We start from the raw sequence: 140,426 nt of genomic DNA on the forward strand, positions 1-140,426 counted from the left end.
AAACAAAACTAGCACAACAGAAAGGTCTATCGACTAATAAGAAAACAGATAATTAAGTTTTGATGCATACAATGGAGTATCAGGCATCTGTGAACAACATGTATAAGTTTGGGAAAAATACTGAATTGAAAAAGTCCCAGATTACATTATTATTATTATTTTTTTTTGAGTGCAAAAAAAGTATCAAAACTAAGGTACCTTAAGGATAAATACATGACAATTACTAAAAAATAAAATCCAGAAAATGATAACCATGAAATTCAGGAATATGATCACTCCTATGGGGCAGGCAAGGGATAGATGGGTAGGATGGGAAGGGGCATATAGGTAGATGCACTAGTACTGGGAATATTTGAGTTCTTAAATGGGATGATGAGTTCCTGGGTATTTCTTGTGTTTTATAACTTACGTGAGTGACATGTATTCTCTTGTATGAAGCACATACTACCTAATAATAAATTGTAACACATTCAGACAAATCAATGATTAATAGTCACCTATAATGAGTTACCATAAATGGCTAACACATTTTAATACTGATCCTTCCAATTTAATATTGATTGTTCCACAGATCCTTAGCTCTGTGCAGTGCCAGACACACAGTAGGTACTCAAATACTCCGAGTTAATTTTTTTTCTTTAGAATAAATTCCCAGATGGAACCGCTTAATATGTGTTTTCTATTTTTTTTTAAAGATTTTATTTTATTTTTTTAAAGATTTATTTTTTTAGAGAAAGAGTAGGGTGAGGGGCAGAGGGAGAGAGAGAATCCTGAAGCAGACTCCCCACTAAGCAGGGAGCCCCAAGTGGGGGCTCGATCCCAGGACCCTGAGATCATGACCTGAGCTGAAATCAAGAGCCGGTTGCTTAACGAACTGAACCACCCAGGTGCCCTTAAGTTTTTATTTTTAACTAATCTCTACACCCAGCAATGAGCTTGAACTCACAACCTCTAAATCAAGAGTCACATCTTCTACTGACTGAGCCAGTAAGGTGTGCCTTAAAGTATGTATTCTGAAGTGAAAGGTCTTGTCAAATTAGCCTCTTGACAGCTCATACTGACTACACTTTTATGAATCAGTCTGAGTAGTTTTCATTTTTCAGACTTCTGCAAATACTTGGGTATAAATCTTTTTAATCTTTGCCAGTTCTGTAGGCAATAAAGGCCTCCTTCAGTTAAGCATTTCTTTGATCAGTACTGGAGCAATCTTTTTTGCATTTACTGTGGCCATTTCTAATTCCTCCATGAGTTGATTAGTTCCCTTCTTTTGCCCATTTTTCTACTGGGATACTAATCTTTGCTTTCTAGGAACTCATCTATTTTGATCAAGAACTCATCTATTATGACCAAGAACCCTTTTTCATATATGTTGCAAATATTTTCCCAATTTGTCATCTGTCCTCACTTTGTTTATGATGGGCTTTTGGGAGGGGGAGAAGGGAAGAAGGGAGGATACAGATCTGTTTATAAGTGGTCCAATCAGTCTTTTAGAAGACTCCTTCCCACCACAGAGAAGAGAAAAATTCTATTCTCTGTTCCTCAAATTTCACAGTTTAAGATTTAAATTTTAATTCTAAATTTGTACAACCTGGAATTTATTTCAGAGTATTGGCTCAGGCCTGATTGAGGGCTTTATACTCACCAAAATGGGCAATAAAGACATCCCATCCATCTGTGTCTTATTTGGGTTATATCCAGCAATATCCAAAATAGTAGGACCCAAGTCAATGTTGGCAACGAGCATCTAGGAGAATGAGAAAAAAAAAACAAGCAATCTAGAACACAGCTGGTCTGGTTTTCCTTTTCTATCTATAATAAAACTCTTCCCCCACCCCACCCATGAGACAAACAGCATTTGTTGTTATTATCTTTTGTACAGCCCAGACTTACTGAGGTCTTACTGATTCATTGATTCATTTAACTACAATAATTCAAAAAACAAAACATAAAGGTTTATGAGATTTGTAATACATGCCCCTGGGAAGTTATGTATCTATTCAACCTATACTGTTATTGATCAAAAAACATTTTTCGAAACTTCTTTGGGACTGCCCCAAGTCTGAAGAATCATGAGAAACTGTTGGGCTAATTATTTTATACAAAGTGTTTACAACTTGTATTTCTACAGTTCACTACATTTCATTTCAAATGGACTCCTGACATGCTTCTTACCAAGGAAGATATTAGCCCTTTTTGTAGTTTCTCAAAGTGATAACGCTACTAAAAAATGTTTGCAATAGGGAGGTGAAGGAGGGGGATTAAAAAAAATTTGTTTGCAACAGGCTATGGAGACTGCAGAAAACTCATTCCAACAGTGCATCGATAAAAGTTTCCTTAAAGAGCACAAAACTAAGATGTGATAAATAAACACTCTAGGAATTAAGGTTACTGTCCTGCATTTATACCTTGCCTTATTTCTTTGGTTTATTAGACTATTTTCCTTCTGTATACAAATCCTCTAGGACCTAAACCAGCATAGTCCCATAGAAATATAATGGGACCACGTATGTAATTTAAGATTGTCTAGTGACCACATTAAAGTAAAAAGAAAAAGGGGAAGAAATTCATTGTATATATTTTATTTAACTTGATATATCAAAAATAGTACTATTTCAAATGTGCAATATAAAAAATTTAATGAGATTTTATCTTTTATTTTTGAACCGAGTCTGAAATCTGTAACACATCTCAGTTTGGACTACCCCATGTTTTGGCTCAACAGGCGCAGTGGCTGGTGGCCACTGTAGGCCTACATAGGGCCGAAGCATACACCTAAAGTCACTTAAATCACAGGCTAGGAAAAGCTTTCAGAGTGGTGAAGACAATCCACCAGGGAAACCAGGGGAACTAATGTTTACCGAGCACCTATTCTGTGCCAGTCCTTACAGTTTATCCTCCGTTAATCCTCACCACGACCCTAGGATGCAGTATTTCCCCTGTTTTACAGATGAGGAAGTGAAAGAGAAGTAATCGAAACAAAATCAACAGCTGGTAACTTGAAAAGCTACCATTTACTGAAAGGAAATAAAAGTCTTCAGGATTGTTGAGAAAACTGAGAGCAAAGGCCAAAGGGGGATGAAAAAAATAAAACCTAACACAGGAACTTGTCATTTAAAAACAAACCAAAAGTACAGACATAAAAGGCAAGAAAACATCTTCAGAGCATTGTTCCTCAGGGGCCAGGTTTCCTGGCAGCTATGATGGCTCTTGTAGGGCAGAGTGATATACTTATCTTGGCTCTGAATCAATTAGTTTAACGCTGAGCTGTCAGAAATTACCATTCAATGGTAAGCCACTCACGGGAAAGGGAATCCTTTCTTTACTTTTATACTTAAGTGATAAGAGTTAGAGAACTAGATTCTAATTCTATTTTTTTTTAAAGACTTATTTATTTATTTATTTGACAGAGAGAGAGACACACACACAGCAAGAGAGGGAACACAAGCAGGGGGAGTGGGAGAGGGAGAAGCAGGCTTCCCGATGAGCAGGGAGCCCGATGCGGGGCTCGCTCCCAGGACCCTGGGAACATGACCTGAGCCAAAGGCAGACGCTTAATGACTGAGCCACCCAGGCACCCCTAGATTCTAATTCTAGATTCAAGAATTAGAATGGATACTATGGGCCCATGATCATAATGACTTCTATAAACATTAACAATTCAAGTCCTAAAATGGTACTGCTTCTATCGTTAAGTATAAAAGTTACTGAGGAAAAACCCCACAAAAACAATGTCGGGGTGCCTCAGTTGTTAAGCGTCTCCCTTTAGCTTAGGTCATGATCCCAGGATCCTGGGATGGGGCCCCACATAGGGCTCCCTGCTCAGCAGGAAGCTTGCTTCTCCCTCTCCCACTCCCCCTGCTTGTGTTCCCTCTCTCTTTGTGTCTCTCTCTGTCAAATAAATAAATCTTAAAAAAAAAAAACCCAAAACCAAAAAACAATGTCTCTAGGGATTATGCAAGACCCAGTGTAAGAGATATCTTCCCTAATTCCAAGTCTCCCAGGCAGACTGAGCCACTCTGAATACAGTCAACAAGAGTGGGTATGAATATGGAAGAGATCATGGCAGGAAAAAAGAGACAAGCAGAAACATAACCTCCAGAATTGGATCAAGGCCAAAAGACCCTGACGTGTGACTGAAATATCTTCAGTCATGTCTAGAACATGAAGTAAAGCCAAATCCACAGATACTTGTCCAAAGCAGTTTTATAAGAAAAAAAAAGTAAACACCAAAATAATAAAACCCACAGAGATATAAAATGGACTGCCTGTTTCATCAGGAATTGCCTTAAGAGCCATCAGCTATATGATGGGAGGCTCTCTCAAATGGCAGTCTCCTCTATGGGGAGAAAGGTCTGTAAGTTTCAGTACAAATCAAAAGTCACTAAGATTTGTCCCAAGTATCACAGACATCATCTCAGGACTCTGTTCCCAGCTATCTACAATAATTACATTTTCCCTAAAAAATAATGGACAAATTCTCTTCCCTTCTAGGCTTTGGTTTGACTAAGAGATAAAGAATCTCAAAATCAGCATACTACGTCAGAAGATGGGAGACTTCTAGTGGATATGGGGTATGAGTGAAGAATCCAACAGAGAATTCTACCTGTCTCTGGTTTTTACAAACAAGAAATAGAATGGATACTCTAGGCCCGTGATCATAATGACTTCTAGAAACACTAGCAATTCAAGTTCCTAAAACGGTATTGCTTTTATCACTAAGTATAAACTTAAAGATTCACTTATGGATTGGAACTGAAAAGCACTGACAAGAACAGAAGTAAATTATTTCATAAATCACAGCCTCAGTTTGGGAATGTTCTTAGGATTTACGTATATAGATATTCTGATCAAATAAAAGCCCTTAGAAAATTCTGGGGCATGAATTCAAAGGATATCATGCCTTGGAGCTGCTTATTTTTTAGCTCTAGAAGAATGACAGAGCTACAGAATTACAGAGAAAAAATAAGACAGCTCTCTGGAGGATACATCGGGTTTCCAAATGGACATTTAAGCCCTGATATTACAGGATTCATGTAGGGTTATCAAAGGAAAGACCACAAGCACACCAGAGAGCACCCCAAATCCATGCAGTGAAAAGCAATGAACTATTGCATAAGAAAGCAGAGGACTCCCCACATCTTGGGCTACTTCATCTGGATTTACCCCTCAGCCCCATCTTCCCTATAAGGAAGAAGCCAGGGTGTCACTGAGTTACACTTGAGAATTTTCCACTTACCATTCTCCCAATTTCACACAGGGAAACAAGGCCTATTTGGCCAGTCTTAAAGCCAATATGTTGTCTTCTTGACCCCCCAGTTCAGTTCTATTTCTCCTGGATCATGCTGTGTCATTTTTTTCCTATTAACCTTTTCCTTTCTTAAAACCCTTTTGAAGAATTTCTACCACCAAATCTAAAGCTAGATTAACTTCCAGCCAGGAGAGAAAACCTCAATAAGCCAGTCTCTGGCATCCACACATATCACCTGCTTCTGCTCTCCAACAGCTACCACAAAGCTAAGCCCACTGGTCAAACGTGCCCTGTTTGGGCCATCAGCTTTTGACAGCTCAGCTTATTATGCCCAACTCATAACCCTGTGCCACTCACACAGGACAACTGGCACCAAGACAACTATGTTGCCAACACATGATGAATCGCCCACCATCTCTGACATTCTTTGTGCTAGGTGGAGGCTGAGCATTTCGTACTTCTCACACTGCATCTGTCAGCACAGCAGTGCAACACACACACACACACACACGATTTTAAGAACAGACAGTTAATTTTCAGTCCTGGTTCTGCCACTTACTGTGTGACCTTGATAATAACCATTCAAGCAACATGGATGTCCCCCAATGTGTGTTAAGGGCTGGGTATTCTAAGCTTAGACAGTGCCTTTCTTCTAGGAACTCCTCAAGGGAAAAAAAACCAGTAGGGTGTGATAAGTGTGAGGGCAGCTAGGCACATGGGAAGGGCACCTACCCCAAGTAGGGGCGGGGGTCTGTAGTGACTCTCCAGACAGAAGCCCCAAACCGAAGCTCTAAAGGACAATTAGTGAGGTGCAAGGGGCATAAGCGGGGCATTCCAAACAGAAGGAGCAATCAGCCATACAAACACAAGGCGGTGAGAGAGATGGTGCACTTAGAAGTGAAAGTAGTTCAGTACAGCTCCCATTCTGTCCCCTGAACAAGCCCAGCTCATTTTCAGATGTGTGCTTTCACATTTACTGTTCTGCTCAGAATGCCCTCCCACAGATCTCTGCAGGACTAAATCCTTTTCAACACCCAGGTCGCTGCTCAAATGCCTCAGAAGCTTTCACTGACACCTATAGCTGAAGGATCTGGCTCTCTGGACACTGCAAGTTAAGAACCAATCTTCCCTGACTGCTCAGTGCTGTGTATCCAAGCCTGCTAGCACAAGAAGATACTTAAATATTTTCTGAGCTATACGGTAATGGTTAAGTATAGACTCTGGAGCCAGACTCTGGTTTTTATAGCTACATTATCTTGGGCAAGCCATTTAACTTCTATACCTCAGTTCCCTCATCTGTGAAATGGGTATAACACTATCTATATCTCATAAGGCTGTGACAGTTAAATGAATTGATATAGCTAATACACTTAGAATAGCACCTGTCACACACTAAGCAGTCATTAAGCGATAGATATTATTGTTGAAATGGTTTCCTAGGAACCAGGTTTCATTTAGACTGCTCAGAGAAGGTGAACTTTTCTGATTTTAATATTTAGATGCCACTGTTAACTTGAAGATAAAAGGAACAGTTTGATGGGTAGCTGGCTGACACATTCCATTCTGTTCTCATTCAGCCTCCTTCCCCACACTGGTTAGAAGTGGCCCTAGTAGCCCTGCTCCTTGGAAATGCACACAGCTGCGAATCTGTTCTCCTGAGTCAACTCCCAACACCAAGATCAAGAAAACGCTTTTAAGACTAAGCGAAATAAGTCAATCAGAGAAAGACAATTATCATATGATCTCACTGATATGTGGAATTTAAGAAACAAGGCAGAGGATCATAGGGGAAGACAAAAAAATGAAACAGGACAAAACCAGAGAGGGAGACAAACCATAAGAGACTCTTAACCTCAGGAAACAAACTGAGGGTTGCTGGAGGGGAGGTGGGTGGGGGGATGGGGTGGCTGGGTGATGGACACTGGGGAGGGTATGTGTTGTAATGAGCACTAGGTATTAAATAAGACTGATGAATCACAGACCTGTACCCCTGAAACAAATAATACATTGTAAAAGTAAAAAATTCAAATAAATAAAGTTTTTAAAAAAAGACTTAATGGTCCTCCAAACTCACCTATCTCCTTTGAAAGGAGACCATTTACAGGGTATTGAATTTGTAGTGGGAAGTGAGTGGCTTTAGGAATGTAGGTGTTAAGAAAAAAAGAAAACTCAAAAGAAATTATGAAGGCCATTTTACCTTTCTGAAAGAATTTCAACATAATTCCATCATGAGCATTACAAAAAGAAGTGAATTACAGACACTTAAACATTAAACCCCAAATTAGACTAAAGTACCTAGTATACCCAGAAAGTCTGGCCCATTTTCCAATTTTAGCTTAAATGATGTATTTGCTCATTTTCTTTTGTCTCACAGAGCTGGGACTGAAACTGTGTTATTAGAGAAAAGAAGACATAACCAGTAGAGCTTATCAATTCTTATCTTCCAAGCATTAGACCAAAGTGTTTTGGATCAGAGTGCCCCCAATCTCCAGGAACAAAGTGCCTCAGTATTAGGTACCCAGTTTGAAAAAGATACTGAAACCAAATGGAAATGGCAACAAAAGAAAGTGGTACATTATGATAGTTCTAGGAGAGAGAATCAGTAAAACAAAAATGCTTTAGTGAGGAAGAGTCCCACAGAAAGAGGGACGAAATCCTCAGAAGACATGCTTTCTATAGCTTTATACTCAGAGAGGTCAGACCCGCAGCAGCTATCAGTTGGGAGGTCAGAAATGCAGAATCAGAATCTCTATCTGCATTTTAACAAGGTCCCCAGGGCGATCAGCCCGAGGAGTTCTGATCTACTGGATAGTGGGTCCCAAACTGGGCTGCCTCTCAGAATTATCTGTGAGCTGCAGAAAAAAAAGCAGAGGCTGGGTCTCTATTCTAGTCCAAGTGAGTCCATTAGAACCATTCTGGATGTTGAACCTTTCACAGTTTCAGAAGGTGATGCTGATGAGAACCCCGGTGGAAAGTCACTGCTCCAGGACAAAGTAAAGATTTACAGTCTTGAAGGACAAATAAAAGATACTCATACTGATAGGATATGTATATATCGGGGGGGGGGGAATACAGTTAATAGAAGGTGCCCAGGAGTTAAAAAAATAAAAGTAAAAAAGAGAATCACCATCTCCAAGGCTTATTAATACACTTAGAAGATCTTAAGCCGATCAGACTTCATCCTCGTAGGAAGAGAAATCTAATCAGCCTCCTCTTCAGAGAAGCAGCCTTCTTTCCTCAGGCAAGTGCTACCTGTAAACATCATCAGTTTCTCAGGCACCTACCTTGCTTGTCTGATTTGGTTTGATCCCAGGTCCTCGAACCAGGAGTGGAACTTTGATATCAAACTCATATAGCTGTCTTTTGTCTATTGGCAAAGAAAACTGTCCTGAAAACAAAATACAGAGGGTAAAGATGGAACCAGGAGCCAGGACAGAAGTGTCACTCACACATTCACTCAATCGACAGTAAGAATGAAAACAACTCTGTTCTACTGTTTATGGGGCTTTAATGGAAAGTTTACAATTGCTTGGGTCTCTTATTACTACAAGGCAGGAAATGAGTTAATCTTTCTTTTTCTATTTTTTTTAAAGATTTTATTCATTTATTTGAGAGAGAGAGAGCATGTGAGTGAGAGCACAAGCAGGGGGAGCTGCAGAGGGAGAGGGAGAAGCAGGCTCCCCACTGAGCAGGGAGCCCGATGTGGGGCTCGATCCCAGGACCCCGGGATCATGACCTGAGCCGAAGGCAGATGCTTAACCGACTGAGCCACCCAGGCGCCCCATGAGTTCATCTTTAAACAAAAGACTAGGGAGACTCCTTGGTCTAAGATAGGACAAATTCAGCAAAAACAGACTGGAAAGTACTGAAACACAAATACATCATTTATGTATGATACTCAACCTGACTACAATTGAATGAGGTTACTCTAAAAACTGTAAATAAAGGGACAAAAACATTTATCTGGCCTTTCCTGAATAAACTGCATTTCAAGATAACCAAACAGTTGAGTTCTTCTCTAAGGAATTCCAACTAATAAATGCAAAAGGAAGGACAGGGTTATGAAGTCATCATTTTGCCATTTTTGAGAGAATAGTGGATTAAAAAAGCAACAATCATCAATGGAAGCTTCGGCCACAAAAGGTTCATAGGACAGGCCCAGGCTGACACCCCATGAGCCATCGATTAATAGCAGCATCGATCAAGTGGGTCAACCAGACACCACCATGAAGCATGAAGTGATGTAACAGGAAGTACTATCATTATCACCAAGGAAGCATTTTCGTTGAAAATGTCCATTTCTATTAAGACTCTAGATCTAACTACCAATCTATAGAAAATGCTGACTACAGAAACACAAGTTAAAGCATCACAAGAATGCAATTAGCCAAACCCAGAATGTGAGATATTCTAAAGAACAACAACAAAAACTCTTCCCAATAAATCAGTGGCAATAACCAGCCTCAGGGCACATAATAAATACAGACAGCATGTGGACTTTGTCTAGGCCCTGATACATAATAAACTAGTCAGATGCACAATGTAGTGTTGATGTACAGGATCACAATGTCTGAAGTTTCTTCAAAACCCTCTAAGCTAAATAAAGACAAACATGGGGAAGGTAGGAAAAATTCGAAAGACTGGCCACATGTAGCTGAAAACTGAAGCTGGAAATGGAAGTCATTTTATTAGTCTCTACTTTGAGTGTTTAAAAATATTCACAACAAAACATTAAATGCCTCATCAATCTGCTCCTATGCAAGCAAGCCTCAGGTTAGTAGTTTTCAAGTTTATGAAATTGATAGCTGGGGAAAGAAGACATTCATTTTTAAGAAAATCCAAGTGGAAAAAAGGAAAGTCAAGGATATGGGGTTGACTCATACATAGTTTTGAAAAGACAAAACATAAAACCACAAATATCCACACACAAACACACACACAAAATCAATAAAACATCTCACAATTTCACAAGAAAGGGGTTTTCCCCCAAGACAACCTTCTCTTGGTCTTTCTGTATAAAATCTCTTACCCCTAGTCTCTAAGGTCTACTTGCCCTTTAAATCTAGTTCAGTTTTGGGGGGCCTGGGTGGCTCAGTTGGTTAAGCGCCTGCCTGCGGGGCTCAGGACATGATCTCAGGGTCTTGGGATGGAGCCCCGCATGGGGCTCCCTGCTCCCCAGGGAGTCTGCTTCTCCCTCTCCTTCTACCACTCTCCCTGCTTGTGCTCCCTCCTTCCCCCTCTCTAATAAATAAAATCTTTAAAAAAAATAAATCTAGTTCAGTTTCTTACCTTTTTCCTAAAGCCTGCCTCCAACCTAGCAAGCTCACTCTCTGCTCCCAACTCCTAGTACATCATGTAACTTGGCACATGAAATAACAAATAACGAAACCTGGTCTTTCCATGTGCGAATGAGTTGACCCTCCAACCAGAGGGGTCTTGAGGGCAGCACCCTCCCCCTCTGGCCTATCCATTGCTACAACAGGCCTAGAGCTCCCTGCTAGTGCTACTGACTGGGTGAAAAAGGAAAAGCACCTCATCAAGGCCACGGGAACACCCCAGTCTGCCCTTACCTGTGTGATAGCCATTGTCTGAAGTATAAAAGATGTACGTGTTGTTAAGTTCCCCATTGAACTCTAATCTCTTGACCAGTTTCTCCACAAGGTCATCAACTGACAGTAAAGTTTGCCACCTGGATGTACACAGAGGGTGACAACGGGATTTCAGAAACAATGGCTGAAGGAATGCTATCTTGCCAAAAAAGCAGAAGTCCAAAACAAAACCACCCAAAGCCCCCAAACCACGCTCCCCAAAAGCTCAAATCCCAAACTTCCTTTCCTCAGACCACTCACAAAAGAAAAAAAAAAAAAAAAAAGATTAGGAAATCCCAGAACACAATTAGTTCATTATAAATTTAACCGTTCCCAAAGAAATAAACGAGGCTTTTAATAACCAGTTAGTTTTATTAACACTGGTGATGAGAGCAGAAACAACTGGAAGGGAAAGCCGTCAATTCAGTACTGATGAGCACAGATTAATTCAGATAGACCCATGCCACAACAACGTTTAAGGGTCTAAACTAGGGGCTGGCAAGCTATAGCGATGGGCCAGTTTGCCCACTGTTTTTATTTTTAAATTGTGATAAAAAACACACAACATAAAATTTACCATCTTAACAAATTTTAAGGGTACAAGCAATAGCATTAAGTATATTCACATAGTGAAGCAGATCTCCAGAAGCTTTTCTTCTTGAAAATCTGAAACTCTGTACCCATTAAACAACTCACTATTTTTATATAAAGTTTTACGGGAACACAGTTGTGCTCATTCATTCACATATTGCCTAGTTTTACTCCAACAGCAAAGCTGGGCAACTGTGACAAAGACTGTCTGGCCTGATAGGCTATAATATTTACTCTCTGGCCCTTTAGAGAAAAAGTTTGCTAGCCCCTGGTATAATCTAAATACATCTTAAGAGACTGTAATGAATTTTTAAGAACTGACTTAAAGAAATTCCTTGAAATTTCAAATAGCAATGGCAAATATTCTGCTCTAGTCTAAACCCTTGGGTCTTATGCAAATATTGGGCCTGAGCTCTTACAAAGTGACCTTTTCTTCAGACATAGGGAAAAAAAAAATTTTTTTTTTTAACCAAATGGCTCCAGCTTGCAATTATGTTTTAAAAAGTCATAAAAATGAACTGTTTTATTAGTCCTGAGGTCCAAAGACCATCTCCTACACCTTCTGGGGCAGCAGACCCCCCAATCAAAGAGTCTCTCCCACCAACTCACTACCTTCTGATTTTGTCTCAAAGATAACCATATTGTGCAGCCCCCTGTTCACGGGCTGATTTGGAGGGTCCTCAAAGACAACCCCGATTGAGAAAGTAGCAGCTCTTACCTTTTCCGAAATGCATTATCTAAAAACTGTATTGAAGAATTAGTCATTGGGGTCTTGGCTTGCCTAATTAACCAGTGTTTATTCTAAAATTTAAAAGAAAAAAAAAATGTTAGCACCAAGTCACTACAATCAAATAAACTACTAGAGTACATAATGAAAAGGAGCATTTTATACTTCAGCAAAAAGGAACCTACTGGAGCATTTAAGGAACTTAAGATTTCCTCTCCCCTGCCCCATGTACTCCTAAAAACACTTTCTACAGATTATCACTCATTCTTTAGCTTCTTCCCAGTAGCTCCGAAGGCCTGGGCTCCTTGTTAGCAGCATTAATCAGCATTCCAAGAGATTTAGTGAAAGATATTGGGAAACTACTGGTTAAAAGGAGACAATCTATAACACCTAGTCTATGCTTTGGGTCTACTACCCAAGCTACAAAAGGGTAAATACTAACTTTACCTTCCAGTAAGTTTTGCCCTAATAAGCCATCATTCTATCACCCTCTATTTTCCTACCCAAGATAATGATTATCCTAGAACCTTGGGAAAAATCTCATCATAGCAATTTCCTAAAACCTCAAGCCCAAATCTAGAGGGTTCTTGTCATTTAAATAAAGCACTCACAGTTCTAAAAAACAAAAACTTCCCCGTACATCATTAATTCTCTCCTCTCTACTCATAAAGCCCTAAGTTACCATCTCCCAAACTATCAGCCTCCAAGGGTTCTTAGTTAATATGTTTGAGAAACGTTATACAGCATATCCTCTTGTTGGAAATCCATGTTGGAACAGGAATAACTCTCAGAAATTCTGTAATAGAGTGACTTAGTTAAAATTTCTAAACTTACTTGCTTAAGGGAACTTCTATTAACTTCTGTCGGAACACAGAGAATGGCCCTCTAGTTCAAAACTCAGTTCTCTCAGCTTTAAAAATCCTACTTAAACATGTGCCTACAATGTGCCATGCAACGTGCTGCATATTTCTATCTTCTTTAATCCATATTGCAGCTGCACGAGGAAAGAGGACCTCCCGCTTTATTTATTTCTCCCACTTTAGATAGAAAAGCAGAAGTTAAGCATCTCGCTCAGTCAGGTCACTTGGCTCGAAAGTGGTAGTGCTGAGTCTAATCCAAGACTCATTCTGCCTACCACACCTCACCAGTAATTAAGATTTCTGGGCAACAGGCACAAGGCAGTACAGAACTTCTGCCTTTGAACCAGTGAACAGCCTACCCTCTGTGCCAAGGAAAGCATAAGTAACTGGCATATTAGGCAAGTATTTAGGTTGTGGTCCTTAATTATATTCCCTGCTCTGGCTCATTTCTCCATTCAACTTCCTTTTCTAATCATATTGCACTATGTCACCCCTTCTTTCCTATGCCTCAGGCCCGGTGAGGGCCACCCACAGAAGGCTGCTGCAGGCCTAGCTCAGCCCCATGGGACATGTCTCAGTCACTGCCACATAGGAGGAGAGCCAGCACAGAGATTAGCAGGAGAGCCTGTAGTCAAGAAAGATAGCATTTCTTTAAATATTTCCTGTGGACTGTCCAGCTAACTGGATGTGTGGCAGGAAGCTTACCTGTCCTTCTGAAGCAAGTTTATGCTATTATACTCAAGATAGGTACAATTACCTTTAAAAGATCTGGAAGGAAAACCAACTACATGGCCCAAAGGCTCCCTAACAAGGTAATATACAGTTACTTATATCAAGTGTTTAATTCAAGGGTTAGGGGAAGCTACCGTTCCATGGATGTTGAAGTTCTTATTTCTTGGTGCAAAGACGTTCTGGAAGGTCTTCTGGTACTGAGGTGCAGCTGTCCAAGGAGAATGAGGTGCTGGTGTGGAGATCATCATGAAGAACGGCTCAGAGTTGGACTTGTAGTCCAGGAAGCCCAAAGAGATGTTAGCCTGAGATATACAAAGATCTGTCATCTTCTATCTTACCCAACAGTTCAGGACTTGAGAGATGCATGCTCTCAGGTATACAGGAGGTATAGGGTCATATTAGTTTTTAATCAGTCTTAAAAATTTTAACCAATTTTAACAATCTTAACATTAACATAATCTATGTCACAGTTATTTACAAGTGTGTTGTTGGAACAAATATTTGGGTTTTAGGCAATACTTATTTAAAAAAATGGAAAAGCATACCATCCTAAAAAGCAAGTAAGATCTTAGTGATTATACATGATCTAAAAATTGTTACGCCTCCCATAAGGAAAGAAATAGTAATTTGGCCTTTTAAGGATTAGCTGCATTAATACGGCTTAGAGTATGCCTCTGATGCCTTAAAGTATATAAAAAGAGAGTCAATCTAATTCACAGTGGGACAGGTGGATTAAGTTACCTTACTCTTAAAATATACAGAGCATAGATATCATAAGTTATGCCAGCTAAAGCAGTTAAGCTAAATGAATAACATTAAATCCAAATACCTCACACCAGGATTTTAATTTATATTGACTTACATTTTTCATTTGCTTATCTGGAGATACATTATGAAAATGAAAGCATCCCACATACATGCTATGCGCTTAATTGTTCTAGTTGATTTATAGCTTGTTTATTCCCACCACTAAACTCAAAGGATATTGACCATCCCACCCACCTGCTTACTCCAGCCCTGTCAGAGGCCTGTGGTCCCAACATGCAGAGCACACTTCTGCCTCAGTGCCCCCAGAGCCGTTGTTCCCTCTGTCTGTGCACCCTTTCCACTGATCTGCACAAGTCACTCTCACCTCTTTAGACGTTATCTAAGTAACCCCCATACCTTGCCTTATTTGTCTACCTGATCACCAAGAGGGCTTCTGCTCCATTTACTGAACACCTGCTATGCTGGGTGCTGAAATATTTGGTGAATAAATACTCTGTGGAGGGCTGTCATTAGAAACACCTCAGACAGGAAAGCAAAGTCCTAAATTCACCCAGTTTCAGTAATTTTTATATAGAAATCCACAAAGCCTTAAGAACTCCCAGTCCCTAGCTCCCCATCCTCATGGTGAAGCTGTCCTCTCATAGTCTGTGAGTGAATCTGGGGTCAAGAGTAAAAACCTCTAAAGTAAAACCTCTTCAAAGTAATCTCTACAGTCTTAGAGATTAGCCTTTGGAAAAGGATTTGTTGCTGGAATTTCAAGAACATTAACTCTGAGCCTGGCTTAGATACAAAGAAAAATGCCCTCAGGAGTCTTTAATCAGTTGGAAATATTTTTGGCAGGTAAATGAAGTTATTATTCACTTACATTACTCAACATGACCAAGTCCAAAGGTTTTCTAAGCAGAGGTTTCAATCAATTCTGAGCCAAACTTGCAAGGACAGAGCTTTGATAACTCACCAGAACATCTGTCAGGTAGTCCACACTGTAGTTCTCACCATGCTTCCGTGCCTTCCCATTGATAGAGAGGGTGTAATTATAGTATTTAGAATTCTTTTCCTATTAGACAGGAAAGTAAAATTTGTTAAGAGGTCAGCATACCAAATGAAAGTCAGAAATCAGGCAGGGCTAAACTATACTCTGTTCAAATCGTGGTAAGACATTTTGGGGCAACTGGGTGGCATGGTTGGTTAAGCGTCGGACTCTTGGTTTTGGCTTAGGTTGTGATCTCAGGGTTGTGAGATTCAGCCCTGCATCAGGTTCCACGCTCAGCGTGGAGTCTGCTTGAGACTCTCTCTCCTTCTGCCCCAACCCGCCCCCCCAGCCCCAGTCATATAATTTTTTTTTTTTTTAAAGATTTTATTTATTTATTTGACAGAGAGAGAGACAGCGAGAAAAGGAACACAAGCAGGGGGAGTGGGAGAGGGAGAAGCAGGCTTCCCGCCGAGCAGGGAGCCCGATGCGGGGCTCGATCCCAGGACCCTGGGATCATGACCTGGGCTGAAGGCAGATGCTTAACAACTGAGCCACCCAGGCGCCCCAGTCATATAAATCTTTAAAGAAAAAAAAGGCATTTAAAAAAAAAAAAAAGGTAATTACCCAAGTTATTACTGAACTGGATTTTTTGACTAGTTTTATTAACTATTAGCATAGTTTCAATAATCTGTCGTAGTTTAAAAAGCCACAAGTGGATCAGATAGAACAGACAAATATGTAACTAAACCTTGTGTGATGCGGGAAAAACATCCCCCAGAGGAGTGACTCCCAAATCAACAGACTTTCTTTTAAGAGGATAAAATAGCTAATCATAAATGCAAAGCAACTTATATCAAAATCAGAGCTAAATTACAGAGTAAATATATTTTACTGTAGGGCTGTGTATAATTGTCACAGACTTCAATAATCACTCACCAAGGCATACCAATAACTCCAGCCTAGAGGAACATGTTCTAGTCCACCGGCATCTGGGGCTCCATACTGAAAAGCAAGACAAGCAGGACATCAGAAATGCTTACACATGACCAGATCAGAAAGAAAGAGGAAACTTTTAGAATCCTTTTAGATCAGTGCCTGAAACCAGGTACTCAATTTCCCCAACACATAAATCCAGTCAAAAAGTAAAGAACACTATAATCCTAGGAACTTCTGAAGCAGGAGTTTGCAAACTATGGCCAGTAGGCCAAATCTAGCCTGCCGACTGTATGATCAGCAAGCTAAGAAATTTTTTCCAACCATTAAAAAATACAAACAGCAATCAATAGAGGAATATTTTGTGACATGTGACAGTTTTAGAAAATTGAAATTTCAGTGATGAAGATTTTTGGAACACAGATGCACTCATTTTGGTTTGTGTATGTCTATTGCTGCTTTCATGCTACAATGGTAGAGTCAAATAAAGGAATCCCCCTTATTTGCAGTTTCATTTCCCGTGGTTTGCAACCACGGGTGCAACTGTAGTCCAGAAGCAAATGATCCTCCTGTCAGAAGGTCCCGATGCCTGTCATTGCCCTCACGTGATCGCATCATGTAGGCACTGTACCATCTCACATCATCACAAGAAGGGGGAGTGCAGTGTAATAAGATATTTTGAGAGATACAACATTCACATAATTTTTATTGCATTATATGGTTGCAATTGTTCTATTTTGTTATTAGTTGTTAATCTCTTACTGTGCCTAACTTAGAAGTTAAACTTTATCACAGGTACATATACACAGATAAAAACAGTATACATAAAGTTTAGTACTATTGTGGTTTCAGGCATCTCCTGGGGGTCTGGGAAAGCATCCCCCGTGGATAAGGTGGTGGTGGGGAACTACTGTGATCACAAAAGAGACATATGGCCTGCAAAACCCAAAATATTTACTTCTGGCCCTTTCTAGAAAAAGTCCACATGGCTTAGGCTACAGAGTTCATTTCCTGAGGCAGAGAATGAATAACTCCAACTGACCTCGTGGCTAACAACAGCCGAAATAATCAGACTGTGAGCTCTCAGCCTATAACTTCACTTGTCCTGATGATGAAACCTACTTTTGGAGCTCAATTTATTTGGTGAGATGAATTAAGTAACCACAGAATCATCCCATTTTATCTCGACAAGGTTTAGTATTGCCCATTTAAGGAAGAATTTAATACATGAGAAATCTTTGTATTTTGAATTTCTCTGAATTTTGTATACAATTAAATGATCTTTGATATACAAAGTAGTGTAAATTCTCTTTATGACCCACAGCCTTATCTCAATAACTTAGTATCTGTACTTATTTCTCATGATTCTTTTCAAACTGACTTCTCTTCCTTCAAACTCACAAGCTTGCATATTCTCCCAATTATTGTGGGGAGAGAAAGAATGAACAGAAAATTCAGATCAAATATTAGTATCTCTAGCAACCATGGATAAAGTATGTAAGAAAATGTACATCTTTTCTTTGTCTTGCAGCCCCAGTTTTACTATAAGAGATAACCGAGATACTCTCAAATAAACTATTTCCTTTAAGTTTGAACTCTGACTAAAAAGCTAATGTGGTGGTGAACCCGGGGGCCATGAAATCTGGCCTTGGCAGGCTATAATGGGTATCCCTCCATCCAGGCGCACAAGAGGCCAGCACATCCACCACTAAGCCATATGCTTTAGTGGCCTGAATATCCCAGGCTCTGGGTGTCTTCCCTCAATCACTGATGGCTCCACATTTTGTTCCCATTTTTCCAAGTTAGAAAATGGGGTAAGTCTTAAGTTGTTATAACGCAGGAAAGGTGGTAGGAGGAAAAAATTCTTCATTCTCATCCTGATAAAGGGGAAATGGAGACAAAGATACCATGACAGCCACATGAGAAGCGAAATTCTTGAAGAAAAAGGGGAAGATGCATCAGACAGCAGCAGTCATAGGACAACTTTTAAATAAATGCCATAGGCTATTTAAAGGAAGAACTATAGTACTTAAATCATGTAAATATGCTCATGTAAGTAAATTCTTGTTTAATGAGCAGATTAGGAGAAAACAACATATACAAAAAAACATTTTAACATGACTCAAATGGATAACTAAAAGACAACATGAATTACATTAATTCACATTTATAAATCTTTTTTTTTTTAAAGGAATAATTAGATCATTCAACCTACCTCATTTAAGTATTTCCCTGCGAAAAAGGTCTGATAACCACACATCGATCTGAGAATTGCTGGGAAAGTATTTGGTTCTTGGATCTTCTGCCAAGACTTACTACTGCAGTTTCCCTCTAAAGTGTTGTTAACAACGTGATGATTATGTGGGTACTTCCCTGTCAAGATACTGGCTCTGCTCGGGCAGCAAAGAGCACTTGGCACATACTACAAAGGGAACAAGCAAAAAACCCAGTTACACAAGAAAGATGGATTTCTCATCATTTCTAAAGAGAGTAAAGAAAGCTACTTAATACTCTAACTTTGAATTTCAAGTTTCCCGTGGAATAGAGTTTTTTTTGGTAACACATGACACACTTCTGAGCTGTTTTAAGTCCCATAGTAGAGAAGTAAACCAGATAAAAGAAACCAAGAGAACAGATTTTTCAGTTGGTTTCTTTCTGCAGAATAAGTTATTCCAATCTCATCTGCCAAAGAAATATGTACAGGATAGGAGCTAGGTCTTTTTTTTCTTTTTTTTAAGTAGGCTCCATGCCCAGTGTGGAGCCCAAAATGGGGCTTGAACTCAAGACCCTGAGATCAAGACCTGAGCTGAGATCAAGAGTAGGACCCTTAACCGAATGAGCCACCCAGGTGCCCGCCCCTAGGAGCTAGGTCTTAACCAAAAATAAAGAATTAGTACTACTTGAATCTGATGTAGCTGAGAGGCACAGGTTCATTTTCAGGATAATCTGTAGCTTTATATATTTCCTGTATCACTTAATACACTGGACATAGATTATTTTTTCTACTCTACATTTCTGTTAGCTACTATCATCAATAAACTTTGCCCATTCTACCTAATATTTGTATACGTCTTAGTACACATCACCAAGCCACTTTACAGAGAATAATACTAGTTTATACTCGCACCAGCAGGGAAGGAATGCTCATTCAAGTACACCCTTTGCCACAATTACATATTACCCCTTTTAAATAATTGGCATTTCTTTGGCCTTTCAAATTGGATGTGGCATTTTTAAATACTGGTGAGGATTAACATTCTCCACATGCATAATGACCACCTGTGTTTACGTGAATGATTTGTTCATGTGCTTTGTACATTTTTTCCTCCTGGGGCATCAGCTTCTTGTTACATAAAATCTGAGTAAAGGGAGGACTCAGTCATGTTACAAATATTTGCCATTTTTTACTTCTGCTTTTTAAATTTTGTCAGATATTTGACTTCTGTAATTTTTACATTGGCAAGCCTTTTAATCCTTTTGCTTTTTTGTCTGCTGACCTATTTTTTGGTCAATCTCACACTGTTTACTGTAGCTTCATATTACATTTTATTATCTGGAAGGGCAATTTCCTCCTTTAAGAAATGACCTTGATTGTTCTAACCTACTTATAATTCCAGATAAATTTAGAATCACTTTATTCAGCCTAAAAAAAATCTTGCTGGGATTCTGATTAGGATAAACTAATCTTGGGTCTTCCCACAAAAATGATGGGTGTGTCTACATATTAAGTATTATTATTACATCATGCACAAAGTTCTGTAACCTTATTTATATAGGTCTTAACCATTACTGGCCACCACCAGCTATATCTAGAGTCTGCATTTTCCTGCTGTATGAATGGGCTCTATTCTCTCTCCTCCCCAGTACTTCTCTAACTGGTTATACAGGAGAAGATTATTTTTATTTTTCATTTCTACTTTACTAAACTCTATTAATTTAAAAAGTTTTCAAACAATTCTATGTTTTCTAGGTAGAAAATACAAAGAAGTGGAAATAATAATTGTGTCTTTTTCCAATACTCCAGTTAATTCCGCAGGACTTGTGCCAATGACTAGACAATCAGAACAGCATTAAGTGACAAATATTAGGCCCCTGTCTCATCTCTAACAGCAGTGGCCTGAATCTTTCACCTTAACTATAAGGTGTGCTATTTGTTTGAAATACTCATCTTAATAAGGATGCATTCTTCTAACAGTTTAATCCATTACCAGGAAAGGATGCTAAAATTTCAGAGGACTTTCAAGCGTCTATTAAGATTTTGTCTTTCAACTACTGATCTTGTTGGTGGACAATATAACAACTACCATTATGCAGTATGTACTATAAGTCAGGTGCTGATATGAGTGCTTGCCTTACACCTATCTACTCATTTAATATCACAGAATCCAGAGACAGCTTTTAGTACACCCAGTTACAAATGGGGAAACCAAGGGCCACAGAAAGGTTAATAACTTGCCCAACGTCACAGTTAGAAAAGAGGCAGAGAGAGCATTCAAAACTAGGTGATCCAGCTCTAGAATCTGTGCTCTTAAGCAAAACACTATGTTGCTGTTTAATGGATTTCCTGATAAGCTAGGCTACTACTTACTTGGTTATGTGCATGGTTCCTGAATTTGATTTATTAGTATTTTATTATGGATCTTTCCATCTCTTTGCATCTCCTTCCTTCCTTCCTTCCTTCCCTTCCTTCATCTGGGCTCCACACCAGGCCTGAACCCCCAACCCTGAGATCAAGACCTGAGCTGAGATCAACAGTCGGACGCCTAACTGACTGAGCCACCCAGGCGCCCCGCACCTACATTTATATATACATATATATATTTATATCTCATACACGCACATATATGTGTATATATACACACAGAGATGTTTGTTTTGTTTGGTTGCTATTACCTTTCTCAGGTTTGACTGTCAGGGTTAACTGGGCTTTGTAAAGTGGCCCGCAAGCGTTGACCACAAAGCAATTTACATAGCATGAATGTTAACTTGATTATTACAATCCATTTTCAAACCTCAAACAGTGAGGCTTTAAAAAAATTCTCTAGTTCTGAACTATAAATCAAACTGGCTTAGAAAATACCTACACTGGACATAGGTTCAATTCGTAAAAAGTAGTATTTCAATTAAAAGAATTTAAATCACATTAAATAAAGTCCTTCCTTTAGATCAGGCATTTAACTAGGGAAAAAACCACAAAGATTACATTAGACTCCCCAAAAGAGAGTGCTTCTTCTTAGAACATGAACAGAAAGTCTCACAAAATTAAGTTAGCTTCAAAACTTACAGCACTGGAGAAAGTCATCCCCATTTCTCCAATGAGAGCCTTGGTTTTCTTTAGTGGTGTCTGTGAAGTAAATAATCATCTGTTAAACCATTTCCTCCAATAAACAAAAACACACAGACCAAACCTCATGTTTTTTGCATCTCATTTGCAATGATCAGCTCCAATGGACACTAAAAAACCGCCAAAAAGAGTCCTGTGTGATTCTGGAGATGAACTTACAGTCAGTTATGTCCCATGCAAAAGATCAGAGGGGTCATAATGCCTGAAGGAAGGGAAAGTTCACAGCTCATTGCATTATTCTAGCAATACTGATTTCAATATAATGAAATTTTGGTGCTATCTTTCGTCACCAGCCCCCTCACAAGATAGATAAAGCAGATCTCCATTAATTCATCTTTAGGAGCAAGATGTGGGCTAAGAGATGAAAGGAGCCTTCCACTCTTTAAAACAGAAATAACACTTAGGTTTGAAAGCCAGATAAGGTCCTGAGGCCCAGAAAAGGACTCAAATATCACAAATCCAGTGATGGGAGTCCAAATGCACGCTTTTCAACTATAAGCTCAAAACCCCATGCACTAGACCAATTACCACCTCAGGTAAGGACCTGAACCAGGTGGCAAATAGTACAGACAACAATTAATCTCAAATCCTAGAGTGAGGATAGAAGTCTGAAGAAGGCCATTTAAATACAAATAAATACAAATAAAAGGAACACTAACAATCTTTATTCAGATTCCAGACAACAAAAAAGTACCACTGAAGAGACTCTAATTTTAGTTGTATTGTATGAATCAGTTCATGATGATTTTGAAGTACCTTTGAAATCTAAGACCATATTTAGTGCAGTTTTAAGTATACCTTATTGTGTAGTAATTCCTTAAAGATAATCTAAATATATAATTACGTTAACAAGGGTCTTGTTTATAATACTGTATAAATGACTCTCCCCCACAGTTTTATATAGATAGTAAAAAACCTAAAGAACTCATAAGCTCAAAAGGATGAAGATTCTAATTTATTTAAGAAGACCTTTCATAATTTCATGAGTAGATCTGTAATAGGTTCCCAGGAAATGCTACAGATGTATAAGGTCTTCGTTAACCTTCAGAAGCAATGTCACCAGCTATGATCTCCACAAAACATCACTGAGTGCTACCTTCAGGTAAAGAATATTGGGCTGAATGAAACACTGGTTTGACAAGAAATCTGAGTTATGATGACACAGGAAGGGGAAATGAGAATACAAAGTGTAAGTGGGGAAAAGGACTATGTGAGTTGATTATATGGGACTTAATCCTCAAACTGGTAAATATGCAAAACTACTGAAGAAATATCTGATTTACAGTAAGACTATACTGTGTGATTATAACCCATTTGTTAAACACTTAATGTGTGCCAGGCACTGATGGAGGCCAGGACGGACAAAAGACAGAAGGTCCTTAACCTCATGACTTTTGTACTCTTGGGGACTTAAACTGACAGGTAAACAATCATTTCAGGCAGTGAAAAGTGCTATGAACGGAATAAACCAGGATGACGTGCTTACACCTGGTGAGAGGAAAGGGGGAAACTACTTTAGAAGGGTGGTCAGGAGAGGCCTCTTTCAGGAGGTAACTTTGGTACTCAGAGTCACATTATGAGGAGGCCAGCCATGCAAAGATCCAGGAGAAGGTGCTTCCAGGCTGAGTGAATAGCAAGGACAAGGGCTGCCGGAGAAGAGGCACATGTGAGGAACAGAAAGGTGGCGAATGCGGTAGAAGCAGCACAGCAAGTAACGGAGACTATGGGGTAAGACAAGGTCAAAGCGTTAGGCAGGAGCCAGGAGATGATGCAGGGCTGCATAGGAACACAGATTTTAGTGTCAGTAAGAAATTTATATTAATGACCATAATTTTTATACTGCTAACACTAGTACAGTGATAACCATAATCTGTGCTAAACCAAACAAATCCTAAACAAGAACCACCCTGTACTGAAAATGTGCATGTCCATGCTAATCTGAATGCTAAAATGGACCCTTAAGATGTCAGCAAAGATAGCTGCAAGGCCGGTCAGGTCAAGGCTGTACAACATTGCTTAAGCAGTAGCCAATCTTATACCTGAATATGGGTAAATGTGTTACTTTACTCCTCCAAAGCAAATCCCTTCCATAAAAATCCTAAGGAGTCATTTACTTTTTTGGCTCCCGTGTACAGCTGCTCTGAAATAAAATTTTAACATTTCTAATAATCTATGGCTAATTTTTTTTTTTTTAACAACGAAAGACCACCTTGCTTTTAAGCAAAGACATGATGTAGTCTTCCCCTATATTTCATCACGGCTCCTTCCTTCACTTCCTTGAAGTTTTGACCAAATGTCACTTTTTCTAGAGTGAATGATTTTAAAAAGAGCAACCTTTGCTTCTGTGAAGAACAGTGTGTTCATCCCGCCATAATAACATTCAAGTAAAATAAAAAAATAGGAACTGTTCCCTAAGCAAACAAACCAAAGTCCCACAGATGATATTGCAAGAAATACAGTGAAATGTTAAAGATGATGCATAAAAGACAATTTCAAAGATGACTGAAATATTCTACGTGAAAAAACAATCACACAAGCACTATAATCCTTTGACCTGAGCTGGTCTGGTTGATTGGACTACTGTTTATTTTGCCAACGATGGCAGCAATTCATAATCTTTTTTGAGTCAGACCTCACTCTCTCCACAAAAATGAAGATATAATACAGAGTATTACATATAAATTAAGGACTTCCATGATCCCCCCCCCCCCCCACACACACAATGTCCCTGAGTATCATCTTAAGAATCTCTGGTCTGAGGTATAATAAGTGAGTAGCTGATGTGGGTATGTGGAATGACATCTGGTAAGTATTATCACAATATTCTAGAATATGAGGAAAAAGTGGAGCTTTAAGATCATAAGACACCAGGCTTTCCTACTTATTAGCTATACAAACTTTGGCCAAGTTACTTAACACCCTCTAAGTTATTAGTTTCCTCTTATTGAAGGGAAGGACAACACGTACAGCAGAGGACTCCTGTAATGACTGAAGCACAAGTATAAAATACTTCATACTCTAACAGCTCCAAGTAGGTTTTCAAATGCTGTTATTGTCTTAGTGCTTTCCCTTCAAGTCCTGTTTGACAACTAGTGGTAGAATACTCTGGAAAAGGCTACAAGAGAAGCCAGAATACCCCAGCGAGTTGGGAGCATTAAATTTGACTTGTTCCCTCCACTCAATTTTGGCTCTTCTCTTTAGTATAAACACCTATAAAAAAGAATCTGATACTAGTTTAAAGAAGCAAATACGACTAACATGCTAAGGAGAAGATACCTCAAATCTACACAAACCACATCTGTGGTAAGAATTAAGAAACTCAATTCTGAACACCTTATATTTCAGTGATAAATTTTTGTTTTCAACAGAGATGTAAAAGCTTGACCTTTTAATTGTTTTAGTCAGTAAGCTATTACTAATTTTTGATGGAGATGGCTTGCCTTTTCTAGACAAAACACTTTTCAAGGACACACACACACAAATTTTTTTAAAGGAATTTTGTGAGGAGGGTCAGTGTAGTGGTGGGAATGGGAAAAACAAAGTAAATTCCAAGAGAGCAATTAAGTCAAGACTCTTCAATGTCAATGTGGCAGAGCAGAAATAAAAGGCAATGAGGCATATGTGGCAGGAAGAAGTGTGGAGTCAAAATGCAAGCATCGGAAACATAAACTAGAAAAGTTTCTCATAGTCGTGAACACAGCCCTGAATAAGAAATACATTTTCATACATAACCCAGAAATATATATATGGATATGTGTACCTTTACCATATGTACCACATGTATCACACCAACATTTTCTATTCTACTTTATTCCACAGGAAAGTAAAAACCTGGTAGCTACTCACTAAACTAATTTCACAACTCACTTATGGGTTGAAATCGGCAGTTTGAAGGACACTGAGCTGAAAGCAAAAACAGAGCTGAAAGCAAAAACAGAACTGAAGTGAAAAAATAAAGGATATATATATATTTTCTTAAAGATAAAAGAAATGCCATACCCAAATCAGAGCACTCGTCAGCATTCTGACCTGTTTCAACTATTCAACCGCCTTGGGAAAGCCACTTTCTCGGGCCTCCATGAGTAGGGGGTTGGGTGAAAGCTCCTGAAGGTCATAAATTCCAGAACTCTAAGATACAGAAGCAAAATTCACTCTGGGAAAGAATGAGGTCTCATGACCAGGCACATTTAAAATGGAACGCGGACAAGAGTAGCGAATGCATCAGCCAGGTGTTCAATTAGGCTAATTGAATTTTCTTGATTCTTGTGAGGCAAAGCGCACCCTCGATAGTTCGACAACCTACCTACCAGATTAGTTCATTTCAGCACTTATTTTATAAATATCAGGCACAGACATTGTACACGGAGACAAATACAGAGGTGCCGCAGGTCCTTCAAAGAGAGGGCTGGACTTGTCCTCAGATCCTCTAATCCAAGAGAAAAACACAGCTTGCGTGCTCTTAGCTAGCACCTGCTCCTCCTTGGTTCAGCCCATCCCTAACTGGCGTCCACCTGTTTATTTTGAGCTATGAACGCGAACTCCGCAGCACTAAGGTCCAGCCTAGGAGCTCTGTGTGGTGCGTGCATGTGTGCCTACTCAGAAAAGACGCGGGAGAGGGACGCGGGAGAAAGAGGAAATAGAGTCCTGCGGCCTCTCAAACTTGCGTAAGGGGTCTGGCGTGACAAAAGCAAAACTATCCAGGGCCAAGGCAGCCAGCTGAGGGAATTGGGGTGGGGATGGGGAAAGCGGACAAGAAACCTGGGGGTCAGCCCGGGAGATGGAGGGGCGGGGCAGAAATAGAAGAGTTACCATGCCGCCGAGCACTTCATCCTGGTCGTCGGTGAGGAGCAGCACCACATTGGGCCTCCGAGAGCCCGCCGCCACCCCACAGACCCTCAGGCAGCTCCCCAGCAGCAGCAGCAGCGCCGGGCTGCAGGAAGGCAGGTGACAGGGGCTGTTCCGCCGGGGCCCACTTGGGGCCAGAGGCAGGAGCCACATGGCGGACAGGGCTCCGGGGGAGGGGCCCCGGGACCGAGTAGAGAGGGACGCGCAGGTGTCTGAAGGGCAAAAGGCGGATGAACCGCAGGAGGAAAAGGGTGGCCTGGATAAGGCCGGGGGCTGGGGTCAGGCGTTTTCTCCCCTAGCACGATCACGTGAACCGGGGACAGGGGGCGGAGCAGCCGTGCGGTCATGTGAGGACCGATGGGGCGGGCCTGCGGGCGGAAAGGGAGGGAGGACGGATCGGCGGGCCGGAAACCGGAAGTGGACGGAAGGGGGCGAAGAACGGGTCGGAGACGGGGATTTGCACTTTCTTTAGTCTGAGGCACGGGTTGGGTTCTCGGGTGATGTGAGTGTGAACGCTTGGTGCAAGGATTAGGATGGAGAGAAGATGGGGCGCCTGGGTGGCTCAGTCGGTTAGGCGGCTGCCTTCGGCTCAGGTCATGATCCGGGGTCCTGGGGTTGAGCCCCGCGTGGGGCTCCCTGCTCAGCGGGGAGTCTGCTTCTCTCTCCCTCTGCTGTTCCCCCTGCTTGTGCTCGCTCACTCTCTAAATAAATAGATAAATAAATACATACGTACATACTAAAATGGAAAGATAAGATGAAATGGAGGAGGGAATCAGCTCACAGTAAGCGATTCAGAGAAGGGAGGAATGTACCTACCAGGTCGTAAGATCAGCTGATAGGCAAAAGTCTGGTCTCTATCGTATTTTATCCTCGAGTCAACAGACGCTTATGAGGGCCCTTATATTTAATCATTTCTAATTTTCTCTACAACTCACCTGTTAACATTTGAAGCTGGATTCTGAGTCAGCTTTCTTAACTCCAAGCCTCAGCTGATAACGTGATTTCAAACAAGCAAACAACTTAGGGATATCCTGACACCCTAATATTACTTGGTGAATTTTTGAAAGCCCTCTTAGAAGATGTTGGAGGATATGCGCATTGAACAAAAACAAAACCCCTGAAACATGGTTACCCAACCACATTAAATAATCTTTAGGGGGAAAAATTCCATGAACTAAGGCTCCAAATATTTCTGTGGTAGCTCTAGTACAGCTCTACCTCAAGCCTCTGCTGAAGTCTGTGAAAACAGAATTATCCCTGGCAAGGTGAGGGGTCAAGCCTTATTCCCAGCTTAGAGCAACAACTGTGCCTCCTGGCTCCTAACAAAGTGTATTTTCTCTAAGCTAGACCATCCGGCATAAAAAGTGTTTTAAAACTCATGAAAGCACTATACTATTATGAGGTAAAAATAATTGTGGAAGTACTTTGAAATGTCATATATACAACTATAAGCCTTACACAAAAGGAAGTGTTACCTTTTTGAAAAAAAAAAAAAGGCTTACAGAAGGCAAGAGAATCTTTACAAAATGAAGTAAAGGTCCACTGCAAGAAAAATTATTTTGGGAATCTGGTCAGAGTAGTTCCCAGATGACCATGGTACTGGGTTACAACCTCAAACTAGGCTCATTTTGCAAGCTGGTGCAATAATCCCTAAGAAATCAAGACTTCCGTGAAGACTACTGGCACAAAAAAGAACCTGCATTGATGCCCCAAATTTTAAGATTATATCACTGTTTTTTTTTTTTTTTTAAAGATTTTACTTATTTATTTGAGAGAGAGAGAATGAGAGAGAGCATGAGAGGGAAGAGGGTCAGAGGGAGAAGCAGACTCCCTGCTGAGCAGGGAGCCTGATGTGGGACTCGATCCCGGGACTCCAGGATCATGACCCGAGCCGAAGGCAGTCGCTTAACCAACTGAGCCACCCAGGCACCCCTATATCACTGTTCTTAGTACAAGGCTAGATTATGAACTATTTGATGGCAGAGATTGTATAATTAAGGGCCAGCTTTATTCCAGATGCTAGACTAATGCTGAGGAGACACTCTTCCTTTTTCATGGAACTTGCAGTCTAGTTGCAGAAATATATACAATCTAATAATCACAGAGATGTATTATTACAAATAAGGAGACATGCTATGAAGGTAAAGTAAAGAGAGCAATGAACATTTAAGGAGGTGGGGGGCTGACCTAATTTAAGGATTCGCTGAGGAAGTAAACTTTCAGTGGCCATGGGGAGTTTAAATAGGAGGTAATTTGTTAATGGGACAGTGGGGTGGTAGAATGTCTCCTAGACACAGGGTACAGCATGTGCAAAGATCTTGAGGTAGTGTATTCAAAGAACTAAAAGATGCCAGTGTAGTTGGAGCAGAGGGAGAGAAGGAGGTGGAGAGGTAGACAGGGCCCAGATCCTATGTTAAGGATTTTGGTCTTCATCATAAGGCTAATGGGAAATCACTTGAAGAGTAGGGGAGAAATAAAATCATACATGAATTTGTATAGGGTCCTTTATGCTGTGGTGTGGTGTGCAGATTAGAAGACGACAAGAATGGATGATGATAAGAGAACAAATCCAGATTTTGTGGGGTGTGAAGCTTATATGTATATAATTTGGCAAGGGTGGCTCCTTAAGTAAAAGAATAACAATTATAAATACAAAATTAGGTACAAAGGTGAATATTTATTTGGACTAAGAAAAGAAATAACCATATTATAGATTTTTAAGAGTTGAAAAATATTACAAATTACAAATGCAAAATATTAAAATATAACATTTTTATTACTGAACTACCAGACACACCTCTCCATGCTTCCCCCCCCCAACATTTTATGGCTATGTACACGTCAATCATACCTTCATATGACAGTGGCTTTGTAATATATTCTATGGAGAGAATAGGAAGTGCTCGCTTCGGCAGCACATATACTAAAATTGGAGAGAATAGGAAGATAATTTAGTCTTTTCTCTAGCATAGTTGATCAGTATTCATTTTTTATTACTGATAGTTCAGAAATTTTTTTTCATCCTCAGTTCATTATTGGTTATACACACACACACATCCTTATTGTAATCATGTATTATGAGTTTATATCCTCTTCATGTCAATTTGAGGTCAAATCAAAAATAAATTTAATATTTTTAATGAGTTTATATGATTCACTTTTTACAAAGTGATTATCAAACTATTTATTACTTTCATTTGCAATTTATCTCTTCCACAATTACTGTTTTTGTTATGATCTGCAAAAAAATGATTACTATTTACTTTTCAATGTCAGGATAATTTCTTTTGATTTTCTCACTCATCTTTATCACTTTGATTTAATGTTCATGATTTTTTTTTTACCTCAGTTTTATCTCAGTGCTTTAATAAAATAAAGATGACATAAGAAGGCGCCTACTATATACATTCACGTCAGGAGTCTGAAATTTTTCAGTTGTTTAATTGAAATGTTCCAAAGTGACTTTCTTTTTTTTTTTTTTTAAAGATTTTTTATTTATTTATTTGACAGAGAAAGACACAGCGAGAGAGGGAACACAAACGGGGAGCGGGAGAGGGAGAAGCAGACTCCCTGCCGAGCAGGGAGCCCGACGCGGGACTCGATCCCGGGACTCCAGGATCATGACCTGAGCCGAAGGCAGTCGCTTAACCAACTGTGCCACCCAGGCGCCCCCAAAGTGACTTTCTAAATGACAGTTAAAATATTATGTTTGGGTTTTATCAACTGTTAGATAAGTTTGTATTTTTTAAAAAACATTTTATTTATTTATTCGAGAGAGTTAGGGGGGAAGGGGCAGAGGGAGAGAATCTTCAGGCGGACTCCCCACTGAGCATGGAGCCCAACACCAGCTTAATCTCAAGACCCTAAGATCATGACCTGAGCCACCCAGGTGCCCCTGCAAAGTTGTTTTTATTTTATTTTTTTTAAGATTTCATTTATTCATTTGAGACAGAGATACAGAGAGAGAGAGAGCATGAGCAGGGAGAGAGACAGAGGGAGAGGGAGAAGCAGGCTCCCCACTGAGCCAGGAGCCAGATGCAGGGCTCAATCCCAGGACCCTGGGATCAGGACCTGAGCAGAAGGCAGACACTTAACCATCTGAGCCACCCAGGCGCTCCTGCAAAGTTGTTTTTAAAGAGCATGTAGCCCTTTGTTCTAATCATCATAATAGTTGTGCTGACATATGACTGTAAATGTTGTTCAACCGCAGATTAAAATAGCTCAAATATTTTTTCACCTTGTTGAATAAAGTCTCATAAATGTTTCAGTTGGGTAAAAAAGTTAAAAATTGCTAATAGGGGTTCCTATTAGAGGAGTAGTGAACAATAATTGACAACTGATCAGTTTGTCACATCCAGAATAAAATATGTAATATTATTTGGTGTCTGGTTATGTATTTGATTTACCACTTTTGAAAACATTTTTCCATGAAGGGCACCTGGGTGGCTCAGTTGGTTAAGCATCAGACTTCAGCTCAGGTCATGATCTCAGGGTCCTAGGATGGAGCACTGAGTCGGCCTCTGCACTCATTGGGGAGTTTGCTTGTCCCTCTCCTTCTGCCCCTCCCCCCCATTCGTGCTTTTGCACCCTCTCTTTCTCAAATGAATACATAAAATCTTAAAAAAGAGTGTAAAAAATGTAGATTTAAAAAAAAAAAAAAACAAAAACAAAAAAACCCCAAAACATTTTCCCATCAGGCTGGTTGGCTTAGTTGCTAGAGCATGCATCTCTTGGTCTCAGGGTTGTGAGCTTGAGCCCCATATTGGGTGTGCAGATTACTTAAAAATAAGGTCTTTAAAAAAATTTTAAGAACATTTTTCCATTATTTAAATTAACTTTTCATAAATTGTGGTAAAGTAAGTCACTTTTAAATTTTTAAAATTTTTTTTCCTACACCTTAAGCAAAAATGGATTAAACCCAGCTATTAGTTGAAAAATTCCCATAAAATTTCCATTATGGGTACAACACTACTTTTTATTATGACCTTTGAAGTAAAAATATCTTTAACTTAAATATTTAATAACCTTAAGACCTCCATCTCTGACCATGATGGAATAATAGGGCACACTAACCTTTTTGCTACAGACAACCAGAAAACAGGACAAAATATGTTTCACACAATGGACAACAGTCAGTGCAGGACTATGATCCATGTGTAAAAAGGAAACAATTGTCCCCACTTTCAGTTTGTAGGCACATTCTGAACCAGGGAGCCAGAAAGAGGATCCTATGTAGAACAAAGATGAGTTGAGGGGAGAGAGATTAAGTTTGGGGGAGGCTGAGGTAGCTGGAAGTTGGGAGACAAAGTTCCAAAGAGGAGGAAAAGCTCCATAAATCTGCAAATATCTTTTTGAGATTTTGTTGAACACTAAGATATCCATGTGTAGGGTGAAGCCATCATACATAAGGTAAGGCAACGAATAAACAAGGAGATGTAAGAATTCTCAGAGGAGATATTTGAGATCCAACCAGCCAGGAGAGAGTCTTCTTTGGTCATCAGGGCTATTAATAGAGAACCCAAAAAGGTCATATCCTAGTAGTAGGGCTAAATTATCATGAGTGAAAAGTACTGTATACCTGCAATGATAAAGTTTATTTATTTTTTAAAGATTTATTTATTATTTTAGAGAGAGAGCAGGGTTGGGGGGGCAGAGGGGCAGAGGGAGAGAAAGAATCTCAAGCAGACCCTCCCCTCCCCCCCACTGAGCACAGAGCCTGGTGAGGGGCTTGATCTAATGACCCTGAGACCATGATCTGAGCTGAAATCAAGAGTCAGACACAACTGACTGAGCCACCCAGGTGCCCCTACAATGACAAAGTTTAAATACAAAAATATCAAGCTGATCTGCAAGAAATTTAACTTGCCTGTGAGAACAAGGATCCACACTCTTCAAATGAAAACTACAAAATCTAGATGCTCAACAATATGAAATTCCCAGGATTACACAGGATATCAAATAGGAAAATGAACCCATAACCAAGGAACAATCAGTCAATGGAAACATAATAAATGACACAGATGAAGGAATTAACAGGTTGGGGATTGTAAAACACTTCTTGTATAAGTATATGTCATAGTCTAAACAGATTTAGACTGTCTGGGCATCCTGTCGAATAGCATATCCATCCATTGCATTGATGACAGGCAGGATGAACAAGAGACAGCTAATATACTGCATTTTTAAAAAAAGATTTTATTTATTTATTTGACAGAGAGAGAGGGGTCACAAGCAGGGGAGCTGGAGAGGGAGAAGCAGGCTTCCCACCAAGCAGGGAGCCCGATGCGGGGCTTGATCCCAGGACCCTGGGATCATGACTTGAGCTGAAGGCAGACGTTTAACCGACTGAGCCACCCAGGCGCCCCAACATACTGCAATCTTTGATATGACATGTGCTCTGGAGAGTGGGAGATAGGCCCTAAGAAAATTCAGGGACTTGGCACTTCAGGAAAGGATGGTAGGTGTCCAGGGGTAAGCCACGTCATTGCCTTCGAGGTAAAAACAAATTGCAGCATCTTGCTTTTCTTATTACAAAGAAGGAAGCACAGTGCTTGTTTGACCTTTTTGTATTCTGTATGCAACTTATTCGACCTAGGAATACTGCCTCAGCCTGTATACTGAGTGACATGAAAGGCTGCCAGCTTTGAGTGGGGCCTGGAGCGGGAAAGCATGCTAGAGCAGACAGGGCCGGCTGCATCATCTGCGGGGCCTAGTGTGAAATAAAAATGCGGGGGGAAAGTGCCACTGAAGGTGTTAAAGTATAAATCCTTTTAAAAATATTGTATGACTAACAAAATGCAATGGGGATTATAGTGATACATGAGTAACACCATAATCTTACAAACTACAATTTACATTTTTGGTGTTATAATTTATATATTCAGTTAACATTGATACTTTATTAATGTGATATCTTGACTGTTAATATGTTTTTTCTGGCTTGCTTTCCTCCAAATTCATTTCTTAGGCCATCAAGATGTATACTTTTAGCAACTTCATTTGATATGATTAATAGTAATGATAATTTTATTTTTTTATGGTTTGTCCTCAGGTGTTTATTCGCAGGGTAAAGATGGAGAAGAGGAAGGTCTGAAATGGGCAGTTACACTCTCCCATCCTGAGTCCCGTAAGAGGAGGCAGGTGTCTGGACAGCTCAGGTACTCTGGGTTAGGGACCTTGGCCAGGGGCCCAGGGCCCGGGGCCTGGAGCCCTTCTGCAGGCCTATGGAGAGAGGCCAGACAGGCAGCCAGCAGCCCACCCTCCACTGAGTGCTGGCAAGCGGCTGGCTCTCTCTCCCCGAGGGCTAGGGCACTTTCCATCACAGTGTGATTGCCCAACCCTTGTATTCCATCCAGAATGGAATACCTGGTTTCTGATCTTGGTAATGACCACCAGCAACATTCACAGCATTTGAGGGGCCTGGGATTTAATCTGACTCGTGGGATGCACTAACGTTCAGAGGTCAGTGCTCCTCTTAGATACCATGGAAAACACAACCTACGCAAGAATGGTAATATGAGATGTCCCCAGGCTTCCAGCAGCCCCAACAGGATCCTATTCTTAAAGTCCCAATCACCCTTACCTCAAGCTTGTAAGAAGGTTGCTAACTTTTGAACTACTTTGGTCATTTAAAAAACAGCCTACACCCACATACTCTGTCCTTGAAGGGGAGATGGGGGCTCCAGGCCTTCAATGACACCTGACTCCCACAGCAGAGGATCCAAGTTTGTTAATAATTTTTAATTTTAAGGAGGATCTTTCTTCCGATGTAACTATTACTGGAGCTAGTAAGAGTATTTATAGGCTGTATAACAAAAGGAAAAATTTTGATAGATTATTTCCAAATAGAAATTTTAGAACATGTGGAACTGATGATTCTTGTGGAATAATTTTTCTAAAAACATGTAAATCTTGGGGTGCCTGGGTGGCTTTGGGCTCCACACTGGGTGTGGGACCTACTTAAAAATAAAATAAAATAGGGGCACCTGGATGGCTCAGTCAGTGGAGCGTCTGCCTTCAAATAGGAACCAAAGCCCTGCTTTGGGTTCCCTGCTCAGTGGTGAGTCTGCTTCTCCCTCTCCCTCTGCGATCTCTCTCACTCTCTCTCAAATAGTTAAATAAAATCTTTTTTAAAAAATACATGTAAATCTTCCTGCAGATCAGTTTTATTTAGATATGAATTTAATTTAAATTTTTTAAGATTTTATTTATTTATTTGATAGAGAGATAGAGCCAGAGAGCACAAGCAGAGGAAATGGCAGAGGGAGAGGGAGAAGCAGGCTGTGCACTGAGCAGGGAGCCCGATGAGGGACTTGATCCCAGGACCCTGGGATCATGACCTGAGCCAAAGGCAGACGCTTAACCATCTGAGCCACCCAGGCGCCCAAGATATGAATTTAATTTTAAATGTAAATCATAAGTTATTGTAATTTTGCAATTGTAAAATTGTCACTGGTATGATAGTTACATTGTGATGTTTCCTTTGACATTTCTTGTAACTTATGGAGGGTGCACAAGAAACCTCAAGTGACTTCAAACTTTAATATATAGTAATTGAAGGTGTCTGTCTATTCATTCTATCACTGCATCTTCAGTTACAAGGAAAAATTAATTTTAAATTGTTTTCATCATTAATAATTAGTTCGTCTGGAGTTTCACATGAAAATGGTGTTATTTTTTGTTTATAAGCTTGTGGATATTTGATTTGCCGTGTTGCAGAAGTTTTCTAAACTCTTTGGAGAATTCTAAACTCTAAATTCTAATAATTCAGATAATTCTCTGATTTGCTTTATTTCAGTGTTCACATGTGTGCTTTTATTTTGTAATAATTTACTGACAAAGTGTATTGCCTAAAAGCGAGCAGTTCCCATTGTAGCTCTCAAAGATTTGTGCAAAAATCACAAAGATGGGATTTGGGGACATATGTGTAGAGCCCCTTTCCTTTCCTATTGCTCTTGCCACCACTGCTGCTTCTCCAATGTTCTTTCTGCCGTTGCTGCCACTAGTCTGGGCTCTGGTCTTTTTCGGCCACCTTGGGGCCCTGAGACTCCCTGATTGCCCTGAAGTGTGAGCATGTGACAATTGCTTGGTGCATGACCCCTGCTTACTGTACTGCTTGTCCTAGTTTATTTCTTCTGCTCATGCACATGTCCCATTGGACTTTATTTTCAAAACACAAGTTCAAAGATAAAATTGTTAATAATTTTAAGTTGGTGGTCACAAAGCAAAAGCCAAGTGTGGGGACCTTCTGAGAGTGAGACTATGTGCAACTACAGGGTCCACATCTTGAAGTCCGTCCTCATGGCAGGTCCCACCTTTGACACAAGTAACCCTTTTCCTTGGGCCATACACTCGGGCAGACCCTATGATATTCCAGGTGTCACTGATGAGAAAAGATGCAACGTGGAACAAGCCTCAGTGAGAAAATTACAATGCAGACCCCTGGGGTTTGGGAGCAGGGTCATGTTATCTACAGCAGGAACTACACATCTTTTGAAAAACAGCTCCTGGTGTACTGAGCCCTGGTAGAGAGAAAACTCTTAGCAACGAGATACCAAATGACCATGCGTCCCATCATGAGTTGGGTCCTCTTAGACCTACCAAGTCAGAGCTGGTCAGGATCAGCAGTAATTTCACATGTGATGAACTGCTACATCTGGAACCAAGCACGAGCAAGATCAGAGGGCATAAACAAGTGCATGAAAAGGTAGCCCAGACTCCCATATCGCTTATCATGGTTACTGGAGTACCCAAAGGAGGAGGAGAAAGTCCAAGCTTGGTTTATGGCTAGAACAACTTGGTATATTGGTGCTGGGTGGAAATGGATGGTGGGTTGCATTACAGCCTCACTCAGGGCTGGCCTTGAATGACAGTGGTAACAGAAACCCATCCTAATGGGCAAGACTTTGATTGGTGCACCTGACCAAAAGGTAAGGGAGGTGGTCTGAGGTTAGCATATATATGCATTCAATGATAGTGGTGAATGGCCTTGGCTGGCCCCATCATGAGTATGGAAAGAAAATGACTGGAAGATTGGAAATAGGGAGGTCTGAGGTAGAGGCAAAAGAATGGATATGCAAGAATAGGCACAAAGTGTGAAGATCGTTGGTGACATATTTATGCTCACCAGAAAGTAATCACCATGGATGTGGCACTAAACAATAAATTAGACAAAATAGCTTGGTCATTTTAGGTTCGCTACCCTTTGTCAGTGGCTACCTAAATGCTGGCATGGCAGACACGTCACTCTCAAAGAATGTCACGTGAGTACAGGTGGGATATCAGAAGTTTGGATCCCAGCTGATATGCATTGAGCAATCACAATTTTTTACTATTATAAAGAAAAGGTTATATTCTGTCACTTTGAAATCTAGTGTAACAACAATTAACTAAGCAGTAGTCAGATCTCCAAAGTTCCTCTAAGCACTCAAATTTTATAACTTAAATGTCATTCACCGTTAATAGCCTTTGTTTATTGACTGTCTACTATGTATTACTGTGTATTTCCTAAGGTCTGTCTAAGGCTTGATTGTTTTTTGTTTGTTTGTTTTTTTAAAGATTTTTATTTATTTATTTAATAGAGAGAGAGAGTGAGAGAGAGAGACAGAGTGAGAGGGAACACAAGCAGGGGGAGTGGGAGAGGGAGAAGCAGGCTTCAGGCCGAGCAGGGAGCCCAATGCGGGGCTCGATCCTAGGACCCTGGGATCATGACCTGAGCCGAAGGCAGTCGCTTAACCAACTGAGCCAGCCAGGCGCCCCGGCTTGATTGTTTTTAAGAGTACTAAAATCCTCTGTTTACCTGGCATCCCAACTTTTTGGATTGAAAAATATGAGTCTTCTTCATGTATAGTTATTAAACTGAGAATAGAGATTGTATTGTAGTCCAAGCATATAAATAAGTTCTAATCAGCAAAAATAAAGAGCAAAAATGAGCTTCCATGAGCAGAAGCTGAAACCCAGCAATGACCTTTTGAATTTCTCTTATGCTTGGGAATGAGTAATCCCTGAAGGATTAGAGTGAAAGATTAAATGTTAGATTTTAGAAATCGGCCATTCCAAGCATAAACAAAGCTTTTGTCATAGTTGTTCAGTATTTATGTGTGTGTCTGAACATGCTGAAAAAAATTATCAAATTATCAAAAATGTTGAGAGTCTTGTTAAGGTAGTTTTTTTTTTTTCTTTAAAGATTTTATTTATCTGACAAAGAGAGACACACAGAGAGAGGGGAATACAAGCAGGGGAAGTGGGAGAGGGAGAAGCAGGCCCCCTGCGGAGCAGGGAGCATGATGCAGGGCTCAATCCCAGGACCCTGGGATCATGACCGGAGCGGAAGGCAGACACTTAACGACTGAGCCACCCAGGCGCCCAAGGTAGTTTTTTTTTTCCCCAAAGATTTTATTTGAGAGAGAGAGAGAGAGAGCACAAGAGGGGGCAGGGTCAGAGGGAGAAGCAGACTCCCCGCTGAGCAGGGAGCCCGATCTGGGACTCTATCCTGGGACTCTGGGATCATGACCTGAGCAGAAGGTAGACGCTTAACTGACTGAGCCACCCAGATGCCCAAGGTAGGTTTTTTTTTTTTTTTTAAACAAGCATTAATTCACTTTATTTTTTGTTAGGTAGTTTTTTTTTTTTTTTTAAAGATTTTATTTATTTATTTGACAGAGAGACACAGCGAGAGAGGGAACACAAGCAGGGGGAGTGGGAGAGGGAGAAGCAGGCTTCCCGCAGAGCAGGGAGCCCGATGTGGGACTCGATCCCAGGACCCTGGGATCATGACCTGAGCTGAAGGCAGTCGCTTAACCAGCTGAGCCACCCAGGTGCCCTTGTTAGGTAGTTTTAAATGATGGGTATCAGAAAGTTATTGACAAGACCCTGATACCTGTTTGGAAATAATTTACATGTTCACAGACTATAGCTTATGCACTAGATTCACATAAATTGCATTCTGTAGATTTTAGTAAATTGTACTCAACTTAGAGACAGATGCTTCTTAGCTCCTTGTAAATATAATGCAGCACTAGACCTTGTATTTGGTATAAAGTAATTAGTATAATTATTTAAATATTAAAACTAAGGTTCTAAAGTTGAAATACTGATTATTATCAGTAGCATAATTAACCATAGTAAATCTAATTTTAGCTATTACCTTTAGTCATGATCAGTTTGAAATCATATTCTTTGAGACCAGTAGTTCTCTCTTATAGCCAATTAATTGACTTCAGAGCTTCAGGGAACTCACCTGGGGCCTTCCAGTCACCAAGCAGCAATAATGTAAGGTCCAAAAATGGGCTGCTCTTTGCTAACAGCACTTCTAAGATTCTTTTTAATGAGAATCTCTTTTCATAGGAAAGCAGGTAGTTCGTTGGTCTTTTGTCTAGCTTGATGGGTGTACATCAGTGAACAAAATAGACAAAAATTCCTGCCTTACCGAGCTTACCTTTTACTGGCAGAAGGTAGACAATAAATCAGTAGATGATATAGTATATTGGAAGGTGGAGTATATTATGGAAAAAAGAGAACAAGGAGGGGTAATAAGGGAGGGTAGGGAGCCACAGTTTCAAATAGGGTGGTTAGACCCACTGAGAAGATGATAGAGCAGAGACTTGGCCCTGGTGAGGTAAGAGTCATGTGCATACCTAGGGGATGATCATTCCAACAAGTGCAAGGATCTTGAATCTGTTTTCCTTGTTATCTTTTATTTTGCCAATTTCCTCTCCTCGTGTGATTTGGTACTGATGGGAAATGAGAAATAATATTTGAAGTTCTGATTAATTTAGAAATGTTGACTGCCAATGACCTATTGTGTTTACTGGTCTCTTTCACCATCCTCTTCAGCTCACTTTGAATTTCTTCACCCATATGTCCTGGTAAAGATACCCAACATGAGGTGCTGAAGACTAGTAATCACATCTCTTACTGGATGGAGTTAGAGAAAGGGCTGGGAAGTCAAATAAGAAAAGAGATCCAGGGGCTCCTGGGTAGCTCAGTCGTTAAGTGTTTGCCTTCGGCTCAGGTCATGGTCCCAGGGTTCTGGGATTGAGCCCCGCATCGGGCTCCCTGCTGGGCGGGAAGCCTGCTTCTCCCTCTCCCACTCCCCCTGCTTGTGTTCCCTCTCTCGCTGTGTCTCTCTGTCAAATGAATAAATAAAATCTTTAAAAAAAAAGATCCAATTTCAGTGTTTCCCTTTATGAAAGTCCTGCTTGTTGCAAAGTTTGGCATATGAAAGAAGGCTCCCAGGACTCTCTTCAATGTTGGAAACAATAATTAAAAGGAAAAAAAAGCTCAAAAGACAAAACAAAATAATTTCATTTTTTTCTATTTCATACATTTTAAAATTAAATGGATGTAGTAGTAGTTAATATAGTTATAAAACCTAAAATAATAGTTCTAGAATAATTTCAAATTCTGGATACCTAAGGAAAAAAGTTATTAACATTTTGCTTTTCTTATATTAACTCCAATTTCAAAAAGGGTCCTATTGCTCTCACTCTTTTTACAAGTATTGTGGTGGTAGTGCCAAGAGACATCAGGTTTTTACCTGTAGGGTCAGGCTCTATTATGAAAGTGCCTTGAAAAGTAAAAAGTGTGCTAAACAAACATAGAGCACCACTGTTGTTCACTAGGGGCATTGTGGCTCCTTTTAGAAATACGGCAAATATTTGGGGCGCCTGGGTGGCTCAGTTGGTTAAAGCAACTGCCTTCGGCTCAGGTCATGATCCTGGAGACCCGGGATCGAGTCCTGCATTGGGCTCCCTGCTCAGCGAGGAGCCTGTTTCTCCCTCTGACCCTCCCCCCTCTCATGTACTCTCTCTCATTCTCGCTCTCTCAAATAAATAAATAAATCTTTAAAAAAAAAAGAAATATGGCAAATATTTAATAGTGGTAGGAGATAGACAAATATGTGTTCATCCATTATGGAATATGTATTTATCCATAATGAAAACCAGATACTTTAAGCTTTAAGAGAAGTTCACTTTATTTTTTGTGATGGGCAGTAATTCAGCCTCTCTGTGCCTGAGCTCCCTCATCCGAAAAGTGAGGATAAAATAGCACTTACCTTTGTAATTATGTATGGCGAGGGATGTTAACTAGACCTATCCTGGTGATCATTTGGAAATATACTCAAATATTGAAGTGTTATGTTGTACACCTGAAATTAAAAAAAAAAGATTTTTATTTGTCAGAGAGGGAGAGTGAGCACAAGCAGGGGGAGTGGCAGGCAGAGGGAGAAGCAGGCTCCCCACTGAGGAATGCGCCTGATACTGGACTCGATCCCAGGACCCTGGGATCATGTCCTGAGCCAAGGCAGACCCTTAACCGACTGAGCCACCTAGGCTCCCCTGAAACTCACTTAATGTTATGTCAATTATACCTCAATACAAAAAAAAAGTATTTTTTTTTACCTGCTTTATAGGGTTAAGAATTAAATAGGATTATTTGTGCAAAGAACGAAGAACAGTTTCTGGCACACAAGGGCTCAAAAACTGAAAATTGTTATTAAATTCACAAAAATACATACAGTGGAGGAGCATCTCAGAGTTCTTCCATTGAGATCTAATGTAAAGATACATCTCTCAGGATATCATGTAAACTTTTGATTTTACTGTCAGAATCAGCCATGTCAATTTATTGGGTTGGTCATCTCATGGACATTTATTAAAACCCTCATTCTCTGTTAGGTCTCATGCCTGGGAATTAGTTGATCTTAATCTAGCACTTTATTTTTCACTGAAGGATAAAACTTCACAGCGTTATTAAATCTCAAGTACATGCCAAGTCTTTGGAAAGGTTACTGTCAGAAACTAAGAGCGCCTTGAAAGGCGCCTAGATCAGGTAGGAAGGTGGGAAGGGCTGGGCACTGTGCCCGGACTATGAGAAGAAGGGAGCTCCTGGCCTCGGCCTATTGAGTGGCATTCAGAACTCTCCCCGGCATGATTTCTAGCTGGTGGCTGAATAGGATGCAGGAGTTTCTGCCCTCTTTTTGAGTTAAATCACGTGCTTAAAAGTGACGGTGGCAGCGGCCAGAGCGCCCTCCCCCCTCCGGCTGAAGGCTTCATCCTGATGTGTTCTGGCCACATCCTCCTCCTTGACGCGGATCAGATAGCGCTCCCAGGAGAAGAGGGGCCTCACCTGCTGCAGGTGTCCCAAGGTAGTCCGGAGGCGTGGCCGCACCCCCAGCCCGCCCCTCCGCTCCTCCCGGCCGGGAGCTGCGGGGCCGCGGTGCGGGTCCCGGCAGCCGGGAGGTCAGCGTCTCGGGGATCTGGGGCCGGCTGGCGAGGCGCCCGGCCAAGGGCACCCCCGGCGCCGATGAGGCCGCGCCTCCTCCCGGAACTGACCCGCGCGGCAGGGCGGGAGGAGCGGCAGGAGCGGGGCTATCGCCCGCCGCGGGCCATGGAGGGCCTTCTCGCAGGCGGGATGAGGCGCCCGGAGCCCGGGGCAGGGCCGGAGGATGCGGCGGAGGAAGCGGTTCCCGGAGTGCCCCGAGCCCCGTGCCTGCGAGGGGCGCCCCCGGCGGAGCGGCCTCGGGGCTCCCGGGACTCCTGGGAGGCGGAGGAGGACCCGGAGTCCGGCGAGCCGCGCGACGGCCGGACGAGCCGCACGGCGTCCCTGGTGAGCGGGCTGCTCACCGAGCTGTACAGCTGCGCGGAGGAGGAGGAGGCGGCGGGCGGGGGCCGCGGGCCCGGGGGTCGCCAACGGCGCCGCGACAGCTTCGACAGCTCCACGGAGGCTTCCGGCTCCGACGTGTTCCTGGGCGGCCGCGGCAGCGCCGGCGACTCGCGCGTGCTGCAGGAGCTGCAGGAGCGGCCGAGCCAGCGGCACCAGATGCAGTACCTGCGGCAGAAAGGTGAGCGCCGCGTTCGGGGGACTCGGGGGCTGCCGGGAACCCGACCCCGCCGCGTCCGCCCGCGCTCCAGCGCTCACCGGGGCGCCCCAGGCCGAGCCGCCGAGCGCTCAGATAGTACGTTTGGGGCGTCTCCTCTGACCCGCCGCTAGTGCCCACAGTGTCCCCAGTTCATGACTAAACTTAGTTCTTATTGCCCCCCACCCCGCCCCCATTCCCTCTCGAGTTGTCCGGTGGAACCTCAGTGGGTGGGGGTGGTAGCGGCGGGTCTCCACTCCTCACCCCGCCTTGTGTTTGCGGAGGCCCAAAGGGAGAGGCAGTCCACCTTCTGACTTCACCAAAACAGCTGTTAGGGCAGGTTTGGAGCTTCTGATACGTGTATAAGAAGTTACCTAGGGGGCGCCGGGAGAAGAGAGGCGACTCGTGCGGCGGCTGATTTTTTTTTTTTTTTTTCCTTCCCCTAATCCGCCCTTCCCTGGCTACAGTACTAGGATAGTGTTTCACTAGTGAGGCAGAATAATCCGATAATGCAGTTTCTAAGCAGAGCGGATGAATTCCATTTCTGCCGGCCTGTCTGGTTTCGGGAAGCTCACTAGGTGGACTTTCCCCCCGTCGGTGGAGGATTAGTGGAGGGCCCTACTGTGTTGGCACTGTCACAGGGTTTGACTGCTGGTACCTTCAGTTGGAAAGGTCGATCTGAAAATGGCCTTGCTTTTGGTGGGCAGAGGCTAATTTGGTATTTCTTTTGTTATCAGACTCTGATGCTCACGTCCTAATTGAGATTTCCACCCCGCCCAACTGTTCCTAATAGTTTGCCTTTCAGGCACTAACACAGTTCTTACAGTTGCCCTTTTTTTTTTTTTTAAAGATTTTATTTTTATTTATTTGAGAGAGAGAGAATGAGAGACAGAGAGCATGAGAGGGAGGAGGGTCAGAGGGAGAAGCAGACTCCCTGCTGAGCAGGGAGCCCGATGCGGGACCCGATCCCGGGACTCCAGGATCATGACCCGAGCCGAAGGCAGTCGCTTAACCAACTGAGCCACCCAGGCGCCCACAGTTGCCCTTTTTATAGGTATATCAAGACTTCAGTTTACAAAATGAAGTGGGATGTGGAAAACAGATGCTAGGTTCTTGAATTAATGTCCTTGTGCTAAATTACCAGGAGAGGGAGGAAGGAGAGGATACTATAGAATGGTCTCCCGACTCCTAATTGTAATCAGTCTAGCTGGTGTCAGCGAGGGGGAAAAACACACACACCAGAGAAGGAATAAATCTGTTTGCTTTCTCAAATCTATGTAAACAGCTTTCAACTTCCTATTTTGGCTTCCTAGCAAAGGTTTTTTTTTTTTTTTTTTCCTCCCAGCTGATTGTTACAAATGGCTTCCACCTTCCTCCCCCTGCCTGGGACTTTGCCTGGAATAGTGCCATTTCATTTTATACAGTTATTTGGCTGTTCTCAGAGTGTCTGTTTATGCCAAGAGTTCCGTAGGGCAATAGTTCTTTCAGAATCCAACAAAGTCAATTTTGAGGAATTATGATTTGGCTTTCTGTTTTTACAAGGCTGTTCACTTTTCATTCCTGAGCAAATTCTGGGGATTGGTAATTTCCTTTTGGAAGAGGAAATTTGGCAAGCTAAATTGTAAGGAAGAGGTAACAGTACAGCTTTGCACGTGGATTTCAAACCAGTGACCACTCTGTTAATTCATAAGACCTCTAAGAGTCTGTTTTTCCCAAGTCTCAGTCTTCTTGTATGGTTAGTTGCCTGCTAACCTTTTCTTTCCTTCAAATGAACCCTATTAGAATGAACAAAAGTGCCATATTCTAATAGTCTTACAGACACCCCTTTATTGATGAAGATCATTAGAATACTAAGAATAAAGAAACAGGTTGGAAGCACCTGAAAACAGCTGCCTGCATAAATAATTTTATAGTTTATTAGATTACTTGATTTTTTTTCAGAGTCAAAAAATGTCCCTGCTAACATAATGCTTAGTAAGAATTTCATATAATGCAGATAACTGGTGTGTTAATTCACTCTTCCCTCTATTAGGAATTTTGCTGTAGCACCTATTTAAAGATATTTAGCATGTGTAGGTCCTTCATTTACGTGCGGTGTGAAAATGATTTCTCAGAAAATCTTGGCTCTCTTCTCAGCATTTTCATAAAGGAGGTGGACTTTGAGGCCAGAATGCTGGAGCTGAGAGCCTGCCACTCTTCATTCCTAGTTGTGTGACCTTGGAACGAGCTTTTTAACCTTTCTGTGTCTCATTTTCCTCACTTACAGATGGGGATAATAATAACATCTAACCTGAGAGAGGGCTGTGGTGATAATTATATAAGTTAATGTCTGTAAAATGCTCAACAAATGTTAGATAGTATTTTTATTATTATCGTATACACCAGAATGCCTTAGAGAGGAGGTTGTCCACTCATTGTCAGTTGATGGTCTCACTTTTGCTCATTTATTTAACACTCATTTAACAGCAAAAGTGGCTGATGTGGTGGGGCATACAAAGATAAAGGAGACCTTATTTCTGTCTTCAGGACAGAAATACATCAGCAGATATTGCTGTAGAAGACATTTTTAAACTCACCTCTGAAGATTTTTCCCATATTGCACAATACATATAATTCAGAGAATCACAGAGCTGTAGGTACCTTAACAGTCACTAAAAATGACTCTTTGTTGGAAGAAATCTATAATGTAAATGCAAGATGATGATATTCCTACCCTTTTTCTTTCTGGAAGGAAAGATTTTAAACATTCAAAGAAAGGCTCTTTGCTCTATGGAAGGAATCTAGGAACGAAGAGCCCTCTGATCTCCTCTTGTAACTTGTTTCCATATGTAATTGTCCTTAAAGCACAAATATTATCATTTAATGTAAATGTGCTCTTACTTCCCACTATATACCACCATGTTTAAACTCAAGGTAAGAGAAATAACTGGCCTTTGTTCTCTTCCTCATAATAATCCCTTATTCTTATTTTAGTGTTCTTTATATTGATGTTTATAAAGACTATTCACATTTGTTTCTCAGAATAATCTTGTATGCTAAGCAGAATTTGAGACTCAGTACTACCTTGCCTAAAATCACAAAGATAGTTGCTTGATCCAAAAGGAGTTCTTTTTAAGGTCAAATGCATTTTCCATGATGTGGTCAAATACTACTGCTGTTAAAGGACCCCCCTTGCACTTCTGTTATACAAACCCCTGAAGTTCATTTTCTTTGATCTCTGGAAATTTTTTTTTTTTTTTTACTTTTGAACACTTCGTTTGTTCTCTTCTGGTCCCCGCTAGTTTCTCCAAATCCCCTTAAAAATGAATGGATCCAGAGGCTCCTGGGTGGCTCAGTCGTTAAGCGTCTGCCTTTGGCTCAGGTCGTGATCCCAGGGTCCTGGGATCGGGCTCCATGTCGGGCTCCATGTCCGGCTCCTTGCTCAGCAGGAAGCCTGCTTCTCCCTCTCCCACTCCCCCTTGCTTGTGTTCCCTCTCTCGCTGTGTCTCTCTCTGTCAAATAAGTAAATAAAAAAATCTTCAAAAAAAAAAAAATGAATGGATCCAAATCCTACATAGGACATTTAATGAGGGCCTAGCCAATGCCAGGTTGAGTGGAAGCTTCTTGCCTGACTGGCAGGTCACACTGTAGTGACTAGTGATAATATCAAGTGACAAACAGGGGTGCCTGGATTGCTCAGTTGGTTAAGTGTCTGCCTTTGGCTCAGGTCATGATCCCAGGGTCCTGGGATGGAGCTCCGTGTTGAGCTCCCTGCTGAACAGGGAGCCTGCTTCTCCCTCCCCCTCTGCCCCTACCCCTACTTGTGCTCTGTCTCTCTCTCTATCAAATAAATAATAAGTTCTTTAAAAAAAAAGTGTGACAAACAGAACTCCCAAATTGTAATGATTATTCATATAAAGACTGTCGATAGTTTTGATTCCCAAATCTTTTTTCACTTGTGGAAAAACAGCTGTTGGGAATATTAATTTTATGAATGTAGAATTATCCTTAATTTATCCGTTTAAAGGAAATGTATTTTCTATCATATTTGAAAAATTGCTGAGTTTCTAAAATGAAATATTGTACCTAATAGTCAAGCTATTGGAAGACTGTATATTTAAAACAAAACCAATATTGCTATATTCATCTACATTAGAAAATGTGGTTCTATTATTTACTTTGATCATGTACAAACATGTGAGTGCTTTTAAAAACATTTGTTATCAGCTATTAGGTTTATCATTGATGTGACAGACTCAAAAGGATTCTTTTCTTATAAGCTTACCATCTGAGCACTTTAATGATACAAAATATACATGCCAATTTTCAGCAATGGAAGGTAAATTTGTAACCAGAGCTAAATATGACAAGAGTCTTTGCTTACATGTTGCAAATAGCTTCAGGGATGAAATTTATCTTACAGTATTTGTTTCAGTGACAGGGCAGGAAATGGGTGAGTGACTTATTTGATCAGAATATCTCAGCTGGGTGCGCCTGTGTGGCTGAGTGGGTTAAGTGTCTGCTTTTGGCTCAGGTCATGATCTTGGGGGTCATGGGATCGAGACTCCCTCCTAGGGGAGTGGGGGGAGTTTGCTTCTTCCTCTCCTTCTGCCCCTCCCCCCCCGCCCCTGCTCCTGCTTTCTCTCTCTCTCAAATAAATAAATAAAATCTTAAAAAAAATAAAAAGAATATCTCAGCTGAATACATACACGTAATCCTGGGTGAGAACCCAGAATTACCTGGTTTAAATGGATGTTCAGATGTTTATCCTATGATTAGTATTACATTGGAATTTGTATTCCTCTCTGGGTATTTATTTTAATTTTTCTTTACTGATAGACACGAATGAACTGAAGACAATCCTTCGAGAGCTGAAGTACAGAATTGGCATTCAGTCGGCAAAGTTACTTCGGCAGCTGAAGCAAAAAGACAGGCTTCTGCACAAAGTACAGAGAAACTGCGATATTGTGACTGCATGCTTGCAGGCTGTGTCCCAGAAGAGAAGTAAGTGCGGGAGTGCGGCTTAGCCCCTTTGCCGCATGCGTCTGGAATGTTAGTGGATCTGAGCCAGTAGTCATGTTTTTGACTATATTGCATAGTTTTAAATGGAAGCTTATAGGATTGGAACTAAGAACTATGAACAACTCAGTTTCATAGTTATTCGGTTGCAATGTATAGTACAAGTCTGATGTTACAAACTTAGTTTTATTATTCTGGATTTGAAGTAGCACTTCATTTTGACAGTGGTTATTTTTACCTGATGCTAAATAATGACTAAAATCCTTATTTTTATAATTACATCAAAGAGACACAACCTAAAAGACATATCTTTGTTCTCTTATGCTGTGTCACTCTAATAAGCGCATTAAAAATTGACTTAAAAGGACACTTTTGTAACAGGATCTTACAACTTGCTTTGAAATCTAAAAAGGACAAAATATTTTAACAAATTAAATCTGTCTCATGGGTCATCCATTCATAGCTAAGAGCTGCGTGGTTTGTTAATTGAGTTAAAAATGTTAAATCCCTGACCCATGTTAAATTGTAGATACAAAACTTGTGAATTAATTTTTAAATTCTCCATGCAGTAGTTTTATGTTTTATTCTGCTAACATGTCCTTATTTTTGTTTTGTATTCTTTATTAACATGCAGCACGGCAGAACAGTATGTTCAGGTATGGCAAATAGAGGCACCAAGGATGTTTTGATAAAATGCCTGTGACAGCTTTTTAGGTGCATGTGAAAGTTAGTTGCCTTACTTTGTTTCTTTACCCTGTCACATTTTATATATAAAGTGATACCTTTTACAGTTTTTTTTTTTAATTCCAAGTTAAGATGTGTTTGCTTTCATAAAGCAATTTTCAGGGCTTCATTAGTTTCAGATAATAAAAGGAATGGCTTAAATTCCATTCTTCTGTTTATTATTAAAAGTAAATACCATGTTTTCTTCCTCCTGTTTTATTATACCACTTTTTGTTATCCCCAAATTATTATTCTTGCTGTTTACTAAAGAAGGTTTCAAACTAATGTATATTAAACAGAATGTTGCTTAATTATCGTAATGATATAATGGTCCATACAGAAAGCAGGGGTGTCATTGAATAGACTGGTTTTGAATAGGGTTTTCTCTCGAGCCAGGTACTTGTCTGAAATAGCTAGAGAAGGAGGATACAAATGTAGATATACGTACACATCTACGTATATTTATATATGTCTATCTACAAAAAGTTAGCATGTGTTGTAGGTATTTGATATTTTTCCATAGATTCTGATGGATTCCCAAGTGTCTAGTAAAAATGCTGTTATTTTCCCCTTTTATTTTGAAATAACTTGATTTTTCTTTTTTTCAACTGTATTTTCATCTATCCATTATTATCGTTTGTACTAGAAGCACAGAGTGTACCAAAAGCAGGAAGTGGTAAATGCATGGAGTTTGGATGTGTGGGGAAGTCTAAGGGGGGATAGAACTAGTGTAAGGGGACAGAGAGGGACGTCTGACTGGCACAGGATCAGGGGTTGATAATTACCAGGGACTCTGATAATCGTTTAGAGTTTGAATTTACTTGACTGATAAAAGGATTGGCATTTGTGTCTTTTTAGAAAAATGTGTTCACAAGCACCTAACTCAATTTGTGAATTTGTGAATGCAGTCTTCCTGTATATTTTAGAGCTTGTCTCTTTAATTCTAGCCACAATTTTGTATTTCAGAGAGTATGGGCTTAATGCCTCTTAACCTCGGGAGTTCGATTATCACCTTGGTAATAAGGCTTAACTAAATGGAACAGAATGTTTTTTGTTGAATTAAGAAAGGACAGTGGATCAGATTTATCATTCTCATCATATGATATTATATTATGATGGAGACATTGTTCAAAATTTGACTGAATAGTTATTTCTCCAGAGTTTAGATGTTTTGTGACTAAATGTCTGATTCCTGTAGTTGCACATTTTGCCTCTTTCCTCAAAGTCAACTAACAGATACATTGGATTAGAATTCTAAAGAATTTAGATTTCACTATTTTATACTGAATAACTGAGCTTTCATTTTAGTAGTGATTGGCAGTGATGCATTTAAGAACAACATGCGTGTGGATTTGTTTTTAATACGCAAAAGTCCAGATAACCCCCATTACCCCCTCTATATATGGATCCAGTGCTTATAATTCTTTCCATAAGTGATGTTCCCCCTTCCATTACATGTTATAATATAAAACTGTTTTAATCTTTAATTAAAATGGGTCATTTCTTGTTGATACACCAAAGGGGATATAGTGATTTCATAAGTAAGTGTGGATTATGAACCAAAATGACTAGATTGTTTTTATTTTGAACACGTATGATGTAACTGCCTGGATTTTATAGTTTCCTATACCAAGCCTTATGGTAGAATCCCTTTATTTTAAAACAAGGATGGGGTTAAGAAGAGCAGGATCACTATTTGCCTTCTAGAAATGCAGATTTTCTCCCTATATTTAACTGTCTAAGGATAACCATGGTATAACCAAGTTAATATTAATAAAATTAATGATAAGAATGGTAGCAGTGGTCACTGTTTGTTAGGTACATGGAGTTGTGCAGGAAAATTCCACCTTCCGACTTCAAGACAATGAGAAGAATAAGATGAATATTTGGCCAGGAGTTTGATTCTGATGTTAAGATTTCTAAGTGATTTGCTTATCTTATGATTTAACTATTTTTTCCTGAAGACAGAAGGGAGGCCCTTTTAATTATCAGCATTTCCTAATTTTACAATTTTCTGCATTGGTGTAGTAAGTACTTAAGTTATTTATGCTGGTTGAGTTTGTGAAATGGTAGTATAAGTCAAGTGATAAAATTTAGCTGTCAATGGAAAACTGTGGTAAGAGAAAAGGATGGAAAAAATGTGAACATTCATGGAAGTATTGTCTTTATTTTAGCCTTGCCAATAAGTACAGGAATTTTAAACAGCTTACAGCCTCATTTGATTAATGTGTCTACTCTGGCATCTTGAAAATAATGTAATTAAATCTTGCTATCTATCATAAATGCCTGGCAGACACTGACACTTGTCAAAGAGTCAATGGTCCTTGTTCTTCTTTTCCTATGGTTGTCTTCTCTAAAACAGTACCTTGTTCTCTGCTGCAAGAGAAGGAATTTGTGTGGCTCTGAGTTTGGTGGCATTGACATTCAACATTTTCTGCTAAGAAACAATTCTCTGTGTTTTTAAAACAAATTATAAAAGTAAATGCATTAAAAAAAAAAAAGTAAATGCACTCAACCAGCCATTCCACTCCTAGAGAATTGAACGTACGAATGTTCATAGCAGCATTATTCGTAATAGCCCCAAAGTGAAAACAACTCACATGTCTATCAATGGATGAATGGATAAACAAAGGTGGTATATCCATATAATGGAATAGTATTCAGTCATAAACAGGAATGAAGTACTGATTCATGTTACAACATGGATGACCCTTGAGCACATTATACTAAGTGAAAGAAGCAAGACACAAAAGTCCATGTATTGTATGCTTCTATTTGGAATGTCCAGAAGAGGTAAATCCATGGAAATAGAAAGTCGATTAGTGGTTGTCAGGGGCTGGGGTAAGGAGAATGAGGACTGATTGCTAATGCTCTGGGTTTTTTACTGGGGTGATGAAAATGTTCTGTAATTAGGTAGTAGTGAAGGTTATACAATTTTGTGAATATACTAGAAATTGCTACATTATACAGTTTAAAAGGGTGAATTTTATGGTGTGTGAATTATATCTCAATAAAAAGTGTTAAAAAAATAATATACTCCTTATGGGAACTTTGGAAAATACAAAATTATAAAAAGAAGAGGAAAAATCATTTTCTAAAGACAATCTTTTTATAGTTCTAAATATTTATTCAAGTGTTTTTTTTTAAAGATTTATTTATTTTATTTTGAGAGAGAAAGAGAGGGAGCATGAGCAGGGGGAAGGGTAGAGGGAGAGGGAGACAAGCAGACTTCCCGCTGAGCAGGGAGCCCAATGCCGGGCTTGATTCCAGGACCCTGAGATCATGACCTGAGCCAAAATCAAGAGTTGGGCGCTTTAACCAACTGAGCCACCCAGGTGCCCCTCAAGTCGTTTTTTATACAAAGTTTTTCCAAAGTCAATGTACTAAATAACATTTATGTATCCTGCCCTTTTCATGTAATATCACAAGCTAGTGCCATTGACATAAATTATCCATAAATATAATTTTGAATGATTAATGCACTGCTTTTCAGTCTGTCATTTTGTTTTGTTATGACAATGTAATAGTGAAAAATCTTCTTTCAGTCATGAGTACAGAAACACAACTTAAACTGATTTAAGTGAATAAGGAAATTGATTGGCTTATGTAATTAAAACTCCAGGGATGTGGCTTCCGGTGTAACTAAATCAGATACAGCTGCTCAAATAGTATCTTTAAGACTGATTTCATCTCTTAGCTGTGCTTTCCTCTGCACTGAATAACACCAAAATGGCCAATATAGCAGCTCCAATTAAGCGACCTTACCTGAAAGAATGGACCTCTTTTTCCATAGTTCCAGAAAGTTCCATAATTCACTTTCCTTAACCTAGCTGGGTCACCTGCTCACTAAAAATCAATAAATATTTATGTAAGAAGGTGGTAAAGTGATACTACTATAGGAAATTAAAAAAAAAAACAGGTAAAGGCAGATTTGGTAGCCAACAATTGGTACTAATGTTGCCAGTCTTTTAAATTTTAACTATTCTAATGAGTGTTTGTTTAGTAACTGTGTGATTTTTATTTTCATTTTGCTGAATACTCATGTAGTTCAGTACCTCTTCATATGTTTATTGGCTGTTTGTCTCTTAAGAAAAGGATTGCCTACTTTTTCTTATAGATCTGCAGGAGTTTTAAAGTGTTCTACATATGAAGTTATTTATTTTAGATAGAGAGGAAGTGCAAGCTGGGGGAGGGGTAGGGGGAGAGGGAGAAAATCTCAAGCAGGCTCCCCGCTGAGTGTGGAGCCCAACACCGGGCTCCACAAGGGGCTCAATCCCATGACCCAGGAGATCATGACCTGAGCCAAGAGTCGGATGCTCAACCGACTGAGCCACCCAGGTGCCCCAAGATCTTTTACCTCTTTGCTTAGGGTTTATTCCTAGGTATCTTATGGTTTTTGGAATATTTACAGTTTTCTATGTAGAGGTCTCACATATCTTTTACTAGATTTATTCTTAGATAGTTGAGGTTTCTTGATGCTATTTTAAATTGGTATGTTTTAAAAAATTCATTTTCTATTTGTTCCTAATACATAGAAATATGGTTGTTCTCTGCATATTGACCTTATATCCAACACTCTTACTTTTTTGTTGTTGATTCTAATTATCTATAAATTCTTTTGTATTTTATATTTTTTGAATTTTTATTTTTTAAAATATTTTATTTATTTATTTGAGAGAGAGAGAGAGAGAGAGCACAAGCTGGGGGAGGGGCAGAGGGCGAAGGAGAAGCAGACTTCCCGCTGAGCAGGGAGCCCAATGCGGGGCTCGATCCCAGGACCCTGGGATCAAGATGAGCTGAAGGCAGACGTTTAACCTACTGAGCCACCCAGGCGTCCCTATTTTATTATTTTTAAAAGATTTTTTTAAGAGAGGGGAGGGGCAGAGGGAGAGAGAGAGACAAAATCTTAAGCAGCCTCCATGCCCAGCACAGAGTCTGATGTGGGGCTCGAACCTGAGCCAAAATCAAGAGTCAGGTGCTTAACTGACTGAGCCACCCAGGGGCCCCAAAGATTTTATTTTCTTTTAAGTAATCTCTACACCCAATGTGGGGCTCAAACTTACATCCCTGAGACCAAGAGTCACATGCTCCATTGACTGAGCCAGCCAGGTGCCCCAGTAAATTCTTTTGTATTTTTTAAAGAAGATAACCTTTATCATCTGTGAATACTGTTAGTTTTATGTCAGTTTTCATTACCATTCTTTCATTTCTTGTTCTTGCCTAGTTAGGACAAGGTTAACCTCAAACTGGTTAGGACCTTCAGGATAATGTTGAATAGAAGTAGTGATAATGGGGTGAAATTTTTATCTCAGGTACAATCTCAGAGGGAAAGTTTTTTTTGCCCTGTCATTTCCCCATTAAGTACAATGCTTACTGAAAGTTTTATGTAGAAATCCTTTATCAAATTAAGGAAATTCTCTTGTTCAATTTGCTAAGACGTTGAACTTTATCGTATATTTTATTGCTGTATTGAGATAATATGTTGACTTTTAAACAACTTTGCATTCTTGCAAATATCCTGACAGTCATGAGATACATGTACATATATATATATACACATACATATGTATATATGTGTGTATGTATATATTGCTGGATTTGATTTGTTAATATTTTGTTGATGATGATTATGGCTATGTTCATGAGTGACAAGCCTATAATTTTACTTTCTTATATTGCTCTTGTCAGGTTTTTGGAGCCTCATAAAAGAAGTTTCAGAATGTGCTCACTTTTTCCATTCTTTGGAAGAGACTGTTTAAGACTGGAATTATTTCTTTCATGTTTGATAGAATTTGCTGGTAAGGAGTGCCTGGGTGGCTCAGTTGGTTGAGTGTCTGCCTTTGACTCAGCTCATGATCTCCGGGTTCTGGGCTTGAGCCCCGTGTTGGGCTCCCTGCTCAGCAGGGAGCCTGCTTCTCTCTCTCCCTCTGCCCCTCCTCCTGCTCTCTCTCAAATAAATAAATAAAATCTTAAAAAAAAAAAAAAGAATTTGCTCGTAAAATATTTGGGCCTGAAGCTTTGTAGGAAGGTTTTAAATTATGGATTCAATCTAAAAAAATAATTATAGGCTTATTTATATTTTCTATTTCTTCTTGTATCAGCTTTGGTACATTATATAGAATTTGCCCATTTCACATAACTTTTCACATTTATAGGCAGAAAATTTTAATGACTATTTTTGGGGTTTCTTTGGTGTTTCAAGATATTAAAACAATTTCACTGATTTAAACAGGAATTCGATTACTACTTAAATTATCTTTTATTATAGAATGTATCATCATAAGAAGAGCATTCTAACACATATATGTGTTAGAAATAAATTAAAAAAAATAAAGTCCTATGTAAGTGGATATCTACCTACCAAGATTGAGTAATAATTACTAGCACATTAGAAGCTCCTGAGTGCTCCTCCCTGGTTGAAATTTCCTCTCTTCCTCACATCTGTGTTAATCATTCCCTTACTTTTCTTTATAGCTTTTCTAACTCTTGTATACATTCCTAAACAATGTATAGTTTTGGGAAACTGAGTAGGAAGCCCAAGTCTGGTTGTACAGGGAAAGGGTAATTAATGTTGCCTCTGTTAGATAAAGGCTACCAAAGATAAACCAGTCTCTGGGTCACAGCCTGGTGTTGGGTTCCTCTGAGAATGCACAGGACCCCCTTCTGGGGGAGCCAGGGAGCAAGGTTATAAACGAGTCCTGTGGCATCTTTTGCTGAGTGATCAGCTAAGTTGGGGGAGTGGCCTGCTTTTTATTTTTGATTCAAAGCTGACCGTGGCCTTGCTCTTGCTTGTATAAGTAGGTCAAAGCAGAACACTTTTGTGGGCATGGAGGGGAGGAGAGAGTGAGTGCTTCGTCAGCACATTGTGAGATAAACAAGTACAGATGAGAATGTGGACCTACTCTCCTAGCATTCTGTCCTCGAGTTAGAAAGATGGTCCAGTAGAAGGAAGGATCTTGTGTTGACTGCCATCAACACAACCATCACTTGCTAAACTCTGGACTGGTTGTGCTCAGTCTGGTGCACAGCTCTTACCTTGGGATTTCCCTTCCCTCTCTTTGCCTCTCTCCTGTGTTGGATCTTTTGTTCCCTATGTCCTATGTTTTCTTCTTTCCTGATTATTCTTTTTATATCAGTGCCCATATCCCCTTGAGCAAGAGTGCCTGTGAAGTAGAATTTTGGAAATTGTGCAGGAATGAAAATGTCTTTATTAGATCCTCACTTTGACAACTCTGTACTTGCTCTGTTGACTTCTTGCTTCCATTCTTGCTCTGGAGAAGTCTGAAGCCTTTCTGATTCCTCAGAAAGGAAAATCCTTTGGGCGCCTGGGTGGCTCAGTTGGTTAAGCGACTGCCTTCGGCTCAGGTCATGATCCTGGAGTCCTGGGATCGAGTCCCGCATCGGGCTCCCGGCTCGGCGGGGAGCCTGCTTCTCCCTCTGACCCTATCCCCTCTCATGCTGTTTCTCTCTCTCTCTCTCAAATAAATAAATAAATAAAATCTTAAAAAAAAAAAAAAGAAAGAAAGGAAAATCCTTTGTCCTGGATTGTTTTGTTTTGTTCTTCTTCTTTGAAAGCTTGTGGAATCTTCACTTTCTCCTTGGTGTCCTGAAATCATCATGTTCATGATTATGTTGCTTGGTGTGGATCTGTTTTCACCCATTGTGCTGGGCGTAGATAGACTCTTTCAGTCGGGCAACTTACATCCTTCAATTCTGGAAAATTTATGTGAATTATTTCTTTGATGCTTTTCCTCCCTCCTTTTCTTTTTCCTCTTTCTGGAATTCTATTTTTTGGCTGTTGGAACTTCTGGACTAGTTCTGTAATATTCTTTATTTTCTTCTTTTCCATCTCTATGTTTTTGGTGTTTTTTTGTTTGTTTTTTTGAAAGATTTACTTATTTATTTTTATAGAGCGAGCATGAGTGTGCATGAGCAGGAGGAGTAGGAGAGGGAGAGAAAACCTCAAGCAGACTCTGTGCTGAGTGTGGAGCCTGACATGGGGCTCGATCTCACCACCATGAGATCGTGACCTGAGCAGAAACCAAGAGTCTGACACTTAACTAACTGTGCCACCCAGGTGCCCTTTTGTTTTTGTTTTTTGGTTTTTGCTTTACTTTCTTGGAGACTGTCTCAACTTTATTTTCCAATCCTGTTATTGAGACCTCTTTTTTTTTGTGGTTCTTATTTGAATGTTTGTTTTATATATATATAGTATCCTATATGTATAGAATTCACAGATTCATATATTTTCTTATTGCCTTAAAGATATTAATGATAGAGACTAAAACAGACAAACAGAAAACAACAATTTGGAGGAAAGAGGTTATATAGGAAGGAAAGAAACTTTCAAAACTGTTATTATATTTAGAGTCTTTTCTCAGATACCTAGTAGTCCTTGGCTGTCTGCTTATAATTAAGTGTCAGAGTCTAAAGTAATGACTTGGGCTCTGAGCTGTCCAGTAAGGCATATTGATTTTGAGCTTCACTGAAGGGTCACCTGGATGGGCCCCCAGGTAAGTATCTTCAGGTCTTTCTTTTGGGACTGCTCAGATTCCTCAGGGAAGAGTGCTGACCTCCTGCTTGGATGGTGAAGGTCTGTGTGGATAAGAGTTTGGGTCTCTGCATTCAGCAGTCAGCATGCAGGTGGTCGCTGAATCCCTTTGTTTTAGGTAAGGTACTCACACTCAGTTGACGCTCCAGCAACTCCCTACTTTAACCCTCTTTAGAAATGAAACCTTCCAACTCTTGTAGGGATGGGAGAAGAGTAATTGCCCAGCCTCACAAAGTAGAGGAGAGGACCTAGGGAAGCAATTGTTTCTCGACGGCTTTCTCCACGTCTCCTTATTAAGCCTCCTCAAGAGCTGGCTGCCTATCTCTGAGTGTTTTGTGGAATATGTGGTGTATAAAGCTTTGCCCTGTCAATTTGGGATTTTGCTTTGTAGGATCTGCTAAGTCAATTTCTGCCTGTCCATGTGCTTTTTCAGCTTCAAAATTCTGGTGTTGTCTGTTTCTTTTTTCCCTGGTCCTTGTAGGTTACGATAAAAATCCCCGTACTGTGTTTTTAGTGGGGACCAAAATTACATGCAGTTTTTTTTCAGTCTTTCTTCTTAACCCAGATGTGCACATTCCTTTTTTATGAGCTCATTTGTTTTGATAGGTGAAAAGAAATCAGCATTTTTTCCCAGTTTTACTGAGATATATTTGACATATAAGGAAGTTAGCATTTAAATTAAGATAGATTTGCCTTACTTATATTTGGAACTTTGTGGCATAATTGTGAATGTTGGCACAATTTTGTTAATACTGATAACAGGTTTAGGTATGTTTTAATATATAATTTGCAGCTTGGTCTGCCCTGAAGTAACCTAGTAAGGATTTGACTAGATGAAAGAAACGGGATTGTAATTGCTTACAATATTTTTAGCCACAGTTTCCTCTCATTTTCTTTAAACTCTTTAGTGTCTTGCAGCTAAGGATTATTTTTTTCTGTTTTGTCCTAATTTGCTTGTTCTTATGCATACTGCAAGTTTGTATAATATTTGAAACAGTAATAGCTTTTGAACCTCCAACTTCTGAGAGATTCTTGTGGCTTTGAAAAAAAAAAGCAGTAGATGTTTCTTGTGAGCCTTTACAAAGGGAACTGGCTTTTATAAAAAAAGTCTGAATCTCAAAGTTGTAATCATTTAGAGCCAGAAGAGAACTTAAACCTGATTTCTACTTACTTTCAACCTTATGGTTGAGCAAGGTGAGGTGTGGGGGAGTTGAGAGCTTTGCTAAAATTCACTCAGCTGGTTGGTGACTCGGGAGTTCCCTGGTTGGTATCCTTGCTGTCAATTATGACAAAAGAAAAATATGTATACAGCCAGCAGGGGGAGTTCTCATTCTCTTTTAAGCTTTCTTAAGAGCAGTATTAAATTTATGTTCTCTGTACAGTAGACCTCTCTTATCCATGAGCAGTAGGTTCCAAGACCCCCAGTAGGTGCCTGAAACAGCAGATAGTACTGAACCCTCTATGTACTATATTTTTTACTATACAAACATACCTATGATAAAATTTAATTTATAAATTAGGCACAGTAAGAGATTAACAACAACAATAATAAAACAGAACAATTGTAACAATATACTATAATAAAGGTTATGTGAATATGGTCTCTATCTCTCCCTAAAAATATCTGATTGTGCTGTACACACTCTTCCTGTGATGATATGAAATAATACAAAACCTGTATGATGAGATGAAGTCAGGATATGATACATCAGGAGCATTATTTGCTTCTGGACCATGGTTGACTGTGGGTGATGGAAAGCGAAACCACAGATAAGGGGGAACTTCTGTGTGGTCTGGGCTTGAATCCCACTTCTGCCACTTACTAGATGTGCAATCTCATGCAAGTTTCTTAACACCCCTGTGCTTCAGTTTTCTCATCAATGAACAGGAGATGATGATGATACCTACTTCAGAGGGTTATTATGAGAATTAAGTGAGTTAAAGTATGTAAAATGGTTAGAATAGTGTTGGCTATATTATTTACTATTATGCCCATTATTGTGGGAAGGTTTAGAGACTGCCTTTTCCATCAGCATTTGGATACTCACCTTTTTAAGGCAACTGAAGGTTGCTAAAGCTCCTCATATTTAAAAAAACCAATGTGGGAAGGGGGGTGCCTGGGTGGCTCAGTTGGTGATCCTGGAGTCCCAGGACCGAGGCCTCACATTGGCCTCCCTGCTTCTCCCTCTGCCCCTTCCCCCACTTGTGCACATGCGCTCTCTCTTTCTCTCAAATAAATAAAAAATCTTAAAAAAGACCCCAGTGGGATGGGGTTATTGGAGGAGGAGACAGCAAACAGTCATCATTAAGTTTTTTACATTTTTTAGCTTTTTGGGAAAGGAGAGCTTACTCTTCTCCAATAACATGCAAGGGGAGTGTTCCTCTTTTATGTGTTTCGGTTGGTAAGAGGATATGTAAACATGTTTTGGGGACACACATTATATCTGAAAGTAGGCAACTGCCTGTCTGCAATAGGAGCAAAGATGAAAATCACCAAAATCCTCCTTGAAACATCTCAAAGAACTAGGATCAGAAGCATGATAGACATGTGCCATGAGGATGAGCATAGGAGGGGTGGGGAGACATTTCAGGCAGAGATAATGGTGCAGAGACTGTGAGAGCATCAGGTATTTGGGAGACATTTGGTCCTCTAGTGTTACTGGATATAAAATTTGAGGCTGGAGGCCAGTGGCAGAGCTTGAGGCTGGAGTTTACATGGTGTCCTATAGCACCACTGCTGAGCACAAGAGTGATGTGGTTGGATTTTTATTTCAAGGGTCACTTGGGCATGAGTGAGGAGCCCAGGCCGGAGAGGGTGAGTGGACACGAGGAGTCTCGGGAGGAGGCTGATGCAGTAGAGCAGTAGAATTGGACCCTGAGAGAAGGAGCCCTGGGAATGGAGAAAAGGCAGTGAGATATTTAGGACCGGGAGGGTGGTATGAGAGGAGGAGGAACCGGTAAGGCGTGGGGGGGGGATCGGTAAGTGCTGAGACCCCCGAGGGGCACCACGTGGGGGCTGCTAGGGAGGAGTGTGGAATGGCCAAAGCACAGAAGAGCCCACAGAGGAGAGCCGTGGGGGAGAAGCTGGTGGAGGACAGAGACAGTTTCACGGAGATGCAGTTTTAGCTTCTAGAGAACAGTTCTCAAGAACTACAGTAAAGCTCCTGTGGTGGTACATATAATTACTATGGAGAAGTCAAATAGGAAAATGATTGAAAAGGGCATTGGATTTTGCCTTTTTAAAATGATGGAGAGGAGTGTCTGTTTCAGTCGAGTGGTGGAGACAGAAGACACATGACACTTGGTTTATACAGCAAGGGTGTTATATTCTTTCCAAAGGTTTTTGGTGATGTGATGAGATGGGTTGAGAACTAGGCTTGTCCTGACTTCCTTGTATGGAGCCTTTTCTGTATGGTCTTTTGTTATTATTGATTAACCTTTTCCTCCTCTTAACCCCACTATTCCCTATCCTTAGTTCTATCAAAGCACCAATAATATATATATATATATAAAATATATGTATATATATATAATATTTATGGTGGTAATTTGTTTCTTTATACATCTGTTTATTTCCTTCTCCCCACCATTAGACATAGATTCCCTGAGGGAGAGGCCGTATCATTCACCTTTTTATCCTCAGCATCTGTTACAGTGTTTGGCATTACAGCGGAGCTCATTGAAGCTCTTTTGGATGGATGGATAGCTGGGTGGGGGGTTGGATAAATTAAGAGGCTGGATCAGAGTTACTGTGCACGTGTGAGGCAGGCGACTCAGTGATGGAGAGAAACAGGCAGAGTAGGCTCAGAGCTTGTGAACAACAGTGCATATTTGGAATCATCACTTTGATAGATGGGAAGGGAACTGATTAGGAAGGAGCAGTATCAGGATTGCTGAGATTGGAACTTTTTAGTTAGTAAATGTGCAGAAATTTTGTGAAATTATAACATCTTAGAATTTTGGAGCTAGAGGGTTCCTCAGAATTAATCAGTGTCACTGTTGTTGAACACAGGACGCTAGTGAATGTGAACTGCCTTCCTAGCTAGATTGAAAGGTATTTGAGAGTTTGGCTATTTGGCAAGTACGTATTTATTAATTGATAATGTTAATGCAGTCTTAGCCCTATGAGTAGAGAAAAATTAGGTTATATCATACTAGTTAGAAAGAAGGTCTGAAAAAATGTTTGAAAATTTATGTATCAGGCAGCAAGACAATAGCAAATACAGATAATTCAGCTGTATTGTCTTTATCTCCTTAACAGCATTGTGAGAGTTTACTTACCCGATTCTAAATACGACTCTAAATAGGTCAGCATCTGACTCTATCTCCCTCCTCAGAATGTCAGAAATTTTTTCCTACCTGCTTCTTGGTGTTTTTGTCATGATTTTTACTTTCGATGGGTTATATATCATTGAACAATAATATAACATCATTTTTTTCCCTGGTAATTGCATGAACAGGTAGGTGTTAGCAATGGACTCTATAGAAATATATATATGTATATATGTCTTAAATATTTTATTTATTTGAGAGAAAGAACATGAGAGAGCACATGAGCAGGGGGAGGGGCAGAGGGAGAAGGAGAAGCAGACTCCCAGGGGAGCAGAGAGCCCCATGCAGGGCTCGATCCTAGGACCCTGGCATCATGACCTGAGCTGAAGGCAGCCGCTTAACCAACTAAACCACCCCGGCACCCCAGAAATATATTTTGATATCCTGTGTTGGGAAAGAATAGCTTATAATGAATGCATATCATAACGCATGCCTAGCCTTTTAGACGGAGCTTTTTTTTTTTGAAAAGATTTTGGTTATTTATCTTATTTGAGAGAGAGAGAGAGAGCGAGAGAGCAGGGGAGGGGCAGAGGGAGAGGGAGATCTCAAGAAGACCCGGGCCTGATGCCACCACCCTGAGATCATGACCTGAGCGGAAACCAAGTGTCCGCTGCTCAACCGACTGAGCCACCCAGGCACCCTAGACAGAGCTCTTTTTTTGGTCTCATTCAGCATTGCCTCTCAACACCATTTACAAAAAGGCGTTCCACTAGGGCAACATCAGAGTTTGCCATTTGCCCTGTGATCCCTCCCATAAGGTTTCTGATACGTATGAAACTTGTAGATGGGCGCTTTGGTTTTTTGCCTGTCTGGATCCTTTAGCTGAAAGGGTCTCATTCTCAGATCTTGCTGCCACTATGCAGGCTGGCCAGTAGAGGGCAGGCTTGCTCCTTTCCCTGATCAGGGGCTTGGACCCACCTTCCCGCCCCTCTCCTTCCTGTCTCCGTCTTTCTCATATCCAGAAGTTTTCTGATTTGTCAGATCACACAGTTTCCAGAATCAGTATGTAATATAATTAAAGATGAATGGAAAAAAGGCACAAAAGTCATTTCTTTGTTTTCTCCACACAGCGTGACTCTTGGGGCAGATCTCTTTCAGCCCATGTTGGTGGCCTTCTCTGAGTTTTTTTTTTGCCCTAATTCTCCCAAGATCAGCCACAGAAAGTATAAGGCACTCAATCTTTGACCCTTATGGTTTTCAGGTGTTAGATGATGACTCTTAATAGAACATTAAAGGGGAGCCTGGGTGGCTCAGTTGGTTAAGCGTCTGCCTTCGACTCAGGTCATGATTCCCAGGACCCTGGGATCGAGCCCCACAGTCGGCTCCCTGCCCAGTGGGGAGTCTGCTTCTCCCTCTCCCTCGGCCTCTCCTCCTTGCTCTTGCTCTCTCTCTCAAATAAATTCATAAAATTAAGAAGGCTTCTCATGTTTCATTCCCACACCAAGGTCCTCAATGCTTCAGCACTCCAACAAAAAAATTTTATGGAGCCAGTCTGTACACACCCAAATTAATAGGTTTTGTTGCTGTTGTTCTTGGAAAGATGTGATAATAATAATCCTCCCTTTTAGAGGAGGAGCTAAATTTGTGAACCTTATTGGACTGTGAATTCAGGAGTCCTGGATTCTGTTTTTGATATTACTGTTTTTTTCTGCAGGTCATCCTGCTTGCCTGTTTGTAAGCACAGTGTTCTTCCCAGGGACTTACTGGTGACTCTTCTCCAAGGTGTCTCATTGAGAAAATATGTTTCCTCTTTCGAAGTTTTACTTGGTGTATCTGGGAGTGGGAGGATTCACCCCATACCAGAAAACATAACAGATTTCTTGGGGGGTAGTGACCTCTTCTCTCTGCCATCCCAGCCTGGCCACTTTTTAATTTAGTTGCAATTCTATCTCTAAGTTCTTTTGTTTTTTTAAAATATTTTATTTATTTATTTGAGAGAGATAGAGAGAGAGAGCACAAGCAGGGGTAGGGGCAGAGGGAGAAGCAGAGTCCCAGCTGAGCAGGGAGCCCGATGCGGGGCTCGATCCCAGGACCCTGAGATCATGACCTGAGCTGAAGGCAGATGCTTAACCGACTGAGCCACCCAGGTCCCCCTAAGTTCTATCTATAAGTGAATGTTGAACAATGAGTAGAAGGCATCTCTATTATAGTCACTGCTAACAGTCAGTCCCACCGGTGTGTGTAGGTGAACTGTAGAGTTTGCTCCAGCTGTGTGGACCCATCAACTTCAGTATCCAGTGGTATCTATGCCCTCTCTGTCGATGGCTGGGACCCGGCTCTCTTAAACTTTCCCTGCACTTGGATTTTAGTCTGTGTTTTACATGAAACCACATCCACAGTGTGTGTCACTGCTGTGAGTATAGTTAGGGAATGTGAGTTTCAGAGTGATTAAATGACCTGAGTTTTCCCAGGAAATCAACCTAATTCACCCCTCAATTCATAGATTGATGAAATATGAGATCCTTGGGGATCATTTAATGCAATGTACTCATTCTACAGATGATGAAATTGAAGGCTCAGAGGAGCTAAACAAGATGTTTACAACCACCTTAACACCTATTAGGAAGGCGCCTATAAAAACAACAACAACAGAAAATAACAAGTGTTGGCAAGAATGTGGAAAAAATGGAAACCCTTTGTACATTGTTCGTGGGAAAGTAAAATGGTGTTGCTGATATGGAAAACAGTATGACAGTTCCTTAAAAAATTAAAAATGGAATTATCATATGATCCAGCAATTTTACTTCTGGGTATATACCCACAAGAATTGGAAGCAGGGTCATTTGTATACCCATGTTCATTGCAACATTATTCATCATAGCCAAAAGGTGGAAGCAACTCGAGTGTCCATCAGTGGCAGAACAGATAAACAGAATGTGCTATATACATAAAATGAAACATAATCCAGCCTTTCTGACACAGGCCACAACATGGACAAACCTTGAGGACGTTAGGCAAAACGAAATAATACAATCACACAAAGGCAAATCCTCTATGATTCCATGTACACGAGGTACCTAGAATAGTCAGATTTATAGAGACATAGAGTGGAATGGTGGTTGCCAGGGACTGGGAAGAGGGAGGAAGAGGGAGTTATTGTTTAGTGGGTACAGAGTTTTAGTTTGGGAAGATAAAAAGAGTTCTGGAGACAGTTGTACAACAGTGTGAATGTACTTAACACTACAGAATCGTAGACTTAAAATGGTTAATATGGTAAATTTATGTTCTGTGTGTTTTAATGCACACACACACATACACACACACACAGATGCTTGTGGCCACGTGGGTAGTTGGTTGCTGTATTTCTTCTCACCTTCTGTTCTGTGCTTGTACTAATATGCCGTTCATGGCATTCCCCTCCCCCCCCCACAAAATTACTCATGGATCAGAAGCTAAAGCATACTTCCTTCAATTGGTTTATCACTCTCCAGAAAAATAACTTTTGTTGTTGATGTGTGGATGCTCTTTGACTCTCTACCTTCCCTTCCTTCACATCACTTCCCACTCTGTGCTCCAGGCAGGATGAGTTACAATGCAGCGCTTAAAACTCACCATATGCTATCCAGCCACAATGACTTCCCCTGCCTGCTACTCTTTTCTCCACCACCTCTGTACGGTAATTTCTTTCCTTCCTTCCTTCTTTCTTTCCTTCTTTCCTTCCTTCCTTCTTTCTTTCTTTCCCTCTTTCTTTCTGTCTCTCTTTTCTTTCTCTCTCTTTTTCTTTCCTTTCTTTCTTTTCTTTTCTTTTCTTTCTTCTGTTCACTTGACAGAGGGAACACAAGAAGGAGGAGCAGCAGGCAGAGGGAGAAGGAGAAACAGGCTTCCCGCCAAGCAGGGAGCCCGATGCGGGACTCGATCCCAGCACCCTGGGATCATGACCTGAGCTGAAGGCAGACGCTTAATGACTGAGCCACCCAGGCGCCCCTATATGGTAATTTCTGTTTTTAGAGTCCAGCTGAGCCATCAGCAATCCTGCAAAGTACTTTTGACCACAGAGTCTGAATTAGATGTTCACTCATTTCAGAGTCATCCTCTCCGCATGGAATTGCCATACTTTGTTTCCTGGTCTGTATCACACTGGACTTGATGTTTCCAGTGTCTAGCACACTGTTGTATAAGGTAGATGCTGGAAAATGTTTGCCAAAGATGCATCGTACCTTGGAATACCTTGCTATAAGGGACACATATTCAAAATTGCCTGACACCAAGTGCCAATCTGCAACTCTCTGGCTTTTTTCTTTTAAGGACATCTCTCATTTTTTTTTTAAAGATTTTATTTATTTATTTGACAGAGAGAGACAGAGAGGGAACACAAGCAGGGGAGTGGCAGGCAGAGGGAGAAGCAGGCTTCCCGCTGAGCAGGGAGCCCGATGTGGGGCTTGATCCCAGGACCCTGAGATCATGACCTGAGCTGAAGGCAGATGCTTAACTGACTGAGCCACCCAGGTGTCCTCTCATTTTTTTTTTTTATTGTGGTAAAATACACGTAACGTAAGCTTTACCATCTTAATCACTTTTAAGGGTATAGTTCAGTGGTATTAAGTACCTTTATATTGTTGTACAACCATCACCACCATCTGTCTCCAGATCTCTTGTCACTCTGCAAAACCACACCCACTAAACAAGAACTTCCCATTTGTCCCTCTCCTCAGCCCCTGTCAACCAGCATTCAGTATTTGTCTTTTTGTGAGCCAGCTTATTTCACTTAACATCATCAAGGTTCATCCATGCAGTAGCATACGTCAGAATTTCCTCCCTTTTAAAGGCTGAATAATGTTCCACCGTATGCATATGCCACATTTTGTGTACTCATTCATCTGGTAATGGACACTTGGGTTGCTCTCACCCCTTAGCTATTGGGAATAATGCTGCTACAGATTTGCTCTGACTTTATAAACACAGCAAAAGCCTGTCCTTGTGCCATTCATACAGCACTACATCAGAAACACACTTTTCATACCCTGAATTATTTTTTAATCTTTTAAAAAAAGATTTTATTTATTTATTTGAGAGAGAGAGAGAGAGCACAGGGGGAGAGGGAGAGGGGATCCCAAGCAGACTCTACGCTGAGCGTGGAGCCCAAGTGGGCTCTATCTCTTGGCCCCAAGACCATGACCAGAGCTGAATTAGAGAGTCTGACACTTAACCGACTGAGCCACCCAGGCGCCCCTACCCTGAATTCTTTATAGTCTCATCCCGAACCATTTTTCTCCATCCATCTGCTTTCTGTCCTGTTCCAGTCTCCCCAGCTTTGATCTTGTGACTTGTTTTTCCTCACTTAAAATTGCTTCTATGGCTTCCCTCTGCCTCTGTGATTCGTACCCATTGACTTGTTTGAGGTTTCAGGTCAGTCATGCTACAGGTCCAGTCTGAAGACTTGCTACTATGCCTCATGGACTATGGGATCTCTTGATAGAATGTCTTCCCCTCCCTCTTCTCCTGTACTTTCTCCTTCCCTCCACGTCTTTACCTTCTGCTTTTCCCAGCTATTCTCAACAGAGAAAGGAGGATTCTCTGCAGTAGCTCTCCCATGAAGCCCCCCTTCCTTACCCTTTATTCCTGCTGCTCTCCTGCCCCACACCTCCCACGATCTCAAAGCCTTTGAGAAATGAAAAGTGACCTCCTGTACTAAAGACAACTGATAGCAAAATACAGCCCCTGCTCCCAGCAGCCCTTGTTGGTGGATCTGGGCGGGGGCAGCAGTGTGTTTCCCATCCATTCTAATTCAGCCATCTGACTTCTCCATTTCTATGTGCTCTCTGCCCCCACAGTGCATCTTCCCTCCTCATTCCTTCGCTTCACTCTCAACCTGCTTCTCCTTTGTCATCCCCCAATGTACCACTGGCATAAGGCTGGTTGTGAGTTACCTGAAGGTTCCAGGGTAACATGGAAGAAAGCTACAACATGCATGGAAGGACACAAGAAATGGCTGGCTATTGACTTAAGTCTGAGATAATATTGTTCTTAAGTATTCTTTGGACTTCTTCCCCTGAAAACTTTTTGACAGTCATTTCTGCTAGGCCCTAGTAATCTGTTTTATTTTATTTTAAAGATTTTATTTATTTATTCGAGAAAGAGCAAGAGACAGAGCCCAAGTGGAGGGAGAGGGGCAGAGGAAGAGGAAGAAGCAGACTCCCCGCTGAGCAGGGGATGCAAGCGGGGCTCCATCCCAGGAACACAAGATCAGAGATCTCAACCTGAGCCGAAGGCAGATGCTTAATTGACTGAGCCACCCTGCCGGCGCCCCCACTCCATAATCTATTTTAGAGCTCAATTGTCCTTACTGTTAGGAAGCCAGAAGACTTAGGAGGTAGAGAGTGAACTCACATCACTGGCCTAATCTGATTTTTCCCTCCCAGAAGAGTCAGTCATAGAGGAATTTCCTGCCTATAGCATCCCTTTATGTGGTTCCATCTCACCTGGATGAGGTCAGGTGGGATGGTGGAAGCATCCTAAACATTTCTTTTTGACTAAAGTTCATTTTGAATCAAATTGTACATCAAATTTTGTAATGCAAGTGTTGGACATACCACAAGGGAGCATCTGAAGTGTTGACTCACTGCATCAAATCTTCAGCATCAGTAAGTAGTTAATGAGATTTTGCTACCGTGTGTGATATTGTGCAAGAGTTTTCAAACACTTTTTTTTTAAAAAAGATTTTATTTATTTGACAGAGAGAGACACAGCGAGAGAGGGAACACAAGCAGGGGGAGCGGGAGAGGGAGAAGTGGGAGAGAGAGAAGAAGGCTCCCCGCGGAGCAGGGAGCCCGATGCGGGGCTCCATCCCAGGACCCTGGGATCATGACCTGAGCCGAAGGCAGACGCTTAACGACTGAGCCACCCAGGCGCCCCTCAAACACATTTTTAAAAGATGGGCAATTTCTTTTGAATCATCTCAAATGTTATCCTAACACCGAGATGTAGTAATTGCAACAGCTGCTCCTTGCACATGAGGGAACGCAACAATGGCATGAGCGTCATTCAAGACTGATTATACCCTGACTCGGCATCATTTACCATTTGCTCTCTATGGAGAGGATCTTTCGTTTGTTGCTTTCTCAGCTAATTAAACCAGATTCCTGTTTCCTGTTTCACATTTGGCAAATTATTTTTAGAGATAATTCATATCTGCAGTTTTTTGGGGGAACTTCAAGGTGGCCAGATTTTCCTTGGCTGAATTGTGGGGTGAGTTGATGCAGAAAGACATGCCCCAGGGGATCTCCACCAAGCCTACCTCTCTGAGGGCACTAATTATTAACTCCTGCATGCCCCACCACGTTGTCATAAAAGATACAGCTGGTTTTCTGTAATCCTAGCCAAAGAACTTCCCTCGTTTGCTCTGGCATCATGGATTTTTTTTTTTTTTGGTTCACTGCTAAGCTAAACTGACCTTATTGAAGCAGCTCCTTTGTTACCTCTACCCATATTTTGTTTTAGTAGGTTAATAGAATAGGGGGAGTTTGAGGAAATGATGGGTATTTTATTCACTTTTTGGTAACATAAATGGGGCTGTGGACAAGTCTTTCAGAACTTCTAAAATGTTTTTGATCCTGCTCAGATAAAAAATATCTGGTTATATTTTACTGGCTTAGCGGATAGAATGTGGCTTTAGAGTGAGACAGACCTGTGTTTAAATCCCAGCCTCACCCCTTATTATTTGTATGACCTCTGGAAAGTTATTTTATCTCTTGATTTGTTTGTTTGTTTATTCCTTCTTTCCTTCCTTCCTTGGTTCCTTCTTAGGGAATTAAAAAAAGTCAGAAAAGTACAAGGAAAAATACAGGAAGCTCCCATATTCCCACCACCCAGAATTAATAGTATTGGATTGTATTTTTCTTTCAGTCATTTGTTTCCATGCTTAGCAAAAAATTATCCTGATAATGTATGCATACACTTCCTTTTCCTCCCCATATCTTGGAAGATAATATCTACCTTTTTGGGTTAAAATGAGACCATTAAAGCACCTAGCTTAGTGCTGATTCAGAGTAGACAATTGGTACGAGGGGTTGTTGTTATTAGTTGTTCTTCTCCTTTTATCCTTGCTTCTTTCTTTGTGCATCTCCCTTAGAAAATATAGTCCTGGGAAGTTGACAGACTTATAAAAATGATTTTTTGGGGGGCAAGCTATTTCTCCTTCTAGGATGTCTTTGCTACCCTCAACTTGAGGAATTAGTGTTAATACATGTAAGAATGTGGAATACACCGTAAAACTTATTTATATTGCAAATCAGAATTTATTGAAAGACCAGAACTTTCTAATAAATGATGCCCTACATTTGGGAAACCCTTTAAAATAAAATTATTGAGCCAAATTTCAGAAACTTGGCATGTATTATTTAAAAAGTTATAATATTGGTGGAATGGAAAGATTGAGAAGAAAATTGCTTACTTAAACTGTGCTGGGAGAGATTGATTTCCTGCTTGTAGTGATCTCACAGAGCAAGTGGCTGTGGGTAATTAATCCTGGGGCTTTATTAATTTATGAAGAGCAGGGAAGGATTAGCTTGTCTGCATTGAAGTGAATTCTCTTCAACATGTTAAAAAAATCAGGATGATGAAAAATGTGAGCAATTTGTCAATTTAAATGAATGTTCTTTTTTATGGGCTTTCTAGACTAGTTTTGCACTAAAATCTGTATTCCAAAATGGGTAGTGACATAATAAAGAACAAAGAAGCTAGAGTGAGCTGGTGGCATTGTTTGTAATCTATAGCAATATTGATGTATTACTTTAAAATGTCTTTCCTTTAAAAGATAGTCTTGGGGTGCCTGGGTGGCTCAGTTGGTTGAGCGACTAACTCTTGATTTTGGCTCAGGTTGTGGTTTCAGGGTTGTAGGATCGAGCCCTGCCTTGGGCTCCAGGCTCAACGCAGAGTCTGCTTGTCCCACTCCCTCTGTTCCTCCCCCTACTCTGTGTCTCTCAAATAAATAAATAAATAAATAAATAAATAAGTAAGTAAGTAAGTAAGTAAGTAAAATCTTTAAAAAAAAAAAGACAGTCAAAGTACCTTTTGTACTATATATATTTAAAGATTTATTTATTTATTTATTTTGGAGAGAGCATCCACCCTTGAACAGGGGGAGGGGCAGAGAGAGAGGTAGAAGGAGAGAACCAGATTCCCCTCTGAGTGGGGAGCACAATGTGGAGCTCAATCTTGCCACCCTGAGATCATGACCTGAACCAAAATCAAGAGTCTGAGGCTCAACGACTGAGCCACCCAAGTGCCCCCATTGTACTATATATTAATGATATAATAGGTCATATTTATATAGAGCTTACTGTGGGCCATACAATGTAGCAGGTGCTTTACCTGTTTCATTGGATCGTTAGAATAACTCCTATGAAGTAGGTACTTTAATTGTCCCATTTTGTGGTTGGGGAAACTGAGACGATGAATTTACCCCAGTTACATAGCTACTGAGTGGTAGAGCCAGTTTTCAAATCCAGGCAGCTGGTTCTAGAGTCTGTGCTTTTTAGCTACTATATTTATGCTGACTTCCATTATATATAACATTTCAAGAGCATCTTTCACCTGATAAGTAGAGCAAATATGTGACATTTGAGCATCACATATTTTGGAAACTTGTCAGGGAGACTAAGAATAGTGTTTGTGGATTTTTTGGTACATTGTACAAATGTCAGTCAAAATAACTGTTTATAAACACATCTGCTTATTTCTCTTGTAGTTGAATAAAAAGCTCTTTTTCAATGAGTGGGAAGGTATGGCTCTCTTCTTGGCATGATGAATTTATGATGTTATTTGTTTTTAACATTCATGTACTGAGTACCAAATATGTACAGAGTTCCAGGCTTGCTGCAGGCAGGGGAGGGGAAAGATACAACAATGAATAAGACTTTGTCCCTACGCTCAAAGGAGTTTATGATCTATTGAGAGGAAAAGATCAACCTATAAATAATTCAAAGACATACATGAATCAGCTGTGGGGTTGGGAGAAGTGTGTCATATGGAATATACGTGTTAAGCCAGGTACTGTTTGTAAAAAATTATTTATTTTTATTGAGAAATAATTGACATATAATATTGTATTAGTTTTAGGTATACAACACAATGATTTGATATATGTATATATTGTGAAGTGATTACCACAATATGCAGGTGCCATTTTTATTTTTTTATTTCATCATTTAAAATTTTTATTTGAGTATAGTTGGCTCACAATATTACATCAGTTCCATGTGTACAACATAGTGATTCAGCTTCTTGTACATTATGCTATGCTCATCACAAATATAGCCACCATCTGTCACCTCACAACGCTATTACAGTATCATTGACTATATGCCCTATGCTGAACCTTTTATTCCCATGCCTTATTCATTCTGTAACTGGAAACCTGTATCTTTCACTCTCCTTCATCCATTTTTCCCCTTCTTTCTGGTAACCATCAGTTTTCTATTGTTCTGATTTTGCTTTTTGTTAGTTTATTCATGTATTTTGTTTTTTAGATTCTACAAATGAGTAAAATCATATGGTATTTGTCTTTCTCTGCCTGACTTATTTCATTTAGCATAATATCCTCTAGTTCATCCATGTTGTCGCAAATGGCAAGATCGCCATGGCTGTGTAATAGACCAGTGTATATTTATACCACATCTTCCTTATTCATTTGTCTATCAGTGGGCCCTCAGATTGCTTCCATATCTTGGCTATCGTAAATAATGGTGCAGTAAACATAGAGATGCCTGTATCTTTTTGAATTAGTGTTTTTGTTCTCTTTGGGTAAATACCCAGTAGTGGAATTATTGGATTGTATGGTATTTCTATTTTTGATTTTTAAAGGAACCTCCATAGTGTTTTCCACAGTGGTAGTACCAATTTACATTCCTACCAACAGTGCATGAGGGTTCCTTTTTCTCCACATCTCCACCAACACTTGTTATTTCTTGTTGTCTTGATTTTAGCCATTCTGCCAGGTGAAAGGTGATTTGCATTTCCCCGATGATGAGTGATATTGAGCATCTTTTCATGTGTCCATTGGCCATCTGTATGTCTTCTTTGGAAAAATGTCCATTCAGGTGCTCATGCAGGTACCATTTTTAAATGTTTAATCCAGGATCACGATCTGATATTCTTCGTGTGTCATAGGGGCAATTAAAAAAAAAAACAACACAGCATTTACTGAGTGCCTATGGTGTATCAAGCCCTGTGCTAGAAAACTATTTAGAATTTTTCTAAAATACATCATGGTACTTTTCCAAGGATCAGGAAGGTTTAAAATTTAGAGAAACCAGAAGTAACTTTCCTTTTTTCTAGACATTATCTATTCCCTCCCTAGGAGCTGGCATATCTGGTTGATTCTGGCATTAGGCCAGTCTGACATCCTGCCAAGTGACACTCTGTGGTAAGCTGGGACTAAAGACAATGGTAATTAAAGGCATCGGCACTGCCCTATCAAGTACATGAGTATAATAGGCTACATTTGTATTGCTTCTAAAGGAGAAGGAGCACATAGAAAGTGTATTTATTAAGAGCTGTCTGCTTCTTTAAGAATTTGTCTCTATTACCAAAACTTTAGGTTAACTTTCGAAAGCTAGAACACATATATGACCATTTCCAAGGATACACTGGTGGATTCCTAAATCTTTATGAAGGTAGAGGTAAAAGTGAATGTAAATCACCAGATAGGCTATACTGAGGACTGTGTTGATTGATATACCATAAAATTCCTCTTACCCCCAAGTATCTGTCACCCATGTAATTCAGGGGATATGCAATTTCCTTTTAATGTAGTTCCTAACATGATTTGGAATTCCTTTCTAATTCCTGTCTTGGACTCATATAAAAAAATAATGATCTAAAGTTAATGTAAGATTCTTAATAAATACAGAAAAATTCAGTTTGTTCTGAATATTCTTTTTAAATGAAGAAAGTATAATATTACATTTTAAAAGTATCCTTAATGAGGACTAAAGCCAAAGGATCTTTTTTTGCTTAAATTTCAGTTTACCTGAAAATATAACACCCCAGACTGTATTCTCTATGCATCACAGTTGGTAAACATATTGGATCGAGGACTTCTTACAGAGTAATCGAATCTGAATATCAGTTAAATTGAAACTATTTCACTGGTATTGATTGTTGAACCATACCTCATTTTACATGTCCTTCCAGGGCACTCCTGACCGCTGGGCGTGCAGCCTGGGAGCTGCAAAGGACAGGGCATTTAAGACCTCCTGAGGCTCTATGTTTTATTACGGTTAGAGTGTTCTTTAATTTTGCTGATATCTGCCTCCCTGTAGCTCCCATGTAGCAGTTCTGATACAGTCCTTCGGAGTACACATGAATCTAATCACAATATTCCTATCAAGTGAGTGAGGGCAGTAGGATAAGAAGGCAAAAGAGGAACATCTGGTGAGGACCTCAGTGAGGTGTTCTGGCCACTTAGACTCTCTTGTGGACCCGGTCCTGGGTCCTCTGCAGTCTAGGTGGACTGCACACCAGGCCGTTTTAACATTTATCCTGTAACAACAGTAACAGCAAGTACTAAGAAAAAAAGGACACCAAATGTAAATGTATCGAGTGCCTGCTTTGCACCACTATGTGCTAGACTCTTGACTTGTTACGCCGTTGCATTTTCACAAGAACGCAAATCGGTATCATTGATTCTAAAGGTGAGGAAACTGAAACCCAGGAATTAATTAACTTGCTCATGGACATTGAGCTAGTGAGTGTGGGCGTTAGAATTCTAACCTTGTCCCCCTGTCTTCAGGGGCAGCGCTTCTGTGACACACCACACTGCCTCCTGGAGGGCCGCACGAGGTGCAGAGACTGCTTTCCCACACTCCCTCATTCGTCTGCACATTCTGCATCTTCTCTCTGATTGATCTGAGCCTCCCAGGCCAGCCAAGCCAACATTAATGTCCATTCTAATCTCTCCTTCCCATACTTCTCTGTTCTCACCACCAAAATTCAGTATGTTCTTTTCCAAGGCATGACCCTTCTCTTCTCTATGAACATATATTTCTAAGCCACACTAATTGGCATCAATAGGCATCAGAAACTCTCCCCTTTCGTATCCCTTGACTGGGTCAAAGGAATCTTAGAATGGTTTGGCGCAAAAGGTTGGGAAGGGTAAGCTAAGTAGTTAATCATGATGGGGTTGAACAATGATTTCATCTTCTAAAGTAATGGTGTAAATCTTCAGTTCCACTCTTGATATGGAAGCAAAGAGCCAAATACCATAATTATAAGAGCAGAGATGAGCTTTGTCCTTGGCTTGTTTTGAGTTAAAATATAATAGCTCAATGAAATAAAGCCCTGGGAAAAAATTGGAATATGCAGTCCTTAGGAGGAGGTAAAGATAATGCTATCCCTTTAAGGACTCACATAGTATTTTATTTTATTTTTTATTTTTTGAGAGAGAGAAAGGGAGAGAGAGGGAGAGAGCAAGCGAGTGTAGGGGAGGGGCAGAGGGAGAGGGAGAGAGAGAATCCCAAGCAGACTCCATGCCTAGTGTGGAGCCCAACCTGGGCTTGATCTCAAGACCCTGAGATCATGACCTGAGCTGAAATCAAGAGTCGGAGGCTTAACTGACTGAGCCCCCCAGGTGCCCCTCACATAGTAGTATTTTAAACCTTTCACACTGTCTTATCACTACCCACTTTGTCTCTCCTTCAGTAAACTGTAAGTTCCTTGAGGGTAGAGAATGTACTAAATTCATACTTTTATTTATCACAGACCATAGCATAATGCCTTTCCAACAGCAATTGACAAATAAACGTTTATTCCATGAATGAATAAGTAAACAAAAGAAATAGAAAGATGTCTTTATATGGTCAACATAAACCTACCTTAAGTAGTATTAAATCAGCTTCAGTTGTTTTGAGGCAAGAAAATACCTCACGGAAAATAACCGGCCTAGAGGAATAATATGATGGTTTCTAAAATTTTGGGTTAGCTGTGTATCTGAGGTTATGTGGACCTACCTTGCTGCAGGATTTTAAATACCTTTCTAGTAGGGTACTCTGAAATGGAACTTCCACTCCCCTTGTGAATTAAATTATTATATCTGTTTTTAATTTAAAAATTTCTGGTCTGTAGATAAAACTGATTATTCTTAAAATACTTCATCCAAAATATTTTGGTGTGTTTGGGGGGAATGTGAGGAGTGGTTTTGTTCTTGAAAATATCTGATTAAAGGGAATGGTCCTGGGAAAGCATTAGCAGGGACTCTCAGGAGGCAGAAGGCGGTGCTGAGTTGATTTGGTATTGGAATTTAAAAGCTTCTCTGTTTCATGCTTGATAGAATCCTTTCTCTGAAGTAAACCAAATACAAAAGCCACACCTGATGCTCTTCAAGGATGCATGTATTTACATAGAGAAATCGGTTTTTATGACCGAGGGGAGAAAATCGTACAAAAAGAAAAGAAAATGTTCCCATGTATGTAAAAAGGTGATGTGTCAGATAATTGTAAGGTTTTTCTTCCCCCGCCCAGTTTCTTCCTGCTTCTTCCTCTGTGCCTCTTTCTTGAGGGGAAAATGGTTACTGAGCTCGTCTCCATGAGCTCATAGTGTGTGGGCTTCGTCCTGAATAATGGGTTGAGGGAGATACTTATTTCGGCCTTCCTTTTAGGTAGCCCTGAGGAGAGGGCCAACTTCCTACAGTTCTGGCCACAGTTACCATCCCTTTAGGGGAGATGATATTTTTGCTATTCAGGAGTTGCTCACAAACCTTCAAAAGTTGTGGGGAGAGCAGAGAGGAGCCTAGTGGCTTTGTGCCACCAGACCCCCGCCATTTTTATTAGCAGGAGTGCAAAGACGTGGCAGCCACTGTCCGCCCAGTGGGAGACACCCTAGAGCTGCCCTCTGCCGAGACCTCTTCTGACCCTCAGAGGCTCACGCAGTCCTGAACACCTGCCAGGGGCCTCTGCTGCTGGAAGGAGGAGCTCCAGGCCCATTTCCCCAGAGCAAGCCAGCTCCCCGCGGGTTTTCTCTCTCCTCAAAGCAGGCTTCCTGGGCTTTTTCTCTTGGCAGTTGTCACCACTTGTTCTGTGCAGTCCCTGAAGATAAGCACGTAGGCCCTTTTTATTTTAAGATTTTACTGTGAAACAGCATTAGGAAATCACAAGAGTCCAAGACCTGATTTCCATTTGGAAGCCCCTTGGGACAGAGCTTTTATTCCTTAAGTTGGGCTCTCTGTTCCTTCTGGCTTCTTCCCCCTTCTCCCACTGAAGGGAGAGTTTGCTCTCAAGGAAGCTTCACTCCCAGCTCATGGGCCTGAAGGGGCAGGGGTAGCCCAGCGGTCCCTACTTCTTGGGTCAGCCTGGCAACTTCCCTCTCTGGGGATGTCCCACGGGGCCTGAGACATGCAGGATGTTCCCTCAGCAATCCAAGGAAGAGCCTCAGCCAGTGTGAAGTGTTCACCAAGCCTGCCTTTCCCCAAATTCAGTTTCAATTGTAAGTGCCCTGGACTGGGCCAAGGTATGATCTGCCCAACTGTGAATTCACTAATGTTATTTGATTAGCAAAGATCACCTGATTAGTAAAGAGGGAGGTGAAGTTGGCCTTGGCTGGAAATCTCACCACCCGAGAGCTTCAAGCAAAGTTCGTGCTGGCATTGTTTCTGCTGCAAGTTGACTTCAGGTGACATCTTTTGCTTCTAGAAAACAATATTCCAGACATGAATAAGAAACTCTGAGTCATACAACAAGTATAATACTAGACTTGTGCCATGACTGCTTTCAGACCATTGTATTTTAGTGCTTGTTTAATTATCTGTTTGCTATAAAAGTTGGCAATCTTGGCTTTCCTCTCCAATGTAAACAAAATAATATTACTTAATTCCCTCACTGCTTATTGGTATAATAGTAGAAACTTTTAATTTTTTTTTTTTTTGCTGTTTTCCATTTCTATGTAGTTTAGAATGGGAATGGGAAGTTTTCAAGGAAACTTTTTTTTTAAGTCGGCTCCACACCCAGCATGGAGCCCAGTGCAGGGCTTTAACTCACAACCCTGAGATCAAGATCTAAGCTGAGATCAAGAGTCATAACTGACTGAGCCACCCAGACTTTTTTTTTTTTTGAAGAGTCAGTTTTTCCTTGTGATAAATCTGAGGTTTTTATCAACAAGCCTCTGTTACTAATGGCAAAAAAAGTACCTGAAGAAGAGTTTCAAGGAGAGGGCTTTTTGTCAGCCATGACACATCTAGGTGGCTTGGCAATCTAGGGTCTAGATTCTGCTTTGGTGGTCCAGAAATTCGATTTTCTCAGCTCCCTGAGAGTTGAGTGAATTCAGGGGTATTGACTGTGCTGTTAACCGGTCTGTACATTCTCTCCTTTGCAGCAAAATCTATGGGAAGTCAGATGATGTTCAATGTTTGCTTGGTGAGCATGGAGTCAGAGCCGGGGGGAGGGGGGGGGACGGTTCTGAGTGGCATATGTCAGCCAGCTGTGGGAGCTGGATGTCCTTTCCCCTTCAGAGGCACTATTGTAGAGCACTGCTCCTCCTCTTGGCTGCTGAGGCTGTCTTTCCTGCTGGCCCAGTGCTGGAAACGGAGTGTGAATAGCTTCTCTTGTTAAAAGAGAACACAAAACCCTCTAAGGTTTGAGTAGACGAGAGCTCTGGAAGACGAGACTGTGCATGCAGACACCAGCTTGTTTTCTTGGATTTTCCCTCTCTTTGCAGTTCTCTTCCTTTGATTCTGGCCGTTAATCACCATCTTCACCCCCAGGGGCCTCTAGTGCCCTCTAAAAAATTGGCCAAAGCCAAACATCAGTTCTCTTTCTGTTATTGTTCTCAGCACAGCTGAGATAAGCTGGAATAGTCAATGGACATCTTATTAAAATTAAGAGAAAGCTAAAGAAATGAACATGTACTGAAACTATGAAATCATCAGGCTGATGAAGGATAGATTTTTGTACCTGAGCTTGGTGTAAAATGTTGGGAAATCTAAGCCAAGCAGTAAATCATGACCAGGTTAAACAATGAGTTCATCTTCTCAAGTGACGAGGCAGAGTATAGCCTTTTCAAAGCACTTTTCCTCTGGTGGGGCAGGCGTGACTGAGTAGCTTATATATCCTGTCTGAGCCAGGTTTACTTTTGCAGATTAATAATCTCATTGTAACAGATTCTTATATATGAAATGTATATTTCATGCTTAGAGTTGTGTCAATTCTGACATTGTCCTCAAATTCTGGGCTACTTCACAAAGCCCAGAAGTTACTGATTACCAAATAAGTATGCCAGAGTCATAGGAATGATTTCTTTTCTAGCTCTTTCAGAGTCTCATTAGGAATGCAATTAAAAAATATTCAATACTTTTCAATCAATAGCACCCATTGTTTTTGATGCTCAAAATTTTCCATCTTTTGCCAATAGTAGCCTATTCATGCGGCTCTTATGTCCTTTTGACATGACCCCATTAGTCTTGGAGCACTTCCTTACTTCCTTAGCTCATCAAAATGGTTCAGGCTCATCTTACACTTTTTTCTGGCTCAGACCTAGAATCAGTCACACTTCGAAGGAGCCCTGGTTCTTTTTAGCAGGGAATGGTTTTTGGAGACCACAACCTGGGTGCTGCAGGTATTCATTGCTGTTGGGTTATCCTTAGTTCTAAACCTACTTAGTGGGTATACAGTTGACCCTTGAACAACATGGGTTTGAACTGCATGGGTCCATTTATAAGTGGATTTTTTTTTTGAGAAGTACTGTAAATACATTTTCTCTTCTGTATGATTAAGATTTTTTTCTCTAGCTTTATTGTAAGAATACATATATAATACATATAACATACCAAAGTGTTTTTTTATTTTTTTAAATTTTATTTATTTATTTATTTTTTAAAGATTTTTTATTTATGTATTTGAGAGAGAGAGAATTAGAGAGAGAGCACATGAGAGGGGGGAGGGTCAGAGGGAGAAGCAGACTCCCTGCTGAGCAGGGAGCCCGATGCGGGACTCGATCCAGGGACTCTGGGATCATGACCTGAGCCGAAGGCAGTCGCTTAACCAACTGAGCCTCCCAGGCGCCCTATTTTTTTTAATTTTTAAGTACTATCTACACCCAATGTGGGGCTCAAACTCACTACACTGAGATCAAGAGTCATATGGTCTACCAACTGAGCCAGCCAGGTGCCCCAAAAGTTTGCATAGCAATTAATTTTTAAAAAGATTTTATTTATTTATTTATTTTAGAGAGCATATGGGCTGGGGGAGGAGCAGAGGGGGAGAAGGAGAGAGAATCTGAAGCAGACTCTGGGCTGAGCATGGACTCCAACACTGCCTAGCAGATCCCAAGACCTCAAGATCATACCTGAGCCAAAACCAAGAGTCCCCGCTCAACCGACTGAGCCACCCAAGCACTTCAGGAATTAATTTTTTTTTAAAGTAAGCTCTATACTCAACATGGAACTCAGGACCAAGAGTCGCATACTCTACGAACTGAGCCAGCCAGGCGCCCCATCCAAATATGAGTTAATTGACTATGTTACTGGTAAGGGTTCTGGTGAATAGTAGGCTATTAGTAAGGTTTTTGGAAGGTCAAAATTTATTTGCAAATTTTCCACTGTGTAGGGGGGAAGGTTTACACCCCTAACTCCCCTTTGTTCCTTGTTCAAGGATCAACTGTGTATGTATTTTTGAAAAAAAAAAAAAAAAAAAAAGAGGGCACCTGGGTGGCTCAGTCCGTTAAGCGGCTACATTTGGCTCAGGTCATGATCTCAGGGTCCTGGGATCAAGCCTCTCCACTCCCCCTTCACCCAGGGCTCCCTGCTCAGCAGGGAGTCTTCTCCCTCTCCTCCGCCCTCTCCTAGATAGTGCCCCTATCCCCACTTGTGCTCTCTTTCTCTCAAATAAATAAATAAAATCTTAAAAAAAAAGAAAATTAAAGACATTTGACAATGTCTGGAGACATTTAAAAAAAAAAGAAAAAAGATGAGTTCATACTAGTATTTCCAATTTAAATATAATATTGCAGGATTTAAAAAACCTTAACTTATTTGTACACTTGTATTTTCTGTCACTGAAAAGATCTTGGTTCCTTTTGACATTAACATAATTATTTGCTTCATCCTGTAGTGTACGTAAGAATTAAAAAAATCAGTATCATAACAATAATGCTACTTATTGACATTTAAGATTTCTTTGCAGCTCTATTTGCCCTTAGAATATAATCACCATTGATGTACAGTCATAATACTGTAATTTAAAGCAACTTCTTAATTTTTTTCTGTATTTTTGTGTTATCAACAAGATATTCAGTTAGGTTCATTTGTTTTTCATTTTTCTTTTTATTAATATGTTATTCCAGAGTCAAAACTATATAAGGCACATCCAGAAGACTTCTCAGTTTTCCATTCCTCTTTCTTCCACTGTTCCCTCCCATATATTTTTTAGTTTTGATTTATCCATGTAGTGTTCCTTTTCTAAATATTAGCAAATACAAATGTCTGTTTCCTTCCACATCCTTTCCTTCCTTATTCCTCATTCATTTTTATGATTAATATTCGATTGGAATGTCCATCGAAAGAATGACTTTTTTTTTTTTTTAAACAGTAATGATAGTTAATGGTTCTAAACTACTTAAGTCTCCGGCTGGAGAGATGAGGAAGCACTTTAAAAAAACACTGCTTTTAAATGTGAACACTTTTTTTCTTGAAGTCTTATTCTTCCAAGAGAAACAACCAGTATTATTATTTTTTACGTGTTTTCCATGCCTCTCTGAGCTGCTAGGAAAGAGTTTAACTCAATTTGGGATGAAGCTTGTGCTTCACCATCTGCCAGCTTCTCTGCCACGCTTCAGATTCGTCCTTCGGTCTGCTAACTGTCCCTTCTGACGCTGTTTGGTTAGGTGGGCACTTGCATCTCTCTGATGTTCTGCACGTGAGACTACCCCCCCCCCCCCGCCTCCTCAGCCCCTCCCAGATCTTGGGAAAAGCACAGAAATCTCCCGCTGCTTCTGGTCCCCGGGCGCAGTTGTTCACCCGGCCGCTCTCCAGTTCCCAGGCTCCGGGGGTTCCAGGCTCCGCCGCTCTGCCACTCCGGGGCGCAGGCGGCAGGAGCCCGCCGGGCGCTGGGGAGCTAGGGCCGCCCCGCCTGCGCACAGTGATGCCGAGATCGGGGGCGGGAGTACCGCCTTCGTCTCCCGCGCGCTCGCTCGCTCCCGCCCTCTTCCCCGCCCCAAGCCCTCTCCTGCCTCAGCCGTGTAGGCTCCGCAGTGCAGATGCCTGCCGACCGCCCCGCGCTCGGCGGCTCCAGCGGTACCCCCGACCGCCGGCCGCACATTCGCTGCTCCGGAGGGGCCCTCGACTAAGCTGACTCGCCAAGTCCGGCACGAGAAGCGGCTACGCCGGCGGGGCTGCGGGGACCCAGGCGGACGGTGGCCGCGCCGGAGCCCGGGGCGCTCTCGAATGCGGCAGGACAAGCTGACCGGCTCCCTGAGGCGCGGAGGGAGATGCCTGAAGCGGCAGGGTGGCGGCGGCGGCGGAGGCGTGGGCACCATCCTGAGCAATGTGCTCAAAAAGCGCAGCTGCATTTCTCGGACCGCGCCCCGGCTGCTCTGCACCCTGGAGCCGGGTGAGGACCGGGGGCTGCAGACGGGGCACTGGAAAGTAGCGTGGCGCCCGGAGCTGGTGTCTCTGCCTCAGTTGCACTCCGCCTAGGCCGGGGAGCGCTCGCGGGCCGCTCGGTGCGGGGTACCGCGGCTCCGCGCAGGCGGGGCTGAGTCGGTCTGGGAGGGAAGAGAGCGGACGAAGGCCTGGGCGCGGGCAGCGGCCTCCCAAGGCTGGGAGGACCCGCTGCCGCCGGCTCCTGCCGGAGGGTCCCGACCCCGCGGCCTGTGCGCGGTCTAGCCCTGTTTGTGCCGGGAGCCGCTGACGAGCGGTGCGCTCGGCCTTGTGCGCGTGCTGTGGCAGTGCGGGCGGCTACCCAGGCTACCAGAGGCCGCGCAGCCAATTGTGCTGCGGGCTCACAGGAAGCCAGGTCTTGAAAGAGGTGTGTGAGGTGGAGAAAGGCACAGGTTTGATACTTGGGGACGTAGGGGAAGGCAGCGGCTGCGAAGGAAAAATCGGGTGCATTTTCCTGATGGTCTGTGCGGCGTGCCAGGGTCAGCTCGCCTGGAGCCTCTTAATTTGTGTGTCCGTGTGGGGAGCGGGTAGGAAACACTCTTGCAAGTAGAGGTTCTTTCTTAGAGCCAAAGTCCTTGCGTGCTAGGCTAGGCCCTTTATGCCGCTAGCTTGTGTTTACACATCCCTTCTTCTCTAGGCTGCATAACTCCGCGTCTGCTCCACCACCCAGCATCCATCCCTGGGGTTTTATGGGCCCGGCTCTGGCGCGGGCGCCTGGGCAGAGAGCTTTCTGGCAAGGGGTGGCCGCAGAGGGAGCCGGCTGCACTCTCATCGGTGCTTAGCGCCGCTCGCTTGTCCCCAGCGTGGCACCAGCGGGGTTCCAGGCGAGTTTGTCCTTCTCCAGCCCCTACCTCCCAGCGCCATCGGGGACCTGCTATCCTGAGGCTGCTGGAGAGAATCTGACAAGGCGCGGAACCGTAAAGGGTGGAACGCGTGACTGCCTTTACGAACCTTGTGGTTTCTTTGTTTTTCTCCCCAAGGAAGTGTCTAATTGCAGAGACTGTAGTATTTATTCACCATCTTCCTTTATCCTTAAAAAAATCTCCTTTCCACGTTAAAAGTGTTTTGTATTTCTGAATCTGGAACAGCTGTGACTAGCAGATGAAACATAAACCTTCTCCCCTCTCTTAGTTAGAAGAAAAGAGGAGAAAATGACCTGATTTCAGCAATCGCATGCAGGTGGTGAATGATCAATTCCAGTTAAATCCTGTGACTCATTTTAGATCATGAGAAAATAGTTTAGACTAACCCCAGCCGGTTTTCAGCACCGGATGCCCAGCAGGTGTTCTGAAAAAGCCAAGGGAGCATATTCGGTCATACAGACAGGGAATCCAGAGCTTTTAGGTCAGTTGAAATAAGTCAGCGCGGGACCGAATTTCTTGCCTTTGTTACAATAAAGCAAAAGTCATGACGATATGCTCCTCCGTTCAGCACCCCGCATCTGGACAGCAGCCTTACAACAAAGTGTTTCTCATAGTGCCTTAAATCATTCGCTCCAGCTGGAGGCAATCATGTGGCCATTGTGTCATTGCTCTGCACTGAGGCAGGACTTCATTTAAACCATCTCAGATGAGAATTTGCAGGGGTGCTTGATATACCCTTGGGGAAGGAAATCTAATCTATTTAGGCAGAATATGCTTGTGGCCCTGAAGCCTTGAAAGACATATCAGGGCATTGATTGGATGCCTGGGATTCTGTACCACAGCTTGACTTTAGAAATCTAGGACCCAACTCTTGTATTCATAGTACTCTTCCAGGACTCCCAAGAAGGGCATCTGCATACTGTCATGGGCTTGGGCAAATCATACACATCTCTTTCCAGCTTCTTGACTCCATATATATATGTTTTTAAAAAGGACAACTCTACTTTATTATTGTAATTTTAAATTCTGAAGATCGTTTCTATCTACATACCAACTCCCAAGCAGTGGAAGTTGTGGGGAGGGTTTCAGTATGCCTACTCTGCAATCAACATCTTAGAAGCAAACATATTGTCATAATTAACAATCATAAATTGTAAAACTGAAATGCTATTAATAATGTTTGGTATATCTTGATCCTTGAACTTTTAAGCAATAAGTCTTTAAAAAAGTGACCTGAAATATGATTTAATTGATTTTGAGATTATAGAAAAAGAACATATAATATTTTCAGATTTGATTATATTATTTTAATAAAATTTACATGGGAATAAAAATTGTCATGTAATTTCACTTCAGGAACAACAGCACATACTTCTAACATGGGATTCTGAATAAAGGCCCAATATGAATATAGCATATAGTTTTTATATTATAAACACATTGTCTTGATATATTCTCCTATTTCTTTTCTTTCTTTTTTTTTTTAAGATTTTATTTATTTGACAAAGAAAGAGACAGCCAGAGAGGGAACACAAGCAGGGCGGAGCAGGAGAGGGAGAAGCAGGCTTCCCGCTGAGCAGGGAGCCCGATGCGGGGCTCGATGCGGGGCTCGATCCCAGGACCCTGGGATCATGACCTGAGCTGAAGGCAGATGCTTAACGACTGAGCCACCCAGGCGCCCCTCTCCTATTTATTTTCTTCTCTTCCTTAGATTTGGGATTGGAATCAAAGAAGTTTATTTAAAGTTGTAGACAACTTGGAATTAGAGCTCAGTTATATTTTTAGCTTGTAGTCTATGATTAAACACACCAACTGTTTTATCTTCAGTGAGCAAGTGTATCATGACAGAATTTTAAGATAACATGAAAATCTCCAAATAAGATTGTTAACGTGGATTATTCCACAAGTGAGAAGACAGTGATATTTTTTTTTCCTTTTTTTCTTCATTTTTTTATTATGTTAATCACATACATCATTAGTTTTTGATGTAGTGTGACAGTGATATTATTTTTATAACTTTTAATATTTCACTGAAGTTTCCTTCATAGACTTAGTCCATGCAAATGTCTTAGAAAACAAATTCTGTAAGTAGAGAATTCTCTTCCTAAGTTGCATAAATATTAGTTATACTCTGCTGGGTCATTAATAGTTAAACATCACAACAATCTACTGAGATAGATATTATCTTCATTTTAAAGATAAAGAATTGAGGGGCACCTGGGTGGCTCAGTCGGTTAAGCCACCGACTCTTGGTTTCGGCTCAGGTCATGATCTCATGGTCCTGAGATCCAGACCCGCCTGGGCTCTGCTCTGGGCATGGAGCCTATGTAAGAGTCTCTCCCTCTGCCCCTTGCCCCCCCATGTCCTCTCTCTCAAAAAAGAAAAAAAAGAATTGAGACTGAGACAAGTTAAATAATTTGTTTGACACTAGGAACCAAAGTTGAGTGGGGGATCTGAGTGACTCCAAGTCTGTGGTGTCATGTTTTTGGTTTTTTTACACTACTCCAGACCACTGTGGAAGCCACCATTCTATGTGATAAGCTCTATTCTAGTGGCTCCGGGATATTTTTCTATTTTAGAAATCAGTAGTATTACCTTTTATTTTAGCAAACTTGACTAAAATTTAGTAAAAATATGTTTTAAAATTTTATGATGATTCAGTAGAATCACGTTAATTTTTACTTTTATTTTTGATCTAACTTGTTATTTTCTTCCAAAATAACAGTTATATATTTTTCTTTTAGGAGTTGACACAAAGTTGAAGTTCACTCTTGAGCCATCTTTAGGTCAAAATGGTTTTCAGCAGGTAACTATTTTTGGTTTTTGAAAATACTCTTATTTGGGGGTATCTACAAGGTACACTAAGATATATTCTCAAAGTAGGACAATTAGTGTATACTTTGACACATAAGGTGAGTCCATTTTAAAAATTATAGATAAATTAACTTACGAGCCTACAAGTGGCCTGGGTTTATACCTGCAACAAAAAATTTTGTACTTGCTATTAATGGTGCAAGTGTGAAAAAAATTTAAAAAACCGAATATCTATTATTTTGAATCTGTAATACATGTTTTTGTTTCTGAACTAGAGCTTCCCAACCATTGTGTGTGCACATGGGTCCCAGGTGTATTGAGTGCCTAAGATTGGAGTTGGGCAGCCCTTGGAGCCTGGCTGAAAGAAGCTCTGTTTACCTCAGTGTGCTGTACAAATTTTATTATACTCTCTGGATGTCAAAATAGGAAAAAGGTTGAAAAGTTCTTATCCAGGTCAATATTATCACTTTGCCACTGTTTCTTCTGTGTTCCTAGTGGTATGATGCTCTCAAGGCAGTTGCCAGACTATCAACAGGAATACCAAAGGAGTGGAGGAGAAAGGTAAGGAGGATTCAGAGGGCTAAAATACAAAAGGATCAGCACTCTGTTCCTCTTTAAAATGTCTGAAATGTCCAAAAGAATATTCTAGATTTAGTAATTTGGAAGCTGTCTCTCTTCATTATTAATTCATTTAATAAGCATTTACTGATTATCGATTCTGTGCCAGGTACTGTTCCAGGTACTGAGGATACAGGAGTGGGAGGATAGAAAAACAGACCAAGGTTTTTGTCCTCATGGAGTTTACAATGAGTACAGTATAAAGTATGTCAGATGGTGATAAGTGCCATGCATAAAAATAAAGCAGAGAAAGAAATGAGGAGAGCCGGGTGGGGGTGGGGGAATGGAGGTAAGGAGGTGGAATTTTAAATAGCAAGGTGACATTTGAATGGGGCCCTGATGAAGGTGAGCAGCTGGAGAGGCAGCTACCTGGGGGAAGAGCACTCCAAACAGAGGAACCACCCTCTAGTGAGAGCATCTCAGGAGTGTGCAAGCAAAAGCAAGAGGCCGGGGTGACTGAAGCACAGTGAACAAAAGGGAAAGCAATTGGAGAGAGGGTCATAGAGGTAAAGGTGATGGGAGTAAGGGGATGGCAGATCATGTAGACCTTATAGGCCATAGTAGGACCTTTGCCCAGTCTGAGATGGGAAGCATTGGGATGTTTTGAGCTGGGGAGTAACATGATAAAACTTATGTTTTAAATGGGCCTCTCTGGCTTGATAATATGATGGACAAGGGCAGAAGCAGGAAGATCAATGGAAGACTTGGGATAATTCAGGTAAGAGGTGGATCAGGGTTGCAGTAGTGGAGATGGAGAAAAGGGGTCACAGTCTAGATATATTTTGAAGGCTGAGTTGACATGGATTCCTGTTAGATTGAATATAAGGTATGCGATTCTGATCCTTGGGGGAAAAATCTGGCTGGGGACATTGATCAGTGTTATTCCTGCTAAAGTATGTTCAAATACTAAATCTCGAAATGCTTTCTTAGTATATTAATTTATAAACCTAGTCTTAATACCCCTAGAATTTGAACATTGGGCATTCCTAAAAATATACATTAAAAATCTTATAGAAACAGCTTTTCAGGATAAAGTAATCAAAGGAATAAAAATATCCAGTGACTTTTCTAAAAAAGTTATTCATTATGGGACCCCATCTGTCAGTTTTGTGTGTGTGATAGAGATTGAAGGATGATTTAAAGGCAGAGTCTGCTTCATGGTGAAAAAAGACCCATTCTCCATGAATTTCCAAGTACAGAGAGCAAATCTGAGCCAAATATAACAAGCTCAGAAGATAATATAGCTAGTCCAGTGAACTGAAATGAGAGTTGAAGATTTTTTTTTTCTTAACAATATCCCTAATGGCTGAATCATTGCTTGGTGCATAGTAGGAACTCAACAAATATTAATGGAAAGAATAAATGAAAGACCCTAATTGGTGCAATTCAGTATAGCAGACATTTCAATGAAAAGTTGATTTCTACTTGTGGACTCTATTTGGTCTAGGATCAGTTCCCATTTTCTTGTTAGATGCAATAACTATTTTTTAACAAAGAAAGGTGAAATTATATATTTTACGTTAGCATTCTTCTTTATCTCTTAATATTTTAGGTTTGGTTGACCTTGGCAGATCATTATTTGCACAGTATAGCTATTGATTGGGACAAAACCATGCGCTTCACTTTCAATGAAAGGAGTAATCCTGATGATGACTCGATGGGAATTCAGATAGTCAAGGTAAGGCCCCTGAGTTTGGCCTGTTGTCCTGACTTAAAAGGAGGTTTCTAGGAGCCAGATGTTCCCTGGACAGAGGATCAAACCTTATGGTCTGAATGTCCGTATATTTTCTACTTTCTTATTCCATTAGTTAACAGCCTTTTAATGGGAACTTTGACTGTCTTGTTTTCATAAATTTGCATGTTGGCAGTAAGAAGAAAATGTTCCTATTCATATTCTATTTATTTATCTTGCTCACTTGATAGGAGATTGATTCTTTAGCATGGGTCAGTGCTGTTAGCTGGATTTTTACATAAAAGTTACAGGTTGGGAAATTTAAAGTTAAGTATATTTCATATTAGAATAATTGGGTTCTTATTAGGGTCTTTGATAATTTCTTAACTGCCAATTTATGAAGATAGATTGATGGGTCTACTTAAAACCAGATGGTCAAGGGTTCAAGCCAGCTGTGGCGGCAGCTGTGATTTGCCTACTGGGATTATTACAATTGATTAGGGCCTGTTGCCAAAAGCCAAGGTTGCTGATTCAATTTGATCCCACTCTTGTTCTCTTACATAAGCCTCTAGCACATGGCTTTTGATTTTATATGAGTTCATTACACTGTAAGGCTAGGCTGGGGTTTTAAAACGGAAGTTGTCTCTCATAAATTTTGGCCACCAAAATTTGGTTAAGGTTTTGACAGATTTGAAGATACTTTTTCCATGAAGAAGTACTAACTGAAAGGAGATACTTTGTGACCTAACTTGGTCCGTTTCAGACAAATATTAAAAACAATGATGAAATTCTATTTTGTATGTTTTAAAAGCCTGGGCACTGTCCATATTTCAGCTGTTTATTTGGGATTTCAGAATATTTCTCAGAGGTGAAGTATTCCATATTTGAAATATTTTCTCTTTGTTTAAGTTGTGAGTTAAAGCGGCATACATTTTATAACAATCATGTTAAGAGGGTCTTTCATTTTTCTCATTGAAGTGAATGCTGTGTCAGTAAAATGACATTAGCTCCTGAAAATCAGTCTCTGCTTAGTTATTAAATTATATATATTGCCCTCATTAAATATTAAAGCACAAGAGATGTTTCTGTATTTTTTATACAAATTTATAAAACAATTTGGATAGATTTTTCTGTCTTGGACAGAATGATTTTCCTGTCTCTCTACAGTACAGATTGCATTTTTGCCTTTTTTTTTTTTTTTTTTTTTTACATGTTGCCAGTTTATTTCTTTGATCCAGTTTGACACCATCAGCATTAACTGATTCCTGAACTGATATGATATGTACTCAATGGCAATTTTTCTTTCAATTCTTCTGGTCCGCACAGAGGAGGTTCTTTGTAGGTGCCTTCCTAACAACAGCTCATAGCTGGAATTTACATTTTTACCATACCATTTAGATGCAGTGCTAAGGATTTAAAATAAATGCTGGCAACTGGAGACCTTTTTTTCCCCTTCCCTTCTGTCATTCACCTGCATGTACCTCGGGATACCTAACTGATCCAGGGTGAGTGTTGCTAGTAAGGTAACACAGCACAAAGAAGCCTGTCGTTCTTTCCAAGATGATGAAAGTATTTAGGGAGATTTCCAGTTAATAACCTCTCGTTTGAAAGATAATTAGTGCTGTCTCTTTAAAAATGTCTTTTCAGTAGCTCACTGGAAATGATGGGTTCTTATTGTCACTGTTTGCCTTAACATCACATCACCTTCAGACCCGTGATATGAATTCCAGGCCCAGACTGGCTGGAATCTGGATGGTTTCTCCTTGATATTATTTAGAGTTTTGATAGCTGGGTATTACATCGTGTTTCAGAGAAAGGAATAATGTTAGTATCTCCCCTACATGTGTTGAAATGACTCTTGTTTTATCTGAGACATAGTATTAAACTGTCAATTTATATAGAACTATAATGTAATTTTTGTTAATTCTGAGTCATTTTTGTATTAATTCTGGAAACACTTTAAATTTTAACAGAAAATTATAAAGAAGTTTAGAAAATTTGCCTGACTGAAATTCCCCTTGACAATGTTCAAGTCCACTAATCTCAATAAAACTGGAAAAAAAAATGTATCTTAGCAAATTAGAAAACATTAGGAAAAAGAAAATTCAAAAAATTGTTTTCGCCCATGTGTATATAGTACATAAACATTTTTATTTTATTTTATTTTATTTTTTTTAATTTTTTTTAAGATTTTATTTATTTATTTGAGAGAGAGAATGAGAGAGAGCAAGCACATGAGAGGGGGGAGGGTCAGAGGGAGAAGCAGACTCCCTGCCGAGCAGGGAGCCCGATGCGGGACTCGATCCTGGGACTCCAGGATCATGACCTGAGCCGAAGGCAGTCGCTTAACCGACTGAGCCACCCAGGCGCCCCAGTACATAAACATTTTTAAAAACTAAAATCCATGCTGATAATCTGATTCTGTTTAATGCTGAGGCAGAGTATAATTAAAGTCATTTTTTGGAGAGAATATAAGGAGCCATTTAAAAAAAAATATTGTTTGCCTTCTTCAGGACCTTCACCGCACAGGCTGCAGTTCTTACTGTGGCCAGGAGGCTGAGCAGGACAGGGTTGTGTTAAAACGGGTCCTGTTGGCCTATGCCCGATGGAACAAGAATGTTGGGTACTGCCAAGGCTTTAACATCCTGGCCGCTCTAATTCTGGAAGTAGTGGAAGGCAATGAAGGGGATGCACTGAAAGTGAGTATGAGGCTCTGAAGAGAGCAGTTGAAATTCTTCTGAGAGTGAAATACCTGAACTGTAATTCCTCTTTCTTGATGTCCCACCCCCTTCCAAGGTGTTTGCTGCACCTTTGTAATGACCCAGAATCAGCATTTCCCCCACGTTAAAGCCAGGTCAAGTGACGGACTCATGTAGCTGCCAGATGTGAGGAGAATGATTATGTTTTTGGCCCCATTTATAAAGCATCACATTTTTAAAGCAAGTTGAATACTAATTGTGTTAATTATGCATGGCTTGTAACGAATTAGCTACTTAAAATAGCAAACATGGTTTACCTCACAGTTTCTTTGAGTCAGGAATCTGGGTGCACTTTAGCTGGCTCAAAGTCCTATCGTTGTGGCACCCAAACTGTTGGCTGGGTCTGCAGCCTCATCTGAAGGCTCAGTTGGGGACAGCATTCACTTCCAAGTTCATGTGGTTGTTGGCAAGACTTAATTCCTCACACGTGGCCGGACCAAGGACCTAAGTTTCTGGCTGGCTGTTGGCTGGAGACCTTTTTTAGTTCTTTGCCATGTCTCCATCTTACAACAAGGTGGCTGGCATCCCTCAGAGTGAGTAAGAGAGTAAAAGAGAGTGAGCAAGGTAGGAGAGATTAAGTTGCAGATTTGTGACCTAATCAGAAGTTACATTCCATCACTTTTGCCATATTCTGTTCATTAGAAGCCAGTCACTAGGTCCAGCTCTTACTCAAGGGGAAGGGCTTGTATAAGGATATGACTACCAAGAGGCGGAAGTCACAGGGTGTCCTGTTAGAAGCTGCCTACTCCACAAATTATGTTTAATTCTGGTTGGATCTTCTTACTGGGTTGCTTTACTATTTCATAGACGGGGGGAGGTATGGAGGAGGTAAGCTGAGAGTGCATGTATATGATGGAAGGTATTTGCATGGAGAAAGGTTATGGAAGTGAATTATATTTTATTATCTTTTAATCTTCGATGCCTAGAAGCTTTATTAGTAAAAACATTCTGGAAACACTTTGAGATGGGTTACAAGCAATTTAAGCTTATAAATTGGAATGTGAGTCCGTGAGTCACCAGAAATAATCTTTATGAGAAATGAAGCATTTCACATGCACAGGATGGCTACTTCCTTATGAGTTTGGGGCAATATGGGGTTGCTAATTCATATTTGAACCCTCAAACTGCTGTTGGTTGCAATGCTTTGTGATGGGTGGGATGGTATTGATTGGTATTCAAGAGCCTCCCCCAACCCCAGCCTTATGTTTGATTGTGGTAAATACCTTAGTGATAGTCCCAGTCACTGACTAATGTCATACGGGAAAACAAATGTTCCTCCTGGTTTCATGTGCATCATGGTGGAATTAATTATAAACCCAGCCTGACCTAGTCTAAATCTGTATTCACCCTTTCCTTTCTTCCATTCCTGTACTTAAGGAAAACAGCTCTGAAACTACTTGTTCATCAAATAAAGTGGGGGAGGGGGAGCCAGTGACAAATCAAATACATGAGTTTAAAACATTTTTTATTAAGCCTTTTTTTTACTCAGTCTATCAGCTTTAGTCGATCTTTTCTTTTCAGATGTAATTTCTGTGACTATAAAATGAGAACTGTTGAGAAGTTGGAATAAGCAATTCGGGTTAGGAGTGAGGTGGAGAGATCTGGGGGAGGGGACATACATGCCAATCAAATCATGAAAGAAACCCCTGAGAAACTAAAAATTCACATAAAAAAGATAGATGAGATAAAGCTGAGGAACTGAATATTTATATTCTGCTTCTAAGAAAATGAACTCTGTGACATGAAATGACATCATCGTCATTTTGGAGTCTTGTGGTTAGACATTGAATATGCAGAGGAAGATTGGATTCATGAAGAATCACTTCAGATGCAAAGGAAAATATCGGGGGTCAATGTTTTTCAGCAGCTGTTTTTCCTCCTGCAAGTTTTAAATATTAGGCAAATATATAATTTATTTGAGAAGTAGGTAAACCATTTTGTGTGCTTTTCAGCACTTATTGTTTTTTTCTTAGTAACTGTTTTTAACTATTTGTTAAAACATTGAGGCTCCGTTATTTACTTTTAAAAAAAATACATAATTTTTTTTTAGAGCAGTTTCAGGTTCACAGCAAAATTGAGAGGAGGAAGGTACAGAGATTTTCCATATGCCTCCTGCCCCCACACATGTACAGCTTCCCCCACTATCAACATCCCCCACTAAAGGTACATTTGTTACATTCCATGAACCTATATCAACATGTCGTAATCACCTTAAGTGCATAGTTTACATTAGGATTCACCCTTGGTGTTGTACATTCTGTGGGTTAGACAAATGTTTAGTGACATGTCTTTATCGTTATAATATTCATACAGAGTGTGTTTACTACCCTAACAATCCTCTGTGCTCTGCCTGGTCATCCCCCCTGCCCTTCCACCCTGGCAAACACTGATCTTTTTGCCATCTCTACAGTCTTGCCCTATCCAGAATGTCACATAATGGTTGGAATCATACAGTATGTAGCCTTTTCAGATTGGCTTCTTTCACTTTGTAGTATGCATTTAAGGTTCCTTCCTGTCTTTTCATGGCTTGGTGGCTCATTTATTTTTAGTGCTGAATAATACTCCATTGTCTGGATGTGCATAGTTTGTTTATCCATTCACCTACCGAGGGACATCTCTGTTGCTTCCAAGTTTTGGCAAATATGAATAAAGCTGCTATGAACATCTGTGTACAGGTTTTTGTGTGGACGTGAGTTTTCAGCTTCTTTGGGTAAATACCAATGAGTGTGATCGCTGGTTGATATGGTAAGAGTATATTTAGTTTTGTAAGAAACCACCAAACTGTCTTCCATAGTGGCTGTACAGTTTTGCATTCCCCCCAACAATGTGTAAGAGTTCCTGTTGCTCCACATCCTTGTCAGCTTTTGGGGTTGTGAACATTCCAGATTTTGGCCATTCTAATAGTTGTGTGCTGTGGTATCTCATTTTAATTTGAATTTCCCTGATGACATATGATGTGAAGGATCTTTTCATATACTTATATCCCATCTGAATACATCTTTGGCCAAGTACCTGTTAAAGTGTTTGGCCCATTTTTAGTCACATTATTTTACCTTGAGTTTTAAGAATTCTTTGTGTATTTTGGATAACAGTCTTTTATCAGCTATGTCTTTCACAAATATTTTCTCCCAGTCTGTGGCTTGCCCTCTCATTCCCTTAACATTGTCTTTCACAAAACCGAAGTTTTTAATTTTGAAGTCTAGCTTACCAGTGATTTCTTTCATGGATTGTATCCTTGCTGTTGCATCTAAGAAGTCATCACCATTCCCAGGGTCATCTAGGCTTTGTTACCTTCTGAGAGATTTACAGTTTTGCACTTTACATTTAGGTCTGCGATCTCTTTTGAGTGAATTTTTTTGTGTGTGTGTGAAAGGTGTAAGGTTTGTGTCTAGATTTATTTTTGGCATGTGGATGTCCAATTGTTCCAGCACCATTTGTTGAAGAGACTATTTTTGCTCTATTGCCATTATTTATCCTAACTTTTTTTTTTTTTTTAAGATCTAATGTGTGGTCTTCAAAATATATTAGTGGGTGGAGTGACATACCTAACATTACACTCAGGACCTCCTTTCTCCACACAGATGGAATATACTGTACTCCTTTTATTGCTAAGCTCCACCTGCCAAGTCTTGTAATAAAGGTCTCAGAGGGACCCTCTCAAGAGTACAGCCCAGCCCTTATTGACTTAGTCAAAACAATGGCCCTAAAAAGTAGAAATTACAAGCCAGAGATGAGGGAAAGATGGGCCCTTGTCAGGTCTGGGAGATAATTTTCTTGGAAAATAGAGTTTTGTGTTAGACTGAAAATTAAAATGTGAGACCATCATATAGGGCCAGCTATGATTTTATTCTTAATTTTGTTTTTCCTGTGCTCTGGGGAGGGAGTGGTCTTCTAGGGAGGGAGGAACACAGCAGAGGATATGAGCTGACAGGGGAAGGACCAGAGATTGACATATAGAACTCTTGTGTTTTGCTGGGTCATTCTTGTGGTTCTTGACCTCTTAGCAAAGGTAACACAAATTTAAAAAGTAAGAATGAAAGTAGTAATTTGAAGAACTTGTGAGACAATCTTACGAAAGAAAGCCAGATTTTGAAAGTACCATGTGTTCAAACAAAACCCTTGTTGCATTCACCTGGGAGAGGAAAGTGGATCAAAAGCCGCTCCCAGTTCTATTAACTGGGTTATTCTAAGTGCATCTCGAGACTTGCTTTCGTTGGGGGGGTTTATGATGGTTCAGCTCTTGGTTTTCATAAGAAGGTTGTGAAACTGCTGACGTCAGGGAGCCAGTGTTGGGATTCCCGCTGGCTGCTGATGGGGCATGTGCTTCATCACTTCTGAGTGAGGCTGAGGGTTTTCCAGCACAGCTCCTTAGGGGCTGAACTCAGATCTAGTGGCCCATCTAGAAACTTTAGACAGCAGTGGACTATGGGTCTGGGTTACTTTAATAATTATGCCACTCACTCCTTACCTGGCATGGAGATGAGCCTTGAAAGTGCAGAACATTCGGTACTGACACATTGGAAGGATGGTGTGCTTTGGCTAACTGCATTTTTGAATATGTTCCTTCTATTTAGGACATGTGGGGATCCCAGTTTTTAGGAAGCAATCTTACTCTTTATCTTTTTCTTCAGATTATGATTTACCTTATTGATAAGGTACTCCCTGAAAGCTATTTTGTCAATAATCTCCGGGCTTTGTCTGTGGATATGGCTGTCTTCAGAGATCTCTTGAGACTGAAGCTCCCCGAATTATCTCAGCACCTGGATACTCTTCAGAGAACTGCAAACAAGGAAAGTGGAGGTAGTGATGACTCAGTGCTGTTACACCTTTGAAAATATTTTACTTCCCTGATTCCACAGTACACCTGAGGCCTAAACCTTGAGCGGAAATACTTGTTTTCAGGTATTTCTGTTAATGAGCATTTGGTGCAATGAAATAGGTGGTTAGAGAACAAAAACACAACTGAAAAACATCATAGGGCCACATTTTGAACCTCCGAGTGGTCCTGGTTGGGAAGTCCATCAAGAACCGAATACTTTACCAGTCCCGGATTGACACCTAAAATGATATAGTGCACTCTGGATGAAGAGTGGAATCCATGTCTTACCATCTAATTAAACTGCTCTCAGCTGGTACCAACCCACAGGAGTTCTTTAAAGCTGAGCAACAGTACAATTTGCACAGACTGTGGTTTTCCCTGAACCATGGAGCCTGTGGAGAGAGGAATACACATCTTCCTTAAGTTCTAGGAGATAAACCAACAGTCTTTCGGATTAAAATGTTCAGTGCTCCTTTTATCTATCCATGGTAAGGGTATTTAGATTTACTGGAGATGGATGGCTCAGCTCTTTCTGGAGAAGGGCTCCCCAGGACCTCCAGGTAGCTTCGGAGCCCTGGGTTGAGGCAGGGATGGAGACTCTGCTCTGCAGGCGGCCCCAAGTCGCTGCTTTCTGGTGGGCATCGCCCAGCCTGCTGAAGCACCCGAGCTCACGGCTGTGGTTGTACCCACTGCCTGCACTTGCCTGGCTAGGTGCAGGGTACCAGGAAGAATAATGAAGTCTGTTGTGTTTCCTGTAAATGGTTGCCAGTTCCCCACCCGTGCATTTAAATCTGGAAAAATATGAAAGGATGTGAGGACCTAATCGGTAATTATAGGACCCTGGAAATTTTAGTGACGCCTGGGTGTCTGTCAGCATTTCCTTCTCAGCCATTTGAATCTCCTTTACTTTGGTTGCGCAGTGTCATTGTGCACCTGTGGGGATTTCATAATGCGTCCAGATACACTGCCTGTCCCATGTCAGACATGCTTTCCCGGGCTCCACTGTTTCCTCCAAATGTCCTGCACTTGCCCATAAGCACTGCCCTCAGATTCTAAGTCTCTGAACAACGATGCTCCTTTGTTCTTGAGGAAGAAGAGAGAAAATGAGTGCAGGAGAATAGAACCCTTTTGGCTTATCCTTGGGTAAATGCGTAGTCTAATTCAGAGGGAGGATCAGTTTAAATATCTACATTTTTATGTTTCATAAAATACATAGCTAATGCCATCAGGGGAAGTAGGAGGGAGCTCTGTGTTTTTGGAGAACTCAAACTTCAGTGTGAGCTGTGTGTGTAGTTTAGTTCACAATATTTTAAAATTTCATGTTGTTTAATCTCCAAATACTTTAGGCTTTTCCAGCTCTCTTTCTGTTATGATTTCTAGTTTAATTCCACTGTGGTCTGAGAGCTGGGCATAATTTAAGAAGTAGACAAGTAATGAGCAATGTTTTATCATCAGCATTTGAATAGAAGTGGACTTTAGGAGGTTTTGAAAATTGGATTCTGCTTTTAAGAGGCTAAAATCCTTTCTTTTTATCTTGTTTTTGGTGAGGAGAACATTCTCCTTAGTTTTCAGCACCCCACAATAGGTAGAGACAAATTAAGTTTTAGGTTAAGATATCTGCAATATCAGGGCACCTGGGTGGCTCAGTGAGTTAAACATCTGCCTTTGGCTCAGGTCATGATCTCAGGGTCCTGGGATCGAGCCCCAGGCTGGGCTCCCTGCTTCTCCCTCTCCCTCTGCCTGCTGCTCCCCTTGGTTGTGCGTGCGCGCTCTCTCTCTCTCTGTCAAATAAGATCTTAAAAAAAAAGATTTCTGAACTATCATAAAGAATTTGTGAAAATCCCTTATTGAGATTTTCTTTAATCAAACACACCTATGTTCTTCCAAAAAGAGGAAAGAGAAAAAGGAGGAAAGAACCAGAATTTAGAGATCTAAAGAAATCAGCCAGGAAATGTAACATATTTGGTGGACATGGATGATTGAACAAAGCTATTTTATATCTTGCAAAGCATCTATTCTGAAGAAACACAGAGTGTTTGTTTTATTTCAGGTGGATACGAGCCCCCACTTACGAATGTCTTCACGATGCAGTGGTTTCTGACTCTCTTTGCTACATGCCTCCCTAACCATACAGTCTTAAAGATCTGGGATTCAGTCTTCTTTGAAGGTTCAGAAATCATCTTGAGAGTGTCGCTGGCCATCTGGGCAAAATTAGGAGAGTAAGTGATTTCCCCATTTTGTTCTGTTCCGTGGTGTGGAGGGCCTTAAGCAATTTTGTGCTCTAAAGTGAAAAGCATCTATATTTAAGTAGGAGCAATAGAGAAAGTTGGGAACTTAGTTGAATTGCTTTAGCCTTCTGAAATCTTAGTTGGCTGATTCTTGATTGTTGGGGGGCAAATAGAATCTATATTGGGGAAGGGGGCAGGCTTTTCCAGGTCTGTAGATCTCCTCCTCCTCAGTGCTAGTGTTCTGGCTGGTTTACTCTGCAGCCTCTCCCCAGTCTCTAGTTGGGAAGATGGGGGGGGCGAGGAACGAGATAGAAGAGGAAGGTCGGAGAGGAGTAGCTGTGTTTGTTGATTAACATTCACAATTTGGATGATTTTTGAATCCTTAGTATTTATTTAGTTCTGTCCTTCAGGGTCATGATAGAATTAAATGAGATAATATGTATAAGGTATCTCTGTGGTGCTTAGTACATAGTCCAGAGTAGAACACACAGAGGGCACCTGGTTGGCTCAGTTGGTAGAGCATGCGACTCTTGATCTCAGGGTCGTGAGTTCAAGCCCCACTTCGGGTGTGGATCCTACTTAAAAAAAATAGTAGAACACTGGAACTTCTTTCCTTTCATCAAGCATTAATTCTGTGATGAAATCTGTTACTACCAAACATATTACCACATAGATGTTACTTACATTTGTTACCAGTAGCAGGACTGTAAAAAGGAGGATATTTTCACCCATCTCTAATATATTATGACTATTATGTTAAAATTCTACCTTCTGGGTAATGGAAGGGACATTAGGATGAAATTTTTATAGTTAAGAGGCAGAGAAGTTTTTAATGTTTCTTTCCTAGAGCTATAAATGACTTGAGTGGATACTCATAGACAACATGTCAGAAAACTAATAAATCACTGACAGTATTTTGTTTCAAAAACCTTTTAACTAGTCTTTTTATTTATGATAAGTTGTTTCCTGGGAGACTTGCAGTATTTCATACTTTTTTGCAAGAAAGATCCACCAACTATCAATTCAGGGATTTAGAAGGATCATTATTGTGTATAAATATTTTGAAACATCACATAGCTATCTCCTTTGCTTTTGTTTTATGGTACACTGCTTTTGAGCTGGGCAAATAAATGAGTCTACTGGGGATTTGGCACGCTGTTTACTTATCTTTTCATTCCCCCCCCCCAATAACGAGATCTTTCTGCAGTTCTACATTTCCAACCTACTCTATGCCTGAAGCTCTTTGAACTTTGATAGTGTCTGTGGGTGGGATAGGCTAGTTACTGGGTAACTAGTTTATGGGATTAAAATAGTGTAGCACTTTACTTTGTGCTGAGTCCGTTTCAGTCACCTTTGTGCTAGTTCTTAGTTATGGGGCAGGAGGAAAAGAAGAGATTCTGGTTTTACTCCCCCCTATCCATTATGTGTAGGATCAGAATTTATTTGTCTAGTCCTCCCAGGGATGTCACACTGTGGACCAGCATTGCTCTAAGCACTCTAGATGTGAAACTAACTCATTTAGTCCTCGCCATCATTTTATGAGGTATGTACTATTCTCACCCCCATTTTACAGATGTGGGAACTGAGCCACAGAGAAGTTAAGTGAATTGCCCAAGGTCACCCAGTAAGTGGAAGGGCCTGATTTTGAATCCAGATATCCTAGCTCTAGGATCTGCACTTTTTTTCTTATTTAAGATTTTATTTTTAAGTAGTCTTTACAACTAACGTGGGGCTCAAACCCACAACCCCAAGATCCAGAGTCACGCGCTCTACCACTGACTGAGCCAGCCAGGTGCCCCTAGAATCTGCACTTTTAGTAATGTGAATCTACTGATACTAAACAGGTATTGTTTATGAAGTTCAGGGGATATAGGAATCACACTGGTGGGACTTTAAATGTTTCAGCGTCTTTGCTCACTACACTTCTACGTGTTTTGAGCATGCCACTTGTTTCGCGAAAGAAAGGGCAGCCAACACAGGTCACCCAAGAGCCTACAGTGCCATCATTATGTCAGGCAGCTTAAACACATGATCTCATTCGGTTCTCCGCATAACCCTGGGAAGTAGGCAGGATTCTTCTCCTGCCTTTCCCAGTGCAAAAGCTACCCCAGGAGGGTGAATTGACTAGCTCATGGTCACATAGCTCATTAGTTGCAGAGCTTGGGACTTAATCTTTCTGACTCCAGTGTCTGTATCCCTCCCCCACAAACTTTCCACTGGAAAAATCATGAACAACAGATCCATGGGACCTCTCCGTTTCCCTTACTCCTGCAACTTGGCATTTCTTCTTCTCACACCACGGGTGCTTTGGGAATATGTAAGCTGGGGCCTCTTGGCGCACTTTCCCTGGCGTCTCTCCTGTATCCTTTCTCCTCTGACGCTCTGCGTTGCCTTGCTCCCTCACATGGCATCCTGGCCCAGCGAGGTGTTTCCTCCCTGGTCTTCCCGTCATACCCTACACTTGCCACGGGACCTCCAGCTAACCTTGCCGAGGGCACATCTGTTCCCACACTCCCTGGGAAGTGCCTTTCAGTGACTCTTGCCCCGAAGAGGCTCAGCAGGCACGTGCCCTCTGCTGTCTGCAGTTCTGTACCCTCCCTCTTGCCGTCGCCCTCTGGCCATGCGGGCCTCCTGGCCACCTTTGTTTGCGTGGAGCTCCATGCAGGACCTGGAAAGGGCCTGCTGTCTCCTGCATCCACATTTTTGGAAAGTTTTTTCTTCCTTTGTCAGCCTGGAGAATATTTTTCAGAACTCATCTGAAGCATTATTTCCCTTCCTCACCCTTCAGGGTAAACAACCACTTTTTCAATTATGCCCACATGCCACTCTCTAGTTTTGTAATAACACTTCAACAGTCTATTTCATTTAATGGCAGTGGGATTGAAGAGCACTCCAGAAACGGAAGTTTTTCCATCATCATGTTTCTTTTGGATGGCCTCATGGAAATTCCCTGACATTACTGTATGTCAAAGTGTATGTCTTATGGTTGGTGGGCATAATTATCCTACTGTACAAAGAACTTTGTAATAGAGAATACAAACACACAGTACTTTTGCTTTATTTTCAAATACATATTTATTTACTTATTTGTTTTTCTGTGCCAGAAGGGCTATTTTATTAAAACACGGGGACAGGACCCGTGGGTGGGAAGAGCTGCCCACGGTGCTCTTTGCTTTAGACTATTCCTTTTTTTCCCCTTCTAGACGAAGGGTAAAAGTCTAACCTGCCTTATAGGTTGCCAGGTGACAGATTTCTTTATTTACATGTAGAACCAAATGCAAGAAGCAGGGTGTAATTTCCAGCTGGCTTTGGTGCCCGGAGAAGAACTGAAACATTTCTGTCTGTGAAAGCATCCTGTGAATGATGAAATAGGCAGAAAATTTCTTGTTGTTGTATTTCTCATCTTTCACCTGTGTGGTTTGGTTTCAGTCTATCAATGATATCACCATTTTGCAGATGAAGAGCCCCAGATTCCTTACAGGGGGTGATTGTTCTTCAGTACCCAAGTTTGTTAGTTGTTAGTTCTGATCGGTGGTGGGCATTCTGAGATGTAGACTGTGTCACAGGAAAATAATAAAGATGCCACAGGTGGGGCTGTGAGGCTGGTGAGCAGATAGGAAAGATAGGAACTCACCCTGTAATAAGTACCTCTAAGCTGCCCTTGGTGTTTTTTTGCAGACTGTGTACCAGGATTGTGATTTTTAAAAAAAATCAGCAAAAATGGGTTTATTTGGGAATAGCAGAGAATTGCAAGCCAGGACATGCAAACTATGACCAAGCCATAGGCAAGTGCCTAGGATTGTGATTTTTGTTGATTGCTAACTTGATTTTTGTTGATTGATTGCTAACTTTGATGGCAAGAGGCGACACATCCTTTTGCACCTGCAATATATACCTGATAAACAGCATGGGGGTCCTAAACATTTTCTTCTTCTGTCCTTTCTTTACCTAGGCAGATAGAATGCTGTGAGACAGCAGATGAATTCTATAGCACCATGGGGCGCCTTACCCAGGAGATGCTAGAGAATGACCTTCTGGAAAGCCACGAACTCATGCAGGTGAGTGGGCAGCATGGCCCCACCTCAGGGAACTTGGGGAGATATGTTTGGCCAGCCCTCAGATTTAGTTGTTCACTTGACCACAAGTCTATATATAATTTGATCAGAATCTGTGTCACAAGAGGAAGGAAGAAATGAATAATGGATATTTGTTATGCTTCCATTCAAGCTGTGTTGCTTAAAAGTCCAACCTCCAAAAAAATCCCCAAAACTTTCGAATCTGATTTTTTTTTAGATTTATTTATTTCTTTGAGAGAAAGAGAGAGTGTGTGAGCACGGGAGGGGCAGAGGGAGAGAATCCTCAAACAGACTCCCCACTGAGCAGAGAGCCTGCCATGATGGGGGACTTGATCGCAGGACCCTGAGGTCATGACCTGAGCTGAAATCAAGAGTCAGATGCTCAGCTGACTGAGCAACTCAGGCACCCCTGAATTCTGATTTTTAACCTTTGAAAGGGAGACTTGTGGGGCAACATAAATATTTTGGGGGAGAAATTGAGGATAAAAAGGAGCTTATTCTTTTAATTTAATTTAATTTATTTATTTGAGAGAGAGAGAGAGGGGAGGGTCAGAGGGAGAAGCAGACTCCCTGCCGAGCAGGGAGCCCGATGTGGGGACTCGATCCTGGGACTTCAGGATCATGACCTGAACCGAAGGCAATCGCTTAACCAACTGAGCCACCCAGGCGCCCAAAAGAAGTTTATTCTAATCAGCATTTTGGTTTGTTTTACCCATATTTTCTACTCCTGTTATTGTGTATTTTTTTAAAAGATTTTATTTATTTATTTGAGAGGTGGAGAGAGCGAGCACAGTGGGGAGGGGGTGTGGTGTAGAGGGAGCGGGGAGCAGGGAGCAGGGAGCCCGGCGAAGGGCTCGATCCCAGGACCCTGGGATCTATGTACTAGTAGTAAGTTTTAATGTGAAAGAGTTGAAGGGTTTTGTTATTTTCTGGCATGTTATTATATCTCAATATCGTATTCACGAAGGCGTTAAAATTGATAGTATAGAAAAGACAGCAAATTTGTTAACATTGTCTCTTCTGTTAGGTTCTGTAATATAATTTTACCCTTATTTTCCTCTGATGCTCCTGATTCCTTTGCCGGTTGTTCCCCTTGCCCACTGTGGGTCTTGTCCAACGCTGTCCTTGGGCCTTGTTTCCTTCTTTCTCTGTGGTTTCTCTCTCCTTTATCTGGGTTTCAGTTTTTACCCTTATGTTGGGTTCCATGCGTGAGATCATGTTTGGGTGCCGGGCCCAGTCAACAGGTTGGAAAATAAAGACTCAGACCCACCCTGACTTAGGGCATGAGAAGCGGGGAGTTTCTATTCCTCTGTTCGTTTCCTGGTGTCTCCGGCTCCTTGTCGGAATCCCTGATTTTTAGCAGACAGCTACCTGACTCATTGAGAATGTTGACCACCCGATAGAACTTCCCTAAGCATTTGTGTTTTTTATTTCAGCTTTTCTTTGCATTCTCATCTCTTCTTCCTTCTTTCCTGTCTTAGAGGAGGAAGGGGTCTGTCTGACGCTGACGTCGATGCTCTGATCCCGACTCTTCTCACATGTCCCGGGGCCATTGCTGCATCATCGCTCATTCTCTCTCAGAGTGAGGTACCTTTTATTGAACAGGGCTCTGGGTGCGAGGTCCATGCTTGGCATTTTCCACGTATGGGGTCTTCTATGTCCTGCAGAACTGCCTGAATCGTATGCCCAAGGCAGGACTTTGGGATACCGTCCCTTCTTCCTCCCTCATGAAACTTCAGTGGCTACCTCCACGTACTGCCTACAAAATGAAGCATGGATTTCTCAGCTTAGCATCCAGTGCTCTTGACTGTCTGGCGTTAACCTGTCTTTTCAGCCACGGCTGCTCCATTTTGTACCCTTGACTTATTCTAGTCAGGTCAAGCTGTCTTCCGTGCTCCCAGAAATCCCTGGGAATATGCCTCCTCTGTCCCTGTGACCCCTCTGCTCAGTCTTTCCCTTCTACCTCCTCATGTTCAAGGCCTGCCTCCTCCTGAAGAGTTCCAGTTCAGATGCCATCTTTGTGGAACATTCTCTGAGAGTCTCAACGAAAATCATCTCCCATTTCTCTGAATCACCATGGCATTTTCTTTATACGTCTCTCGTGAGCATTTATCACATTCTACCTTTTTTTTTTTTTTAAAGATTTTATTTATTTATTTGACAGAGAGAGACAAAGCGAGAGAGGGAACACAAGCAGGGGGAGAGGGAGAAGGAGAAGCAGGCTTCTGGCTGAGCAGGGAGCCCGATGCGGGACTCGATCCCAGGACGCTGGGATCATGACCTGAGCCTAAGGCAGACGCTTAACAACTGAGCCACCCAGGTGCCCCCATCACATTCTACCTTAATTGAAGACCATCTTATTTCCTTAGTGATATTTTTGAGCTCCTTGAGGACAGGGACTGTGGTTTGCTTATAAACACTTAGCACTTTGCCTTTTACCAGAGCTGCTCAATAAATTTATTACTTTTCATTAAGCAAATACCTGTTGAGAGTCTGCGATTAGTTTCCTGCCTTCTCTCTTTCAATAAATGTTTGCTGAATTAAATAACACTCACAGTTGGTGGCCCTCCTTCTAGATTCTCTCTGCTCTAATACAATTGGCATTTTGCTGCCAGAGTGATCGTCCACACTGCTTGGGTCATTTTGTGGTTCTTCGTAACGCCTTCAATGATTTCTTGTTATTAACTGCAGTAAATAAAATGCTTCAGCCTAGTTTTCTAGGCCCTATATTAACGTCTCCAAATATTTTTGCGCATTTGTATCTGTCAGAAGACTTCCTTGAGGAAGATAATGATTGGTTTTACCTTCAAGGATGGCGTTGGTCAGGCTCTGTGTATGTGTGTGTATGTGTGGGGGTTCCTGCACACGTGAGATCGTGTGTGTGTGTGGGGGGGCTGCCTGCACACGTGAGATTGTGTGTGTGTGTGGGGGGGCTGCCTGCACACGTGAGATCGTGTGTGTGTGTGGGGGGGCTGCCTGCACACGTGAGATCGTGTGTGTGTGTGGGGGGGCTGCCTGCACACGTGAGATCGTGTGTGTGTGTGAGAGGCAGTGGCGCAGAGCAGGAAGGGGATTCACGGTTGAGGGAGTGGCATGAGCAAAGGCATAGCCAGTGGAAAACTTTGCGGTGTGTGAAGGAAACTACAAGGAGCTTGGTATTCGGGGTGGGTATGGAAGACCACAGCCCGTGGTAAGGATTGGACTTGCCCTTTTAGGTCAGTGGTTGTGAAATCGTGCTTGCTGGAATTCTAGGGATTCTGTGGAGGATTTGGAAAGGGAAAAAAGAAGACCTGAAAGGTCCTAAGGAGAGAAGGAAAGTAGTCTGAGTTGTGGCTTCCGTCAGATGCAGGCAGGGGCGGCTCTGTGAAGGGTGGACCTGAAGGGGTCAAGTCTGATAGCAGGAGCCCATGAGAGGCAGTGATGGGTAGAAACAAGGATGGAGCAGAGATGATACTTAGATGGCGAAGTCGATAGGACTTGGCCATGGAAAATGGATACAGGGTGAGGGAGAAAGAAATGGGGGAGACAAAGGCAACCGACAAGCCTCTGGCTTAGGAAGGCGAGCAGAAGGGAATGGGGGGAGGAAGACTCCATTCTGGCTGCCCTGTGCCTTACCTATGCAAGGTGTTCCCACTACTTTGCGGCCGGAACCTTCTGCACTGGTCAGAGCTCTTTTCCCACCCGGCCATCTGTGCTCGTGCCTGGGCTTGTGGGCCCCTCTGACACTCTCTCTGTGCAAAGCTATGTGCCCACCTGGGCCCCGCTCACTCCCTTCTCTCCCCCACCCCCACACAGCCTCTCTCGTCTCAGCCCTCACCAACGAGGCCGCCTCGGTGTTCCTTCAGCACGTAAGAGTTTCAACAACTGACTCGATGCTAATTAGAGATGATTTTACATTTGTTGGTATTTTTTAAAATATGTTAATCTTATTTCTCTAATGAAGTGGTAAGTTCCTTAATGATAGGGGCCTCATTTTACTCTGTATCCTCGTAACACCTAGAGTACTGTTAAGAATACACCTGGTTGCTTAGTGAATACACAGACTCATAGAACACTGGAACTCGAGGCAGTGGTTCTCAAACTTGACTGTGTAGGAGAAACCTCTCAGGAGTATGTTAGAATGCAGACATTTAGCCCATGGGTGATTCTGACGCAGATGGTTTTTAAACAACACTTAGGGAAACAGTGGTTTATTTTTTTTATTTTTAAATTTTTAAAAAGATTTTATTTATTTATTAGAGAGAGAGCATGAGAGAGAGAGAGAGATCACGAGCAGGGGGGAGGGGTAGAGGGAGAAGCAGACTCCCTGCTGAGCAGGGACCAGGATGTGGGACTCGATCCCAGGACCCTGGGATCATGACCTGAGCCGAAGGCAGATGCTTAACCGACTGAGCCACCCAGGCACCCGGAAGCAGTGGTTTAAAAGAGGCTTAAAGGGGCACCTGGCTGGCTCAGTCGGTTAAGCATCTGCCTTCGGCTCAGGTCATGATCTCAGGGTCCTGGGATGGAGCCCCGCATCGTGGTGGGCTCCCTGCTCAGTGGGGAGCCTGCTTCTCCCTCTGCCCCTCCCCCAGCTCTTGCTCTCTCTCTCTCAAATAAATAAATAAAATCTTTAAAGAAAAATAAAAGGAGCTTAAAGATCAACTAACCTGATCCTCTCACTTGACAGAGAGTGAGCGTGTGGCCAGTTCCTTAGGTTGTCTGGCAGTGGACCCAGGATCGGGAGCCAAGTCCTCCACTCCCGGCCTGCTACTTTTTCCCTACCACCCAGCATACCGCTTCCACCTTATTCAAAACATGTCTTTCTCAAGGCTGAAGTCCCCTTTAGAAAAATAAAGCAACATTTTATTTCACTTAAAAGTTGCCAGAACAAAGGAGAGATATGTTGACATACTCCATCTTTGTCCTATAAAAATGTCTAATCTTAGGAATTAGGAGAAAAGAGAACGACCTCATTCCCCTGCTTTAGGAGAATCCTAGAGGGAAAAATGCAGGCTGTGGTTTGATTGATTAGATGCCGTTTTAGTGGCTTTTCTTCTGCTGAGGAAAACATCTGGGTGGAGATGAACTGAGCCTAATTTTGTACAACTTATGTTTTCATGTTTTTTCTAATGCATGTCAGTTATGAAAAAAGAAACAGAATTTTTTTCCAGCAGTATCTAAATATAAATGTCTATTTAAATGTACCTTGGTAGTTGGGATCGTAAATTGACTTGTTAGTTTTCCTTGGCATCATAGGGTGTTACGGAGAGAAATGGTGAATGTCATTTCAAGGCACCCTCTTTCCTGTATTCACTCTTTTAAAAAAAATGAATTCAGTGGCTGGGATCCAATTCTGGTGGACCATAAATCCGTCAGCAAACCTGAAATGGCTCCAGATGAAAAATGTGGACTGCGTGTAAGGTCTTTATTTTCGACCTGAAGATGTGGAAGGAGTCTCCCTGGTGGTCTTCCCCAGTTCTTTCAGTTCTCAGTGCCACACATAAAATAATCTGCTGGGTTTTTTTCCTTCTGTAAATCACATCGCTTTAAAAAAAAATTTTTTTTTTTATTAGCAATGGCAGGTTTTTAAAAATTGATAGTGTCTGGAAAAGAGATTGGGAGGATGCCGGTGAAATCGTGTATATGGATTTCAGTAAGACGTTTGACAAAGTCTCTCATGACTTCCTTGAGGGCAACAGAGAGAAAAATTAGGTGCTGTTGTTAGACGGGTCTGTGGGTGCTTGGGAAAACCTACGCCAAAGTGCTTGTCAGTAATGATTGTTACCTGGGGGCGAGGGGAGTGCTCCGGTGCCATGATGTAGGATCTGCCCTTGGACTGTTCACTTTTTTTTCTTTTTTTAAAGATTTATTTATTTATTTGAGAGAGAGAAAGCACGAGAGTGAGAGAGAGATGGGGGGAGGGGCAGAAAGAGAGGGAGAGAGAGAATTCCAAACAAACTCCCTGTGAGCACGGAGTCTGACACAGGGCTTGATCCCAGGACCTTGCGGTCATGATCTGAGCTGAAACCAAGAGTCGGACACTCAACCAACTGAGCCACCCAGGCGCCCCTGGACTGTTCACTTTTTTCCATCAGTGATGGCGTGGAAATTACAAGGATGTGGATGCTTGTCCAATAGAAGGATCATGTTTGATTAATTAGTGCTGTCAAAAATTGTAACCGTCTGCTCTGCAAAATAATGTGTGCCCGTAACTGGAAGTGTTTAAGTGGTGCCTTTGTGACCATCTGTTGGAGATGCTCTAGAGGGAATTTCTGCTGCAGAAGGAGGTTGAACTAAATTATGTTTACATTCCTTTCTAGACCTAGGATTCTATTAGTGTACCATATTTGGCTCTAAGGTGATTTGTAACATACCTTCCTTGGAATCTGTTGTAAATCTCTGATTTATGAAGGTGGGAACCTACAGCTTCTTGGGCACTCTGAGGACTGTGGTGATGTGTGATGTACATTCTTGGCATAAACTTGCCTTCAGATGTGAGAACTTCAAATAAGTGAGTGAATATATGCGAAGAAGTACTATAAACACATTTGTTTCAGGAGCACTGATTTCTTCTCTGAATGACTAACTGAAAGTAAAGGATAGAGGAAAAAAGACCAAAAATAGAGAATGAAAGCACCAGTGGGGCCAGTTTTCTTTTTGGTCAGGTGTCTGAAGCTTGAAGGAGCTTTCTAGGAGCCCGGGCCAGTTACCCTGGGGCAGCATGGGATGAAGTAGGGGCAGGATGGACTTCTCATTCCTTTCTTGTCGGCTTCCTTCATGAGGCCAGACAAGGGAATATTTTGATAACTTTTTATAAAACTGGCAAAAATAAAACACAAGTGAGTCTTTCATCTGGTTACCCTACTGTCTTCAGTGAGACATCTTACTTCATCTATAAGGAGTTTTGAAATTCCTAGCATTGATAATTTCATCTTTTAAATTTGAATCCAAATGGTATGGGTTTCTTTTTTTAAATTATTGAGGTATAGTTGACATATAACATTGTTAGTTTTAGGTTAATGGCTTCCTGGGAGAAATGAAACTGATTAATATACATTTTCTGGTGAATAAGTACTTGAAGGATTGAAGAAATATGTTTGGAGCAATTAAATTTTAATAAAATTAAGAGCAAACAGGATTACTTTCCTCTTGCTGATAGAGTGCTATATAATTTTGAAATTCTGGAGGAAGCACAGGTGCTTTTCCCATTTTTATTTATAGATTTTTAACAGCCTATGCTTTACACCCTGTCACTTTTTTCTTGTTTTATTTTTCTTTAAAAATAACAGCTAACAATTTTCACCTAGAACTCATTCACAGACATTTGAAAAGGTGGTATCTTTGGAGAAAGCATGCAGCTGATCACAAAGCCATCCACTAGACTTAATTTTGTCCAGAAAGTTGACATTAAATGTCTATAAAAATCATCAAACAAAGCTTTGAAAAATAAGCATTGCATATGAAGATCATTGATGGGTACTTTGTTAAAGAAGTAATAGGGGGCACCTGGGTGGCTCAGTTGGTTAAGCATCGGACTCTTGATCTCAGCTCGGGTCTTGATCTCGGGGTCATGAGTTCAGGCCCTCATGAAAAAAAAAAAAGAAGTAATAGGAGCTTGTGAAGTTCTGAATTAACCCATCTGTCACTTGGGCCCAGAGGAAGTCAGACTGCCCCATCTGCCACCCACGTGCACCACTTGGAATGCCCAGTCACAGCTGGATTGATTTGAGAACTCAGCATTGCGTTTATCAGTACTCTTTTGTCTTTCTCTAAAGCAGGTGAAAAGCATTGAGGTGGAATCTCTCCACCTGCTGTGTAAGGAGCAGAATCTACCTCTTCACATCCAAATCATAAAACTTTAATGTTTTTCCAGGATTGATAAGAGTTGTTTAAGGCCACCATTTCAGACTTGGCATTTTTGGTTTTGTTTTTCAGACTGTTTATTCTATGGCTCCATTCCCTTTCCCACAATTGGCAGAGTTGAGGGAAAAATATACCTACAACATTACACCATTCCCAGCCACAGTTAAACCCACCTCAGTTTCTGGGTAAGGTCTTTTCCCCCCCCGCCCTTTTCTTGTTTTCATGATGGAAGACTTAGTACTTTAATGTGTTATTGTAACTTCCTATTTGTTAAACCCCAGATATATATTTTCAAAGTATTTTGGTACTTAAAATCTGAATGTCTCTTTCCCAAAGGTTTTGATTGAAATTCAAGAGAGAGACTTTTAAAACTGTACTTTCCAAAAAAGATTGGAACATAAACTAAAGGAATATTTAGAAACTTAAAAATATCAAACATTAAACATTTTAATAATTAAAATAGTGTAGAACTATTAAAGAGCTACTTTTAAAATGTAAAGACTGAAATTGACAAATATATAGAAATTTAGTGTTTGAAAACTTAGCATATCAAATCAAAAGTAAAAAGTGTATTTAAATGGAAAAAAATGAAATAATAAAATTAGCAGAAGAAAATGTGAAAGAATATCTTTAGTTCTTTGGAACTGGGAAGGCCTTAACTGATTCAAAAACACTAGGGAAAAAGTTAAGTACTTTAAAAATAATTTTCTGCATGACTGAAAACAGAACAAAACAAAACCTCCATAAGCAGGAACAAAAACATTTGTGAAAAAATATTTGTAATTGATATCTCTTATATATAAAGTTCCTAGATAGCAATAAGAAAATGACCACCCCATTGAAAAATGATGAGAGAATGGGAATAGGTAGTTTACAAAGGAGGCAACATCACTTGTATTAAGAAAAATGTAGCTTAAAACTAGATTGAGACTCTGTGTTTTTATCTGTCAGATTGATAAGAATTGAAAAGGTTGATGTGCACTCTGTTGACGAGGCTATAGGGAAACACTCTTGCACATTGCTGGTTGGAGGTTAATTATTACAAGATTTGTGGCAGGCAGTTTGGCAGTGTTTCCTCAGATTACTAGTACATATATCCTTTGACCCAGCAATTCTACCCTTATGACTTATGACTTATCCCACAAATATATTTGTACACCTGCAAAACACAGTACGTATGAGGTTATTTATGGCAGCATTGCTTATGATAGTAAGCATGGGAGTGGAAACCACTCAGGTGTGCATTGTTAGTGGCCTGGTTCCATAACGTGGGTTACATGCATACAATATAGTGCAGTGATAAAAACAAGATGAGGAAGCTGTGTGTGTGAATATGGAGAGATTTTTAGGTAAATAGATGTGAGGTGCGAAAGAGTGTATGTAGTATGCTAATATTTATTCGAAAAGAGGAGAAAAATAAGATGGTATAGTTATATTTGCTTACTTAATGCATAATGAAACTGAAGAATACATCAGAAATTAGTAACAAGGGTCACCTTTGGGAATTAGGTGGCAGGGGCTGAAGTTGGACAGGGAGAGGAGGGAGACTTTTTATATGTAAGTTATATGTATACTTATATATAAAAGTTATGTATATGTCATTTAAACCATGCGACTGTATCATTTATTTTTAAAAAACACCACTATTTTCTTTGCATACTTTTTTTTCTTCTTGTATGTTTTCCAAGACGACATGGTAAGGTCAGAGACAGTGATGAGGAGAACGACCCAGACGATGAAGATGCTATCGCTAATGCAGTGGGGTGTCTTGGGCCTTTCAGTGGGCTCCTGGCACCTGAACTGCAGAAGTACCAAAAGCAAATTAAAGGTAAAGAGGCGGCTTTCTGTGTCGGTGATCCTAATGTCCTGGTTCATTGTAGCAAAGATGTTATTATTGTGTCTGATAAATGCCTGCTGTTTCCTGGCCTGATTACCAGTACTAAAGGTCTTTATTAAAGTGTCTTCTGTGTTACGTTATCTTTTCTTTTAGAAGATTTATTTATTTATTTTTGAGCGAGTGCACACACGTGCGCATGCCCCACGCACATGGGGGAGGGGCAGAAAGAGAGAATCCTCAAGTCAACTCCCTGCTGAGCAGGGAGCCTGAGGCAGAGCTCCATCTCGTGACCCTGAGATCACCCACTGAGCCCAAGCCCAGAGTTGGTCCCTTAACTGTCTGAGCCACCCAGGCGCCCCTACTTTATCATTTAGTAGGATCTCTCTGTTCGCTGTTGCATACATCATACCTATTCCTTTTTCTTTCTGATATGTTTTGCCCCCACTTTATCTGATTTCACTTTGTTTGCTCTGTTCCTTAGCTCAGAACCTGGCATATAATATATGCTTATTACCACATGCTGTTTAATTGATATAGATTGGCTTCTTTTCCACTATAGAAATGTCCTCTGAAACATTAGGATAGCCTCTACTTGAATTTGAATGGTTAGAAACTCATTATCTTTATTTATTTATTTAATTTATTTTTATTTTTTTAAAAGATTTTATTTATTCATGAGAGACAGAGAGAGAGAGAGAGGCAGAGGGAGAAGCAGGCTCCCAAGGAGCAGGAAGCCCGATGTGGGACTCGATCTCAGGACCCCGGGACCCTGACCTGAGCCAAAGGCAGACGCTTAACCATCTGATCCACCCAGGCGCCCATAGAAACTCATTATCTCTTATATAAGACATTTTGCTGGATCCCTCTGCTTAGCTTAGCATCTAGTGGTGAAGAGATAAGCTCCACATATCAGTTCTTTTAATAGTTCTTTTGAACAAAACAGAACAAGTCTACTCCCTCTTCTATTGGACGTCTCATCAAATCTTTGAGAACAGCCATACACCCCACAAATCCTTCCCTATGGTCCAAGTTCAGAGTTTTTCAAAAGATATGACTTCCAGAACTTTTAATATTCTGTATATTCACCTTTTAATGCCCTGCAGTTTGGTGGTGTCCCTCTTTGAATTGGATGCTATGCTACATTTGTTTTTTTTTTTTTTCTTGTGGAGAATGGACTTCTGTGGTCTGGACACCATCGATGGAACGAACTCTTTGGAAGCAGTTCATGGTCCTCCCACTATGTTCTTTCCTCTGTTGGGTGGTGGTTCCTCCTTTAGGACATTTGTTCTACCTCTTCTAGTTTGAAGACTGTTCTCCTTGTGAAAGAGGACGGAGACAGGAGCTATCCGGCCCCTCTGCCTTCTCTTTGCCCTCCGCTAGCTTCCTACTACCTTCCCAGATTCGTGGGGCTATTTTCTCATATTTGTTCTTCGTGTGTAGAAGGTTTATTTTTGTTTGGCTGTTTTCTTCTGCTTTTGGTAGTTTTGTGGTAGTCTGTTCTTCAGGCCTTCACTCGTTTTGAGTTTTAGCCTGCTGTGTAGTTTTGGCTCATGTGCTTTTGTGTGTATGTCCTTGCTATGTACTTGCTATGTACTCTCCTCTCATCTCTTTGAATGGCTTTTAAAAAACCTAAACTCAGCAAGAGTCCTATTGATTTTGTCATACCCTCCGCCCTTTCTCTTTGTGACCTGAATTTCAGCTTTTGGTGTTTAGCCACGAAATCAATATGTATTTTAACTCTAAAATTTTTGCATCTGCATTTCTGTAGTCTGGGTATGTGTCCCCCCACCTCCCCCCCTTTTTTTTTCCCTTCTGTTTTTCTTTCTATGTAGCTGTTATGTGCTTCAGGATGGTAGGATTACTTTCTCCTAAGTTTTATCATGAGCCTTTCTGGTCAGTTTTAATTAAGTTCAGGTTAGCTGGTCCCCTTTAATTTTTTTCTCCTTAAAAAAGTGTTTTCAGTGAAAAGGAAGTAAATTTATCTGATGTTTAGGTTTTATCTGAATAACACTTTTAGTAGATGTTAACATAGTTGAAATCCCCCATTAATTATTTTTTAAAAGCTGGTTCCCAGGCCACTTTTCTGTATTGTGCTAGAAAAACCTGTGGTGTATGTGTATACGCTCTCACACAGTGCCTCGTTTGCTTCTTAGATGTAATCTCAATTTTACTTAAGGGCCAAATCTACTAGTTGTAGGTGTCACAGGAGTAGAAACCACATTGGGCAAAACACACATAGTAGACAGCAGGAAATGTTTGTTAAATGAAAACAAACATTCATTGCTAGAGATGCAGTGATCTGAAGTTTTGATGATTTTATAGAATGTGTTGCTATTTTTAACCTAAGAAAAACTCACTTCTAATGACTGACTGAACTCTATAATCAGTCTATATATCACAGTTATATGCAAATCTCTAAATGGATTTTAGACACCTGGGGTTCTCTCTTCCTAAGGAATTTTAGAAAACGGCAGTGACTTTTATGTGGACACAGTTGATCTTAGGTCTACATAATGACCAAAGTGGTAATAAAAAATCCAACAGTGAACCCACACAGCTCATTTCAGATCCACAGTTAGGCTAATAAGAAAATGCAGAAATCTCTTCAGGGTCAAAGAAAAACACATACCAGACAAACTGTAGTGAACTTTTTTTTTTTTTGTGGTTCGAATTCTCTGGAAATTAAGATACTACCCCGGGGCATAGTGTCATCAGCGCTCAGTTAGACCCTTTCTAAACCTCCGTGACACCATGTCCTTATGTCTCTCCCCTGGAGTGCAGAACTGAATGAAGAGCAGAGCCTGCGGTCTAATAACATTGCCGAGCTGAGTCCAGGAGCAATCAATTCCTGTCGAAGTGAATACCATGCAGCTTTCAACAGTATGATGATGGAACGCATGACCACAGATATCAACGCGCTGAAGCGGCAGTATTCTCGGATTAAGAAGAAGCAGCAGCAACAGGTGCATCAGGTGTATATCAGGGCAGGTAATGTGATTCTTTGTTTGAATCGATTTCACCTCTGTGTCCAGTTGTGAAAGAAAGAACAAGTATTCCCAGGGGATAGCCTCCGAATTGCAACTCTCTGTAGCTCAGCATCCACAAACACAGCTGGCTTGAGCTGATCCCACATTTAGCATCTCATTTTTTATTTTATCAGGCTCTGCAGAAGAAAAAGACCATGGGTTCCTTTTAGGTACCAAGAACCAGACAATGGATGGTATTAAACACATCTTTATTATGTGTGCTTGTGGAGAGGGGTTGACGGATGATTAAAATGTTGCAAAAGCCATGCAGTCCTTGGACTTGAGACATTTTGGAGCTATTGCCTCCAGAACGTATTCATCTGTGCACTAGTAAATTGAGCTATCCACCAGTCATTTAGGTAGTCATATAATAGATAGTTGTGGTCAGAGAAAAAGGGAAAAAACATTCCTGTGCCTCACTGATGGGTTAGCAGTGTCTTGGGGGTCTGCTGAGAAGAACATAATTGGAATGCAGTTGGAAATGCTCTTTTCCAAGGACTGTCAAACTGCCTTTTTCTTTTTAAATTCCAAAAATCCCAGTGAACGGTCTGCTTTATTATGTGATACATGCTGATTGGGGAAGTGGTTTATCTTGTTCTAAGTGAAATCCTAATGATTATGATGCCTGTCCAGTATGAATCAAAATATGAGTTGACAGGTTTTTAAGAGCCTCGTGAGCATGTGACTGATCTTGCACAAAAACTGAACTTACCTTCCACTTGTAAGGGAGGAGTGGGCAACTTCCTGAAGATTCTTTCTTCAACCGGAATCCTTAAGAAAGAAAGTGATTTCAAAGTATTGGCTCATACGTATCCTCATTTTGTCCTTAAAGCAAATCTGTGAGGAATGTAAGGATAGATATTCTTACATCCTTTTAAAAGATGAGGAAATGGTGACTCAGGAAGGCTTAGCAGGGTTACGTAGCTATGGTGGGTGGTCAGGCCAGGGCTAGGCCCCTGTTCTGATTCTTTGCATAGTCCCTTTTCAACCGCGCCATACACATCTATGGGTGGGATGGTGAGCAGTGGGTATTGCCAGTGGGTATTAAGTCGGCCCAGTGCCTTGTACTGTAGTCAGGGGTCAGTAAACTATGCTCCCCAGGCCAAATCCTGCTAGCTGCCTGTTTTTTATAAAGAAAGTTTTATTGGAACACGGGCATGCCCATTTATTTACATATTTGTCTATCACTGCTTTTGCACTATAATGTCTAAGATATTTACAGTCAGGTCCTTTGCAGGAAAAGTTCACTGACTCTTTAGGTAGTTTTTTTTTTTAGGGAGAGATTATTGCTTACAGGCAAAGTTCTAGAGCATTGCTTCTGAAACTTCAGTGTGCATATAAATCACTTGGGGATCTGTTAAAATGAACAATCTGTTCCAGCAGGTTTGGGGTAGGGCTGAGATTATGCATTTCCAGCAAGCTCCTAGGAGATGCCTGTGCTGCTGGGTGGGGATCCCAGTTTGAGTAGCAAGCTTTTAGAGGCGATGGTATAAGGTGGGATTAGCAGCATAGGTGGAAAAGGTTGCACCTGACCTCAGCTTCTGAGATGTAAAGGAAGATGGGAGGATAGTGGTTGAGGTACCAACTTCCCAGGTTAGGGAGGACAGGAAGTTAGGGCCTTTTGGATCTGATAGCTTTTGTTTTTGTGGAGCAATTGGAGGAAATGTCCTTTGCTTGGGAGTAAGTTGGAGGACTACAGTGGGAGAGTAGAAGTAAGGAAGATTTGGATGGGTCATGGAATGGAATGGAAGAAGGAAAGAAAAGGATTGTTCTGTGCCTTTGAGGACCCAACAAAATAGGAAGTTAATGAATCTGAAGGGCTTCAGTCCACATGTCTGTGTGATTCTCCCCCACCCCCTTTTTGGAAAAGATAATGTGATTTGTGGGTCCGGTTTGGGATTTTGCCAAGTATAAAGGCATGGGGATGTTGAGAATGTGTGGTTATCGGTGAGGCAGCAATCCCAGTGATCAGCCAGGCATCTAGCCTGGTAGGGGTGTAAGAGACCCAGAGACAGACGAGGGGTTATGGGAAGTTTGAAAGATCAAAGAACCAAAGTCTCTTTGGTTCAGGACCATAGATGGCTATATTGAGAACCTGAGAGCTAAAAGAGTCAAAGAGAATGGGGCGCCTGGGTGGCTCAGTTGGTTAAGCGACTGCCTTCGGCTCAGGTCATGATCCTGGAGTCCCGGGATCGAGTCCCGCATCGGGCTCCCTGCTCGGCGGGGAGTCTGCTTCTCCCTCTGACCCTCCCCCCTCCCTCTCATGTGCTTGCTCTCTCTCATTCTCTCTCTCTCAAATAAATAAATAAAATCTTAAAAAAAAAAAATAAAAGAGTCAAAGAAGAATAGGAGAGTTAAAATATTTTTCAGGGAAGGTAGATCTGAGTGATGAGGTTTAGGATGGAATTGGGGTGGTAGAAGAAGCATGAGGATGGATCAGTCAGAGAAACAGTAAAGTAACTGAGGGGGATAATAGGATATGAGGTGAAGAGGAGACAGTTGTCAGCATTTTCAGGAAGGACTGGAGTGTGACCAGAGGTAGATGACAGTAGTCGAGAAGTGTAGAAGTGAGTTCAGCTGATGACATGGACGTCAGGAAGAAGGTTGTTCACATGAAGATGGTGGGGCCTTCTCCCTGGGGCCATATGTGTTTGAACCATGTGTGTTTGAGCATCATCTGAAATAGGGGCTTGGTCGTAGCCACGGGAGGAGGAGGATAATAATACTATCAACAGTGCCCTCCAGGAGCACACAGCTTTTGGTGCTTTCCAGTTTTCAGTTTGCTTTCAAAGTCCATTGAGGACACAGGAATGGATTTTCGTACTTAAGACCAGGCATCGGGGAGCAGTGACTTCACTGCGTTTTTACCACCTTCTTATCACTTCTCTCATCCTGCTGTCTCTCACTTCATAATACGCGGTGTGTTCTTTTCCTACCTCTCAGAAGCTAACAGCTGATAATCCATATGGTCATAGTGTTTGACTTATTTTTAAAAAAGTCTTCCAAGATTTTCTAGATACAAGACCTCTGAGGTTGTTTCTCAGAGACAAAAACTGTTGGGAAGAAACAGTAGGGCATCTGCACTTGAATTAGTAACGAGGGGCCAGAGTCTGCTGCTTTTGTATCCTCAGCCTCGTGTCTCTTCCCCTCTGAAGAGGAGGGAATAGGCACCCCGGGCTCTAGGATTGAGTTCAGTTTTTGTTACCTTCAGTCACATGGCTCTGCCAAAACCTGGGAAATACATGGCCAGGATTGGGGGACAAGCTCTATGTGATTCCTGTGTCACAACAGATGGTTTCTCTGTGGTCTGTTTCATCCAGCCTTTCACCATTTCTTTCAGACAAAGGGCCAGTGACCAGCATTCTCCCATCTCAGGTAAACAACTCTCCAGTTATCAACCACCTTCTTTTAGGAAAGAAGATGAAAATGTCAAACAGACCTGCCAAGAATGCTGTCATCCACGTCCCTGGTCACACAGGAGGCAAGATGTCTCCTGTCCCCTATGAAGACCTGAAGACGAAGCTCAATTCCCCGTGGCGAACGCACATCCGCGTCCACAAAAAGAACATGACGAGGACCAAGAATCAGCTGGGCTGTGGGGACACCGTGGGGCTGATAGAGGAGCAGAACGAGGGCTGCAGGGCTAACAGCCTGGGGGCAGCAGAGGCTTCTTCCAGGTGTGCAGCAACAGCTGGGAGCGAGAGTCACTGCTCCGAAGGCAGCACTGGGAGGACGATCGAAGGGCAGTCTCCAGAGCCCGTGTTCCGGGATGCCGATGCCGATGTGTCTGCGGTCCAGGTGAAGTTAGAAGCCTTGGAACTGAATCCGAGGGATGCTGCTGCCGACCCTGAGCCCAAGGCACACCCGCCCTGCCCGCAGCACTTCCCAGAGCTGCCTGATGCCCCTGGTGAAACCAGAGCCCCCAGCAAACCTCCCCAGGGCAGCCACCCGAAAGCGCCCATCTTTAGCCCTTTCCCCAGCGTCAAACCACTGCGGAAGTCAGCCACCGCCAGGAATTTGGGACTGTATGGTCCTACGGAAAGAACCCCAACCGTGCACTTTCCTCACATGAGCAGGAGCTTCAGCAAATCGGGTGGTGGAAACAGTAGCACTAAGAAACGATGATGGCCCTCAGAAACTGAATCTAGATTCACCTTCTCATGGCAGTCTAAGGGTTCCAGCTGAATGGCTCCAAAAGGGTTTTGACTGTCCAGTGAAAACGAATAGATAGGTTCAGAGTTGAACACCAGTCCGTGAAAATGGGAACTGGAAGTTTTATACTGGGAGCTAGAATGGGTATGTTTTCCCCCACCCACCGATAACGGATCCAGTGAATTCTTGTGGCAGAATAAATATTGTAGTTTTAAAGTGTGAAGTTTTCCCAGTTTTTCATTGTGAATTGTTTAGACAAGACTGTGCATCTAGACTGTTAACCCCCTCTTCCTTCCTGTTCTGAGGACCTTCAGGGTCCCTGTGACTGCACTCCCCCCAGACCTTCTCTGGTTCTCTGGGTGTTACTGATCCTCAAGCATGCACACACTAGCTTGCTAGAACAGAAACTGTAAAAAGGAAGTAAGTTTCTTAGTTGCAAAAAACTTCCCAATTTCCCTCTTCCTGCCCCACTGAGGGAATGTTTATGTATGTGAGTTTTTCTTCAGTAGTTTCTTTCAGCCAGGCTCAAGATTGTTTTTTTATTCTTATGCTAAAGTGCAGGAGAAAAATGTAGATAGCCTTTCTTTCTCTTTGTACCTGCAAAATGAAGAAAACCTCTATCTATTGAAATTTAGGTTGGTCCACCAACTTGAAGATCTTATGCAGAGAACACACATGGGATATGCATTAAACAATCGCCCTGAACAGCTTGCTGATTCCACGAAGCTTTTCCCAAGGTTCATTTTCTCCTCTGACGAAGAGTTACAGTCCTCAGTGGTGGGAGGACTCGATGGGCTCCATATGGAGCTTGTCCTGCATCTTCTGCCACGTAGCTCATTTACCTACCAGCTCTTCTTGGCAGATGCCGTGAGGCCTCTGCTGTTCAAAAGCCAGAACATAGCACCTGCAATTCTGTTACTTGAATTTTGTGCTTTTTTGATTGGAGTACTTTGTTGAGTACTTTGTTACTTGAACACTGCCTTTCTTTGGAGAAGGCGCTAGTGCTTTCTAGCTCTCTCTTACCCACCTCTCCCCCGGTCGCAGCGGGTCAGAGAGCACCTGTTATTTCCACTATGCAGATGGGAACTCTGAGCCACAACAGAGGTGAAGTGCACTCAGACACTCAAGGTAAATACTCCTGGTATTCAGTGTGACTCAGTCACGTCTCCTCCAGCACCGTAGGCGGATTTGATGCTCTTTGTACACAGATGCATTGGCTACATGAGTTCTAAACACCAGGACCGGGAAGCCATTCACTATGCTCCCTCCTGATTCAGAGGACCTTTCTCCAGACATTACAGAGTCCTGTGATGGCATTTTACAAAACCAGCTCTAACCTTTTTACCCAAAAAGGTAGCTCATTCTAAAAATGCTTCATGCAGCTGTCATTTGTCTGAACAAAGGCTCACTCCTCAGCCCCCATCTCTTACTGTCATTAGAAGAATAGACTCAGCATCTTTATCCTCATCTCTGAAAGACCTTGGCCGTGCTTGCTGGCATATTGTTGATGCATTCGATGTTAATTTGAGCTAATTGGGTTGCCAGTTCTGAAACCAAAGCTATAATTTTAGAGAGGGCTTTTACTATGAGAGGTATTAATTTTCATAATAGAGAATGTGGTTGTGTGGGCTCTTTTGAACAGAAAACACAATGACATACAGTGAGAAAAGCCATTTTATCCCTTCTGTGGTATTTTTACCCCCGAAGGAGCTGAAGGTGAAAAATATGACTAATAAGTCATTGCGGTTTTGGTCTCGAATTCTGTGCCATCTGAAGTTAGCACGCAGCTTCTTAAAAAGCAGCGATGCCCACCACCTCTGTCTTGGGAAGAGTGTAGGTGGAATGTTGGGCTTACTTTGCATTCCACCCCCAGGGGATGGGACCCACTGCATTTTCCAAAGTTAAGCAAATGACATGATTTTCTTCCATCTGCTAAAACTTTACAGATAAGAATGATTCCACCTTAGATTCTTTTCTCCTCCCCCGACCCACATGAGTCAGAATAGACTCATTCCTTTGAGGGATGTCTGACTCGAATAGAGAATTGTTCTTTCTTCTCTTGAGGCCGCTCCCAGCTCCCTGAGAATCTGGGTTCAGGGAGGTGGGGCATGGGGTGGAGGCCACTTGCCACAATCCTTAGGATGGCGCTGTTGCTATCTACCAAGCATCTTGGCCTCAGCAGCGCCTGCCCAGCCCATTTCCCCTGTGTTGGTCTTTCTGAGAAAGGGATGGATGAGATGGCACATGCTTTGGAATAAGTACTGATCCCAGATGAAAGAACGAAGAAATGAAAGTGTAATAATCCTTTGAGGTAAAAATGACCTTGTCAGGATTTTAAAAACCGACGGATTTCTGTCGAAGCGCTCTCTCTACCAATAACGTGCATGCATTGTACCATGTACTCACGATGTGAATCGGTCAGTTTTGGAGCCTTGCCTACCTTAGAAAATGAAGACAAGTGCAGTAGCCTCTACCACACCGCATGGGCAAAGACCAGTATGGACTTGTTATCGTCCGTGTGTATTGGACACTGTATGCAAGCACCAGAAGTACTTACCTAGTAGCGGTTTCTTTGTTTCTAGCTAGGTCTGTCCCCTGTCAGCACTTGTGCGGGCAGTCGACACCCTCCGATGCTTCTGCACCCCAGTCCTCTTACAGAAGCCTCCAGATGATTTAAACCTACTTTGTAATGTTGACCTCTGTAATGTTTGAAACATTGTATTCCTTTTTTGGGTCTCTGTTGTTGTTCTAAAGAATTGTAGGGATTACAGAGATACGTGCATAAAGATTCTCATTGTTGTAACTGTTGCGGTGTTTTTCTCTCGGAGCTCACGCGGAGAATACCGTTGTGCCATTGACATGGCACTGTTGACCTCTTCAGCCCCCCCCCCCCGCCCCGCTCCCTCCCTGGTCACGTGGTCCAGGGAAACCGCCCAGTAAGCTCCATCTCCTCCAGTCTAATCACTGGGTTGCAAGGTGGCCTGTGACCTTTGGAGAACTTGGCAGAATAGCGGGTTCCTGAGTATGAGTAAACGGAGAGTTTATTTAAGAATGTGTGTGTGAATGTATGTGCGTGTATAAAATTAACCTTTAGGTTTGTCATTTTCCTTTGTTTCAATAAAATAGAACAATAAGAATGCAATTGAGCTTCCTGGTCTTAATGGATTCTAGAGGAGTGGGGAGTTGTGATCGCGGGTAATGCTGCAGCTGCACTCCTCCTAAAGTCTCCCTTTACTCTTCCTGAGCCACTTTCTCTGCTGCCTGCAGCAGTCATTTGAGGCAGTATTTAAAATACAGTACTTTTGCTAATTAAAAAAGTAGCATGCATTTTAAGAAAATTTGCAAAACAGAGCATAAGGAATCATCAGTATTCTGGTATGGGCTTTTCCAGTATGTTCTTGTTTGTGTGTGTGTATGTGTGTGTAGACACACACAAAAAGGTAGATTAAAGCTGTCTCTCCAGTAAATGCTCTTATACAGCAGTATTTCCAGTGACTAGTAGACCATCACGTGCTCATGCCAGAATTCACATAACCAGTACCTTGTTGTTAGACAGGCGGTTCCTGTTCAAGGTAGTTCTTGAGAGAGCGCACCTTAATACTCAACATCTTTGTGTACAGCCTTAAGTGTTTCCTCCGGTGTGTTCACCGTGGTGGTGGTGCTGGGTCAGAAAGTATGAACATCTCTAAGTCCTATATATTGTCAAATTGCCACCCTTAAAGGTCGAACTTATACAAGCCGTGAATGAGAATATGCCTGTTTCTCTACACCCTTGGATGAGGCAGCAGGCTCTTTTTTTTCTTTTATCTTTTTTTCTAGGACCTCCAGTATTGATAGAAGCAGTGCTAACGGGCATTCATATCTCATTCCTGACTTTTAAGGGAACCATTAAGTAAGATGTTTGCTGAGATTTCCGGTAGGTATCTTTTATCAGGTTAAGGAAATTACCTTTTATTTTTTGCTCGCTAAGAGGTTTTCAAAAAATCCTTAACAGGTACAGTTGACCCTTGAACCACAGGAGTTTGAGCTCCTCAGGTCCACTTATATGTGGACTTATTTGATAAATAAAGTACTGTAAATACATTTTTTCTTAACCATTTTCCTAACATTTTCTTTTCTCTAGCTTACTTTATTGTAAGAATACAGTATATAATGCATATAACATACAAAATGTGTGTTAATTAACTTTATGTTATTGGTAAAGCTGCCAGTCAACAGTAGGCTATTAGTAGTTAAGTTTGGGGGGAGTCAGAAGTTACATGTGGATTCTTGACTGTGCCCCTAACCCTCACGTTGCTCAATGGTTAACTGTATTGAACTTTATCAAATGATCTCCAATTGCATCCTTTGAGAAGAAAGTAGTGTTTGAGATTTGAACTCGAACTTGAGAAAATAACCATTAGCAGGTTTCATCGAAGAGTATTAGATATTGTAGAGTTGGGAGTGATGGCAGTAAAAGGTTTATGTGCAAATTTTCATCGCGGTAAATTTACTAGTAGAAATTTGGAAAGAATGTAAACATATGAGACTAGGGGAAATGGTTGGTTGGGTGAATTATGGCTCATCCATAAGATGGAAATGCAGTGGCCCACGAGTGTTTGGCCCATTGAAATGACTATTATCTATTACCCACATAAAGCAGTTCAAAGTCAGCAAAGTCTGGAGTCATAGAGCCGCTGGGATAGAGTTGTGGATGGGAAGCCCTTACTGGATGGTGGCGAAAAGTAGGCAGGAAGAACCAGGCCTTGGTTCTTTCACACAGGCAGCTTGTGCTCAATCAGATGGGGACTGAATGGGGACTGGGAGACTGTTGGGTTGGATCAGCTCCCAAGAGGCTCCGGGCTGGCCATCTCCTGAACCTGAATCTACATCTTTCCTGGAGCTCAGCTCTGGTCAGACCCACTGACGTCCTGAAAAGTCATGCTCCATCCCATCCTCTTCACCTCTTCTGGCACCCCCAATCCTTATCTGATTGCCCCACTCTGCATCCCAGGGGCCTCAAGAATCTTGGAGTTAAGAAAACCAGAGAGTTGACTATTCCTTAATATTTGCATTCCTGCTACAATCCTAGTTTTCCTTTAGGCAATGCTGATTCTTGGGAAGGAGGCAGATCAATTCCCTTAAGGGACCAACAGGGCTGGGTGGAAACTAGCTGATAGCTCAACCCAGATGTTTCCCCACTGCTGAGGAGTCCAGAAATCTGTATTAAAACAAACAAAAATCCTAGTAATTTTGACACTGAGCTAGATTTGGCAACCGCTGGTCAATCTAACTATTTTGATGGTCTCTTTACTAGACCCCCACTCCACCCCTCACTGCTGTAATTACATATTGCTACCAGAGTGATCCAAAATGAAAAACTAATTAGGCCACCCCTCTGGTCAAAATCCTTCCATTATTCCCCATTTTCTGGAGGATAAAATCTAAAATCCTTATCTTAGCATGATCTGACCTATTGTTATTTTTTGAGTTTATTTTCCTACCGTCTTTCCCGTTCATCACCTTCTGCAACTTATCATCAGCACAGTATTATCTACCATTTGTTGAGTTTCTATGTGCTAGGTGCTGTCCTAGTTCCTTTATTATGTTATCTTGCTTATTCCTCCCAACAATTCCATGAAGCATATTATCCCTGTATTACAGATGATGATGTGAGCTGAGCAGTTATGTCCTTGTCCACGGTCACCCCCTGGCAAGTAAGAGTCCTAATCCCTCTGACACCAGAATGAGCTCTTTTCTTTGTTGCACTGCCTGACAACGTTGCAAACAACTTGAAATTCCCTGAAAGCTCCTTGCCCTCCCAACATCCTTGTAACTGTGTATTCACAGACCTCTGCCCAGAGCAGACTCCTTGCTCCAGTCTGCCTGGGAAACACCCCCTCATCCTTTTTTAGTCTTAGCCCACTCAGTATTCAGGTCAAATCCAATCCGTGCCACTTTCCAGTTCTATGATTTTTGTGCAAATCACCTAACAGCTGGGACCTTTGATTTCTCCATCTGTATGGTGAGAATAATATTTTCAACCTCACAAGTTTTGTCGTGGACTCTGCTATTTTTGCTGCTCACAATTAACTGTCTTCCTTTGGCAGCAATGCCCTGATTTTGCTAGGTGAGCTGGTCCTCCTCCACTTCCATCTGAGTACTCCTGGTGAGGTTGATGCCCTTGGAGCACAGGGCCTGAGCTAAGCCACTCAGCATTCTCCTTCTTCCCGGCTGTGCTGTCTAACTGATGGACAAGCCCGTGGGCACAGAAACTCAGTTGCTGGGTCTTATTTTGAAGTCTTGGGGAAGCTGACTTGCTCATTTCTAACGGATTTGCACCTGGAAGGAAAAGCTCACGAATTGCTGCTGGGAACGGTCTTGTAATCACGAGGGCAAGGCCTGCCGGAGAAGACTCAACACTGAGCAAGCAGAGCTGAGAAACAGAAACCAGCCCCTTTTCCTATCAAGTGATCCCTGGATCAGGTCATACCTGAAATTAAATCTGTCTCTCTCCAGCATTTTATTACATCAGCAAACATTCCAGTGTTTGCTTTTAGCTCAGTTTGGTCAGGCTTTCTATCGTCCATATTAAACATCTCTTACTTGGAACAGGGATGTTATGAAGATTACAGATTATAAAGGCAAACCAGTGGATGCATTATCAGTGAAAAATAATATTTTTTACTGTATAGTGCTTCAAGCCTCTCCTGAGCTGCTATCTGTTATTTTTGGCTTTGTCCCTCCTAGCATAATAATAATAGTGTAAAGAGGGGCGCCTGGGTGGCTCAGTCGGTTAAGCATCTGCCTTCGGCTCAGGTCATGATCCCAGGATCCTGGAAGCCTGCTTCTCCCTCTCTCTCTGCCCCTCCCCCTGCTTGTGTGTTCTTTCTCTCCCTGTCAAATAAATAAAATCTAAAAAAATAATAGTGTAAAGAGGTGAAGAGTCAGGGAGCATGATTCTTGTTTTATGAAGAGGGTTCTTACCTCAAACCCTGGAGTCTTCTTTAGTCTTGTATCTCCTTGTCACAGAAGGAGAGGTGATTCTGAGTATGAAACTGTCTTTCGCTAATTTTGCCTACTATTCTAGCCCCATCTACATTCATGGCTGAGTCCTGTGGAGAGCAGAGGGACTGTAAGCAAAACACAAAAGAGATATTTTCACCAAATTCCACAAAATTTGGGAGCCTAAGCAGCATACTTGTGGAACTCCCCTCACAGAGTGTAACAGAGATAGAAGGTGGGTTCCCTCTGCCTTCATTAGGTGGCCATGCAGCTCTTTCACAGAGAAGGCTCCAGCATGTCTCAGGTGGTGTCTGCTGGGAACCTGCAGGGCTGGATTTGGGCATGGTCCTCATGGGGACCTGTAGCGTTTTTTTTTTTTTTTAAAGATTTTATTTATTTATTTGACAGAGAGAGACACAGCGAGAGAGGGAACACAAGCAGGGGGAGTGGGAGAGGGAGAAGCAGGCTTCCCGCCGAGCAGGGAGCCCGATGCGGGGCTCGATCCCAGGACCCGGGGATCATGACCTGAGCAGAAGGCAGATGCTTATGAGCCACCCAGGTGCCCCAGGACCTGTAGCATTTAGCAGAGCTATGGGGGCACGTGGTGGGTCCACACCTATTTGGGAACACCTAAGAGCACCCCCTGAGGATTTCAAGAAAGCCTTGCCCGGTGTTAAGAGGAAGGGAAGGGGGCGCCTGGGTGGCTCAGTTGGTTAAGCGACTGCCTTCGGCTCAGGTCATGATCCTGGAGTCCCGGGATCGAGTCCCGCATCAGGCTCCCTGCTCGGCGGGGAGCCTGCTTCTCCCTCTGACCCTCCCCCCTCTCATGTGCTCTCTCTCTCTCATTCTCTCTCTCAAATAAATAAATAAAAAAAATCTTTAAAAAAAAAAAAAAAAAAAAGAGGAAGGGAAGACTTAATAGACACTTTCAAAATATATCTGTGAGAAGAGTGATTTGTGTCATTGCTGTTATAGGGACCCCATCTGGACTAAAAAGGTGCTGAGGTCTGGGAAAAATCAGGTTATATATAACTGTTACATGATAAATTCCACAAATGTATGTGCAGCAGAACCTAACAAATGGTGAAAAGCTTAAAGATTTTCTTTGCATGTGGAGCTATGGACGACAATTTCTAGTGCATTCTTCAAGTGGGAAACAAATCGCGGAGTATGGAATTATTAAAAGTGTATTGGAATAATGAAATCATTCAATGTCAGATTGAGAGATCATGTAGCTCAGTAATTTTCAATGTTTTTTAAGCAACAGAATTACAAAATGATTAAATGTTTACTCTAAACAGGTAGTGTTTGCACATGGTGAAAATTCAAAATGTACAAAAAAGCATGTAGTAAAAACTAGGTCTCTCTCTGTACCTCGACCTTGAGCCATCCAATTTCCTTACCTACAGGAAAGCACTGTTAGCACTTTCATTCAGATCCTTCCAGAAGTACTTTGTGCATATTCAAGCATGTTTGTGCACGCACGCATGCACACACACCCACCCACACACGTTTTCATAAATAGTAACATAATATTCTGACTCTTTTTTTTCACTTAATGTATCAGGGAGACTTTCCTAACAGTGCAGGTAGACTGACCTCATTCCTTTTACTGCTTCATCCGTTTCCATTCTAGGTCTGTTCACAGTGAATTCATCCTCTTGTCCATTGTCAGATAATTTTTTGGCTTCTGATTCCATACATATAGAATATGCATGTCCTTGTATATATGTTGTTATATTGCAAATGGGCAAGTTTAGCTACAGGATAAATTCTCAGACATGGGATTGTCAACAATGTACATTTTAGATTTTTTAAAAAAATTTTATTTGACAGAGAGCACAAGCAGGGGGAGTGCAGAGGAAGAGGGAGAAGTGGGCTCCCCGCTGAGCAGGGAACCCTGTGCGAGGCTTGGTCCCAGGACCCCAGGATCGTGACCCAAGCCAAAGGCAGACGCTTAACCGACTGAGCCACCTAATGTTGGTGCCCCTAAATGTTAGATTTTGATAAATTTTGCTAAATTACTCTCCACAGATGTTCTGTAAATTCCTCACATGACTCAATATCTTATCGAACTTTCTGATCTTTCCTGATTAGACAGGTATTGATGTCCTTTTAAAAAATATGCATGAGATTAATGTATATTTAAAAATCACTTATAGGTCCTTTGTTCATAGCCTATGTTCCTTTTTGGTCTTTTTTTCTTATTGATACAAGTTCTCTATGATTAAGAAAAATGTCTTTGTAATATTGCAATATTCTCATTTTTTCTGGTTATCTTCAGACATTATGCTAATGTATTGACCTGTATGTAGATTTAAAAACATTTATTCAAATTCAGTCTTTTATGGCTTCTAGGTCTCATATGATATTTAGAAAGGCCTTCCCCACATCTTTGGAGTTATTTGAAAATTCTCTTTTTTTCTTTTTATGGTTTTCATTTTCCATGCTTAAATCTTTGATCCATCTGGAATTTACTTTTGTGTAAGATGTGCACTAAAGTTCCATCTTAACATTTTCCCAAATGGTTACTCAGCGGTCTCAACACCATTTATTAAGTAAACCATCTTCTCTTTTTTTGTTTATCCTGTACTTAATACCTGTGTGTTTTAGGGTTTATTTCTGGACTTTCAGATTCACAGCAGAACCCTGTCTTCAAGCCAAATTTGAGCAATATCAGAGCTTCTGTAGTTGAGCTTGGGGCAGAGGGGCCAAATCCCTCCCCACTTATTCCCCTCTTGTTGCCTGAGGTCACCCCCAAGCTGCTCTGTGCAGGCCTTGGGGTTCTGGGGAGTAAAGTTTGCAAACTACTGATCTGGCCCTCTCTCTCATTGATCACAACTGTAGTTCAGAGCAATTACGTGCCATAAAATGATGTTCTGGTGGCATGTGTGTGTGTGTGTGTCCGTCCCTTTCCTCTCTGTGTGCATGGAGTGTGTACTGTGGGTGTAGGAGCTGCAAGGTGAGGGGGGAGGGGCACAGGAAACAGGCCAGAGGGCGGAGTCAGGGATCACTACTGTGTCACAGGTCCTCCTGCAGGTGTTTGGGGAGAGACGTTCTAGGCAGAGGGAAGAGCAAGCACAAAGTTACTGGGCTACGTATGTACACATAGAGACAGGGAAGGATAGAAATAGGACAGGCACGATATAGCTAATGTAGAGAGGCAGAGATGTAGGTAGATCTAGAGATTAGACGATACTTCACCTAAGTGCAGGAAAACTTTCACCCGGCATGCCGTTCATATGAATAAGAACGGGTTCCTATGTTATAATATTCCTAGCCCACAATCTACGCATCATATTTCTATTTTTGTGGCACTCCTGGATTGAGTGGAATCATCTCAAAGTGTTTCCAAGAAGCAAGCATTTCCCTCCAAATCCTGCTCTACTACAGCGGTTTCAATCGGGGTTTCGGTGCCAATAGCTCAGAGTTTTGGCTGATACAGTAACTTCTCAAGTTTCTAGAGCAAGTGTGGTGAGGGCGGGGGATGCCCTGTGTTCTAGAGCCTTGTGGAGAGAAAAATATAGGCTCTGCCCCCAAAGCAGGCAGCTCCAGGGAGCCCTGGCACTACCCTCCTTTTGAAAACTGTCCTAGAGATCATCTCTGGAGCCTACCCGTCTCCACCAGATGCAGAGAATGAACCACTGCATGAGTTTTGAGTGTCATAGAGGGACATAGTGACTGTGATGTCACCTCATAGATTACACTTAAGGAGCTCAAAAGGTCGATAAAGAATAAAACACTATTAAAAGGGTCTCACTCAGGGGCGCCTGGTGGCTCAGTTGGTTAAGCGTCTGTCTTCAGCTCAGGTCATGATTCCAGGGTCTTTTGGTTGATGGGATACAATTGGGAACACAGATTTGAAACGTATGCCTGTTCTGACTTCATCCTAATTGCTAAAACATGATTGCATGTGCTTATTTGTTCTACAGGAACTTTGAAAGATTCTGACTAATTTTTGCGGAATCTGATTCCACAAGAAACATGAATGAAACTTCTCTTGGGTTTGGCACTCTATTGATCATTGTGTTATAAAAATGGTGTTTTAAAAAATTTTGAAATGGTTACTTAATTCAACATTTTTTTTTGGTAAAATTTAGTACATATAGGATTGAGCCCCGCATTGGGCTACCTGCTCAGCGGGGAGCCTGCTTCTCTCTCTGCCTGCCACTCCCCCTGCTTGTGCTCTCTCTCTATCTCACTCTCACTCTCAAATAAAATCTAAAAAAAAGAGGGTCTCACTCAGCAATATTTGTATAAAAGCTTGCCAAAACTACCACCATCAGTCGATCCAACCTATAATGATGTAGAAATAACAAGTAATGATTAAGTCACGCGCAATTACTGGATTTCCAGAATTAAAAAAACAAAACAAAACAGACAAACCATAAGAGACTCTTAACTATAGAGAACAAACTGAGGGTTGCTGGAGGGGAGGTGGGTGGGGGGATGCATTAAATGGGTGAGGGGGATTAAGGAGGGCACTTACTGGGATGAGCACTCCGTGTTATATGTAAGTGACGAATCACCAAATTCTCCTGAAACTATTTTTATACTATATGCTCACTAACTGGAATTAAACAAAAAATTTTTAAAGATTTTATTTTTTAATTTATTTTAGAGAGAGTGAGGGGCAGAGAGGGAGGGAGAGGGAGAGAATCTCAAGCAGACTCCAAGCTGAGCACAGAACCCACACAGGGCTTGATCTCACGACCCTGAGATCATGCCACGAGCAGAAACTAGGAGTCCGACGCTTAACCAACTGAGGCACCCAGGTGCCCCCCAACAAAAAAAATTTCTGAGAAAGGAATTATGTTAGGCGAATGTTTGAGTTTCCTTGAATTGGCTCTCTTCCAAAACAAAAAAAACTAAAACAAGAAAAACAGTAACAGAAAATAATTGTATCCCATCAACCAAATGGATGGATTCCAGGAATGATATTATTAGTCAACAAACAAGCTTGGTCCATGCGGTAGAGTAGTGGGGCTCTGGCCTTCCGTGTGGCCCGCATCTGAGTTTCTGAACAAGAGGGTGTGTGGTAGGCTCGGGGTAAAGGGTTTGCCTGCCCCTTCCACCAGCAGCTGTGTGTTTATGTCCAGTTTCATTGACCTTCTAGCCTGTGCAAATCCTCCCAGTTTTGCCAGCGAGCTGACTTGGGGCCTGCTGCTCTGTTGGTACTAACACCGGGAAACCTGGACAGTGCTATGGGCCACAGCGGCTACCTGCCAGGTGTGGTCTGGGCACCCCAGTGCGTCCCTGGGGTCCTTTCATGGAGGCCAGGAAGCCAAGACTCTTTTCATGACCACACTGAGACGTGACTTGCCTTTTCCACCCTCCTTTTCTCATGAGCGTATGAGCAGTTTTCCAGAGGCTACGTGATGTGTGACATTAGAACAGATTGAATGCAGGAGCAGGTGGGAGAAACAAACTATCTTCTTAATAACCTGACACGAAAGAGATTTGCCAAAGCGTAAAGCAGTGCGCCCCTCTTACCAAGTATTCTTGTTACGGAGAATGCAGTTATTTTTCGTAAAATATTATTTATGTTCATGGATTTATTGTCATTTAAAAAAAATTCAAGTGTATAAAATGGTAAATGTCAAAAGATATAACACATATAAACTTAAGAACTTAGGGTCCTTTTAATTTTAAAGAATTTATGTAAAGGGGTCCTAAGACGAAAAAGTTTGAGAACTGCAGGTTCTATGGGATAAACACAGAATACCAATAATTAATTATTGGTTGAATGCTTCCTGTTTGGGAGGCCCTGTGCCAAGGGCCATACATGGATTACCTCATGTAATTCTCATAACCACCCCAAGAGTAGGGGCCAATGTTCTTTCTTACGTTCCAGATAAGGAACCTGGGCTTAGACAGGATAAGGAACTTTCTCAAGACCGTAGAGTTGGCAGAGGTCGAAGTGGCAGAGGCTAGAATCGAAGCCAGGGAGTGTGGCTCCAGGTCTTACAGCTTAAGCCATCTATTGACAATGCTTCTAGAAGCTGGTACCTCCACCTGCCCTCATGCAGCCCATTCCTCCCAGTAAAAAAAACTGATGCAATGAGAGGCAGACCCGGGAGGCAGCTGGAGAAGTGTGCTGGGATGCTTACAAGATCCTGTCTCTACGTCAGGGATGGACTAGAACAGCTGCTGGCCTCCCGTGGTGTGGTGGACGCCACATGGGGAACTAGATCCCCCAATACTGAAACCCACACTGCTGTCTTTCCCCTTTTAAGTTAGACTTGGAGCAGAAGGGCCATGGTTATTAAAAAGCAGTAAGAGACAACTATAAGAAAAAAAACCCTATAGAAACCAGTGGAGGAAATCTTGTTTCACAGGTGTCTTAAGGTTCTCGTGTATTTAAAGAAACAGAAACTGGATACTGTAGATGATATATAATGTTTGGTTTCTGCAGCATAGACTAGCACCAGCTCAGTGGGTCAGCCTTCGGGAGAGTAATTTTGGTTGTACATCAGTGGTTGAATGCATAGTGAGATATATTAAGTATTTAGTAACTCTGCATGTGTCATTTTAATGATTCCCTGTTTTACTGACTTTTCCTATCCCCCAGCCAACTTGTCATCAGGTCTGCTTGGGTAAGAGGAACAAAGGGAGATTGGGGAAAAGGATTAGGTTTTTATCAGTTTTTCTCACACGGAGGAAGCATGTGGTTACCTTATGTCACCACTAGGTGCCACTGTTGCTTCATGCAAACATCACCAGACAGCCGGCTACTGGCAATATGCGGGCGGTCTTACTCCAGTGTGTTCAGGATGCTTGTGTGAAGAAGGGAGCAGGAAGTTGCATCTCCTTTCCCCAGGACTCTCATCTCATCAAGTTTTTAAAAAGCATGTAGAATTGGTTCTTGGATAGGGAGCACTTAGGTAAAAAGTTCCCAGCCAAAGATCTTTTTGTCTTGAAGAATGACTTCAAAAACTGCTTCCTTTTCCAAACAAGTAGAGTGGGAAGCATGGTAAGGGATAACAAGTGCTACGGCTGGTTTAGGGCATAAGGCGCTACCCAGTGTCCAGTGTAGGTCACCCTGTGACAACAAAGTGCCCCTCGGGACTGCTGTCCGTGGCTGTGCAAATGGTAAAGTTGCAGCCCGGAGCCCAAAAGCATCACCGTTTGAGGACTAGGATGCAGGCAGGGGCTTGCTGGGGAGGGGAGCAGCACTAGCTGGACTGCGTTCCAAGCTAGCTATGGACATACCCTCTGTCGGCCCTGACACCTGTCCAGGCTGCTCAGACTAAAAGAGCTTTTGGAGGCCATCCATTTCAATCTTCCATTTAGTATAAGTGATTCTTCGGTAACATCCATGGTAGATGAACATTCACCTGATGGAACACTCTCTGTACTAAGATTCCTGCCTCGTTGGGCATCTCATTTCATCATGCGGCAGCTCTGCTAGAAAGTGCATTCTGTGTTAAGCTAAAATCCACCTCCTTTCACCTTCCCATAATCATTGCTCATATGATCTCCAGACTCTTCCATATCAGTTCAGGGTAATTCAGTACTTACTTATTGAACAGCTTTAGGTCCAAGGCCCTGTGCTAAGCAGTCTGCGGGCATGCTCTGGAGAAAACTGGGATTGCTAATGGCCTTCTTATGTCTTTCCTGGAACAGAACATAACATTCCAGGTGAGGTCTAATTCATGCCAAGTATAGGGACAATTACTGCACTTGATCTGGAAGCTTCTATGCAATAAGATTGTATTATCTTTTTATATATTATAACGATGCTGGTTCATTTGAGTTTGAGTTGAATTTCAATTCCCAGGGCTCTTTTCTCAGGATCTGTGTCAAGCCAGTTTTTTCCATCCTGGACTCTTTTCACAGAAATTTCACTATCAACCCCGGTCTTTATCTTTATGCTCCATTCGTTCAATTAGTGGGTATTGAGCACTCACAGTCCTACATGTCACTTAGGTAAGAGCTATGACAATTATTCCACCTTTTCTTTCATCTAGTGAAACAGACCCTCCCAGGGCTGCATCATTCACAGATTCGAAACATATGCCTGTTCTGACTTCATCCTAATTGCTAAAACATGACTGCATGTGCTTATTTGTTCTACAGGAACTTTGAAAGATTCTGACTAATTTTTGCGGAATCTGATTCCACAAGGAACATGAATGAGACTTCTCTTGGGTTTGGCACTCTATTGATCATTGTGTTATGAAAATGGTGTTTTAAAAAATTTTGAAATGGTTACTTAACATTTTTTTGGGTAAAATTTAGTACATATAGATACGTGATTATGTTCAAGGAGTTCACAGAATAATAGTGCATATGAGGAAAATCATATGGAGGAAGACACCCTCTTACATTGCTGATATTTAGTTTCAGGACTCAATTATTGTTTGGAGGAAATATGACCTTGAAGGCCTTACTTATTTTTTTTTTTGTACACCTGCTCTGAGCTGCTGATTTAGAAGGATGATCAGAAGCAAAGATTAGGCAGCCTCAGCTTCATGGGGGAGGTTCCAAGCTAGCTATGGACCTCTTCTTTTCTAAGAAGCCATCTAGAGGGGCGCCTGGGTGGCTCAGTTGGTTAAGCGACTGCCTTCGGGTCAGGTCATGATCCCAGGGTCCTGGGATTGAGCCCCGCATTGGGATCCCTGCTCGGGGGGAAGCCTGCTTCTCCCTCTCCCACTCCCTCTGCTTGTGTTACCTCTCTCGCCGTCTCTCTCTCTCTGCCAAGTAAATAAATAAAATCTTAAAAAAAAAAAAAAAGAAGCCATCTAGAAACACATTAGGCATCTTTTTTCTTACAAAGACAGTGACCTGAGTTCCAATTCTGGTTTTGTTTGTACCTTGCTTGCTATGATAACTCATGAATGTCATACTCACCAGATCAATACTCATCTGTATCACTGGAAGAAATAGCCAAGTGAGGTGGTTCCAAATGCTAAGTAAGTGTTGGGCTAAACCCTCGAAATTAATTAATATATTGTCTGAATAATATCAGATCGATGATTAAATATTAAGCATTTTGTGTTTAGGGGGTTTTGTTATGAGAAGTTTAGAGATAAGAACAACTCTTTCCCCAGCTGTGGTTTTTAGTTACTCATTTTGGTAAATGACAAGATTAATAATTAGATAATGTCACAATACACCTAAGATACTAATCATACCTGTTGATTTGGTATTTCTCCCTCCATAGCCCTATTTGTGTAACACCTTAGCTTTCGGTTTAATTAAACTGTGGTAGCATCATAAATAGGAAACAGATGGACATTAAATGGAGACAAGACCCTGAATTGCATGAACCGCATGAACTATACATGATAAATTAGTGGATAATTAAGCATAGTAATGAAAGAAATATTTACATTGTGCTCTGCATTTTCCTACGCAAGTAGATTGTACATTTCCTAGAGAAGTCCCTAAGATGAATCTAGGTTTAGTGAGAAACCTTTGATTCACAGACTTTAGTTCACTGATGGATTGTTTTCACACTTAGCCTGTAGGACATGACACTCTCTTGGCTTCCCCTCTACTTCACTGATTGCTTCTTTTCAATCTCCTTTGCTAGTTGGTTCCTCCTTTCCTTTCCACTCACTTAATATTAGGATGCCCTGAGGCTCAGCCCTTGGTTCTCTTTGTCTTTATCTACTCCCTTGGTGACCTGCTCCAGGCTTATGTCTTTAAATACCATCTCTGTATTTATTTATTTTATTTTATTTTTTTTAAAGATTTTATTTATCCATTTGAGAGAGAGAATGAGAGAGAGAGAGAGAGAGCACATGAGAGGGGGAGGGTCAGAGGGAGAAGCAGACCCCCCCGCCGAGCAGGGAGCCCGATGCGGGACTCGATCCCGGGACTCCAGGATCATGACCTGAGCCGAAGGCAGTCGCTTCACCAACTGAGCCACCCAGGCGCCCACCATCTCTGTATTTAAACAACTCCCAACATTATACCAACAACTCCTAAATTATACCTGCAGTCCAAAATCCCTCTGAGTTCCACACTTAAAGATCGGGAAGGAGAGTGAGAATCTTAAGCAGGCTCCACACCCAGCATGGAGCCCAACATGGGGCTCAATCTCACGACCCTAAGATCATGACCTGAGCCAAATTAAGAGGCACACACTCAACTGACTGAGCCACCCAGGCAGCCCTTAATAGTTATTCATTTAAGTAATCTCTACACCCAATGTATGGCTCCAACTTATGACCCCAAGATCAAGAGACACACACTCCACTGAGTCAACGGTGATACAATATCTCCACTAGATATATAAGAACATCCAAACATGAGCTCCTGGTTGTACCTTCCAATCCTGCTCCCCTCCGCTTTCTCATCTCAAATGATAACAGAGAGGAGCTTTATAAGGTCAGAGAGGTAACAAGGGACTAGATTATGTAAGGACTAGTAAGGACTTTGACTTTCCTCTGAGTAAGATGTGAAGACATTGGAGGGGTTTCAGCAAGGAATGAAATGATCAGGCTTATATTTTAAAAGTCTCATCTGGGGCACCTGGGTGGCTCAGTCAGTGGAGTATGCGACTTTTGATTTTGTCTCGGCTCATGATCTCAGGATCGTGAGATTGAGCCCCTGTTGGGCTCTGAGCTGGGTGTGGAGCTTGCTTAAGATTCTCACTCTCCTTCTCTCTCCACCCCCCACCCCCAAAGGCTCATCTAACTGCTTTGCTGAGAATAGATAGTAGGGGCACAAGGATATAACCAGGTGTGAGATCATAATGACTTGGATCAGGTGGTAAATAGTAGAGATGGAGCGAAGTGCTTAGATTCTGGATGTATTTTAAAGGTAGAGTTAATATTTTTTGTCAGGATGTGAAAAAGAGAAGTCAAGGATGATGCCAATACTTTTACTCTGAGCAACTGGAATGATGGAGTTAACTTCAACTGAGATGGGGAAGACTGCATTTTGAGTTTGGGATATCTGTTAGATACTGAGGTGAAATATTTGAATGGGAAATGGGCCATTCTAGTTTAGAGTTGGTGAGTGAGGTCTAGACTGAATATATAAATTTGGGAGTCATTGGCATATAGATAGTATTTAAAACCTAAAGCCTAGGAGAGATCACTGAAGTCTAAAATATTTAAAGGAGCGTTTCCTGGAGTGGGAACATGAGGGAGACAGGGCTATTTAGAGGTCCCATGGAGAGGAATATCTGATGCTCCCACAATCCGTTCTTAGAGTAACTATGGCCTAACTGCGCCCGGCAAGTTCTCGCCTGGTCTTTCTTAGATGCTGAGACTATGGTATTGTTGCTGTCTGTTATCTGCCTTCAGTTTTAGGGGATCAAATAATCATACATTTTTGTTTAGTTTCAAAGTTTGTCTTGAGCCTTGTTTTAGATGGATTCATTAGTTCATTAATTCATCAATGGCTGATTCACATGCTAGTTCACTGTAACTTATATATGAGAAGTCTATTTCTTCTGGCTTAATCATCAGGGTTGGTGTGGAGGTGTAAAATAGTAGGCCACTTATCCCTCTGGAAACTCTCATGTTCTTGAGATGAATTACCCATATCCTTAATTCTTCTCTGCTCACTCACTATTTGTTAAAAAGTAATTATTGAACACATGGCACTTGCCAGACACAGTGCTTGGTGCTCAGGATACAGAATGAAAGAGATTCCTCATGCTGGTGGAATTGTAGTCCAGTGTTGGGGTGGGCAAGGAAAGAGACAGAGTGGAGTGTAGGAAGTGCTTATACCAAAGCATAGCTGAAATGTTATGAGAGTCCAGAAGAGCATGTGATCAAGACTAGGATGTCTGGGCAGAATCTTGAGAAAGTGATGCTTGAAGTGAGTGATGAGAGAGACCTAGGAGTTAGCAGGAAGCTAAAGTGGCGGTAAACCAGAAATAAAGTGGGGGTAAACCAGGGGTAGCTTGAGGAGAATACAACTCCCCTAATTTCCATCCACCCTAACTCACACCACTCCAAGAGAATAAACAAAGTAAAGACAACATGCTGGTAGGCAAACACTGCTTTATTACAACTCCCTTCATCTCCATTACCCCCATCTCAAGTTACTCCCAACTAATATACAACACAACCTCTGCAATTTCAGGTAGATTCCAACCTGAATCCCCTCCTAAAGACACTTATGAAGGTGTCACTACCTTCCCTCACCGCATCCCTCACCGCATCCCTCACCACAACCACCCCTCAAATTCATTCTCATCCCTGATACCGACAAATCAGATCATCCTGGGCTCAACTAAAGAGAGGGAAGAGGTAGGTGGAGTTGAAGCACAAGGCAAGACTCAAGGTTGGGATGAGGCTTTGGGATGAGTAAGGACCAGGAATGGGGTAGGGTATTATGTGGTATTACGTGGTATGTGTCCTCTGCTTCATACTTCTGAAGAACTCTTTGTCTGGTGGTGGTGTGGAGGAGAAAGTGGAGAGGGTCTCATTTACTAGTCAAGAGTTAAGGAAATAGTCTCTGTGAAACATGATTTTGGGGGTCTTGCTAAAGGCTATGGTGAAGAAGGGACATATTTAAGAAGTATTATGTATATATTTTACAGCATCTTTCTGTTTGCAAAAGAAATACATACTCATTATTATTAAATTTAGAAAATATTTGGAAATCATTAAAAATTTACCAGAAATTTCTTAAAAAAAAAAAAGTGGCACCTGGGTGGCTCAGTCATTAAGTGTCTGCCTTCGGCTCAGGTCATGATCCCAGGGTCCTGGGATGGACCCCCATATCGGGCTCCCGACTCAGCAGGGAGCCTGCTTCTCCCTCTCCCGCTCCCCCTGCTTGTTTTCCTTCTCTCACTGTCTCTCTCTCTCTGTCAAATAAATAAATAAAAATCTTTAAAAAAAATTACCAGAAATTTCAACATCTAGTGATAAGACTTATTCATATTGTAAAATATTTTCCAGTGTATATTCTATGCATATTCAGATGAATTATATATATTAACTGTTCTATATAATCAGGATCTAACTTTATGTAGTTTTTCTTGGTGCTTTCTTTTAATTGTGCTAAAATATACATGACAAAATTTATAACTTTAACCATTTAAAAATATATAGTTCTGTGACATTAAGTACATTCACACTGTTTTCCTAGTTCTTCTTGAGCTCTTTCTACCTGTAGACATTGGTCCTCCTTTAATTCAAGAGAATTCTTTTCTAGCATAGGTTGATTATTTCTTTGGTTCCTTTGTGTGTGTGTGTATGTTTTAACCAAACTTGCATGTCCAATTTGGAGGAGAGTGTAACAATTTGGGTTCTAGTGGTTTCTCCACTTTTACCTTCTTGGGCTGCTTCAGAATTTAGATGTTTGCTTTGATCAGGGTGTGAAGACCTTTATTTTGGAGACAGGTCAGCAAAATGCTCTGCAGGTAAACCAGAGCCATAGTATGCAAAGGACTTTTGGTAGCCTGCCCGAAGAACCCCATGTGGTGTGAGTGAATGCCCACATGCAAGAATCTCCTTGGTTTCCCAGGTCATCTACATAAGGAGAGATATCATCTCTCAACAGGAAATCATTCCTCTGTTGGATGATGCGTGCATCTTGGCATCTGGAGTTCAATGGACTGTTTTCTGTCTTAGAGCCAAGAATCTGGACAGTGGGTGGGAACATCAGCTGTGATTCAGTCTTTCACAATGGCACTGAAGAGAACTTATCAACACTCAGTTAACCGGCAGCAGCTTACTGAGGGTGATGATGAAGGCTGGACACATGTGAGGATGTGAGGGAGGAAGAGGCTGGGGTTGGGAATTGCAGGAGGTGATTTCAGTGCCTAGCTCAGTGCTGGGCACCGCTTCTTGCTTAACTCTAATTTGGACATTTCCTTACCGAGAGTCTGATTGAACCCGAGTTTAAATGAACTGTGTGTCTTGGTTTTCTATTCTAATGTTAGTGAAATCAACTGAATGCTGGTCAGATACATCAGCTAACCACTTAATTGATAATAAAAGCCCAAACATTAAATACTTGTGTGTTTTGGAGATAATCAGATAAATATTGCTACAATATTTATACTAAAGGGATAGTTCAAGCCCAACAAAATGTTGGTAAGGAAGTATGTGTCTTAACTGAAGAGTAAATTTGATACTCTGGAGGCAGCATGTTTTGAGGAGACAGATAAAGTTCTGGATTTAGACATTTTGAAATCATAAATGTGGGTTGAACTAGGTTAACTTAAAAGAGTCCTTCTTTCTCTAAAATTCTGGAAAGCCTCCTTTTATTTTTCTTGTTTGGGTCAGTGACATCACCATCCACCTAGGTCCCTAACTAGAAAGCATGGAACTGTCTCTGAGTTGTCTCCTTTCCTCACTTCCAGGGAGTCTGAGCAGGTAAAGAGGAAAGAACCAGATTTGGACTCCACACAGCCTGGGGAAGGTCCCACCATCTTGTTGATGTGGAGAGCTCTGTGGCCTTGGTCACATCACATACATCACCAAGTCTGTTTCCTCATCTGTTAGAGAAAACAGGTTTTTATGTTTTTTTAAAATTATTATTTTTATTTATTTATTTATTATTTATTTATTTATTTTTAAAAAGATTTTATTTATTTATTTGAGAGAGAGAATGAGATAGAGAGAGCATGAGGGGGGAGGGTCAGAGGGAGAAGCAGACTCCCTGCTGACAGCAGGGAGCCTGATGCAGGACTATTTATTTATTTTTTAAATTTTAGTATGTTATGTTAGTCACCATACAATACATCATTAGTTTTTGACGTAGTGATCCACGATCCATTGTTTTCGTATAACACCCAGTGCTCCATGCAGTACGTGCCCTCCTTAATACCCATCACCAGGCTAACCAATCCCCACTCCCCGCTCCTCTCTAAAACCCTGTTTGTTTCTCAGGTCCATAGTCTCTCACGGTTCAACTCTCCCTCCAAGTCCCCCCCCCCCATTTTTCCCTTCCTTCTCCTAATGTCCTCCATGTTATTCCTTATGTTCCACAAATAAATGAAACCATATGATAATTGACTTTCTCTGCTTGACTTATTTCACTTAGCATAATCTCCTCCAGTCCCATCCCTGTTGATGTAAAAGTTGGGTATTCATCTTTTCTGATGACTGAGTAATATTCCATCGTATATATGGACCACATCTTCTTTATCCATTCATCTGTTG

The 140,426-nt window shown here is 41.5% G+C and overlaps 2 protein-coding genes across 5 annotated transcripts in view; one reads left to right on the plus strand and one right to left on the minus strand.

Moving 5' to 3' along the window:
- GNS (glucosamine (N-acetyl)-6-sulfatase) overlaps positions 1–26,939 on the minus strand; it is a 55,243-nt gene extending 28,304 nt beyond the window's left edge. The window contains exons 1-10 of the mRNA XM_081821999.1: positions 26,574–26,939; positions 21,705–21,764; positions 18,636–18,842; positions 16,424–16,489; positions 15,473–15,571; positions 13,881–14,048; positions 12,146–12,228; positions 10,819–10,937; positions 8,533–8,636; positions 1,643–1,744 (exon numbers count right to left, since the gene is read on the minus strand). Of these exons, the coding sequence (XP_081678125.1) occupies positions 1,643–1,744; positions 8,533–8,636; positions 10,819–10,937; positions 12,146–12,228; positions 13,881–14,048; positions 15,473–15,571; positions 16,424–16,489; positions 18,636–18,842; positions 21,705–21,764; positions 26,574–26,762 (1,197 nt within the window). The 5' untranslated portion in view covers positions 26,763–26,939. The remainder of the gene's footprint in view (positions 1–1,642; positions 1,745–8,532; positions 8,637–10,818; positions 10,938–12,145; positions 12,229–13,880; positions 14,049–15,472; positions 15,572–16,423; positions 16,490–18,635; positions 18,843–21,704; positions 21,765–26,573) is intronic.
- Positions 26,940–41,915: 14,976 nt separating this feature from the next.
- Positions 41,916–121,165, plus strand: TBC1D30 (TBC1 domain family member 30). Of its 4 annotated transcripts, XM_031026584.2 has the most exons (14): positions 41,916–42,453; positions 47,287–47,451; positions 85,261–85,322; positions 85,826–85,891; positions 87,501–87,626; positions 90,134–90,319; positions 95,011–95,179; positions 97,249–97,417; positions 101,379–101,484; positions 109,420–109,532; positions 111,036–111,175; positions 113,966–114,172; positions 114,345–114,404; positions 117,551–121,165. In XM_031026584.2, the coding sequence occupies exons 1-14, from the start codon at positions 41,916–41,918 to the stop codon at positions 118,333–118,335; spliced, it is 2,892 nt and encodes a 963-aa protein (XP_030882444.2). In that variant the 3' UTR covers positions 118,336–121,165. The 4 variants fall into 4 exon arrangements, with proteins under 4 accessions (XP_030882444.2, XP_030882443.2, XP_030882445.2 ...); XM_031026583.2 differs by lacking the exon at positions 114,345–114,404; XM_031026585.2 differs by lacking the exons at positions 41,916–42,453; positions 47,287–47,451 and adding an exon at positions 81,223–81,603.
- Positions 121,166–140,426: the final 19,261 nt, after the last annotated feature.

This window comes from Leptonychotes weddellii, chromosome 5, assembly GCF_054177405.1.
Source record: "Leptonychotes weddellii isolate Sample4059 chromosome 5, ASM5417740v2, whole genome shotgun sequence".
Lineage (NCBI taxonomy): Eukaryota > Metazoa > Chordata > Mammalia > Carnivora > Phocidae > Leptonychotes > Leptonychotes weddellii.

What these genes read in the sequence shown, in the direction of transcription:
- TBC1D30 (XM_031026584.2), top strand. Translation starts at nt 41,916, where the DNA reads ATGAGGCCGCGCCTCCTCCCGGAACTGACCCGCGCGGCAGGGCGGGAG. An exon ending in GCAGTACCTGCGGCAGAAAG is followed by an intron (nt 42,454 to 47,286) that starts GTGAGCGCCGCG and finishes CTTTACTGATAG; the next exon opens with ACACGAATGAACTGAAGACA. An exon ending in ATGAAGGGGATGCACTGAAA is followed by an intron (nt 90,320 to 95,010) that starts GTGAGTATGAGG and finishes CTTTTTCTTCAG; the next exon opens with ATTATGATTTACCTTATTGA.